The following is a 119,860-nucleotide window of genomic DNA, read 5'->3' on the forward strand; positions in this document are numbered from 1 at the left end:
GTAAGAAAGCCAGGAGGGCTGAATACAAATAGGAAAAAATCTGAAGTAATGCTATATAAACATGATGGAAGCACCCCCTTCAGCCTAGGTAACAATATGCCACAGAACAAGTGTACGAATAAAACTACCTTGGACAGGTTGTCAGTGCCGATCTAAACCACGGGAAAGAAATCCGGCGCAGGATAGGTATGGGCTGGGGTACAACACTCGACAAGACTTCCAAATATTAAAAGTATATAAGCTACCGCTATCACTAAAAATAAATTCTTACTGCCGATAATGACATGTGGGGCGGAACTTGTCGCCTTACTAAACAACTGAAAAGCAAACTCAGGTCGGCTCAACGACCCGGACCATGGAAAGAAGGCTGATAGGAGCAATGCATAGGGACAGGAAGCGAGAGTCCTGGATCAGGGAACAGACTAGAGTGGAAAGCATCATAGTCCAAAAAGAATTGTGCTTGGGCTGGCCTTGCAGTAAGACGAAAGTACAACCGGTGGACCGCCAGGGTAACAGAGTGGATGCCGAGAGACAGGACTAGAAGTTGGGGGAGGACGTTAGCTTGTGGGCAAAGAATGGACTCGCGCAACGCAGGCCAGGAGAGGTTGGAGGTAAATGGAGGCCTCCGTTCTGCAGTGGACTTAAATAGCATGATTATGATGCGGATGATGATGATGATGATGATACTTTCATGCTGACTGTGCGTGCTTACGGTAAGCCTCGGAGCACATAACCTGACTGATGTGGCCAGTGGTTTTGGATCAAGCTGTGGCCGTTGAACGGGTGCTTAGGCGTCTTCAGTAGCACTGAACAAGATAAGTGTTATTTTAAATACTGCCGGTTTCACACGAGGGTGCTGACGGCCACGGACTGTTACGTCTACGGGCGTTTATGCGCCATCCGTGTGCACCTCTTGAGGCATATCACTCCAGCGGGTAGCGTGAGAACCTGTCTTGCAGTGCCCATCAACGTGTCATCCGCGACATCATCACAGGACCTATACGCGCCTCCATCATGGTCTCCCTATCGCCGTAGCTGCTTCAATCGGTGCCGCTCTGCAAACATGTGAGCCATTACTCTCAATCGCGTGGCGAGTAGAATGTTTCTTTTGGTTAATACAGGCAATTGCAAGGCTAACGAAACAAATCGAAACAAACGAAACAAAGACGTTGTGTTTGACATGTCGCCCGCCAAATATAAATAAATACATAGTGCGCGCAGACACAACTTTTTGCGGCAATATACAACACAAACGCTTGTTGTTTCAGCCTAATAAAAGCGCTCGAGAACATTGAAAGCAAGAGGGGAGGTGGGGCAGATGAGGCACACAAATTCTAAACAACAAAGAAAGCGAGCAGAAGAACGTGCATTCATTACCCATGCTGACGACTATATAGTCTAACTGCGCGATACGACTTTCACTATGCGGGCGTGTATCTATTTAACATCATACCCAAAGCAGGAAGGGGGTGGGGGGCTTCGTGGTTTCACGCAACGGGCTCAGACGCTGTCTCCATTGTGCGTAGCGAGTGACGCTCTTTCCATCGAGAATGACGTCATATCCTGCAGTCGGCGCAAGGGTAACACTTAAGGCGTCGTAAAGGCGGGGCTGGCAGGGTTCGCACTGACCGTTCTCAATAACATGTATTTATTTACTAAAGTTCTTTTTCGGCAAGTGTCAGGCTTGTATCGCTCGGCAACTTAATTGCTTCAATTGGAAGACATGCGCTCTTTGCGTGTGCGAACGTTTTGCAATGCTTTTTTTTTTCTGGAGACCAGGCCGCCAGCACAATGACGTTCATTGAGTTGAATTTACTCGAAACAAAGAGGGAAACATTGAGTGGTGCGTAGTACAAAAAAATCACAAAGGAGAATAAGGAGGTTTGCAATCCTATAGGTGTGGGGAACGGACGTATGCCACAAGGCTCGAAAGTGACTTTCGAGACTTGAGCGTTCGTTTGTCCGCCCCGAGCTTCCGGAACCTTAAACCTTATGGGAGGGTGCGATTCTTTAGCATGAGTTAACGTAAATCGCGTTATCAATGCATTGGTTGTTATTTTGACAAATTACTTCTGTGTAAGCACTGATGTCCGGTTCTGCACAAATGAACTGGGGCAAAATGCACTGCTAAACGCTCGCCTGCGCGCTATAGTTATTATTGAATGCTGGGTTAAGTACCTATGAAAAAGCACGTACACTTTTTGCCTGCAGAAAAAAAAACAAATTTCTAACACAAAAAATGTACCTTATGCGCTGAAGACCTATACACATCTTCACCGTGACAGGTACGGCTGTACAGAGCGCGTTTTTCAACGCGCGTACTCAGTGCCGATAGCACTGGAGCATCGTCCATTCATTCGACGTCGCTTACTTACCCCTACGCAATCACGTGGAAGCGGTGTTTGACAGTAGCATCACTCCCATTCGATGTTGGCCTACAAGGACGGACACCGAAAGCTCGCAGCAGTATCCGCCCAGACGCCGCGGCGAACAAAGAACCCGCGAAGTGGCCTGCTCTCGGGCCCGGGGTTGTGCGGTAGGCAGCGTGTGGCAGCGTCCCGCCGCCCGCGCCTCTTATAGTCTCATTACCCAATTGAGCTCTACGAGGGCCGATTCAATCAGGGCGCCCATTGGTCGGGCGGCGCTCAATTGAGGCGGCACGTCATGGCCCCCGATGGGCGCTTCCCCGTCAACGGCGAGGGGGTAATGAGGATATCTGAGCGTCCAGGACTCCTTCTTTCTCACCAGCCTGCAGCAGGTCATCCCCGCGTGGCATGTCGTCTGCAGACAACTCTTGTTGCCTGCCGCCGTCGAACAGTGCCTCCTGCTTTTTTTTTTTCTTTTGCACCCGCGCTCATCAATGTCCGACCGCCTGGCCTCCATCATCGGCTTTTAGGATTAATGGCGCGTCGTGCTCTTACGAGACATTTCTTGTTTGTCTTTAAATGGCTGTACATCTCAACAGGTGTACGGACACGGGGTCATTCCAAACTGTTGCCGAATATGCGTACACCTTTCTACGAATGGAGGCGCCCGGTGCGGTATCACCAGCCCGCAGAGTGTCGCATAGTTTCGCGCTTTCTTTACCGTGCTTCATTGCTGCCATGATAGCTACTATCGGCAGGAAACGTCCGCTATGGTCAATGTATGCACATGACAGGATGGCCAGCTGCTGAGCGTGCCTTGTAGTGGAAAGCCACCAGCTGCTGTGGAACAACGAAGATCCCGTGGAGCGCATGCACGCTCTCCGGACATTGCGTTGTTTAAGCTCTCCGTTGTGCTAAAATTGCTGCAGTGAGTGCCCGTTAGATCCTTGTCCACCAGAACAAGATGCGGTGATTCCCCCACCCCCCTTCCTTAAAAAAAAAAACGAATAGCGTCTGCGCCCGAATGTGCTGGATGCCTGTAGGCTTTGCAACTTTCCAGCAAGCATAATGAAACTTGGCGACCAAGTTATGCCATTAGCCCATAGCGGACAAACGCGATGGGATTAGTCCCTTTTCTGGATTCGTGTGGCCGCGGAAGAGACAGCATTGTACCGTTGGGTTGAATTATTGATAGAGAGTAATGGACTCTGCAACACTTCCGATAAACGATTTCGCCCTTTCCTTCGCGTCTGGGGGCACTGCGAAAGCTGCAGTTATCGCCAGAGAGAAAAAAAATGCTCTCTCTCTCTCTCTCTCTCTCTCTCTCTCTCTCTCTCTCTCTCTCTCTCTCTCTCTCTCTCTCTCTCTCTCTCTCTCTCTCTCTGTCTCTCTCTCTCTCTCTTTCTCTCTCTCTTTCTCTCTCTCTCTCTTGAGCAAGGTTCTAAGGTATATCTGATGGGCATAGAGCAGTAATTTCTAGCTGAGGTATATTGCGACCCCCTAATCTAAGTTCTGGGTGTGTTGGTTGACTATACGTTCTGCAAGCATTTAAATTTCTAAAAAGGTCGAAAAAAGTGTTTTAGGGTCCCTTTAAATTATGTGCCTCATAACACAAGTTATACCTGTAGAAGACCATGTAAACCCAAACGTGCGGAACGCACCATGGAATTCCAAGAAGTTTTTACGACTACGTTGCACTGTAAAAAAAATTTGGTCAAAATGACGGAAAAGTTCTGGCAGCTCTATTTCCAAGCGGTTGGCTGTCAAATTGACGGGTGGTCGTCAATACCAAATGATGGCGTTTTTAGTCATTTTGACGTCTTACTTGTCATCCTGAAATACAAATTTGTCGTCAAAATGACGGGCTGACGTTTTTTCATTATGTCATTTTGACGTGTCCTTGTCAATATGAAATACTAATGGCCCGTCAATATGACGGCCTGAGTGTTTCACAGCAAACCGTCATTTAGACGTCAAATGTAAGTAAAATGTAGTCTTCGGCTGAACTGCCCAATTTTCACATTCTGTGGGCAGTAACTGATAAAAGATGCTACGACGATTAGCTTCAGTGCTCACGTATTTATTGCTGCAGAATGGTACATAGCAGAATGGACGCAGGAATGCACAGCAGACTTGTGGCTTTCCTGTTGATTTTCTGAAAAGCCATGGACCACAGCACCTGAAAAATAGAACAGTTGGTATTGTAATTAGGTGGAACATGATATTAATGGTATTTGGACAAAATTGCATATAATAGACAACAAAAAGGGATCAACCTACACAAAAGCAGGGGGTGGACAATGCAAACAAATATGACAATATGTTAATCCAATCGAAACAGCATCTTTTCCGTTAGCTTTAGGAAGACAGCAACTTTTCAAGAATACTAGCTGTGCAAAAGTTAAATGGAAAAAGTTTGGTATACGTAGTATGTGCATAAAACTGGCGTAAAAAGATAAAAAATAAAAACCACATTTCAATAAGCCACGTCGCGCTGTGTAACCACAGAACAAAGGAAGCTGCCAGAAAGTCACAGTAGCTTTCTTTAGTACATGGCCGCAGCGATGAGAAAGTTAATAAAACTTTAACCGTTATCGAGATGAAGTTGTTCCACACTCATTTACCTTTGCAAACTCAATCGTCAGAGTGAGGGTGGCCGTGTCGGTAACAAACGTTGAACATGAAGAATCCACGATGACGGGTGACACTTCCTGCTTCACAGTATTGTTGTGGTGATGCTGTCGTGTCCGTCGACTGCTATGAAGACCCGCTGGAGTCTACCCATCTTCGAGCCTGCATGGCAAAAAAATTACTGCACTTACGTACCGTCGCAGTTGAAGGAGCGATGCAACGATCGCGAGTAACAGTTATACGTACTTTGCACAAGAAGGCGACGCACGAGAAAAAAAGACGCGCAGAGTTTACATGTGTCCAGAAGCTCTTGGCCCGTCAAGTTTAAGCAGTCGTTAGTCTGCTCGCTTTCTGCCCTTTGCACGACTCGATGAAAGAGTCGACAGCCCCCTACCCTTCCCCACCCCAACTTTCGGAAACAGTGCTGCGGCGTGAACAAGCGACAAGTCATTGCTTATTACCGAGTTTCGGCGGGTGCGCGGGCACGATCAGAAGCGTTGTTTCGCGCAAAATTATATTACAACAATACATACTCGTCGTGCACTTAACGAAACGCCCGCCTACTGCGGTGCCGAAATCAGCCGCTGTCTATTCCCGCCCATTTCTTCCCATGTCGACATTTCGAAACTGTGTCAGTTGGAGACAAAACTCATCAAAACGCAAACGCGTTTCCTGCTTGGGGGCAATAAAAAGTGCTAGAAAAAGTAAAATGTCCAGGCCGTGCAGCGGCCGGCGCGATAGTGGTCATCGCTCTCACGACGCAGTTATCCCTCGCCGACCACTCGCACCGACCAGCGTGCTGCCCTGTTCAAGATGCATAAACACGGTTCCAGTTTCTGGCACGACGGTCCTCATAGTATTCGAGCCAATATACTCTGCACACTTGAACTTGCTTCACAATTATTGCGTTCGCAGATTTTATTTATTTTTTTTTTTGCGAGAAAAATCTCTTGATGCGGTAAATCGTTCATTTACCGCTATCAGAAATTGCTCTGTCGCTGCAGCTCCGTGCGCATGGCTGCTTGCTGAAGGAGACGAGAAAAGAGACGTTTGCTCCGTCGCAGTTTCAAAGAAGTATGTGTGAGCCCCCGACATGGGAAAGGAGGGCAACCCAGACGTTTTCCGAAAACAGAAGAAAATGTCCCTTCCTTCCTCCTCCCCCGATCGCGCGGACGGCGGCAGCCGCCGCGACGGGAGACAAAGGAAGCGTCCCTGGAAAGACCCCCACCACGGCCGCTGGATGAGAGGCGCACTGACGTGCGCTCTCATCCAGCGGCCGTGCCCCCACTCCCCCCAGCAACAGGCAGCGGTGCCTCTCGGAAGGGTCCCCTACAAAGGAAGCATTCTTCGACAATCCGGCGTGGAACAAGAGAAAAAGGAAAAGGCCCCACCGGCGACTGCGAGAGCCGCATGGGGCGGCCAATCAGAGTGCTGTATTACCGAAATCAGTTTGTTTGTTTCCTTTCGCTCCTCGTTCTATCCCCTCTCACATCGAGTTGACGGCGAAACAACAGTCTTCACCATTTACGTCGACTCCCTGTCAAAAATCACGGTCACTTGGCCGTAAAAGTGACGGCCAGTTTTTACAGTGTGTGAGTTGCCGCTAAACATAGATGTGTAAAACTCGACACGGTTAAAAGCTACCTTAACGGTCAAATATGCACAATATATGTTACGGTATGCCTATCCACCCAAGTTATAATCCTGTCTTTTAGAACCATTCACCTCCCATAGAATTAAATGAACTGAAAAGGAGCGAACGGTCTTCGATTCCCAGGTGGTTTTAGAACTTCACTGCGAAGTAACTATTACTAGAGAGGTGTGATCTCGTCAGCTTCATCAAGATATGTGTTACGCGAGTTCAAAGCGCTTCCCCAAATCGGCTTTGGTCGGTGTCACGAAGCACGCTTCAAGAAAACATGCATGAGGTTCCCAAAACTGCTCCATAGATAGAAATTTTTTGGGACTAAATGTTGCATTTCGGCTTCTCGATGCTCTCTATAGATCGGCGGGGACGAACAAGTAGTCCGAATTTGCGCACACGGTAAGCACTCTGCAACAGTTACTTCATTTGAAGACGAACGGTTGCCCGCGAATACTAACGGCTGTATTTGGTCGCAACTTACTCTCTTGTTGCTCCTTTTCGCCTAAGAGAGTAGGTGCGCCATCTAATTGGAGTTTTTGCTGCTCCTCTGTAACGAATAAAAGTATACCAAATCGATTTTGAAAGCCTAATTTGAGACAGAGTTCAATGCTGGATGACGTGGCAGGGTGCAGCTTCCTTAATGTCTATCGTCATCGCGTGCTGACTGCGTGGGTCATCGTCAGCTTTAACGAAATGTCGGCGCAAGTATACGTATCTCATAGGCATGGCGCCAAGTACAACCCCGAGCTCGTCAGCTTGCCAGTTTTGAGTGCTGGCTATTCGATGGCCTCCTTAGAACTGGTTGTGAACTAGGGGCGATCAAGCCTCACAAAAGAAAAGTCAGCAAAGCACGGAATGGACCGCCCGAAAGTCGCTCCGAAATGTTGCCCACGCACATTTTTTGAGTGGCATTTGTGTAAAATTATCGCAATCATTGTGTCATCAGCTAGGCTGCTGACTACAGGAAGCTTTCCCCTGGTGGCTTATTTCCTGAAGCGTAATGCCTGAACTCTTGATTTGCCCCCGGACTTTCTCATCTTCCCAACCAGACCGGCGATCGATGTGTAATTCCATCTCACTTGTCGCGCCAAGCTACAATTATTTTCCTTTATTTCGGCTAGAATATGCCAGCTAGCGGAGTTCGCTTTCTCCAAGTGCGACTGGTAAAATGTTTCTTCCCATGTCTTTTCTCCAGACGAGCTTTCCTTCAGGGAGTTTTGCGGGGGCCGATACAAGACCCGCGTATACGCGGGTCTTGTATCGGCCCAACAAACTTTTCCTTATGTGCAATGGCGGTTGCGAGAACTATTTTTTTCCCACCGAGGAGCAACTTCGTGGTGAAAAGCTTTACATCTTTGCAAAAAGGAGCAACTTCGTGCCGCGGCAGCCTGGGGGCCTTAACCCAGGGCCTGGGTGTGCAGTCCGCCCACTGCCGCTTGTCCCCAATTGATCCGAGCTGAGCGTTCCTTCCGAGCGGCAGGAGAAGCTGTCTTTCGGTGCCTGGCCGGGATAAAGGGGAACTGACACAAATGAGGTGCACCGAAAAGCAGAAAGCGTGACAACGTGCCAGAGGATGCAAACTTTTGAGAAAAAATGCTTTTCCCGACTTTCTTCAGTTTCTGAACACAGAACTCTGGCATTGCCCGTTGCTTAAAACGACAGTGGCTGCGGCTTAGCTCAGCTAAACTTGGATATGCAAAGCAAAGCGTGGCCCAGTCTGGTTGAGTCTTGGTTTCGCTTCGTTAACTTTTCATGTAGCAGTATCGCCGACCACGGCTCAAAGCTGTTCGGTCCACTGCAACGCCCACACGAAGGGGACCGGCCTTGCTTTCATTCACGGCGAACGCGGCGTTCCTCTTTCACAGCGAACGCGGCGCAAGAGGAATCACGTAGCCCGAGACGACCCAGCGGCGCATGCGGGGGACGCTGCGGGGATGGTCGGCTGCCCGGATCAGCTGATCGGCCGCAACCGCCGCGGCCGCAACCGCTCGTGGTTGAGCAGAACGACTGAAAACGGGGCCTTGTGCGTAGCGCTGAAAGCGGGCCCGGCGAATCACGCGATGCGCTTCGAGGTTTGTGTCGCAGGGGGTGTGTCTCCGGTCAAAAGGTGAACTTTCGCATACGCGGCGAACCCGCTGGACGAAAGTAGTGAAGCTTTGCTTTAAAAAGGAAACGCACAACGATGCGACGTGCTCGTTGTAAAAGACGGCCGGCGCTCGCAAGAGCACCGAGTGCGTGAACTGAATCATGTGGCCGACGCTAACCACGTGACTGAGAATGACCAATGAATGCCGCCGCCAGGCGTGGATGCAGACTAACGGATGACGGTACCCTCCACGCTCTATAGTGAAAAATGAGTCTCGGCTACGGCGGCAGCGTCAACGGGTTGTCAACTTTTATAAATAGGAATTTTAAATAAACAGAGGTATGAACGCTAACGTTTTCTTTGTGAGAAAAATGATATTCAGCTGACTGCGTTTTTATTGGTAGATTTGTTTTTACGCTTGTTTAATCAGTGAGTAGAGTGTGTGTCTCTTGAAACACAAGATAGGCACGCACCCTTTTACTCATAGCACTATTTCTTATCCAAGGCTCCCTTTAACTTTGTCCGGGCGGCCCACGCCGTAACGACGTGGGGCCCTCAGTGAGCGGCTCCTTGGTTTCGCCGTGACTGCACCGGGCCGGCCTTAAAGGGCCCCTGAGATGGGGGTTTTTGGGGGGTCGATGGTATCGGAGCGCAACGGCTATTTCTTGAACTAATCGTGACGTGTTTGTGCGCTCTTGATTTATTCAATTTTTTACGAGCGTAAAAACATCAGAAAGCTACAAAAAACATATTTTGTGTGTGGGTGCTTTTACACAGTCACACATATTTGTTTTATAGCGGAGTGTAAAGCACTTAAGCCCCAACCACATGGAGCGATTTTGCGAGCGACTTGGGGCGCGACGCGACTAGCGACGAACTACTTTTCGCCGCGCACCAAGTCGCTCATCGAATCGCTCGGTTCTGGGTCGCCAGAAACAGTCGCTCGCCTCCCGGAAGTGGCCTCAGCGACTAGCCAATAGGAGAGCCCCTACGTAAGCACGCAACCTCCGGTTTTGAAAGAGAACGGGGGGAAGATTTTGCAAATCCACGCAGACGACGTTTGCGGTGCAGCGGCAAAGAAAGCTTTGCGTGGCAAAGCTTGTGTACACGCTGAAGCAGAAGCAAGAAGGCTCCCACTCACACTGGGTGAGACCCGTGTGGAAAAAACGACGTCAAGAAAGCGAATTCTTCACGGCGTTCATGTTGGAGCCGAGAAACGAGGCGCAGAAGGAAAAGCGTGCGCTATCGCTAACCCATGGCAAACCAGTTTTAGAGATGCAATGAAGTGCAAAAAGCAAGGTAGAAAGGCGTAATACTTTTTAGTCATGCTTTTTATGACAAATGAACAAAAAAACACAAGTTTGGTTCATTCGAAAGATTGCCTCGTTAGAACCATAAAGACACCACTTATAACGCTAACTTCGCTCAAATAAGCTACATAATTAGGAAAAAAGAGCTCAAGTAAAAGTGCATATAGTTGCTTCAGTTGGATCTGTAAATATTTTGCAAACATGTGAAAATATTTTGTAAACCTCACTATCTGCAAATAATATGGTTACCACGAACTTGTTTTACTTTCTTATTGATGGTTGCAGCGCATGTTGCTTGTAAAATACACGGATCGATACGTAGAATTCACATAATTCGCCCGTACGCTAAACCGAGGATTACACAAGTTCACATCTCGAAGCCTCCCTACCAAGACCGGAACCCACCACTTTCTCCAACGGGACCCTGCAATACTGCGTGGAATAGCAGTGCACCTTAGTAAACCTCCAACTTTTTTTGTTTATTGCGAAGGCTTCAACCGCTCAGGAGCGTTATACTCCGCTTGGTTCACTAAGATTGATGCAAAAATACGCAGTTCCTCTTGGTGGACTGCTGAGAAGGAAACTCAGTACAATGTCCGCTGACCAGAAGTATGAAATATCAGATAGGTTACACATTAAGCGGCCTCAAGTGCTTTGAAAAAAGACATCCCCCTCGCGAGGGGCACGATCAAATGCACAGCATTTCCGAGGGGGTGCGCCGGCAAGTCGTATCTCTTGATCGCGGGACCCGTGTCGCCATCTTTTGGAAGCGCGGGACAACTTGTGGCGCTTTCGAAACAAACGAGAAATGAGTGAAGGATATAAGGCGCGTTCGGTGCATCGAAATCTGTGTCGGTTTCGTGGCTCGGTCGGTTGTGCGCCGGGCACCTTGCGTTCCGCCCGCGGCGTCATGGGTTCGAAACCGGGCGCCGGAAACTGTTATTTCTTCCTGGCTACGGACTACGACAGGGCGCGCATGCGGACTACGACAAGGCGCGCATGCGGACTACGACAGCGCACGCCAACGCCGCGTGACATTGTGAGTTACTAAAATGCTATGCATTTAAAAATGTTTGCAAACATCCAGCGTACCAAGCGCGTTACTATGCGCAGTGCGGAAACATTGAAATCGCCATCCTCAGTCGCATGCTCAGTCGCTCGAGCCGTCGCTGTCATGTGGCTGCCTCGGCGAGCGACTTCGGTTCGGCGACTGCGGATCCTAGTCGCGTCGCTGGAAAAATCGCTCCATGTGGTTAGCGCTTTACACACCGGGCCAAACCGGGCTTGACGCTCCTCCGTTCTCGGCGGAAGGATACAGTGAGCGCAGGAGCAACGACGCTTGCAGCCAGCGTGATCGCTCAGCGCTCCGTGTATCAGTTTTCTTTGCATTTGCTTTCTTGGACGCTGTACCCGAAAGGATTCTTTGCACCATCTGTGTTTCGAGCGTAGCCTCGACGTTGTTTCAGAGGTGGTAACGAACGGCGCGCCAAGGGAGCGCCGCGCCGACGACGAAGGAGCAGCTCCGCACGCAGCGCTTGGACGACGCCGGGCACTGCTCGTGATCACGAGGCGCACGCTCAAGTGCGCTCACGCGGGCTGAATAAATCAGTTCAAGCCCAAACGCTGTCGCAGCTGATTCTCTGCGGCGGTCGCGACAAGTGCAAGAGCATGCTCATCCCGTAACGACAACTGCCAAAGAGTTTCATTTCATTGCTTCCCATCAAGTCATGATCGCAGAAAGTGTGGTTTGCTGCACCGGCCTTCTGAATGAACCTGTTGCCTAGTGTCCTTAGCGCGCTTTACCATTTACCGTGTTAAATGAAGCAAGAGTAGCCGTTTGCCGCTGAAAACGAAAGGATTGCACTCTGCGGTTTCTGCATTCCGGCTTACCGGCTCTGCCGAGTAGCGACATCTGGCGAATTTGTCGCAAAGCAAATGACACAAACGTTTGTTGCCCAGAACTGTTCGCTTACGCTTGAAATGGCTTGAATCTTAGACGTCTTAGATTGAACTCTCACAATACAATAATTTTTTTTTAAAAGAGCCGTATACTTCTACTGTAGAGCTTAAAAAATCGAAAACATGACGTTGACGCCGCCATCTAGTGGGAATAATTAGGACCAAGTATTGCATTAACCAGAATTCACGCCACCGCTAAATATTTCGATATAAAATGAGTAAGATATATTGTAATGATTCCGCAGTTACCTATATTACCTTGCCCAAGACGATTTCGAAAGCATAAAAGAGCTATGCTAGTTCATAAAGGCATCTGAACCATTGGAAGCGTGGGAAGCTGGAGTAGGGACGGAAATTTTGCTCGCTCATTCTAAAAAAATTGTCATTTATCGTGCTCCTGATCATCATTTAGCAAGAATGTAGTAAACAACATCAACTAAGATTGCTTGCATGAAGCGCGGAGCACAGCGCATTTGCTGTGCCGTAAAGTTCCGGAAGAACGCCCACCCAAATTTAAGTACAGTGATATCAAGTGAAAAATACGAGATGGGCGAAATTTCGGGTCAAGCGCGGAAAGGACAAATAAGTGACCGCATCTACACATGAAGAGATGATTCGGGTTTGTTTTGTTCACTCATCGGCGCTAAAGCCATGGATTTTACGGGGTGGGCGCGCGTCTTTCAGTAAATTGAATATTTCACCCGTAAAAGGGGGTGGGCGATGTTTCGGGGGAGGGCGTTCACTCGGAACTTTCCGGTAATCTAATCAAAACGCGAGCGTACATTTCGCCGGCGCAGGGGGCTCGCTACTACAGTCGGTAGAAATTTCTAGCCTCTGTATCGCTATGTAGCGACGGTAAAAATAAGTTACCGTTAACGGAAACTTTCGCGCATGCAAGGTCGACTTCCGCAATCACCAGTATCTCCTGCTCAAAGTCCGTAAAGACTCGAAAACGTAGCTTAAAAAAAAAAAAAAAGGACGTCGTCGTCTCATGTGCGACCCACTCGCTGAAGTAACCATGGTAACGACGACGCTCTAAACCAAACCGCCGCCGTCAAAAATCGCGGACATTCCGGCGGCTAACCATGAACTGAGTGCTTCGCCTCGGACGAGGTCGGACTATGTCGTCATCGCAAGCCGCCGAGCCAACAAATAGTTCTGTCTCGTCGGGGTAATAACTTTTGTTAGCGTGAGCGAATATGCTTACTATTTTTGGACTTGTTTCTACAAGAACTATAGAGTAGATTTCTGACACAAACAAAAACACTTTGAAATCCATCTCAGGCCCCCTTTAAGTTTCACGTCGGGGTAGCCCCTTCCTCCTGGACGCCGTATACCTACTGACCACTGGACCGGCACCTTGGACCCGAAGACGCGTCATCATGGCATTTTGGGAGGTTGTTCAGCCACCGCCCAAGGCTCATGTCTTGTACTTCGCGGCCCCGAAGGACGTCACCGTGGATGACCTGGTGAATGCCCTTGAAGGAATCGTAGGCCGTTATGGCCTGGACCCTCTGATGCACCAGGGTGGTTTCAAGTTCTGCGCGGTGGCGGCTACGGCTGCTGCTGCTCGCAAGATCGCAGAGAAAGGAGCCGTCGTCGTGAATAGCGTTTTGTGTCCTGCATGTGGCCTGTATGGGGCCGCAGGTCGTCTACGTGACGGTGTACCACCCAGGGGTTTATGCAGAATTTAGATTTGGGGGGGGGGGGGGGTGTCGGTGGGATATTTGGGGGGGGGGGGGGGGGGGTGTTGTGTAAATCCCTAGGCAGGGTGCTTGTGGTTGTGGAATCTTTTTGGGGGGGTGTCGAAGTCCTTCTGGGGGGGTGTTGGGGGGTGTTAGGTTGGTGTGTATAAATCCCTGGTACCGCCTGAACCCCGTAGTGAGTAACGCGGAGATCGCGGCACCACTGAGACCGTATGGAAAGTGTGGAAAGGTCCTCAACGTCAGCCAGCCGGCGTTGAGTAGCTTTCAGCGAATCAAGACCGGCATGCAACTTGAGAAGATGGAGGCGGCCAAGGCCGTGCCTAACTTCATGAAGATCCGAGGGCTCAAGGCCCAGTTCGAGTACGAAGGTGTGCAACGGGTATGCGCCCGCTGCGGTCAGAGTGGCCACCAGGTTAGTGACTGCAAGACCCCCTGGTGCGACCGCTCCTCGGAGTACGGCCACGAAGAAGCCAACTGTAATGCCAAGTTTCGTCGCTGCAAGGGCAACCATGCCACCGCCCGGTCTTATGCGGACGCTGCGAACAATTTCTCCGAGACGCCTTGTGCGCACCCCAGTCAACAGGCTCTCGATAGCGCAAGCGAATTTCCCGCACTACCCCGTGTCTCCTAGCTTCCAACTGCCGGAAGTGGCGTCAAACGGGAGTATTGAAGCCCTCGAGTGCGCAAGCGAATTTCAGAACTACCCCGGGCCTCCTCGAGTGTCGACAGAGGCGTCAAGCGAGAGCACGGGTCTGGGCGTCCACACGACTATGGAGGAATCTCCGAGCGACAGCCAAGACGTAGATCTTTAGGACTACACGACGCCTTCGGAGGAGGTGATTGCACCTACTGGGGAGGCCACGTCATCGTCTTCGACTGACACCTCCCTCTTCACGAGTCTCAGCTCTACCGAGTGCAGTGACACTGCGGAGCAGCCTCAGCGCGAGCAAGGGCGTGCAGTGGAAAAAACGCCGCTCTCCCTGGTTCCTCGAGCAGCTCGCGCAGCCGCCAAAAGGAGCAAAGCAAGCCCGGCACGAGCGCCAAGACAGCGGCGAGTAGTTCTAGTCTCATGCCCAAGCCGCTTACCACGGGCTTTCGCACACCCAGCACCAGTGTTCAGCTTCCTTCCAAGATCAAGGACCCCCGTCTGGTCAATCCTACCAGCCAGCTCGCCGACCTATTGCGCTCCCCATCCCCCCTGGACTGGTCCGACGCATCCAAGCGAAGTCTGCCTTCTTCCGCGGACTCAGGTGACCCGGATGACACTAAGAAATTATATGTTGAGGTGTCCTCTGAGGACAGCGAAATGTAGGTAGGAGCGTCAAAATTAACTAGCGCATTTACCATCATCATATTGGTGCATTTTCTTTCCCTGAATGCCCAAGGTTTTCGCAGCTTTGACAAACAGCGTGATATTATGCATTATGCATGTGCTAAAACGTTGACGTTCTCTTCTTGCAGGAATGTAATTTCCGCTCGCCGCGCGAGGGAGAGAGAGAGCAAAACTTTTATTGAGCAGTTATATGCGTGGGGATGGCTTCTTAGTCCAGAACTTCCAAGCGCCGTCTTCGCACGTTCCGCCCTCTCCGTCAGCATGACCATGGTCGGCGAGGTGTGCGCTGGACAGCGCTGTCTCCCACTGCTCGAGGTTGGGGCTAGGGAAAGGGGGTGGCAAGTCCGGGTTTTGGCTACATTCCCAGACTACGTGAAATAGGGAGCCTGAATTTCCACAGAACTTGCATTGAGGTGGATGCTGATTGGGGTATTGCATATGGAGCCGGACTGGGTGAGGGTACGTGTTTGTTTGAAGTATAAGCGAAGTGTCGAGCCTTGTTTTTTACTTAATTGTGGGTAAGGTGGTGGATAGACTCTACGTTCTAGCCGGTAATGCTGGGTAATGTTACGGTAAGTCACAACAGCTGTTGTGACTTACCGTAACATTACCCAGAATTAACGGCTAGGGTGGGGTCAGGTTCTCCTTCCAGGGCCTGGTGTGCGAGTGCGCAGGCCGTCGCGTGGGCGAATTCGTTGCCCGCGAGGGAGGAGTGTGCCGGCGCCCAGACTATCGTGACGTGCCGTTTCGGGGGGTTTGTGCTCAGGATGCGGTATGCTGCGGTAGTCACCTATCCCAAAGTAAATCTTCTGCAGGCCTGCTGCGAGTCAGAAATTATCGTCGTTGCCTTGGTCTGGGTTATGTGTGTTGGCTTTTCGCGAGCGTTTTTAAGTAGAGGCGTTTTTCGCATTGACTGATCAGGCAGCATCGGATGTAGGAGTTGTTTTCTTGCGCGAGAGCCTACGCCGCAAGGCTCACTGCACGTTAGGCTTTGACGGGCGCGTGCTTGCAATAGATTTTCTTCTCTTTGATCGTCTTGTGCGAGCTGCGGTTGTTTATGCACCGGCGCTACACTCCGATTCATCAGCGTTTTTCACATCTCTAGATACTTTCATATTGGAGCCCTAACTCACCTTTTTAGTGGGGGACTTTACCTGTGTTCTCGATCCCCAGCGAGATGTGTGTGGTCCTGGATGCAGGGTAAACCCGCGCGCGGGCACTAAAGGATCTCGTAAGCCAGTTCCAACTCCGCGACGCGTGGGTGTAGCTGCATGGTGAAAGGTTTGCCGCCACGTGGGAGAGGGGACGGTCGGGCAGCCGGTTGGATAAGTTTTACTTCCCGACGGAGCTCAGCACTATCTTGAGCGCTGTGATGTCCTCTCTTTTCCTGCGGGCACTCCGCGTATCTCTGATCACAAGCCAGTCTTAGCGACTCTAAACCTCGGCGACTGTATGCCACATCACCAGATGTGGCGAATGTACGAGAGTTTGCTGACAGATGAGCTCAGTATGGCCGCGTTAAGGGATGCGCTGCGCCCACCGCATCGCGACTTGACAAACCGATTACCGTGGGATAAAGTCCTGCTGGCGCGACGTGTTAGTTGGGGAGGGGGAGAGCGCGTAAAGGCCGCATCACGGCCGCGCTCAACGATACCAACGATACACTGTGGAGGCTTCGGATCGTCAAAAGTGGTGGCGCTTTAACCGCCACCATGCGTGACTACGTCAATGTATTAAGGGCGCGATATGAACACCTGTTACGGCAGTCCTCTCGCGCTGCTAATTGTGCCCAGGTTTTAGGCCGGCCGGTGTCAGACCCATCTGTGTTACGGTACGTCAAAGCAGGCTCGCTTAACGGACCAGAATTGGCGCAAGTGCTAGAGGTTGCTGGACGGCTAAAAAAGCGCTAATAGCGACGACACTTGTGATGTGTTCACGGCACATTTTTCTCGCCTCCTCACCTCAGGGAATACATTGTGGAATGATTTCTTTGAGGAACGCCTAGGCACTTTTCGTGGGACGCTGCCCCAGGTACCAAATGACATGGCGAGCAGGCTACGTGCGCCGGTTTCGACAGAGGAGCTGTATGAGTGCGTCAGACGGCTAAACGGCGCAACAGCGCCGGGCCCTGACGGCATCCCTGCAAGGTTTTACAAGACCTTTTTTTCCGTTGCTGGGGGCGCGCTTCTCGCCATGGTGAACGGCTTTCTTCTCCATGGGGAGCGGCCGGAATCCTTTCGAGAGGGTCGCGTCGTCCTGATAGTGAAGCCGGGAGGGAGCCCTTCGAACCCAGGTGCGTACAGGCCAATCACGCTTCTCAACACTGATTGTAAGATTGTCGCGTCCATTCTAGCCCACCGAATGAGCCACGTACTCCCGCACATCCCAAGCAGCGCGCAAACGTGCAGCGTGCCGGGCCGGTCACCTTTTTCATCCGTAGCCCTTACCCGCTACCTATTTGACTTCGCGTCGAGAGCCGGCATTTCCGGTTGCTTCATATCGGTCAATCAGGCGAAAGCTTCCGATAGAGTGAATCACCTAAACAAGCTCGGTAACTTAGGGTATACGGTTTCCCGTCAGAGTATATATCTTGCCTTCGGCTAGCTTATACTCGAACGTGACCGCCCGGCTGCTTGTTAATGGCCGCCTCAGTGAGCGCTTCACAGTTTCGCGCGGGATCAGGTAGGGTTGCCCCTGGTCCCCCTCTTTCTTTGCCCTATGCCTGGACCACCTTCTGCGTCGCGTGGCTGCGTGTCCTTCCATCCGCGGCTTCCCGCTGCCCGGTCAAGGCCAGATCAAAGTCTCTGCATATGCGGACGATGTGTCCCTTTTTCTCCGGGATGAGGACAGCTGCCGAGCGTTTATACGCTTTTTGTGGAGTATGGTGAGCTGTCTGGATCCCGACTGAACAAGGGCAAAAGCAGAGCGCGACGATTTGGATCGCTTGCCAGTGACCTTGCTGGAGAGGTAGAGTGGGTGAGGAAAGTCCGGGAGCTAGGCGTAGTATTCCATGCCTCTGGAGAAGTTGCCCGTGAGACGTGGAAGGGTCTGTTAGACACGGCTGGCAAACGCATATGAATAGCGCCAACTTTCAGGCTGTCTCTCTCTGAGAGGGGTTACATCATCAAGTCTTTTGTGCGTGCTTATGCACGCTTATGTGTTATTACAAGAATTTTCTAACCCCACCTGTATCGGCCTCACCGGCCAACAGTATGAGTAAATAAATAAAAAAAAGTCGTGCGTTTCAGCGGCGCTCTTTTACGTGGCGAGGCTCGGCCACCTCGTGACATAACCCGCCGGCTGGCTACAAAATTCGGGTCCTTTTTCTGGGCCGGCAATACGGAATCAATTGCGCGCGCTCTGCTTCGTCTGCCCTGCAGCATGGGCGGGTTTAGCTTGCCATGCCTGAACACGATGTCAAGTGTCCTAGCGTTACGCAGTGTGTGGGAACTAGTAGATGATGATGAGTACCCGGGGCAGGCTCTGCTTCGCTACTTCTTGGGTACTCCTCGCTTATTATTTTATGATGAGCCCATTATCGGACCTACAGCGGTGCAGCCGCCGGCTTTCTATAGGTACGTTGCTAAAACACTTGGAAGATTTCAGTCGGGCAACCAAGATTTGGATATTAGAGCGTTATCTGCAACCGAGATATGCATGCGAGAAATTGACTATTGGGCAGTTGGATGACCGGCAAACAGAGAAGTCTCGCGGGGCCCGCTGACAACTATTAACTCGATCCAGCCCTGGGACTTTTAAATGCTCGTTGTCCCTGGGACTTTTTAAATCGAAATTTTTCGATCTACGAGCCGTACGTGTCCTCCCAAAAATAATGCTGGCAACCACGCGGCAACATACTTTTGTCTGTATGCGATATGAAAAGCGGTACTTAAAAACTTGTTCACAGCTAAACAAGTGTGAATTGCAGGCTTCTGTATTACTTTATGTGTTTTTTTAATCACTAGAAGCAGCCAGCTGTATGTATTGATGGTCTAGTTGACACATTCTGATGATGATTATGATGATGCTGATGATCAATGGCCTCCCCTTTGAATCGGGGTGATGGCTTGCGAGATCTGTAGGTAGCTAAATTTAATTTAGCTAACCTACAATTCTTATTTCTCTTTAATTCTGTCCTGCGGCTATCTCGGGCTGTGATGACCCTTTATCGACTTCTTTCCTGCGTTGTTTCCACCAGTACTCCCATCGCTGTCTGGTAATATTCACTGCTGATCCGTTAATGCTGCGATCAACTGCGAAACCCAGTGCCTCAGGAAGTAGGACTTTTCCTCAAATTCTAGAATCTTTTGGCATTCAATTACTACATGGTGGATTGTTTCTTTGTCTCTGCCACATCCCACACATGTCTCATTTTGGGTCGACTATTTGCTTATGTATGTTCTAATTCTTAAGCAGCCAGCCTTAGCCTCAAAGAGCAACGCACTGCCTTTATTGTTATTTGATGTAAATACTACATACCGACATGTGCAACTTGCCGTAGTGTGATCACTTGCTGACTCATGGTTTTGTGACCTTTTTTTTTTACTGTTCCGTTCCTGCGCGGCCTTGTTCGTTGTAGTTTCCGCACGTATGGTTAGTCGCTATGTCAATTCCTTAGACAAGTTGTTTTTTTAAAGCTTACTTGAGTACACTTCCCCTGTTGGCATCCTTTATAAAATGTGGAACATTAAATTATTGTGTTAACCAGCCCCTGTACTTGTTTCTCTTCTTTAGTATCCTTTATGAATATGTGGAATCTCAAAAATCACGCTTACATTATGAGTTACTCAACCCTTGTTCTTGTTCTTGTTACGACTTTTTGCTTTTAGATGCAGAGCATCTGATTCACTCGCCTTGTCCCTCCGGCGTCGTCGTCGTTGTCGTCGGCGTTGTCCACCCCTCCCCCATTCTCCTCGCCGCGCCAGCTGCGCTCTCCGCTCTCCGCCGCTCACCCCCTCTCCTCTCCGATAGCGAACACTCTCTCGCGAGGGGCATTGGATTGGATTGGATTGGATTGGCTTGGCTTGGCTTGGATTGGATTTGGATTGGATTGGATTGGATTAAAGTGGATTGTGTTGGATTGTGTTGCGTCATAGCCGCGGCACGTTGCGTCATAGCCGCGGCAGACGCGCTGGGGCCGACGCATGTGCAGTACTCTCTCTTCCACGGTTTCCTCTCCTTCGGGCGCGCTGCGCATATAACCGGTGTGCCGTTCTTAGGCGAAGCAACATCCACGCTTGGCTCAAACACCTAGAGTCCACGCCGCTTTACAAGTACCCCAACGTCGTCATCGACTGGGACCGGCTTACGCAGTCCCCTCAACGTTATGCGCGCTATAAAACGCGGTCCCTTCGCCGCTCCGCCTATGCGTCGCATCTACACAGGGGTTCCCGCGAGGGGAGGTGGGAGTTTTTTTTATTACTGTTATGTTACCTACCGAACTAATACTCTTGTAATTATATGCATATACTCCTGTATGCCCACCTGCCTTGGTCTAAAAGGAGACTGGCAGTATTTCAAATAAATAAATAAATAAATAAATAAATAAATAAATAAATAAATAAATAAATAAATAAATAAATAAATAAATAAATAAAATAAAAGTTATCTTTCCTGATATCTTGTTTGCCAGCTTTACAGGTTCCCATTGATCCCTTCTTTTCTTTCCTGTCCGCCCACATAAGCGTCTCCGCTTCCTTCACTTTCCTTTTAACTGCATCCGATTGGTTGGTCGCCACGGTCATGTATACTATTTAGTCGCCAGCTTTCGCGTCCTCTTCCGCCATTGGGTGTCCACGCTTTTAAGATACAGGTACTTGTGCACTCTGGCTTCCCACTTCTTTTCATCTAAAAGTCTAAGCCTATCCTCAAACCGTATTTTACTTTGCGCTTCCCTGGCTTCAAATGACGCCCAGCCCACATCTCCGTGTACAACCGTATTCGTATACTGCGAGGTCCCAGTGCTGATCTGCCGACTGCCTTTTGGTTAACCTGCAATCCCGACAGGATATCTGACTTTCAGCATAATACGGCCTTAGAGAACGTGAGCGTCGGCACCATTACCCCTTACCAAATACCTCACAATACCTCGTACTTATTAAATCCCCAAAGTGCTCGATGTTTCATTATTGCTGCGTTTCTTCTCCATTTCAGTTTGAGGTGTTCTTCATAGGCATTCAGGTAGCATTTTCCGCCGTTCAGCCAGATCCCCAAGTATTTATACTGATTCAATAATGGTCTGATTTCCTGTTGAGTCCTTACTGGCGCTGTATCAGCTTCCTCGTTAAACACCATGACCCCGATCTCTGTGGGTTAAAATTTAGGCCGAGGTACGTTCCTCACTCCAAATGTCGGCTAGTTTCTCTAGGTCTTCCGCATCTACCGTTTCTCCACCAACTCTCCACCAACTTCGGTACGACGAGTCAAAGCCTAATCTACTCTCCTCCAATCGGCTTTCCTTTCCTCTAATGTAAAACGATGGGTTTGCCCCCCTCCCCTGGTTTTAAGCTCCCATAGTTCCACCCCCCCCCCTTTCCTGCTCTTGCACACCTGTTTACCTTCCCCCTTCTGCTCTAAATTCTAATTCGGTATATTACTCTTCCTACGTCCCTACTTCCTCTGATGATGATGATGGCGGTGTTCTTGCGGTTAAACCCTTTACAGCGGGCGGGTGAGAGATCTCTACCCTAACTATATAAAAAAAGAAAAACTACGACGCACTCAATGTACAGAGCTCAGGACGCGTGAAGGCCCAGTGGCAGAAGAACCGAAGCCCATCGTCCCAGTCCTACGCCACACCACGACCAAGGGTCACCCTCTTCCATTTTTCAAGACGGCACTTTGTCCGCGCCACAGCGCGCATGTCCACTGAGCCGTCCTCCTCGAACCCGAGAGCAACATGCAGAGGAGTGTTGCGCTCACTCCCCACGCTCTTGCCGTCCGGTCCAAGCCGATCACTCTGGAGGACCACATGTTCCACCGCTTCCTTCTCTTGCGCACACGCGCTACTCAGCACATTCTCCACCGAGTGGTCCAGCCTCTTTTGCCGCACCAGTGTGCGGATTACCCCCGCCCGAGCCTCAAAAAGGAGCACGCTGCCAAGGCTGTTGTCATACAGGTGGACCGGGCTGATCGCGTGTTTGTGGGCTCTATACAGGGCCAGAGAAAATTATTCGGGGCACCCACGGCGCCACTCCTCCTCTCCTGCCTCACAAACCTCGTGTCACACTTCTCGCGTCCACATGGTTGCCGAGTTCGCCTCCACGGGCTTTCGCGAGAGGCCATACGTTTGATCCAGCCTGTACATTCGACGCGCCCACCTGGTGCGCAGGCACGTCGCCGCCAGGTACTCGAAGACACGGCGCGCCCAGCGTTCACGATTCATAAACAGCAGGCGGTCCTTGCTGGAGGCTTCCCTCCGTTTCGAACGAGGGCCACCCAAAATCGCCCTGCACAGCCTCGTTGGCTACAGTGCCATGGTATCCGACTGCCGTGCGACCCACCGCACGCTGCCGTCGCTCGAGTCTCTGATGATGATGGCGATGATGATGATGATGATTGTGACCAGGAACCCATTGTATCGGGTGGGCACCGATCCTTCCAAGCCGGGTGAAAAAATTTACAAAATACATATAAAAAAGGAGAAATGCGGCTGAATGCCTAAAAAAAAAGCATGTTGTTGGGCTAGTTGGTTGATATTCATTCTTAAAACTGCGCATTCGGACGGAACAAGGAAAAGAAGACACAGGATGGGCGCGTTCCTGGCTACTTCCGGCAATTTTCCAGCGACTTTTTGTTCTGAGGATCTGGCAACCCTGCCTCCGATCTCACAAAGACCATTTGTCGCAGACTGCGGGACGCACGCAATATAGTTGTTCGGGTAGACTGGTTACTGGCACACGCAGGCGAGATGGGCAAGGAGACTGCTTACGCGCTCGAGCGAGCCCGTTGAACTACGCTCCAACCCTATATCCGTCCCATTCGCACGATACGACCCCGACCCCACAGAAGCCAAGGCTACAGCCAGGCACGCGGCGTCCAAGAAGTCGCTGCGGAAATTGGTTCCACTAGACCCCGCTCCCCTGCCCGTTGGACTGCCCCGTGGCACATAAGTGCTCCTGCACAAGGCACGGGCTGGTACCGCGCTCACCGATGATGTGCTGGCCAACGGCGTGCCTATGTGCCAAAGCGCCACCAGCATGCCGTCCAGGATCAGCAACCTGTGGCCGCTTTTACCTGAACCTCCTGCTCCATAGGAGCCACGCCCAGTGTACATCACATGTTGTGGGAGTTTTTCGGCCTCCAAACGCTTAGCTTAAATGTCTCTCGCCGGAAGTCCAGCGGCTTGAGGACGGGACAACGCCGCTGCAAGCCGCCATTACACGGCAGACACTGCTTTCTCTGAGGGAGTTCGCACGCCCCTAAGGCGTCGACCACCGAATGTAACCTATAAACGTTTACCCCTCATCCCCCCCCCCCCCCTTCCTTTAATCCCCAAGCCGACCGACGTTTCCCAGTAAAGTTGTTGTGTTATGTTACTTTTTCTATTTCTGCCTTGGAGAGGACTGTGTGAAGGGTTGCGTACGTTTTCCGGGAGATGGAAAACGCTTACACGAGTCGGACTGTGTCCTGCTCCTTCATGCCGCGCTGTCGGTTGGAGATTCTGCGAATCATGTGCGCTACTTGTTCTGCTGAGTGCCTAGGTGGTTCACAGGATGCTTTTCTTGGCCCCCGCTTGGATTATCAGCTAAAAAAACGACCAGCGAAGCTTGGCGCAGCTTTTAAGCAGTGTTCGAAACAAAACACGTCAGTGTGAAATTTGCGATTGAGCGAACTCCTTAGCCAATTAGCTGTATGAAATTTGTAAGGACTCGAGCTGTATTCTAGCGGACAAACATGGTTTTCCTCCCGCGTCGTGGGCATCTTACTGCCCGTGTAACACACCAACCCGAACAGTTGGACCACGGAGGACAGAAGACAGGTCGCACTGGTCCGTGAGACGTCTACGTTTAAATCTCCCACCAGCACAACTGCCATGTAATCGGTGACGGCTTGAAGCCTAGCTGCGCGTGCACGCTACCCCCTTCTTCATTCACCCCCCTCTCCAATGCACGCATAATCCGGCTACCGGTGATGTGCGCATGCTTAGACGCGAAAGTCACGAAAATGTCGCTCCGAAAGTCCTTGAAGCTGAACAAGAATTATTGGCTCAAGTCGGCGTTCCAAGCGGGCAAGTTGCTATTCATCCGGGAGGTATTCACCGCTACTCAACGAGGTGGAACTTGAGGTGGAAACGGCTGTGGCTGCACGTCCTGCGGCAGCGGATTTCCGTTGTTCTCTCTCTCTCATTCGCGCTTCTGTGCGCTCCGACGTTCTTTCAATTCGCGCTCTTGTCCCTTCGAGCGAACGACACGCGTATGATAGCTAGCTAAAAGTGCAACTGCTGACATCGGTGGTAGCGCCTTTATCACTCTTATCAGCCGACTCCTCAGCTCGGGAAAAAGGCATCGGAGGCGGTCAGGAATATAACAATTGCGAGAAAGGCGTCACCTGTGGTGAGGAGGGGACAAACGGTAACGACTAAAGCGTCTTTACCGGAATGAGAACCGTGTACTTTAGACATAAACAGCTTCGCTTTAAAATACCTTCCCACCGCAACGCATATTCATATTGTCTCGGTGGCAGCTTCTGTGGCAGTAAAGTACAAAAACAATTTTTTGTACCTCTGAATATTCGCATTTCTATAAAACCCCAAATTAACTTCCTTCAATATTTCTTCATCCATAAATAAAATCCGTTCATTTAAACAAATTAAATGTTACCTTCGTCGCTTCTACAAGGCGCCGTATAAGGAGGGTGGGCCACTTGAGTTTCCCCTTTCGCTAAGATAACTATAGAGTGCAAGAATAATTAGTACAATTTCGGATGCACTTATTCGATTATAGAATGAAAAAAAAAAACATGCAGATTTCGTGTTGATTAAAAATGTTTGAATCTTGTATATCTGCTCCTGTGTGCCCTTCAGCAAAGATGCGATGAACGGGCACGGCCCGTGCGGCCCGCCGGGTTCTCCATGGACGAGAGGAATCCCGGCGGACGGGACAACTGCCCCGATGGACGGGACTAGTGTCACGGGACCTTGCGGCTTTCCGGGGGGGCGAGTAGTCGGGGGCGCCTGCGCGTGTATCCGGCGGCGCAATCTTGGCTCGGCACAGCAGCGGCGCTCGTTGTCGCCAATCAAGACCTGAATGCCTCTTTATTGGAAGCGACAAGCGCCCATTTCCACCGACCGTGCGCGCCACGCGTGTTGCAGCCGATGAAAGCATCTGCAAGTTCGCCCTGTTATTTTTTTTTCACACACTCACCGACGCTGAAGCTTTTTTTTTTAATTGAAGAGTTAGCTTTAGCAAGAAAAAAACAACAACAACGAAATGCGCGAAAGTCGTATCTTCACCGATTAACCACATCTGCTACGAAATCGACTTTAAACCGCCGCCCAACGTGCGCATTTTGACAGATTCATTCGCAGCAATCCGAGAACTACGAAAACCCCTTTCACTCAACCCACTTGTTAACTCCATATTACTACTTAAGGAACTACTGAAGAGCCACAAAGTGAACATCCGAATAGACTGGACACCGGGTCATGAAGCGGTCAGCCCAGGAAACCAGGCCGCTCACGCAGCGGCGCAGGAGAGTCTTAACGTTACCCCTCTGCTGGTTTATACCTCGATCGGCTACTTCACCTGCCCTACTCATCCAGCGACTCAAGAAGTGCAAGAAATGTCGGTACGAACGTTACACCATCTGGTTATCTTGCTAACATGCCCTCATTAACTAGAGCCGAAGAAGTATTCATCAACAAGCTTTGCGCCAATGTAGCTTACACTCCACATATCATTCAGAAGTGGACAAAGGGCTCCACAACACCCTCACCCCCACTTTGTCCCTACTGTAACACGAACACCAAAGCAGACCTTCACCACTTAGTATGTGTATGCCCATTCTTCGATGCACATCGTTCAGACAGCATTCGACACATTGATCTAAACACCATACACCAAGAAGCACATGCGGCATTAGATAAGTCTTTATTACACGAAATAGGCAAATTTGCAACCAAAAGTGGTCTGTCGCGAGTATAGTGTGACGAAGGACGACCCCGGCGAAGCCTCCGAACAGTCAGTGAATAGAAGAAAAAGTGCCTGGAACTGAAGCAACGCGTGTAATCCCCTCCTTCATATCCCATTTTCCCCACCAAGTGGCTTTAGCCCTCCCTTTCCCAAATATAAGCTTTACTTAACCGATGGCATACGCGAGTGAAACGAATTCTTCTGGTGATCGAATCAAACGCACAGCTTGGGTTAAAACGCATTGTTTTAGAAAATGACTTGGACGTACCTCTGTCCTTCTCATTTTCCCAATTTCAGTGACAATGCAGCACCCTATTTATAACGAAGTTATTTTTGTACAACTGGGCCTTATGAATTTGCGTCGTAACAGTCAAATCTATTTGTTGACGCAATGATAGGTCCGCACGACTGTGCGGACCTGCTAATTACGGCCCATCAACGTGCGCGTATTTAGCGACGACTTGATTGAGTTTTGGGCAACAAACGTGCGGTTCCTGTACTACCTTTTAAGTGCTTCTGTCATTAAATCAGTTTTATTTTCACTAACTGGCCTCCCAAGTAGTTAAACACGACGGCTACGCTTAACAGTACTTAATAAGTTTATTGGAGCGAACTTGTACTATGCAGTGAGGGCATTCCCCTCTTTCCCAACAAGACAGCCGGGCGCGCTTGGCTCCGGAAGCAACAAGCGGACACTCCGTGCACTTTTAGTTCAGGATAAGCAGGTGTGAATCATAAACACATCCTGCTTCGCAGCAGTGTATTTTGAATAGATTTTTACGCGGCTCACGTCCTCACGTGTTTGTTAGAATTAGGGACGTGCTTTCCGAATATTCATGTGTGAGCACGATATCGACATTACCATAATCACTGTGGGCACCAAGGAGAACGCTTCTAAATCCCACATGGCAACCATGCGCCCATCGCCATTGTCATCGGTATATCATCATCGTGTGTTCTCTCCTCGGGAGAGAGTACGGTGGAAAGCACGTGATGACAATTATATGCAGTTCTGCAGTGTCAACGTCATTTAGTCAAGACAGACAGACAGACAGAAAATTATGTGGCCACCACAGCCGGGACATTAGGCCGGCGACGTCTTCGCAGCCGTCCGTCCGGCAGCAGGACCCCTTTTGGGCAGAGGTCCGGTGCCGTCGGCTAAGCGGGCTAAGCCGTCGGCTGAGCCGTGCCGTCGGCTAAGCGGGTCTTCGCGGACTTGGGGGTTTGGGTCACGCAGGACGGCCTCCCAGCGCTCCTCGCTGGTGATGGTAAGGAAAATGGAGTGGGATCGGTGCCTGGATAGTGGGATGCTATCACCGGCCCATATGATGTGGGATAGCGATTACATGATGGCAGGGGTGGGGAAGGAGCGGCTCTGGTCCTCTGGAGCTGGCGATAGATGACCGCCAAGGATAGGGATAGACATGGGTGAGGAGGAGGAAAAATGGCAGGCTCCAAACGGTAATGGGCGAGGATTATCTCGGTGTCTAGGAGTCCGAGGCCAGGCACTTTTTTGTATATAGATCAGGAAAAGTGATTAACATTACAAGTTTAAAAAATATCAATGCCCGCCGGGTGGGATCCGAACCCACGACCTCCAGAATACTGGTCTGGTGCGCTAACCACTACGCTACCGGCGGGGCTGTTTCCCCACCACTTTCTCGGGTATTTATGTTAAGGTATTTTTGTTTCCTGCACTGGAGGGTGGTAGCCAGCGCCACTCGGACTACTCGGGGTGAAGGGGACCTTCTTTTTAACCCCCGGTTCGTGACTAGTGTCTACGACATGTCGAGAGTGGTCGACCAGCGTTGATCCCTCTTAAGCTACCTTTGGCACCAAGACTGCCAGAACAGAGGCCCTCGCTAAGCATGTAGCGTGGGTTCGGATCCCACCCGGCGGGCATTTTTTCACCACTTTCTTTCTGACTCAAAAAATTCTTCATCTGTTTCTATGACCCACCACAACCTCCCCTTCGCTTTCCGAGGTTTTCTTGACTGCCAACCATTATTTTCCGTCTTATTTCACTGAGCCCATCATTTACAGAGGGAGTGATATTTACAGAGGGAGTGATAGAGCGTGTCCGGCGCGTCACACAAGGGACAGGTAGGAGAGGAAAAGAGGGGAGGGTGCGTATGACGGTGCGGCGGACGGCGCTCTGTCAAGCTGCATGGTTGCAGCTTTTTTTCCGTCCGCTTTTTTTCACCTCTGTAGTGACATTGGTGGAAAATAAACCTCATTGTATTGTATTGTATTATATTGTATTGTATTGTATTGTATTGTATTGTATTGTATTGTATTGTATTGTATTGTATTGTATTGTATTGTATTGTATTGTATTGTATTGTATTGTATTATATTGTACTATGTACTAGTATGCGTTTGAAGAAGCCGCCAGATGTGGGCAGCCTCGGCTTTGAGAGGGGGGTGGCGAAGGGGAAGTTGTTTGATAAAGAGGGGGTAATGTTGGGTGATGTGAGAAGTACCGCATGGGAAATCTCGGAGAACCTTATCTCGGTAAGTTTATACCCTGGGGACATCTTTAAGAAGTTTATTTTGCCGAGGACATAATTAATATACAGAAGGAGGTCCCAGGCTCGAGGGGGAGCTCCTTGGTGGTGGGCATTACCACCTATGCCGGTGTGGGCCACAGCAGCATTACGGGTGCGGAAGGGGGATTTGGAAGGGCAAGTTATTGATTTGATTGATTGTGAGCTTTAACCCGCCGACGTTACACAGGCGATGAGGCGCACCGTAGTGGTGGGTTCCGAATTAATTTTGACCACCTGCAGGGGATCTTTAACGTGCGCCGAAATCTCTAACACACGGGCGTTTTCGCTTTTCGCCTAGGAGTGCAAGTGAGGAAATGATGCCCTTTATGTAATTTCGGACGGCATGTTGCCAATTTAATGATATAACGTCAGGGGTGGGTGTTTGGGTAAGAGCAAGGGCAATTGCCACCTTTTCCGCGCTGACTAAAGTCGAGGTGAGTACGGTGGCTGGGCTTGCGGGTCTGTGCTTGATGCCCTGTGGCCGCAATAGCAAAGGCGGACTTGCTCAGATACTCAGCCGTGCTGGGAAGGGCGTAGCGTTTGTGATGATCCCGGGCACAGGCTTAAAACGGGCTTTACGGCACGGGCTTAAAGAAGGTGTCGTAAGAAAGAGAATAGAGAAACACAAGGGTAAAGTGTGCCAAATGTAAAGGAGATGGGAGGTGCTTCACGAGCACCTCGTTCTTTCTTACCCTTTAGCCGCACGTCACTGGTGCCTTGCGGGAAAGCCCGTCGCTGTTAGCGGACGATGCCGGTATGCATGCTTGCGGCGGTCGATCTCAGTTGCTCAGAAAAGCGCTATACATCCGGTGCCTAATTAATTTAAAGTGGTTGTAACGAGTTAATTTTTCACGTATTTTTGGTTGGGACTTAGTCGCTCTTACCAATGGATAATTTCATGTTTCCGAGTTCATTGAAACAACTGTCCCTTGGCGTTTTCGAACTACGAAATACTTCGAAATAATCGAAGTTTATAATTGTGGTATTCGATTCAAAGCCGATTTGAATAACGCATTGTTCGCATTGATATTGGAAAGTTTTGCATATTCGCACACCCTGGTCCTTAGATATTAATTTGCTATTTTTAAGGGGACGCACCTGTTGGATGTATTCTCCCCAGGCACGAAGGGAACGTCTGTCATACGATCCTGCCTATCAAATCTGTTAATGTAGGTATTGCTGGAGTATACCTGGCGTCGGCTCTGCAAAAGTTGTGCACACATATGTAGTACATCAGGTCTTTACAAATCGGTCGTAATGGCGGTGTCTGAAGCTTTATTTCGAAAACTGGAGGGCAGCGCCAAGAGGAAAGAAGCGGACGTGGTAGCAGACTCCAAAAAATTGGCGCAGCTTGCATTAGTGGTACAAGGCTGGAGAAACAGCAGAGCTTGAGGTCGACCTAGCTTCTCCCCACACTGGCATGCAGCGGATCCCAGGAGGGAGGGAGTAGCCGGACCCCAGCAGTGCAAAGCCGTTTTGGACGGCACTGTAAAGCAAAGGCCATTAATTATGAACACTGTTTTATTCAGTAGGAATCATCGTTATCCCTTTCGTCGTTGTCTTCCGACGGCTCAGCCGCCTAGGGCAAATCCTCTTATAGCGCGTCCTCGCCTCAGTAGACCTCCACTTCTTCGTCAGCTGGTCCGGTACGTGGCCGTCTCAACGTGTGGGTTGTGAATGGATCGCTTGACAGATTCGTCGTCATCGCCTCCGGCGCGGCGGACCCGTGGCGCACCGGTCGCTCGCTACTCGACGACGACGAAGAAGGCGGGAGCTCCTCATATGGCGTATACATAAGCCCAAGCGCAAGCCTGGACGACGCCGGTCTGTCGCCGCGAGGCACGCGCTCACGTGCGCTTGATTTTTTTTTTTTGCTAAAGCCACTGCGCGAAGGTGGTGTCCGGCGCCTCGCGCCGGAAACGCTGGGCGGTCGCCGCGAGGCACGAGCTCACGCGCGCTCGGCTTTTTTTATCTACACCAGAGAGAGAGAGAGAAAGCTCTTTATTAGAGGAGAAAGCCGAGAGTTTTGCCGGAATCGTACCACCGACATGCTACTCGGCGGGGGAATGGGTAGGGGAGGGTAGAAAAGGCCCTACCACCAGATTAAAAAAAAATCCGCGTATTGATGGAATTGCAGAATGGGGCTGGGGTGCGGCCTGACACAGGTGACCATTGCCGGTAACGCACTCCCTCACCAGAGCAGGATTGGCCACCCTGGTGTAGGAACAGCCACAACCTCCCATGAATACGCCAATTAACCCACGGTCCCTAGTCTCCAGTGGCTGCGAAGCAACTGACCACGGCGGCGGTCAGACCTGTGATGCAGCAGAGGGTGCTAAGAATCCCTGGATCCAGACAGGCCGCCATTGGAATCTGAACCTGGCAACGTTTAACACGAGAAGCTTATCTAGTGAAGCGAGTCTAGAGGTGTTGTCCGAGGAATTAAAGGGCATTAAATGGGATGTCATAGGGCTTAGTGAGGTCAGGAGGACAGGTGAAGCCCTTACGGTGCTGAAAAATGGACACGTCCTATGTTACCGTGGTCTAGTGGACAGAAGAGAACTGGGGGTGGGATTTCTAGTCAATAAAAGCATAGCTGGCAACTGGCAACATAGAAGAATACTACAGCATTAACGAAAGCGCAGCGCGTCTTGTAATTAGGCTCAAAGAGGTACAAGATCAAGGTGGTACAGGGCTATGCGCCCACATCCAGCCACGAAGACCAGGTAGTGGAACGCTTCAATGAAGATGTGGAATCGGCATTGGCAAAAGTAAAAGCACAGTATACTGTAGTTATGGGGGACTTCAAAGCTAAAGTAGGCAAGAATCAAGCTGGAGACAAGGCAGTGGGGAACTATGGTCTGGGCTGTAGAAATAGCAGGGGGGGACCTATTAGTTGAGTTTGCAGAACAGAATAACCTACGCATAATGAATACCTTCTTCTGTAAACGGGAGAGCCGGAAGTGGACGTGGAGGAGCCCGAATGGGGACCATAAAAATGAAATAGACTTCATATTATGCGATAACCCTGGCGTCGTGAAGGATGTGGTGTTAGAACTGTGCGCAGACCTTCCGTCCAGTCGTGGAGAGAGAGAACAGAGGGGCGACAGAACGGCCGGGCTCAGAAAAGGAAAAGCCATTAAGAGGCGCCTCTGGCCGTAACGGGACACCACGACTGGAGGGAGTGGGCCGCTCGCGGAATTAGGGGAAGCGGGGGAGCGGCTTGGCTTGGTGACCGCGAAAGCGGGAGAAAGCAAGGAGAACGACTCGGAGGGGCCCACGGACGAGCATCGCTCCCGCGACTGCTCGAATTGGCTCCAACGAGAAGTGCGAATAAACAGTTTAACGAACGAAATATCGAAGTGCTTCTTCTGGATTAATTCAAAAACCTGCAACGACAGGAGAAGTAATCTTACACAACATGTGGAAGTGCTCGGAAGGGTAAGGTGTAGTGACCACCATATGGTAAGATCTCGAATTAGGCTAGATTTGAGGAGGGACCGCAACAAGCTAGTACGAAAGAAGCCGACTAATGAGCTCACAGTAAGACGTAAAGTAGAAGAATTCACAATCGCGCTGCAGAACCGATATTCAGCTCTTACCGAGGAATAGAGCTTACGCCACAGGAAGCCAGCGACAACCTTACACTCATTATCACGGAGTGTGCAGTAGAAGTCGGGGGCACTTTGGCTAGACAGGATACTGGTCAACTTTCCCAGGAGACGAAAGATCTAATTAGGAAACGGCAAACCATGACAATATCCACCCCAGCTGACAGAATAGAACTAGCGGAGCTTTTGAAGTTAATCAATAAGCGTAAGACAGCTGACATACGGAAGTATAATATGGAGAGGATAGAATACGCTGTAAAGAACGGAGGTAGCCTTAAAGCAGTGAAGAGGCGTCTTGGCGTGTGGAAAAATCAGATGTATGCACTTAAAGACAAGCAAGGCAATGTCATACAAATAGGGATAAAATATTCACAGTAGCCGAGGAGTTCTATAGGGATCTGTACAGTAGCCGGGACATCCAGGATTAGACATCCCACCAGTAACGATCTCGAAGAAGTAAGGAAGGCTTTGAAAGAAATGAAAGGTGGCTAAGCACCTGGTGAGGATCAGATAACAGCAGACCTCTTGAAGGATGGCGGAGAAATTGTACTTGAAAAACTGGCAAACCTGTATACGCAATGCTTAATGACCGCAAGTGTACCGGAATCTTGGAAGAACGCGGACATCATCCTAATGCATAAGAAAGGTGACAAAAGGACTTGAAAAATTACAGGCCGATCAGCTTACTGTCAGTCGTCTACAAGGTACTTACCAAGGTAATCGCTAACAGAATTTCTGCAACCTTAGATTTCAGTCAACCTAAAGAGCAAGCAGGGTTACGTAAAGGCTATTCTACAATGGACCATATTCACACGATCAATCAGGTGATATAGAAGTGCGCAGAGTATACTGAACCCCTATATATAGCCTTCATAGATTATGAGAAAGCATTTGACTCGGTCGAAACCCTAGCAGTCATTCAGGCATTACGGAACCAGGGGGTAGATGAGCATTATGTAAGAATACTAGAGGATATCTACATTGGGTCTACAGCTACCATCATCCTCCATAGGGAGAGCAGTAAAATACCTATAAGGAAGGGCGTCAGACAAGGAGACACAATCTCTCCAATGTTATTCACAGCATGTTTACACGAAGTATTCAGAACGTTAGATTGGGAACAGGTGGGAGTAAGGGTTAATAGTGAGAATACCTCAGTAACCTCAGATTTGCTGACGACGTTGCCTTGCTAAGTAACTCGGGGGACGAATTGCAAAGCATGCTTTTCGGACTGGACGAACAGAGTAGAACCGTGGGCCTGAAAATTAATATGCAGAAAACCAAAGTAATGATCAATAACCTCGGAACAGCACAGCAGTTTGGGATAGGGGGCGAGGTAGTGGAAGTGGTAAGCGAATATATCTACTTAGGCCAAGTTGTGACCCCGGATCCCAACCATGAGGCAGAGATAATTGGAAGGATAAGAATGGGGTGGAGTGCATACGGCAGCCATTCTCAGATAATTAATGGCAGCCTACCATAGTCCCTGAAGAAGAAAGTGTATGACACCTGCATCTTACCGGTACTCACCTACGGGGCAGAAACTTGGAGGCCCACTAAGAAGGTTCAACTTAAATTGAGAACGACTTAGTGGGCAATGGAGCGGAAAATGATAGGTGTAACCTTAAGGGACAAGAAGAGAGCGGAGTGGGTCAGGGAACAAACGCGTGTTAAGGACATATTAGTAGAAATTAAAAAGAAGAAATGGTCGTGGGCAGGGCATGTAATGCGAAGGCAAGATAACCGTTAGTCATTAAGGGTAACAGAGTGGATCCCTAGAGAAGGCAAGCGTTGCCGGGGGCGGCAGAAAGTTAGATGGGCAGATGAGATCACGAAGTTCGCGAGGATACATTGGTCACAGTTGGCACAGGATCGGGTAAGTGGAGAATAATGGGAGAGGCCTTTGCCCTGCAGTGGGCGTAGATAGGCTGATGATGATGATGATGATGATGATGATGATGATGATGAAACATGTTTACCTCCGCTGTTAAAAAGATGCGCCCAGGCACTCCGTACATATGGTTAACCAGCGAATCTGTAACGTGCGGCTCCGCCCGCACCCCCGCTGCCGCTGCCGGCCACGGTCGCTTAACCTGTGTCTCACGCAGTTGCTCGCTGCGCGCGTGCTGTGGTGCGAAAGACATGTTTTCACTCCCTCCAATTCGCCGTTCCCCCTTACCAGTGTCAATAGATGCGAGAGTGTATAGCTACGGCACCTGTAAACCCAGCCGATCTCTCACCCTTTACTTCTGACTCCTCTCCAACCTGGTGTGTTCGCGCATGCCATGGGGTTGCGCCGCAGAAGTTTGTTGCGTACATGGGACCACCGGATGTTTCTTTCGCCTAGCCATATAAGCTTCGCTTTAAAACCCTGAAGTTGTACCGCACGTTTCTTATAGCCCTAAAAGTTGCCGAATCGGCATAGCGTTCCGCTTGTTTTAATAGCAGAGCTGTTTAAGCCTGAGCCTGGTCCGTTGGTGTTAGCAAAAAATAATAAAAAAAATAATTAAAAAAAATAATAAAAAAAAGTCGTATATATGGCGATCTGGCCAAGGTATGATGTGAGAAATTAAGAGAAAGCTGATGGTGCGCATCCGTCCTTCCACTGCAGAAAATGCCCAAGTGAGCTGATATTTTGCGAAGCCACAATTCTAAATAGAAACAGGAACCAAACAGTACGGAAAACTTTGAAAGGCATATCATGTATGGTTCCACACATTCGTTTAACTTTTCTGCGCTTCCTGTGGCCATTCGCTTATGGAATAGCCTTCCTGACAGCATTGCTGCTGAAAATAATCAGGAAAAATTTCTTCATCTTCTACAGGAGCACTTGCAGAGCAGCAGATATAATTAGGCATCATCTTGTTTCCTTCACTGGGCAAGGTGTTTGAAGTGCTGCGGTTTTTCTCCTTGCCTTCAGCCTTTTTTTGTACGTGTCGTGTGCACGCTATCTGTCGCAAATATGTTAATTCTTTTTTCGCATTTTCTGTCGACAAATGTTATTGCGAGATATGTACCTTTCATTTGATGAGGTTTGTGTTCTCTGAACATTGTAGCACTTTTTGCGTTATTTCCCTGCAATGTAATAATCCGTTTTTCTTCTCTTGTTTTTCTCTGATTTTGCCATGTGTGTACTGAAGTTTTTAGATCTTTACAAACTTTTCTGCCGAGTGTTGGCTGCTTGCACCTTCTGCAATTTTCATGTAACCCCCCTTACTCAATGCCCCCGGGCTTGTAAGATATTTTAAATAAATAAAAAATATATAAAAAATGAATTGTGTCAACGTAATTATCTCCATTTACAAGTGCGAGAGAGAGAGAGAGAATAAACATTTAATAGAGCAAATGGTGGTGGTTGAGCCGTCACTCGGTGGGGTGGGTTCGCCTCAGTCCAGGTACTCTTGGGCCTTGGCTGCAGCCCTGACACGGGTGACCAGAAAGATCTGGTCAGCGTGACGGGAGCTGGTCAGCAGGCCCTCCCACTGCTCTGGGGAAGGTCTAGAATTCGGGGTAAGCGATGGGCTGTTTTGACAGGCCCACACCATGTATTAAGAGAGGGGCAGAATTGACAGCTGAGTGTGTATTGGGTAGGGGAGATATTGTGGAGGATAGTTGCGTTGTAATACGTGTTTGTTTGTAATCGACGCCAGATGACTGCTTCCTTCTTGGTTAGTTGAGGGTGAGGTTGAGGCAAAAAAGAAATTGCCATAGCCATCGCCGCTACAAGTGCGAGATAGGTTTTTTTATGTAGCACGTTCGCAGACTGATAAGTGGTTTTGTCTAGATGTGGGCATGGCTCGTTTGTAAATCACTGAGATGCATGTCATCGCCACCTAATGCGAAAATTCCTCGGGCACTAAAGTCTGCTTATGTGCTTTGCAGGCGAAAGTCTAGCGATTATCACACTTGTTTACTGCCACATCCTGTTTTTCTTCGTCTTCAGTGGCGCGAATTACTCCTACGGGCATACCGGTGTCCCTTCACGTGCTCTACTCACGTGCCGTCACGTTCACCCGCCATGCACCAGTCGAATTATTGCTCCCCACGGTGCCGACTTGGCGCAACGGTAACGTACTGGGATCCTGATCTGGAGATCTGTGCTGAAATCCCACACGAACCCAAATGTGTTTTGAACGCACTAGCGTTATTAGGCTCATTTTTTTTCCGAGCTTCGTGACCGCTGCGCCGCCTGCCGCCGCTTCTCCGCGGCGTTTACGGGATTTGCGCTGCCCGGCGGATAGGAGCTCATGCAGTGTTTTGGTTCTCTTTTGCTCTTTTTCGCATTTCCGCGCCCGATAAAACTTGTTATGGTGACGTCTATAAGTAAAGAGTACGTTTAAGTCACGAAGAAGCAGCTGCGTCTTCGTGCGTCTTCACTCACCCAGAATCATCGGCATGGAGCGGTAGGGCCGTTACCACAATCGCCAAAATACAGAAAATCTTTCACGAATCGGACCACGTTGTATACTGCCTAACAAGGGAATAGCAGGAATGAGAGACGAAACGATAAGATGCATGCACGCAGTGATTATGAGCAGGATATCGTACAGCCTGCTGCACCACTAACTTGGCCACACCGAAGAAAATCAAATTAACAGCATCACCAGGACAGCATATAAGAGAGCCCTCAACATCCCAATTTTCACGGTCACCGAAAATGTCCTGAAATCTGGTCTTTATAACACCTTCGAAGAAATCAGGGACGTCGACACTTTCCTAACGCAAAGGAAGCGGCTGGAAAAAAGGATTCGGGACCGGCCATCGTATGCAAGATAGATACGTACCCTCCGTAAAAGAAACAACTAGAAGCTACAATTGACATGTCAGCGATACAGTGACTGCCCATAAAAACTCCTCCCTACCTAAATCACTGGATCTATTCAAAATACACAGCGACAGACAACAAGCCAGGATAAAATTCCTTTGGGGAACATACCAAAACCATGAAAACACAGTATGCACTGTCACCGGGATGTATACGAAAGTACCAGGTATTACATCGGCGAAGGCGTCACCGTGCCGAGCTCCGTAGTCTCCGTCATGTAGTGGTAGCGTGGTGAACCAGCGGCGATCAGGAGAACTGCCTTGATGTTGACGAGAGAGCCGAGGGCAAACTTAACTGCTTTACTACATGGCGAGAGTAACCATACAAGAGCAGCTGCGGGCTTACATCACGTCTCGGGCAGAGTGACTCGCCCTTACGTAGGCCCGAAGCGATCTCTCACGAGGCGCTGAAAAAGCGGAATTTATACACCGAAGGGTCAATGGTTCCGCCGCCTTCCAGCGCTTTGCGCACGTCTCGAACAAAGTACAAACACACACAGTGGCGTAACTAAGGGGGGGGGGGGGGGGGCAAGGGGGTACAAGTGCCCCGGGCGCCACTTGAGAGGGGGCACCGAGCCGAGTCCTCTCAACATGTGCCCGAGTGAAAAAAGCAACCGTGGGTTACCGTATGTCACCGAAGCGGGGTGTCACTGCCGCGAAAGTCCCTGTTGAGAGCGCCAGAATGGGCTTGTTCGCACGACCTTGCTGCAAAAGAAAAGGGCTAATGAAGACAAGGACGACTAGTGGGCGTCAAACATGGGGCGCAATGCCAAAGGACACACACGGGGCGCTAGCGCCCCGCGCACCTCCCGGCATAGGGCCCCGTATATGTCCCCTTCTGTCCGTCCTTGTCTCCCTCAGCACTATTCGTTTGCTGCAATGTGGCAGTTCAAGTAATTTCTTTTCTTACTACTTTCCTTGTCACGAAGCGGCGCCACCTATGTGCGAGTACTTAGGTACGGAGTCCAGGCGGCAACCCCAGATGATAGCCAGTGTGTGTGCGTGCTGCATGTATGCATGTGATTCTGTTTTCGTTTGAATTCCAGAAGCGGGCGGTGGGGTGCGTTGCTCTCTTAAAATTGGCACCCTTACAATTAGATTAATCCTTTCCAGGTATTCTTACAAGGCGAGGTGAACCACGTGCAGTAGATTTTAGAGATTCTCTTTTACATTCACTCCAAGGCATTATAGTCGTGTTCGATCAAAAACTATACCCGCCGCGAATGCTCAGTGGAAAGCGTTGCGCTCCTCAGCTTACGCGGTTGCGTTCTATTTCCTGCCGCAGCCCCGAGCTAGCACATCAGGATGGCTAGGTTCCGATGCCTCACCCTTTGAAAGACGCTCTTCGCCATTTTTCCGCCGACTCACGGCCGGGCTACAGCGGCGGCGTCCGCCGCTCTAGCCCGGCCGTGGCCGACGCTGCTGCGTTCGTGACGGCGCCCCCGCGAATTTTATGTAACGGCTGGCAGAATCTCTTGTTTCACTGTTTGTGGAGCCACGTATGTCAATCCAAGTGACGTAGAATGGGCAATTGTTGTGGGTGTCGTTTAAAGCTTTGCTTTCCAACCACCTTCACACAGCGTGGATTGGAGCCATTTTTTTTTCTTGGCAACTTGCTGACGATGAGCATCAGCACTGGCGTCACAAACGGCAGTGATATGTGACGAGGAGACCACAGGGATTACCGGAACGAGTATTTTAACCCATCATTAGCATTAATTAAAAAACGTGGGCATAGTATGCAGATATGAAGTTTGCAATAAATCATTTGAGCAATACATTTCATGGGTCTATTTTATGTAAAGTGAAACCAAAACCGGTGACCGACAAGGTCCATTTATTCTTTCTCTTTTCTTTCGAATTTTGTGGACTTCTGGCGTATGGTACGATGAATACATAATCTAAGACGGCTATCGTCCACTGTAGCGAACAATCAATGAAAAAATCACTCATTTTCCCAAAACAGCCAGATGGCCTTTTCAACATATGGACGACGATAATAATAATAGTAATAATAAATATAATAATAACGATAATAATAATCACTATCATTGTTATCATGAGGGGCGCAAAAATATACTTGCCATGGGCGCCATCCTATGTAGTTACGCCACTGAACACACAAGAACACCGTTTCCTGGTCTCGTGATATCCGGCGCACGTTGAGTCTGAAAGAGGGGGGAAAGGAGATTTCGGGAGTGGTGTTTGTTTGTATAGTCAAGTCCCAACACGATCCCACTGCAACCAGTTTGTTCAGGATTTGGACATGCCGTGGGCGTGAATCATCGCCAACAAGCGTCCGCGCGACCGACACGCTCCGGCTTGCTGTAACTTGTCTGAGGAGGGCGGGCTTTACTGCAACACAGGAAAACTTCACCGCACTACACCAACTTGTAGCACGCGCGCACAGGGTAGCGGAACGCTGAATCGTAACACAATGCAACAATTGTCGCAGTGGACAACCGTGGCAATTTTTGTGACTACATGACCCTGCCACACACAGGAACAGAAGAAGCGGAAATCAGGGCCATTTTCTTGGCAATCCAACTAGCGAAACCATCAAATAAAAGCACATCATTATAAGCTCCCATTAGAGCATTACAAATATCATTTCAGACAGAATACGTAAACGCTTGGGAAAGATTCTGCCATTCACAATGAAGTTCAAATGACATGAACACCCGGATGCGAGGGTCTGGAAGGGAAGAAAACAATCGACTGATGCGAGGGTCTGGAAGGGAAGAAAACAATCGACTAAGAAGCACGCGAATTCACATTTTGTGCTCGCTCTTTGCGACCACGACTGCCACATTCCCCCTCCCCCCCCTCCTCCTACCCGAAATATATGGAGAACCTCTCCTCTTATGCCTGGGAACACAATCCTTTGCGTGCACAAAAACGCCTCAACGCCGAAGAATCGCGAACTCTGCGCAGGATACAAACAAATACGTATATTCACAAATAGAGATGACCGAAGATGTTTGGTATGAGAGAGAGAGAATAAACTTTAATTAATCCAGAAAATGCTTGAGAGAGGCGTCCTCATTCCAGGATGCCTTGAGCTCGGGCCGCGTCGACAGCCCTTTCGATCAGGCGCAGCTGATCTTCGAGGCCGGAGCTGGCCAAGGCTCTCTCCCAAAGCTCTGTGGAAAGGTGGATGTTAGGGGGGTCTAGAGTGGACTTGTCGCAGCCGCCCACTATGTGTCTGAGAGTCCCAGGCTCTCCACAGAAGCGGCAAAGGGGAGAAACGTGTGTCCGGTCAAAGAGGTGTAGTCTGGTGGGATGCTGGAAGGTGTTGACCTGCAGGGTACGCAGTAACCTTTCCTGATCTCTCGGTAGCGATTTGTGTGGTGAAGAGTAGGTTTTACGGGACAGCCTATAGTGTTGCGTGATTTCCTGGTAGGTGACAAGAGGTTGCATGCGCTCGGGCTCGGCTTCGGCTTCACCAGCGCTGGCTGAAACACCCGACGTTAAGGGGCTCTGGACAGTTTACCGAAAGCAGTTTTCTCGAACGCCGTTTTATCGACGGACGTTTTATCACAAGTGTTTTTACCAGCCTTTTCGTGTAACAAAATGTGCAGTACGTTTTGTAGTTTCCTCCGTGCTATGTAATTAGCAAAGCTTTTTCCCGCAGCAAGCCTATTTAACAAAATTTGTAGTCTTCGTATGAGTTGTCTTTTATTTCGTGCGAACTTAGACTGAGCTGACCAGCCCGGACCCGGCCCGCCAGAGGGCCTTGGTTTCTCGGGCCATTGAGTCGGCGTAGTCAAGAGGCATCCTGGACTAGGGACGCTTCACCACCACCCTTTTCCCTTTCCCTTTTGTTCCAATAAACGTTTATTACTACTACAACTTCTTGTTTTTGTGATGCGCGAAATTTGTCTTCACAATGCTGTTGTTCTGTTAATTGCGAAGGTGGAACTGCCATAACGAATCTCCTTCTCGCTCTAGTCCTCCCTCTGATCCGGAGCATATCACGACCTTGTGGCGTACATAATGCCGCGATTTGCTTTGTACTTTTTTGTACACTCCGCTTTTGTGTCGGCACACAATCTACTGTAAGACACTTCTTGCGCTTCTGGGTTCAATGTCAAAAACATAACTCGAAAGCTATAAAAAGTCTCTCCCGATTTCTCCATTGCTAATTTTTAATGGGCACTGAATTCAGTTGCGAAGAGTTTGCCAAGCCCTACTATTCTCAACGCCTAACGAGAAAACTGTGCTTTCCTCGTTAGGGTCGTGCTTTCTGATTGTAGTTCCTCAAACATTGTTTGCGGGTGTTCGGCAGTCTCATTCAGTAATACTATGTCGTCCGCAAATCTCAAATGGCTAAAATATTCTACGTTTATCCTTAATCCTATGTTTTCCCAGTCAAGCTTTCTAAATACCCCCTCCAGACAAATGAGTAGTTCTGGAGAGATGGCATCTTCCTGTCTCACTCCCTTTCGGATCGGGGATTTATCGCTTTGCTTGCGGAGGGTTATCCTGCCCGAGAATTCCATGTATATGACTTCTAGAAGTCTTATGTAGGTTTCCTCTATTCCATGGTCTTTTAGGGCTTCTAAAACGGCTGCGGTGAGTACGAAATCAAACGCTTTCTCATGATCTATAAATGCCATGTAAAGGGGTCTAGTGTACTCTGCGGATTTTTCTATCACTTGGTTGACGACGTGGATGTGGTGCATGGTTGGGTACCCTTTTCTAAACCCAACCCGCTGTCTTGGTTGTTGGTAATCCGGCATGTATACTTATGCGTCTAGCTATAACTTTGATAAACAGCTTGTAAACAACGCAGACTAGGCTGGTTGGTCTGTAGTTCTTGAGATCCTTGAGATCTCCCTTCTTATCAATCAGAATAACGTTGGCGTTTTTCCACGCTATGGGCACTTTTCGAGTCTTCAACCATTCCGAAAATAGTACAGCAAGCCCCTCCAGTGCAATTTCTCCTCCCTCCTTCAACAGATCTTCAATTATGCTGTCGTTACCTGCAGATTTTCCGTTTTTCATGACTTTGAGAGCATTTTTAACTTCCTCGTTAGTTACTAGTGGGTCATCGCAGGTTGATCTTGTGCTCTTATTAGTTTCCCCTGGTATAACGTCGCTGATATACAGTCTTGTGTAGAATCGTTCTGCTGCCTTAATTATCTCGTCCAAGTTGTACGTAATGATTTCTGCTCATCTCTGAGTGCGTACATTGTCTTTGCCGATTGCTAGCTTTCTCTTAGTTGCTTTCAAGCTTCCCCCTATTTTCAGCGTTTCCTCGATCACTGCCATTTTATCTTTAACGTGCGCTGAAATCTGGTACACACGGGCGTTTTTGCTTTTCGCCTCCATCAGAAAAGACTGTTGCGATTGCCTATTCCGAAGTTTCCCAGTGACCTTTCTCAAGTTTGCTTCTAACCGACCTTTGCGTTAGTCTCCCATCACAATTGTGAACTGCGTCGTTGCCTTCTTCATCTCTGATTCGTCATCCTCGTAGAAGCTATCTACGGCTTCATCATAATAGCTGCAGGTTGTTGGCGCATAGGTCTGTACTATCTTTAAACTGTATCGCTTGTTAAGCTTGATCACAACAGCCGCGACTACTCGCTAATGCTGAAAAACTCTTCCACGTTTACTGCTATTTCTCTGCGCATTAAAAATCCCACCCCGTGTTCTTTCTTCTCTTGGGGTCCACTGTAGCATAGAATATGCCCGCTAGTGAGCTCCATGAAGCCTTCTCCTGTCCTTCTAACTTCGCTTAACCCTATAATATTCCACTTAATGACCGAGAGCTCCTCTAGTAGTACAGCTTCCCTTATAGACGAGGTGCGTGCGTTGAACGTTGCCGGGGACAGTTCCAATGGCGGCCTGTCCGGACCCAGAGATTCTTAGCACCCTCGGGTGTATCGCTGTTCTGACCGCCGCCGTGGTCAGGCGCTCTACAGCTGCTGGGGACTGAGGGCCGAGGGTTGAGTTGGTCAGTCATGGGAGGTGGCGGCCATCTACTACACCAGGGTGGACAGATCCTTCTTTGGTGAGGGAGTGCTGTTTAGGTTCCGAAGAGCCTTCCTAGCATGGTTCAACCTTTCTGGTGTAGCCCTTTAGGTATCCGGGATTATGGTTATTTCCAGAACAGGCAGCACTCCATACCTGCATCAGAATATAATCGATATTCTGAAAATAATAGAAAATATAATCGAAAATAATATAATCGAGAATTGAAATAATTTTGGCCTGTGCGCCTGGTTTGTGGCTTTTCCTGAATAGCCGCAAAACAGTATGCATGATATCCAAATAACCATTTTTAGAAGCTATTCCCGAACGCAGCCTACACACCCGAAATATTTCTCAGATTTTTCGACCAAAAGCGAAAGCACCCGTGTGTCGAGATTTTGCCGCGCGTTAGAGACCCGGTAAAAATTAATCCGGAATCCTCCACTACGGCGCCTCATAGCCCAGGTGATTTTTTCATTCTCGCCGTACCTCCCTCCACGTTGCCTCTATTGTCATTCCTGTGTACCTGCCAGTCTTCTTTCTCTCTTGGACTTGTTTTACTTATGTTTAAAGTTCACGCCGCCCTCAAACAATCATGGAGATAGTTCGCGCACCGACCGCCATAAACTGGACACAGACACACTGCATCGAATAGCCACTTATTCGCTTGAACGCGGTCCGGCACTAGCGCTGTAAATGCAGGGTATACGCTTATTATCGGGATGTACCACTTCCGACAGCGAAAAAAGAACACTGACTTGCCTTCCCAGTTGACGAAAAAGTACCTCAGTAGCCCATACTTTTAATCCGATAGTAATTAGGCACATGCGCCTTCGAATTTTCTTATTTGCTCCCTCCATTGAGTTATTGGCCTTCCCCATCGTGTATCCCCGTCTCTCAGTATCCACTCTGTTACTTGTTGTCATTCCGCGTAACTACATGGCCAGCCCAAGTCAATTTCTATGCTTTTTTATTTTAACCGCGATATCCTCTACTCGAGTTTGTTCTCTGACCTAGGAAGCTCGTTCCCTCTCCCTTAACATAACTCCTATCAGTCTTCTTTCCATGGCCCACTCAGCCGACCTAAGTTCGCTTTCCAGTTGTTTAGTAAGGCGTCACGTTTCCGCTCCGTATGTCGTCACCGGCAGTATGCACCGGTTGTAGATTTTTCTTTTCAGTGATAGGGGTAGCGTACGCGAAATCTTCTCTTGGAGCTGCCAAGGAATGAATAGAAGCCCGAGACAAAACTTCTGTCGAAAAAAAAAAAGTGTGTGGGGGGGGGGGGGGGGGGGGGCATAATTTGACTGCACTCGCGCCTTTCAGGTCAATATTGCGACCTGATTTAAGTCAGTTCCGTAAAGCAGTCCAACAATCAACGCGAAACCAAACTCAGACTTTCAGGTTTTATCCATTTGGTGAAACCGGTATCACGCACAGTGTTGCGAAGGATCGAATGGTGGCACAGTGGAATGGGACTGCTTGTGATATTTATAAACAGTGATGCTCCCACGTAAGAAGTGTGAAATAATCTGAATGGGGTAACGGCTACTAGTGCGCTCCCATAAATCCCCCAAAATTGTAAGTGAAAATGGCAAGGTGCATAAATGAGCAAGCAAATGTTCCCAGTATTCAGTTACGCTTGTTTTAGTGCTGCACATGTGCATGCCATGGGAAGAAATTTGAGTTCGTTTTTAGGAGCATATTCTTTTTAGATAGGCGGTTGGGGTCTTCTTCGTGAGTGCAAAACAATATCTCGGACGCACACACAGGCATACTCAGCGCATCCGCAACGAAAGATTCTGTTAGAAAATAGCGTTCCTACCACGTGGAACTTTTTTGACAAAAATCATATTTCATTTTAAATTAGCATTTAACTAAGCGAAGTTTAAATTCACATGTGAAAATTCAGACGTTCTCGTTACTATACTTTGCAGAATTAGGCATTTAAGGGGATTATAAGAGAGCTTCGAACGTTCATATAATACAAAGAGCCGAAAATTTCAACGAGATGAAAGATCCACCGAGACGGAATATAGATCCAATCAAGCCTTAATATACAACAACACGAAAGATCCACCAAAACAGAAGATCCAATCGAGCCTGAATATCCAACGAGATGAAAGGTCCATCGAGACGGAAGATCCAACAGTGGATCTTCCGTCTCGTTGTATTTTTAGGCACTGAATCGATTGATTGATTGTGGGGTTTAACGCGCCGACGCAACGCAGGCGATGAGGCGCGCCGTAGTGGAGGGCTCCGGATTAATTTTGACCACCTGGGGATCTTTATCGTGCGCCGAAATCTCGTACACACGGGCGTTTTTGCTTTTCGCCTCCATCAGAAAAGCGGCCGCCGCGGCCGGGAATCGAACCCGCGACCTTGTGCTCAGGCACTGAATCGGGTTCGGGGTATTCAAACTGGTATTCTATGTAATGGCGACGTCTGGCGCCATCCGTGACCCTAATTCCAGTGCTCCCGTGGCGAGGGAGGAAGTTGTGACGCGAGCGCTAGGGAAGCGCAGGAAGATAGTCGTCGAGTCAGTAGTAGTCCTCCTAGCGAAGGGCTTCGGTTGCAAGCGAATTGCAAGTTTGCAAGCGAATTTTAAAACTTGCAGGTGCCGAGTCACTATTTCGCACGTCGCGAACGAAATTTCTCTGGGATGTGCTCGATTTTGTTTATTTTTATATGCGCCTATTGTTGATTAAATCTCTTTTCATCGACAGCAGTTCATTACGCGTAAAGGCACAAATTGTTCGGGCAAAATAATCATGGCCCCACCACATAGGCTTGCTTTGTTACTTCACACCTGCCCCCTAACTAATGTAAAAGAAAAAGCCTAACCCTAACTAATGTAAAAGAAAAAAGCCTAAGCAGTACCCTTATCGGCTTCAGCCAATCCAGAATCATGCCTGCTTTCGAGATACCGCTGGCGCAAATCGTGTTCAGTTTTAGCTTACGAAAACTTTCGGCAAACTTTGGCGGCGCTTACGAGTAACCGAAACTTGGTTGCTCATCGCGCCTGCACCAAACATGCCCCTGCAGAAATTGCGAAGTTTAAAATCAGCGAAACTGCACGAGCGGTAGGGGAACTGCTCACAAGAGAAAAGTAGAGAGCTTCGCTCAACCTTCACCCGTCATTTGACCGCTTGCTCTCCTGTAGTCGTGTAGTTTAGGTTTTCCGGGAACGTTGCACTAAATCAAACAGACGCCGTTCTACCCCGCAGCAATACGCTTTTTTTAGTAGCAACTAGTATTACTCGCTGCTCAGAAAAAGGCTCCCCAACAAATCCTGTCCATCAGCACTTGTTAGCGCAAATTAATTACTCGAGTCATATTAAAAAGTTGCCTGTCCGAAAATGGACCTCCCGAGTCAAGCGCTGCTTCTCAGAAGCTGGACCAGGTCGCTTTCTCACAAGTATGGCAAATAACGAAATTTCAAGAAATGTTTTTTTTTTTGCCGCAATTTTAAAACATACGTTATCATGTTGAACAGCTAAAAGCTTAAAATGTGTCATAATGAGCTTCCTGCTGTGGTCTATATCACCCTCCAATAACTGCCAAAACGTTTGCACTTTTTGCATCCCCCTCTCACCTACACAATCTATAGCTTTGAATCTTCGCGTCACATATAAATCAGTGCATGCATTTCCTAACAGAGGAAATAAATAGCAATTAGAGAGGTTGATCTTTATATTTAAACAGTGCAATAAGGTTATAAATGAATGCTTTGCGATGCGAAGTGAAAATTAGCGTCTTGTCTAAAAAACGGTATTTGATTTCCAGAAATAAATAAATAAATAAATAAATAAATAAATAAATATATATATATATATATATATATATATATATATATATATATATATATATATATATATATATATATATATATATATATATATATATATATATAATATAAACACTATTTCAATAGTCTTACAACGTTTGGTCAGTTTGGTGGCACTTAAACTCAGATTGCAGTTATACAAGCGGAGAAGCAAGTGACCGTGACAATGACTTCACCTGATGTCCCCAAAACAATAAATGAATTCCTAGGACGCAACCATTACTGGTTCCGGACTGATCTTTCCTGGGCGCGGGTGGAGGGGGGAGTAGAATATTTGAATGCTTATACTTATCTGTGCGTGTTATAGGGACCCTCCCCGCCCCCTCCTTCTCATCCCTGAACCCCCCGTGAACGATACGCACATAAGTGAAAGTCTCGCTTTTTAATAAACCGATGGCCCAATGCAGGATGAAACTTTTATGTTTTGCGTATTACAGACGTCGTATTTTCCATCAGTGACCCGACAAACCACGTTTCGCGCCAACCCTCTTCACTGACAACTTTCATCGACAGGGCATGCTGCTCCATCAGATCAGTGACATGAAGAAATAAAACTTGTTTCCCATTCCACACAACACGCAGTGCAGCTATGTCATTGAACAGCTAGTCTTGGACACTTCTGTGCACAATTTAATTTGCGGCAACACACATAGCGTCGGCCGAAGCACCGCTTTGCGCTTTCGACGTACCCGCGGCAGCCTCGGCTTAGCGCCGCGCTTGTATTTGATAGTATACTAGCTAGGAGTATTAGGGCCTGTTACAGTATACAACTAGAGATCACGCATGCATTTACACTCGTCTTGAGCGCTCAAACGAACGAAGGTTATTATTCAAGTTGATGCTGCATCTAGTTTCGCAATCTGAACGTCGGCACCAAGTTCTTACTGCTGTTTCGTGTCATCTATCGTTTGTAACAGCGCTATTTTTTTCTGTACACTTGATCCCCCACAACGCGCACCGTTACGTGCGTGCTGCGGCAACTTAGTTTTCGGTCTCGAGTTGACCCGCCTTGTATCTAAAAGCGTTGACCGTTATAAACTCTCATTCCCCTCACACCAAAGGTGCCACCTAGTACGGAACACTAGGCGGCATTGGCCAGGCTTAAGTTTTCTCGTGTTCTGACCTTCAGCCAACACCACGAAGTCTCCGGCTCTGCGAGCTCCAAAAAAGAGGTATGTTCTGGGCGTAACATTTTTCGACACTCTCAAAGATCCCTAACTTTGCGATGTCGGCCCTGCTGGTAAATTCCCGACCTTATTTTGTCCCATTCGGCTTTAGATTGAAACGGGAGTGCTGAAGCCTAGCGAGCCCTGACCTCCCTCTGTGGTACCTAGATTCCCCGCGCACAATATCTCGAAACGTGCCCGAACAAGTGCATATATTAAGATATGTCATTTCAATCTTAAGTCGTCTCGCGTGCCTCTATGAAGGCAGCACCACAGCGAAATAGTCAACGATGTCTTTGACCAGCAGCGACGAGGCTATCCCAAGTAACGCGCACAAGGGCGTTCCGCAACCATTTTGATCATTAGAGTTTTAACTTCTGTTGACGTGCATGAGGGTGCCTTATAAACGTTATAATGGGACCTCACGTTGAGGCCTGCACCATTTAACGTATGTATACGTATCTATGCATATTTACTGTGCGCTCGAGATACTACACTACGTTGCCACGTACACGCATACTTGTCTCGTGCACAACGTGGTGTCTTTTACAAATTGTACAACCCAGGTACGTAACTTTGCGCGTACCGACTCCTGAATAGACATCTGGCGTTGATTTCATGTACATGTGCATTAGCCTCTTTACATTCAGATCTACAATACAGGTGGTAGGAAATTAACGTAACAACCGGAAGGGCTCTTGCCCGCAACTGGGAGCATTTTAACTTCACCTCGACTGTTTCCTGACTTTTACGGCATTTAATCAGTTATGTATTTCCCTATATCGGAGGCCCTGTCCATCTTATGCTATTCTTAGCATTTCTCGGATCTGCAAGCACTGGCAAGTCTCCTAACGTGTAACCGCTAAAACACTTACCCTGAAGTATTTCTCGTTGTATTCTCTCATAGGACTTTCCATGTTTAAAACGGAACGTTCTGAACCCGGTGTAGTTCTTGGTTTAGATTTCATTGAAGAGACAACTCAAACGCTTACGCTCAGTTTGCACCACACAACCAGCCCGTCGCTAACGAAACGAGAGGAAATAATTATTTATAAAAAGAAAAAAAAAAGCTCTACAACGCAGGTTTTGTTAGCGATAATATTTAACGTACATTGATGTGACGTGAATAACGAGTATTATCACAGTTCATAAGAAGAAGAAGGTGAACAACCCTTACCTTTATCCAAGCTGATGAAAGAACACAATAACGCTACAACACTTTATAAAGTCTAATTGAACAAGTAGAGCTAACGCTGCTCGGGAAGCACGGAGGCGAAGTTTTTGCGATGCGACAGCTACGCAATTTATTAGCAAACACGAAGCTGTTAAGCCAACACCTCAATCTCCCGCAATTTAAGTTTTACGTTGGAGTGTGAAATGCTAAAACAATTGCTCATATACATCGGTATAACACGCTTCGTGATCGTGAGCCTAAGGCAGGATAAATTAGTATTCAGTTAACAAAGGAAAAAAAATATAACTTTTAATAAGCAATAAGAGAACTAGAAATGCAAGATAAAAAGGGGCACAGATGTATAGTAACAGCTAGGATGAGCCGCAGGTTCATAAATGTAGTTTGCAGGGACAGAATAAGTCATAATTCAAACGGAACTGTTGCACTAGGTCGCACTCAAACCACTGCAAAGTCCCAGCGATTGGCAGTGACTTTGAGCAGCAGCATCAAATGCGGCCTAGTATGCAGAAATTAGTGGAAGTAACATCTCCTTAGCAAGGCAGGCGCAGGCGCCGCAGCCCACGCCGTCCCCGAACCAGACCGACACAGAAATGGCGGTTTGCCTCGTCGCCACGGCACAGAATGGCCACGGTGCCTCCAGCGGGTCTGAAAACTCTTGCGGTCGGAGATTTATCACACACACAAAAAAACAATAGTCTGAAAAAACTGCGACTGCCCAAATCGCTGCACACAGTCACCCCTCGTCGAATGATAAAGGCAGATTCGTGCCAAACTAGAATTTCCCTAAACCAACTTGCTTAGAAGGCGCGGCAGCGGCTCGAATGTACCGATCAGGGACAGGGATTTTTATGGAAGGTTTTCTCTGGCGAGAACCGCGTATTGAGAGCCGCGAACCACGTATTAAAGCATATTGAGAGCTTTACATGATAAATTTGCAATAATTAAGTCCCCTGTAATGTTTTTGTCACAGTTTTAGTCATTTTTTGAACGCAACGGAATAATTTGCTGTACTGCGCAACGTCCCCTAAGCCGCCATGTTGGCCGGCTGTCTGGGGAACTGCCGTTTCCCTAACCGTCTTCATTCGTCGCTTTGTTCGCGGCGTAGAGCTAGCCCTGAGCGAAAAAAGGCGCTATCATTCGCCATAAGACCCCAAAAAACGTTTATTTTGCACAACGCGGTACGTTTAAACCTTTATAGGTATTAATTCAGCACTGACGACCAGTTAATTCGTCAGATGTAAGCGTGATCGGGTGGTGTTCAGGCCGAACCCGAGTTATTTTTTCGTTTGGATTTTCGGGCATCCACGACAACGTGGTCAGTGCGAAGCGGTTATCGTATGATCAGTTCGGTATGGTTAGCTGTGTTTTGTTGCTTGTATTTGCAGCGTTCTTACCACGTCGCGAAGGTGTTACAAGTTAAACGTGCACTCTGAACGAAATAACGCTCAGAGTGAACGTTTCTGCTTGAAAGCATGGTGACCGCTGTGTTCACTGACATTGACTTGCCATCGCTGTGTCGCAAATTTAAGTGATTTAACGCTGTACATCACCTCAAGACAGTGTTATTGTTTTTGTTGTTATTGATTTTATTTTCTAGTGAAGGGTTCACTTGGTTGGTTTGGGCGGACGGATTTTCACCGCACCTGTCCGCGCAAAGCAGCTGAGGTGGGTAATAACGTATCGCGTGCGTCTTTTTTGGTTGAAGTATTATTTATTTCACACCCATAATCACAAAGCAGGCAATCAAAGAAACTGACTGCATCCTGTGTGCTGTTATCTAACACGGTTATAACCGCGAACTTTAGAAGTAGTTATAGGGGAAAAATGTAATTATGCTGGTCCGCCACCGAATCAGGTCGCGAGTGGCAATGTGGCCGACACGTGAACATTCTTGACAGCTGTGCTCTGTCGCACTATCTCTAGCACTGTTCGCACGGCGCTCTTTCAATCAGACAACGGAAGGCGCCGTGCCAAGTGCATGCTGTGCGGTCAAATTAGCTTGCTCATATTGATACCAACACTTTCGCAGCCGTTGATATTCTCCTCGGTCAAACAGCGGAGTACCAGAAGCTTCTCTCAGCAACCTTTGGGGCGCGCGTGTAGAAAATGTAAATTGACAGTTCACTCAACTGACAACACGTTCGAAGACCTTCGAAACGCCCGTTGATAAGCGTCATTTTGTTAGTGCCAAGCCTGTCGAGGGATGGATGTCCGGAGGTCCATTAGGGGGGCGGGGTTGGGGGCTCCAATCTGGTTGCAGTGGCAGAGGGCAAGGTTATGTTTAAGATTAAAACTTTTTTTTTTGTGAGGAGAGGCACTGAGAACAAAGCACAATTATTATTCATAATTGAAAGATACACAATAGGTTTCCTACCTCATTCTAGCTGCCCAAACCTAACTACGTTTTGATTTTAACTCCGCCGTCTATCATGTGGTGGCAGAGTCATAGAAATAAAAAAGTTGGCTACGAGTTCTCGCCGGCACATCGTGGGCTTGACTGACAAACTTACTTGCAGGAAATTAAAAAAAAATGAAAAAAAATGTGTGTTTTTAGCAGATGTGTGTGATATATTGCGCACATTTTGTTGTGCGCATCGCCATCCTTTGTGGGCCGTCGTGTTCAGAGTTATTAAAGATTAATACGGTGATATTATCCAACCTTGCCGTAGCTAGCTTAAAGAATGAGTGGAAACTCGTGAACATCCAAGAAAATACTTAAAAGCTGCATTAATATAATTTAGTTGCTATTGTATTGGCGTTCGCGAAAAACCAAGCTCGGGAACAAACCGTTAAATAGATGAGGGGTAGATAAGGGAGCAAACCGTTGAATACTTACGAGTGACTTGATTGAGTGCATAAGCTTGATTAAGCGCATTAGATATGCTAGTTATAACCGTGTGCGATGAATGTTGTGCTATCTTCACACTGCAATACTGACGTTTGCTTGCTCCCTCTTGATTTTCCCACGTTTATCAAGTAAATTAAGCGTAAAATTGCCAACTATAAGCGCGTTGCTTGTTATTTAGCAGGTTGTCAAAGCAAGTTTTTGTACCTTGTACTGTTGGTGTGTGAATATGCACTTAAGAATTTTGTCATTTGAGCAAAGTGCTTCGAACAGAGTTCGGAAATTCCTAACCTGTGAACTAGCTTGGATTCCTATTTATTAGTAGGCGCATTCGCAGTACTAATATCTAGCCGTCAGTGAGCTTTTATTTTGTTTTCACTTTGTTTTCACGACGACTCCTCTTATGTAGCTTTCGTACTTCACCCGCTGGCGGCGCTGGGGAATTTTGGTGTCAACCTGTCAACTGACCGAGCTCACCTTCTAGTCTAGCCACTATGGGCACACAACTTTCTCTTTCTCTTTTTTTTCCCTCCCTCTTTAATTTCTTTTTTTTTTATTGGTGGCCGCCATGCTTTGTGTACGGGTATGTGTGTTGTGCCCTAGGGAGTTATGGATTTCGTAGAGTATTATTTACATTTGTTATAATATTTATTTACACGAATGAGGCAGAAATGCGTCGTCATGACTCGAGAAGCCGCAAAAACCAACCCTAACCATGTAAGTCAAGTTTGATTGAAGTTTTTCTGTGCCCCGTGTCGCGGCGGAATAGGCGGTCCCAGCTACGGGGAGCTAGGGAAAAAGTCGCTTTACTAGCACTTCGTAGGGAATTGCTGGCGAATTAGGTTGAACGCATGTCATGTGTGGTCGCGAAACGTGCTCGGTACACGTGGTTTTATTTACCGTGTTCCACAGCGCGATTTGTTTCATAGTGTGAAATCTCGATCAGCTGCTGGCGAAGTGTTAGTGGCGTTGCACTAAATATGGCGTCTTTGGGGTGGGAGGCCCGTGTTAAGACCGTTCCACCTATGCCGTCAGTGATCGACATCGGTCTCGGTGCCGAGCACTTGGAGCATGACGGCGAGACTAAACGCATGTTCACCGTGCGCCTTCGAAGAACTGGATCGTGATTTGGCCCGATTTTGTTCTTTCCGGCAGCGCTAATGGGTGTCGGGCGCCTTTTTTTGCAGAGCCCATGGAGGAGCAAGTGACCGCACTCGTGCCACTGCACAGCAACCAAGTTGCTGAGGGCACGGCCGAGGCGAGGGCCGCCAAGCGCAAAGCGGCTGGAGGCGAGAGCTCGAACGCTGCCTCGGTCAAGTGGTACAAGCAAAAGTTTCGCGATTCGTGGCTTCAGGACGATCGTTTCAAGAGTTGGCTGGTTGCCGTGCCGGACGACCCTTACCGCGCGAAGTGCAAGTTGTGCAACGCCGACCTGCGAGCGGGCAAGAGCGAGCTGGAGAAGCACGCGCGCACCAAGCACCACCGGGACACCGTCAAGGCGGTCGAGGACGTCAAGGCCCTGCTGGGATTCGCCAACCAGGCCGAAGCCCAGTCGCTGCCAGAAATGGTGACGGACGTGCCATCGGCTGATCAGGTGGGTCTGCGGCGCATGGCCGTGCCGGTGCGACTACAGGTAGCGCGTCTTCAACGCAGACTAACATGCTAGTTCAGTCTGACAATTCCTTCCAGGTACAGGACGATGAGCTGTCGCGCCCTGCCACTATGTCAGCTGCCGTGACCCAGAGGAGGCCGTCCCCCGTGCCTGGTGAGTCCTCCCCCACACCTGTTTTTATTTTCTCTGTTATGAATCCCTTCAATCTTCACTAGTTTGGGCTTAACTTGGAATTTTAATGATAGCTCCATCCACATCTGTTTACGTTACGCCATTGTTTCGGGCACAGCATAAAAATTTAATTGTGAAATGTGAATAGTCTGCCTCAGCTGACCTGCTTATATTGTATGCACATAGGTAGTGTAGGAGTTAAGACACTGCACCACTATACACAAGTTTTCAGGGTCAATCTCAGGTTGTGTGTTGTATGGGCAGTGGTGCAACACGAAGGTGCCTGTGTATATGATGTTTCACGGTTGAGGGACCTAGGCAGTCTTGGAGGGTATGGAGCTTGCTACTGTTACACGCTCTTGAAGCCACTACTTTCCTTTGGCGACTTTCACTCTGGATTTGATTTTGTGTGGGTGTGCGGTAGTGTCAGTACCGAGAGTCATGCAGTGGTTTTGCAGTCACGAAACTGGTTGAAGTTTTAGGCAGGAATACAAGATTCGGCGCACAGGGGAGGAGGTGTCACTAAACTCTGGTACTACCCAAGTTAAGAATGGTAATGGCTCATGTTGTGTATCACTCTGCCGAAGCAATCGACCTGGATTTACATATTTACACATGTAAATGTTTTGAAAGGAGATTGCATTTAATGTGTGACATTGGCTGTTTTTTCTCACATTTTGTCATCACTGCGGTAGTTTATAAGCAGACTAAGTCTGGAAAATCACAGATACGACTCATGTCACGTTCAAAATACTCGCAGTAATGCACTCTGCACTGCATGGAGAGAGAGAGGTAGAATAAACTTTATTTGAGCACTAGTTGGACTAACGACGAGTGGTGACCAGCGCTTGAAGGGTGCCAGTGGCCTGAGCTGCTCGTTCAGCAAGTCCTCACTGGACTTGAGGGTCCGAGCTGCCTAACGCCGCCTCCCAGTGCTCCTCCGAAGAGATGAGAGGGACTGAGTTGTGCGGGCATTGCCATATGATATGAGAGACTGTTTCGGAGAAACAGCCGGTTGCGGTGATGAAGCGCAGTGGCAACTTTTGCTGTCTTTCTTAAGTTCTGCCCAAGTATAGTGGACTGTGAGCCTAGGCAAGCTTTGCCTGTGCTAATCTTCACTGCACCTATTAGTGCCACTTTAACTCTTTGTAACGCTTATAGAGCAGGGTTTATGAAATGCGGCATTTAACTTACTCGGAAATGCAGTATACGCACGATCGCATTAACGAGCACCAGCTATGCTACTAGATAGACACATAATGGCAGCTGATGCAGTCACCTGCCAGCTGAGGCGTATTGGTACTCTACTTTTGCTTTTTTTGGCAGTGCTACACGTTAGTGTGGCATCTCTGCATCAGGGTCAGTTTCATGGCCAGTAGAAAGTGTCAAAGAACTGTAATAGGGGTCAGCTACTTGCATCACAGCAGTTTTGCACCAATATGGAATGCAGATAAGCTGCAACAAGAATGTTTGCATCCCATGTGACTGTTAAAAGTGGCTGCCACGTTTTGCTGCAGCTGTTCCAGCGGCCACTTCCCGGCGTCCAGGGCCAGTGCACAGCTTCCTGCCCCAGGTGCAGTGCTACGCACCTGATTTCAAAGGCATAGCTGTGGTGGACAGCCAATTACGGGAGATCCAGCTCAGCGACTATGAAGGGAAGTTCCTGCTGCTGTTCTTCTACCCGCAGGACTTGTGAGTACAGCACATTCTTCTCTGCTACGGTGCCTTACCTACTTGACACAATGATCGACACTCAAATGACATGCTCACATGGTAGTAGGTCTGTCGCGACTACAACGCCTTTGGTAAGGGGAAAAGAACTGTATTTACTTCACATAACAAGCAGAACACATCCCATCACCGCCATCGTTCCTCATCGTCCTCTTCTACCCACATGTGCGCTCACCTCTTTCTCGTCTAGGGAGTAAAGTTCCAGCAACCTCCCCCCGCGGCGAAAAAAAGACGATGGACGCGTAGGGAATTGCCATTGCACCTGTGTTTGCGCTTATACTTCCAGCAGCGGCGAGGTTTCCTCTATGGTCCTGTCCCTGTCATTCCGTGAAGGCGGTAGGCTCGTTGACTGTTCTTGCGCCGGAACTTCCAAAAATGACGAAGTGTAGGGAAACCATTGCTCGTATGATTGTCGTTTGTATGATCTTTTATCTAAGACTTGATTTTGTCATGGTCGCGCCGATGACGCCGTTGTCCGCCAGGAATGGCTTGTGCGACGAAGAGGTCTTGTTCGCGTTGGTCTTCCAGGTTTGATCGAAATTGAATCCACCGCCTTTGCTTCATGTGAATCCCATTCTGATGCCTTGCCTTCTTTGCTTCTGTCAGTGTAGTCAGCGTCATCGTAGTTAAGTCCTCCTTTAATGAGCCAACCTTCTTGTCAGATCGATACAACATTCTTGGGGACATGTCGTTAGAAGCGATATCTCCAGTTCTGGCTCTGTTGCTGCTCATTGACAAAATCAGTACACCGTAGGGCTTTCCAGCGAGGTCAAGCAAATTGTCAATATATGCACCCTTTTCCGCTGGCATACCTTGAGGTTTAGGTTCAAGTTGAATGGAAGATTTCTGTGCCGTTTCATGTATCTCGGTGTCGTTGCCAGAGTTCTCGATATGGGTGGAGGCAGTCAGAGCGCTGCTTGAATCTTCAAGAGGTATGTTGGCCCGTGATGTGCTACCGTGGCAATCTGCCTCTTTCACAACCCCGCTGCGCATGCGCAATCCCCTAGTGGCCAAGTCCCTAAGCAGTCCGGCAGGGGCAACAGACGACACTCCCCACAGCTCCCGCACAAGCGGGAAGGGGTCGTGGTTGTATTTACATCGTTTGATTATTTGTGTGTGCTCGTTGTGCGCGGAACAATGCCGACAAATTGTGCTGCGTTCCGCTGTAACTCGGAGTGCCGAAAAGGAAACGGTGTCGGCTTCTATCGCTTCCCGTTGGCCGCACGCGATCGGCTACGGCGGCTTGCGTTGCTCGGGATGGCTTGGGTGATAAGAACTTTAGGCTTAGTATCCTGGCGAATATTTGATCGCCGCTGTCTGTGCAACTGCGAATGACAATCCATAACACAACTTTTCACCACACTATCATCCCCTTTCTCGCATGTGGAACTTTATTTAAGCTATAACTGCCGTTTGAGCGATCGGTGACCAAGACATCTCATCTGCGTAGCCTGATTCGATGCTTCTGCGCAGGTATCGCCATCTCTCGGCTGCTTGGCGCTCCGCGCGCCGCGGCGACCAGTCAGCGTAGGTTTGCATCGCGGCAGATATCTGATCGCCACTTTTAAAATAAGCCCTGACAACAATCCCTAGCACAATTTTTCACCACATAAACACCTACTTTCTCGCATGTGGAACTTCTTTTTAGCGATCAGATTGATTCAGAATGATTCAGAAGAGCAGCGACAAGCGCGGTTGCTACCGTGGTCTGCGCTGGTTCGAGCCGCTGAGTGTTCCGAGCTGGCAGGCGCGGCCGGCGTGTGCGCGGACTGTTTTCGAAGGCAGAAAACGCATCACGATTGCTTGCTTTATCCATTTCTTGCGAACAAACGTGCAAAATCTACAAATTCAGCTCGGCGATCGTTGTAGTTGACCATGGAGCAAAACCAGTGGGTGGAGCGAAGCCGACGACGCATCTCATGCGCGCATTGGGCCATGTGTCTCAAATTCACGTGTACGACTAGTCGTGGCGACAGTCGTAACGATCAGTCGCATGTGAATCGCGTGTACCAATCGTACATGTGTCCAGCGCTTAAAGGCCGTGTGCGAACTACCGGCCTTTGTCGAGCTGGCGATCGCAGTTCATGCCAGACGACTCCAAGTATTGCTCGCTCTGCTGCTCAGACGGCACACGGATCTGTCCGAGATTTCTCTGCCAGCCCTCATTCAGTGATAAGAAGCCGCCTGGTATTATGTGATTACCAGGGGCTGTCATCTTTTAAGGCGTTATAACACCAACACAGAAGAAAAACTTCGGCTGCTCCTCGCCGTAATGTGGGATTGCCGTGCATACAACGAGAACGCAGCTGGAGGAAACGCCGGTGAACCCTGCCGCTTCAACTTCCGCTAGGCACGCTAGGTGGCAGCACACCGCAATGAAAGAGGCGGATTGAAGTTGCGTGAGGGGGTCCAGGCGAGAAGCTGCGACGCGACATCGAAATTCATTTGACGGGACAAGATATGGAGCAAGAATATCTTCGCACCGCAGAGTACGACAAAGCCATCACGTGTTTGTCTAAGCTAAGCCAATGCATCAACGAGTTGAGAACTGCAGCCGCTGTGTCTTCGGCCGCTTCGACAGAATCAGTTCCGCCGCGCTGGGCCAGCCACGGTATCAAGTGCCCACGCTGAGCAACCCCATGTCGCGACTACAACACCTTCGGTAAAGGGGAAAGAACTATAATTCTATCACATCACAAGCAGAACACGTCCGGTCGCCCCCATCGTTCGTCATCGTCCTCTTCTACTCACAACTGCGATCACTTCTTTGTCTTCGGGGAAAAAAGTTCCAACAAGGTCCACACGAGCTTGCTGCTGTGTGCACAGTAAGGTACATTCACTCAAAAATGAAATGCAACCATCTAAGCATGTGGCTCTCCATGACCTGACGTAGCCCATTGGAAACTTCGAGCACACGCAGCGCTTTGCCGTTGTGCTCAAGGAGGGCCGCTCATCACGTTGCCTCTTCTGGCCCAACATGGAGGACAAGGACTATGACACCCGATTGTTGCTACGGCATGAGCTGCTGTCAAAAGAACAGAGCTATATGCTTAGGTTCAGAAGACTAGCCCTTTCAATGCTTTAGTTGCTAAACATTAGTCAGAATAGAGTAACTGTACACTTCAAGCTTCTCACCTTTATTAGACCGTTGCAGTTGGAGCAGGCCCAAGGTGTATACGCCTCGAGCTTCGCGATCGCTGCGCCGCCTGCCGCCGCTTCTCCGCGGCGTAGACGGGATTTGCGCTGCGTGGCTGATAGGGGCTCGTGCAGTGTTTTGGTTCTGTTTCGCTTCTTTTCGCCTTTCTGCGCCCTAAAAAAAACTTGTTATGGTGACATCTATAGGCAAAGAGTACGTTTAGGTCACTTCAAAAGCAGCTGCGTCTTCGTAGAGTACGCGATAGCCTGCAAGAGCTACCCGCGGACGCGGTTCTGTGCGCTTCGTTGCCGCTCTTTCGGGCGTCGGCGACGGTGGCAACATATCACCCCTGTCACCTCCAAAACATCAGGCACAAATGAATTTTACTGTTGCCTCGTTTGGACCTGATACTGGCACAATGAGAGGTTGGCTTCATTTTGCAGCGTGGACAACGAATGCGGCTTCGTTTCGAATATATACATCGCAGAAAAATATGTTTCGGGGATGTGATTACCCAATCCCGGACAATAACTTATGCCTTTTATAAGAATATAAACCATGCGAAAATGTTAAGCATATTGTGCGCCGTTAAATGTGCCCACACAGCCTTATAGCAAGAACCAAGTGAAGTTAATAAAACCACGGGAAAAAATGCTGTGCAAGTGCGGAATTAAGAAACATAATAGCTCTAACGGAAATAAAAAAAAAAAACGGGACAGCTTCTCACATGCTAAAGACGTTCGTAGAAACTTAAGCCAGGTAAAGTTCACTAGACCAACTATACGCGAAATGCACTGCTATTTTGCGAGACATCGGTGGGGGGGGAGGGGAGGGGGACGCTGTGTACAAATGCGGAGCGGAATCAAGCAACTATGTTTTAGTAAACACACACAGAAACCTCGAATTCACTTTCCTTTTGTTTTTATACTGCAACGAACAGCTCATCGTACGGCGGACGCATTTATGGAAGTATACAGGGTAGGCTGTTTCAACAAGCGATGAAAGGTGTCGTTGGAAGAGTGTGGTATGTAATAAGGCCCTCTGATTTCAGTTTCTGCTTTATTCTGCAGGCTCCCTGTGCCATATGACGATATTTCGAAGAAGCATTTAGTTGTGGATGCGGATTATATTCTAAGCCCGTCTCCGCGCTGCCAGCAGAGGATATATGTAGCAGATGAATGTTTGCAGGCGCTCGCCTCACGACAAGACGACTCTGTCGTGTGCTGATCCCTTAGTATAATTATGCATTGTACATCGTACTTTTGTTGAATATTCCCGAAATTAACACAGACTGGCTTGTAAATGGTGGTGATCAATATCTGAGGTATAATATTGGCAAACGTAACTGGCATGCTGTCAGGTATGAGTGCTCCGCTGATTATGTAAGTGCACAAAACTGATTTAAATCGTAGTGTATAGCTGTAGAATGAACATCTGAGGAACCGGTGGTTACGGAGAAACTGCTAGTAAATTCAGGGCAGTGTAACTATAATCAGGTCATGCACACGCCGGTTTCGCGACGCTGGCCTGTGACACACACCTGGCGCTTATACAGACCGAATATACCACGCTAAGATCGCGTCAGAAACATTTACACACTCGTAAACACACCCCATTTGCGAACAGAGTGACTGCTTCACATAAACATGGATTTCAAACGCCCGCAAACGGTAAATCTCAGTCAAGAACGTGTCGCAAAAGCAGCGGCGGCACTGGGGAGCGGGACGCGGACTCCCGCGGCTGCTTTCGAAACGGGCCGCTAGGGGGATTTCAGTGGGGCCCTGACAGGCCGCGCTCGAGGCATATAGGGTGTGTGCACTAGTCACTTGACTGCGCGGCGACGTCGGCTCCATTTGTATGGTTGGACACGCGCAGATAGTGGCGCGCATAATGCCTTTCTCTTCATGCTAGCTTGGCGTCATCCCTATGGGCTGATTTCTTTATTTCTTGCGTTGCTTCTAAGGACTGCTGCTGGAGTTTTGAAAATTTCACCACCCATGCCTGCAACGATATTTTATGGGGTGGTGGCATGTGAGATGAGGCGCTGGTGTTACTGCGCCACCCAGGCCTGCTGCACGCTTCTTGTGGAGTGTGAGAAACAGTGAGGTGTTTTGGTGACAGTGTTCTGATGCATTGAACGCGTGGCCGTCCTCAACCTGAGCTCCCAGTGAAGCTGAGCGATGATGCAAAGGGTCAGGGAGGAAATGATCACGAGATATGTACGTGTGTCATGAGAAGCTGACAATTTTCTTGAAGGAAAGGGGCTGCCATAAACTCGACCAGTTAGTCAAAACTGCTGAAAACAACTTCGAGGCCCAAGGATTGACAAACCTAGGGAAACGCTGAGAGGATTTCTCCTCTCAGTGTTTCCCTAGGTTTGTCAATCCTTGGGCCGATGTAGGAAGTAGGAAGTTGTAGGAAGCATGAACAATGCAGTAGTTCAGCAGTCCAACGCGAAAACTGCTGGCTACTCCTTACGACAAGGCATTTGCAAACCCACAATTCATGCAAAAAAAAAAAAAAGAAAACACTGCCAAAACGAGCATTCTTGCCAACACCATACCGCAGAGCATGTTTCGCGTCTGGAAGTGCGCTGACTGTGCCGATAGCGCCGCCGTACAGTCGAGGAGCCAGTGCATGCACACTATTCATCACAACAGTGGGGAGCCACGATTGTAATACTTTGGTTCCAGAAGGTTCCTTTTCAGCTTCAAAAGAAGATCCTGCTTTCTTGTAAATCTTGTAAATAAGCTAGTTTAATTTGAATCCACTTTTTGTCAACCAGAATATGCTCATCTGCGTTTTCACTGCTATATGTTTGTGTGTTTTGCGGTATATATGGGTAGGGCTGCACACATATTTGCGTGTTTGGTTCCCAGCTATGAAGACTGTATTTCTGATGCGAAGGAAATATGAAAACGAGATTTCTGCCCATGCTTAACTTCCGTAGTGTAAACTAACTGTGGCGTGCCCTTGACTGTGGCGTGCCTCATCGCCTGTTTGTTGCTTGGGTTTTGAGTTGAAGTGAATAAGCACCGCATATCTCTAAAGGTTCTTTCTGCAGCTCATGTGTAATACAGTGAAAGCTCGTTAGTATGAACTGCAAGGGGACGCCACCTCAGTTTGAATTAATGAAAGTTCGAACTAACGAAAGTAAAGTACAAAAGCGGTACAATGCAATTGTGGAGCACAAGAGCATGTCGGCATCTAAAAAAAAAACAGCGATTCGAGCCCGCCTTTTATCCTGGAAGGCGAAAGCCAGCATTTCTTGCCTTAACGAGCGAATGTAACGGAAAACCTCCTGTTCGCATTCCATCCGGTCATTAGAGAGTTTTACCAAAGCGGCTAGCATGTGCTACGGTACCGGCGATGGCTATCGTCGGGACCCGACTGTGCATGCGCGCGCGGGAATGGTGAGGCGGGCCACCTCTCATGGGAGCGAATGCGCACGTGCCGCGCTGGGTCCCGGTGCTCACCGCCGGTGGCGTACACTAGCCACTATGCTGGAACGAGTCTCTATAACTTCTGAGCAATGGCCGCACTGGTGCCTCCTTGGCCACCTCCTTGTGGTCACTGGCAGTGACAGGTTCTACACTTCTGACCTCAGAAGTGATGCCATCCGTCAGCATGCCCCACACCCTGAACCCGTGTCCACATCGACGTAGTCTCTAAAGAAACTCGTTCCAAACCTCCACCATGAGGGTTTCAGATTGTTTTTACCCGATTCCCTTGTATCTCCGTTGTTCTCCCCTTTCCAGAGGCGACGCACCCTTGTGCTTAGACAGTGGGGGACCATTTGTCAGGCCGTGGGCCAGGCCCCAAGCTGCCGGTGCGGTCGCACAGTTTGATTTATCCCTGGTGGAGGCCCCTCGAAGTTCGAATTAACAGGCTTTCCAATACATGGGCATCTATGGAGACTTGGCCAGACCAAATTGTACAGTTCGAATTATCCATAAATTCGACTTATTTGAAGCTCGAAATAGCAAGTTTTCACTGTATTTAAAATGCTGCAATAGTGCTCCACGTGTTCAAAAAGTAGGCTCTTGTTTCTCATGCTCCTGATAACAGCTGAACTCCAGAGAGTGTCTTCGTGAACATGCTTCTTGTGTAGTGGTGGTGTCGGCACAACTTTGTAATGTGAATTCTTTGAGGCGTAATCGAGGGCACTCGAGTAGGGCAGACAACCTCGCCCTAATAGTGCACGCCCCAAGCTTATGGTGGTGGCGTCATGCTGCACAGCCTGTGGCAATAGCTGTGCACTGCATGATCGCTTTTCACTTTGGCTGTCTGTACACTGTGTGCTGGAACTTTCCACCAATGCGAACCACACGCGGAAGAAGATTTTGGCGTTATGTGGGGCGTTTTAAAACTGAACTTGTGTGGCTGATTCCAAGAAGAATGTGGTTCACACCTCACACGTCCATATGCCAGGAAAATGAGGAGCGAAGAGCACGAGGACGCGGGTTCCATTCCCGGCTTCCTTTTGTTTACTTTGTTTACGTTCCCTGATTACTTTTGTCTTCCTCGTTCTTTTTTTTTTTTTTTTTTTTAACTTCCGGTTGACCATATTCACCACCCTCGACCACCTAATCTGGTGCTGCTCCGCGTTTTCTCAATACCGCCCTATCTGCACTGACACTAATGCCTCCCGATACCTCTCAAGATGACGCTGCATTTGAAGACCGTAATTTTTTCACAGCCCTTGCGCTGTTTGGCATAGAGTGGTCTCTCAAGGTTAGTGTAGGTGGGGTCTACCTTTATCGTGAAATTTTTAAAAATGAAATTGATCTTCGCCTTAGCCTGGCCTGTGCTGTCTGAAGGGAACTCCTGTATGGCCTCCATTTTCTGGCCGCATGGCCTTCTTTTGATTGATAAAGGACTTCAACAACAACAATTTTCTGCTTGTGTAGCAGGCATGTGGAATTTGAGGGGGTAATGGCGTGAGGTGTTTATTATTGAGTATTGTGCCACCTCGAATTTGATTTGTCTGATTGTCCAATACTAGAATGAAATGTTCAACATTTAGAACATTCACTTGAAGTGGGTGCATGTTGCCATGAACCTGCAGTTTCTTATCTTGTGCAGCAGCTGCTGTCTCAGGGAGTCGTGGGAGGTATTACAGGGATAGCAGTGTTCCCGACGCTTTGCAGTATCTGCTATGATAGTACCACAGCCACATGTACTGGGAGAGCTTGGTGATTTGTTCCAAGGCCAATTGCACTGAAAATTTCGACCTCTTGAAAACCACATTTCTGTATAGCCTGCCTTTTTATTTAAAGACTGCAAGATACAAAATATGACAACTGAAATACACGCGTGCGGGGTGCAAACGGCTAGCGAAAGTCGCCGATTTTGACACTGAAATTGAGAAGAGCGTGGCCATTACGACCAGGCTGAAGTGATATTGCAGCCGGCGAGTGAACGGCTTTCCTAGAAGAAGTGCACCCAGCCCAGCTGAGCGGGTACTCCAGGCTGGCCAGTGGATCAAGCAACCGGCTAGCTGGAATGTCACTTCTGCTTCATGGCTGTTCACACGATTTAGTGGCAGGTGCGGCGTTGTCTGTGACGGAGGTATTTTAAACATTTTTAACGGTTTAACAAGGCATATCACAGAGCTACCAGTCATATCCCATTTGGTTTTGTGGTACGTACTATATGTTAAGAATGAATTTGGCGAGGTGAATTTTAGTGCAGTTGGCTTTTAAAAGGTCCTGCCACTGCACAATGGCATCGGGGCTCCCCTCGGTCGTAGTCTCGCAGATTTCAACACGCCCTTGTGGCATAAGAGAGGTGGCGGGGCAGCGGCGCTTGTACCTCTGCAGGACCACACTCATGGTTGGTGTTAAAGTGTATAGTTCCGGACACCATGTGTTCGCTATTTGAAGAGGCCTTGTATGGCAACTACGTCACTTGTTGAATAAATGAACTTTTCAGCTTGTGTAGTGAACTTTGCTTTATGCTAGAGGTCATGAGGTTTGTTGCTCTTTACAAAGAGATGCGATGCCAATTGGTTGTGACTACTAAGGGCTTCCCAAGGTTGTGGGTTCGATTCCCGGCCGCGGCGGCCGCTTTTCTGATGGAGGCGAAAAGCAAAAACGCCCGTGTGTACGAGATTTCGGCGCACGTTAAAGATCCCCAGGTGGTCAAAATTAATCCAGAGCCCTCCACTACGGCGCGCCTCATCGCCTGCGTTGCGTCGGCGCGTTAAACTCTACAATCAATCAATTACTAAGGGTTTCCAAGCTAGTTTGGCACATCTCATGCCATTAGGATGGGTACCTTTAGTTTTTGTGTGTGCATTGTTTCAAAATACTGAAGACTAGCTGGAACCAAAAGCTTTCTGAAATTGCTGCATTTGGCTTCTTCTGCCCTGTTTTTCTGGGGCTGTGCCTGCTTCCATTTAATTTTGCCATCTTCAGCATCTATAAAATTGCTCAATGTGAGTGTTTTTAAGTACTTGTTTTAAGAAATGCAGAAAGCCTGATAGTATTATTCAACTGTTTTAGATTTGTGTCTTCTGTTTGGCAGACTACTAAAGGAGCTACCTTTGATGATTTTCCAGCACTCTTGCGTGCCCCAGTGAGCTTGTGGAATACAGTGAGCGGTCTGCGGAGTTCCGCAGCATAAACACGGAGATCGTTGCAGTGTCCACAGACTCTTATTTCACTCATCTTGCCTGGACGAACACCCCGAGAAAGGTATTTCCTGGACCTTGATTCTTGCATTTGTAAAAATGCTCTTGAATCATATCATGGAAAGCACAAGTTATTTTATTTAGTTATTTATTATAGGAACCTTCAAAGCATAGCAGAAAGGAGTGGTAGAATACAAGACAGTGTGCTGTTTTAGTCAATGGTAAAGAAGTGCATATGTACGTGTCACATGACTATTAATGAGGGTGATGTTTTGGGCACATTGGTAATCTATAATTGAGTATGATTGTGCAGTAAGAAACGCAAATGTGATAGATACCAAGATATACAGCGCAAAATTCCAACCAAATTTATTGTGCCACTGTGAGAAATTATATGCTGAAACAGCATTGACTGCGCATGTGTGTGCATAAAAAAAAAAAAGATACAGAAGATGCCGCCACCAAGGTGCTGGTGAGAGCCAGCAAGGGGGGGCTAACTCACTTATCACCCAGTCTCGGTGTCGCCTTGGCCGCTGTGATTTTGTGAATAAGCTGCATCCTGGCATGGGATGCAGTCATGCATTGATTAAAAATAGGCATATCTGACTGTCACCATGAGGTCATTGCGGCAGTGCATGGTTTGCCCTGTAGCAGGAGCCTGTGCAGGATACGATTCGAACACTCAACAAACTTGTTCGGGTACCACTTAATACGCTTCCCGAGCATCTTGGGAGTATGAAAAACCAGTCTCACATTTGCCTTCTGTGCCATCTTTTTCAGTTTATGGGGTAGTGTAGGTGAAGTTCCCCACAGGCCCAGAGGGCAAATGTAGAAGTGGTTTTCTCTGTCTAAAAACCATTGATCTGGACCAGCATGGTGCGGTTCTAATTGGCAATCCTAGAAAAACTGAAATGTTATGAGTCACTAATGGAGCATTTTGGAGACTATTGGCTGTGGCAGGGTGTAATGCATTGTGGTGCACACTGGGAACGAGTTTAATTCTCAGCTGTGGAGGTGAAATGTGAAAAGGCTGATGTGTAAAAGCTTTTCGTGTTCATTGAAGACCCTCGGTGATCTGAGGTAATTTGGTGTTCACAATTGTGTAATGCCAAATAGAAACTTTGGCGCAAATTATTTCACTACCTTGGGAAACCCACCGCTTTTCAGTGATGCAATAAAACATTTTTTTTTTTTGCTGAAATACTGGTTGGGTACATAATTGCAGTGGTTAAAAATGTAGATCATTGAATGCGCTTTCCTACGGTATCAGTGTCTAAAACAAAAAAAAAATTGTCCATCTCAAAAAGGTGATGGGAAAAGAAATTTAGAATATACGTTTTATCAGCAAACATATTGTGAACACTTCCCAGGAAAAAAAAAAAATGTGAGCACTCTGGTGCCTGTGCCATTTAGTGAAGCAGCTTCTTGATTTCAAGCGTCATGTTTTTGAATGGTTCTGAAAAAATCTGTCATGTCTCCTGCTACTGTCGCAAAAGATCATTCCCTTGTGACGTAAAAACCTTTTCAATAATCCACTTTGCATTTTCTATCAGCATCTGCGAACCCTCCCGAATTGCCCCAGACATTAGTCGATGTTTCACATTCCTTGCATCATCATGGCACGGCCAAAGACCAGAAAAAGTATTTGCAAGTCATACCGTCTAGAGTTGCCGTGTTTTGTGCCTCCAGAAAAAGTGACCTGCTTGGATTTTCGAGGTTTTAGGCATGTGACATTGGTGTGTCCCATGGCAGTAGGGGCAACATCAAATGCCACATTGCCCTGGAAAAACATGAGCACTATGTCCATGTTGAGGAATATACCGCATATCAATGTGTCGTTAAAGGGAATTCAGCATAGTGGAGAAAGCAAGTTTTGGTCGTCAGTGACAACACGGCACTGGAAAATAATATGCCTTTGGTGAAAGGTCACCAATCTGGACAGTGCTTCTAACAAACCGGCTTCAGAGACTTCTTGTTGCTAGCAAAGTACACTGCGACGAAGGCGGGGAAAAAGTGAAGTGTAAGGACATTCAGTCTCCCCTCCCTTGCTCGTGGAAATATCTCCAGGTTAATGGCTGTGCCAAGCTGACCAGTGGTTGCTTGCTTGCTTGTGCTTTGTTGTGAGAACATCGGTCCACAAAAGTGGAGGTTGAGTTACTCATGTAAAACAAACTCCAATTGTGAACACTGGCACGGTGGGTGGATTGGTGTGATGGGCAGATGTTGCGGTGTTTTTTATTCTCGCAAAGTTCTTTATTTAGTGTTAAAATTGCTACTGGGTGTTTGCAGGTGTGGCAGTAGACTTGAATGCATCTGCTTTTAGATGGACTGTGCGATTTCCTCATTTACAGAAGGAAGAAAAATAACCCCCACGAGGAAAAAAAAATATGACTTCAGATCCTGGGAAATGTTTGATCCTTGTGGGGGAAATGCGGAATTGTGGGTCATGGGCCAAGTTCACTTCAGTCTGCCTATGCCTGACTCTTGCTAAGGTGGGGCAATGATTGCGGGCGACTCCTTGCTGTGGAACTTGGTGATGTATTGTTGAGAAAAACTGTTTGGCACTTTTCAGCTGGGAGGTCTTGGGAAGATCAATATACCCCTGCTGTCAGATTTCACCAAGAAGATCTCGAAGGACTACAATGTCCTGATTGAAGAAATTGGCATCCCACTGAGGTATGTCCTTGCATGTGCAGGCCTGGTCTTTTCATTTAGCCGTGCACATGTTTGTAAATGCCCGATGACCACCTTTTGTGTCATGAGCAGCTGTGACCAAACTTGCTCTGGCAGGTGCCCTTGCACGCCTTTGGCACTTTAGGATGGGGGATGTTTCCTGGCTTTGTTGTCTTAATTCCAACTTTGTTGGTGGCTGAACCTCGTTTACTTGGCAGAGGACTGTTTTGAGGCACTGTCTAAGGTTCGGTTTTTTTCGCTGCTATTCAGGGTTCAACATTTCCATCTTGCAGTGTGCTTTTTCTTGCAAAGTGCAATGCTTATGTCACAACCAAGGAGCAAAGGCGGAACACTAGTGACGACGTCGCCCACTTTTACCCTTGTCGGCGTTGCGCTGTAACTCTGTCGTTCTATCTCGTATGTGTTTTGCGACTTCACTTTGCTTAACCCTTTGTCTTCATGTTTTTCTATGTGTTTCCTGTTTGCAGGGCATCTTTTATTATTGACCCCAAGGGCATGGTTCGGCAGGTCACAGTCAATGACGTGAACATACACAGATCAGTGGACGAGACGTTGCGGTTATTGAAAGAGCTGCAGTATGTCGAAAAGCATGGTGCAGGTTAGAAGATTTTCCTTTTGAGCTCATGGGTGTGAGGTGGAGGGCGTGCCTTCCCTGTGTTGGAGCTTTTCAGCAGCTGCCCGCGCGGGTGGTGCTTGGCACGGCCGTACGAACAGGCGGCCACCCGTTGATCGGTGGCTGCTGCTCGGAGGCCGTGTGCGGCGCACTGTGTGGGCTCGAAGCTGCGAAAAATTCCTCCGCTGGGGAGCAGTGCTTGGTGGCATCCAGATCTCAAGGCCTAAAGCATGCCTCTGTCGCTTTTTCCTTCGCGCTAACCAAACTAAACTGATCTGTGCTCACCACTACAAGTGCATGTCACTGGAGTTGAGAGGCTGCTTGTCCTAACAGTGAGGAAGGAGGAGGCTGTTTTTTTTTTGTTCTTCTACACTACTGTCTCATTGCCTCATATTATGTCTGTGCATTTAAGGAACAAGATTTATTTACAACCTTCAGAGGATTGTGCAGTGCAGCAGCTTTTCTTCGGCTAGCAGTATCACCCTAGCGTTGCCTATTGCTCATGTAACCCTGAGTTAAATTTGGCTTCGCCGCATTATGCAGTAGCACTGGCGTGCCCTTTGTGGGAAGGTAAGAAAAATTGGGCGGCTGTGGAAACAGGTGAATGAAACATGTTGCCTGTAGAGCTGCCCTGTGTGCAGATCCTTGGAGTCCTCTTGCGCTTCAATGGGCCATAGCTGCATGTCCATTTTGTCAGAACTCGCTGAAGCAAAGAACCTGAGGCACGCCATTCAACAAAGGGAATAGTAAACTGCCCCTTCCCCACCTTGCTTCTCATGATAACTAAATGGGTCACATGTGCTTTTAGTGGACTTGTTTACTGTTGGCATGGATGTTCAGATGTCAAAACATGTGCCGAGGTTGGCACCAAATAAGCAACACAAATGCTCCTCAACCACTGGTAGGTGTGAGGTAACAGCAGTTTTTGTGAAGGTCATAACGGAGGTGTCTAAAGATGTGGGCCCCTGTCTTCCCATGTAATAATCTGTCCTTACCACACTCACAAGTTCACATGTGGGACTGTAGTGGTTGTGGGGATTTGGTAGCTGTTTGTCGCACAGTTGAACCTGAAGGAACGCCTAGACAACTGTGTGCAACTCACATTTACATTTTTGTTTCTGTCTTTATCACACCTATTCTGTGTTTGAGTAGTTTATTATCTCTGAGCATTTTTTATGGGTTGCAATGGTGTCTAGTCTGACAGTACATCTATTTTATATCTTATACAGAGATCCCTGATAGCAGTACAGCCTAATGGTATATTGCGAGTTATTCCCTTTTTGAAGCTATTGCAAAAAATCAATCCCTTTCTATTTCTGAATAACCATAAAAAAGTACTGCCTGTGTCCTCCTTCAGCACATTTCTTGGGTGAGTAATGGGGAAAAAGAAGACTGGAAACCCAGCTTAGTATTTCGAACAAGCACTTGGTACATACATTCACAGGACATACTTGGGAGCCACCTAGAGCTATCCAATTTCACTGCACTGGGCATCCTGGCCTGGTGCATTAGTCGTGGCCAAGACTGCCTTTGCTGACCAGTGTTGTATTGAATTGTACAGTTTTACAAGGATTTCCCCTCAAGTTTGTCTATTCGTTGCAACTTACGTGCAAGTGCTGGGCTTGCCCCGACGCACCTTTGAGTGCACGCGCATGTGTGCAGCCCCTCTGGGTGTGCATGTGTAAATGTGTCTGGGGCCGTGGTTTGCTAACACTCTGGGGCGCTGGTGATCCCTCTGGAATTGGCACGCAGCAAATGCGATCCCTGACAGCACAGCCATCTCTCTCTCTCTCTCTCCCTGCACAGTGGCCGCATCGTGGGAGCCGGAGCCCGGTGCATCGCGTGGGAGTGAGCGTGCCAGTGTGCGCGGCAGGGTGGACAAGTGACCACAAGCGGCTGACCTCCTCTGCTCTGTTTGGGGGGTCATCATCGTCACTCGCCGTGTGCAAATGTATTTTCTTTTATTCACGTGACAAGCCGTTTTCGGTTGTTTTTCTCATCTGTACAGTACTTCACCCTCACTTGTAAATACCTTCGGGACACCTGTCATCTCGAGCTGTTGTCAACGTCCTTGTTTTTACACTGTTGCCGGGTTAAGTTTTTATTAGCACTTGGCAGGGGAGGTCTGACCTCTCCTGAGTTTTCGATTTCCTTTTTTCTGGAGATTTGTCTTTTCTATTGCTGGTAGGCAGAAGGGTGTGCAAAAATAAGTGGATTGTGCTGGCCCCGATTTTTGTCATGGTCTTTGTTTGGCGTGGTCCAGATTTCTGTGTTGCGACTGTTTTGTAATTTATTTTTAGGAACAACCATTTCAGACTGCAAGAAACATGCAAGACTGTTAAACTGTCTGCATCTTCGGAAGCTCGCCATGTTGTTAATGACAGATTTGTTGGTGCTCTTATTTACACCTAATTGAGCCAAGAAAAATTTTGCAGCTATTTTTGTTGCTAAAATTAGTTTTTTTTATGGAAGGGGAAGGAAATAATTTCACCTGGGTGGTTAATCATACCTTTGTTTATGACATAATTATGCTCAATTGTGCCCAGAAAAAAATTCTAGAGCTATGTCTATTACTTAAAACAACATTTTCATTGCATGTCCACAATGCTGTCAGGGCTTACTCAATTGTGTGCTGTGTCAGCGAAATAAATGCAGTTGTTCTTGAAACTCAACACCCTTTGTCGTCATTATAAGCTGACGGCAAGTATTAATGGGCACAGAAAAGGACACGGCCATCTAAACGCACTACACAGTTGATGTATGCCAAGCGACTTTTTTTTTTTTTTCGTAATAGAGATAGCACATATCTGAATAATCACGCACCAAGAAAAATCAATTTGATTTTTCAATCAATTGATTTCAAAATCAATTTGATTTTGAAAAATAACTACACAATAGATGCCTATGCATTGGGAAAGAAGGAAAACATCTACATATTCAAACCTTGATCATATGGTCCTGGTTTATTCTGGCCATCACAATGGCACTGTTCAGTGAATCTGTTATTTGTTGGGCCATCTGCAAGTAGCCCTTTTAAAGGTACCTCCCACATGTAATAGTCCAGTGGCTTTAAGGGGGAAGTTGAGGTGCTACATTTTAGGTGTGTCATGGTAATAGAAAATTTCAGCTAGCCGCTGCTGTGCAGACCTGAATGCAGTCCACTGCAAGTACAAGATTCACTTAAAATTTGTTGCATTCCTGTATGTCTAGCGCAGAATTGTTATTTTGCAAAGTAATTGTAAAGCACTTTTGTTACTTCTTTACGTAACAGATTCACTAATTTGTTACAATTTTGCATGCACAGGGAATACAAAAAGAGAGTGCTTAGTTTGGGGGGAGGGGGACAATTTGTAGCATTGTTTGTGGATTGTTGGTTGTGCTTACGCATTGTTGCATAATTTCCTACTGTGCAGTATATGCAGTCAAACGTTGTTTAAGGCCTGGGAAGAAAGTTTGAGGGAGGCAAAGTTTTTAGATGAGTTAAATACTAAGCACAAGTAAATAAAGCGTCCACACAGCACAGATCTCAAAAGAGGCGTTGCGTCCTGAGACACAGTAAATTGCTTGGCACTAAGTATGTTGTAATGGCGAGATTCATTAGTGTTCGTCTAAATTTAGCCAAGAATATTGCAGCCGATTAATGCATCTAACAACCGAGTGGTTCCGAGAAATGGTGAGCAGGTTCTATTGGTGAAGCAGGACAATGGCAGCAGAAAGGGGAAGCTACTGTGGTGAGCAAAAGAGCAAAGCAGCAATGGAGACGCCCATGGTCTGAAATATAAACAGTGCAATGTGGTACAAAAACTGCCCTTGAAACTGGGAACAAGTTCTTGTTCTCTTGCACTTGTGGCTCTGACTGCAGAACAGCTTCTTCCCAATGAAACCTGAAATGAAAATTTGCTATTCAAAGGTCACAGCTTCATAGTAAGCTTAATTAAATATAACCCAAAAAAGTGAAGGTATTTTTCTGAAATTTCAAACTTTTTTTATTCTAATATCCTGTTAAAGCCTGTTGATATCAGTGGGTAAAAATACATGGAGCACTAAAGAATCAGTTAGGGATAATAAAATTGGACCAAAGGCGCAAGTTAGTGTAGGTCCTACTGCATATAGGGCTGCTGCGGACTAAGCATAGTTTCAAATAAGTCTACTTTACTAAAACCGTCTATCATCATTTAGCTTGCAATTGATATTTCATTGCTGCCAAGAACATTCACATTTTGAAGTCATTGCTCAGAGCACCCAGCAGTTGAGATGAAAGATAATCAAGAGAAAAGAAATGTGTCCAGGTGACCTGTGTGTCAGTGATTCGAGTTCGCTGTGGCGAGTAGTTTGTGCAAGCCTTGTAATCGCAGTGGTTTTGACTATGGGGCAATAAGATCTGTCTTCTGCATATTCCTGTACATTTTAGGCTACTTTCCATGTGCGCCTAACTGAGTTGAGGTCCATGTTGTGTGCCTTTCTCTTATCCTTATTGCTCCCCACTGCATGATTTTAAGCAAGCTAACTGAAATTTCCCTCTTGGACACAAAGCTTAAAAAGAGCTGCTTGTATATGATCTGCTTATTTAGTGTGCAGTATACATATCCTTCGTTGCATTGTGGCACGTATGAAACATGTTCACTTCTTTTTTTTTTACCTGCAATGTGTGGCAACAGGCATTGCATATACATATTGTCCTTTGTGTTGCTTTCTGTAAATTTTTAAAAAGTTTGATGCAACTGCCTTGTCCACATACATTTAATTTCATCTTGTGTCCTGTCCTCGTTCCCCATGTCTTGGAACCAGGTGTCTTCTCTGACCAACTAATAAAAACAGATATGAATAAATAAATTAACTTTTCCTAAACAACTTGTTTCTTGGGACATTTGTGTGTGTGTGGGGGGGGTTACATTATTTTTAGTGCAGTGGCCTATTATGTTTACAGACACGTAACTTCAGGCATACTTAATTACATTTCACTCTGCAGTAATTGTTAATGCAATTTCTTACTTTTTTCACAACAAAATGCTGCTCCTGTGTCACATAAGTTATGCTTGCAGGAGGAACAAAATCTTGTTCTGAATTTCTGTGATGAACCACACTGTCTGATGTTGTGCTTATTGACCTTGACTTGCAGCAGAGCTGATTGACTCGCTGGGGTTATGATACAGTGACAGCCTTCTGAACTTGAATCGCCAAAGTCAGTCATTGCAATGGCGTCGAGCTGTCGATTTACGTTCTTTTCTTTTGCCCCTGAGGGCATTGTGGAGTTGAGCAATTTTCCCTTAACACCGAATGTAACCTAAGTTGCACCTTCCATTGTGAATTGCCAGTATGACATGGACAAGTGTAATTAATAGGTTGGTGTTGCAGTACCACGAGAACTTGGGTCTGGGCTCTGTTGTATTGGCTGTGTTCTTTATGTACTGGTGCTGCTTATTATCCTACAAACATATGCAGTTCAAATGATTGCAATATGGAGTTCAATGTGTGGGGCTTCATCCTGTCTGCTCTGAACACTAGTCCCAATTCTTACAAAATGAAACGCAGAAAAATTAGTGGTATTGAAGAGAAACCTACTGTTTTGTAAGCATGGAAAATGGGTCTGCATTACAAAAAGGGCTCGTTAGAATATGGTAAATGTAGTGAACTAGATTGTTGCGATATATTGGGGGAGGGGAGGGAGAAAAAGGTGCGGTGCAGTGATGTCCCTGCACTTGTTCGTTTTTAAAAAACCTTTGTCTCTATGAAGACCGAGCTACACTAGGTAACCTGTGTGTATTTTGTAAAAAAATTTGCAAATATCCTTCTGTTCTTGGATCACTGCCTGGAAAAAAAAGGGGGTTATTAAATAAGACTGCAGTTAATGTGGGAAATCAAATAAAGAAATTAACAAATTAGTTACTTTTGCAATAAGTAAAAAAAATCTCCAAGTAGTCCATGAGGAACAGAAAAGTTAAAAAATTCTGCTGCAGCAAGATAAGGCTAAGATAAGATAGGCTAAAGCAGCTATAGTTCCCAAGCTCAACAAAAGTAAATGTTATGAGAAAAAAAGATTGATTAGTTTTGTTGCAGCAAGATAAACTAATAAGGCATGCATTGGTTAGAGCAGCTGTCTTTCGCCCTTCTGCAACAATAAATGCTAGCTACATTCAATCAGAGAAGGGAACGGATACTGTCGTACCATGGTATATTAGATCTTGTAACAATTGCTCATCTGAAAACTTAAGTGGGGGTGTGTAAACCTGTGCCACTTTCAGGGGTATGCACAGCTTTGGATTGCAGCAAGCCCCATCTGGGCAGGGTAGGGGTCAGTGTGAAGATGTTTGTGACATTGGTGCTGCAGTTGGCACACTGTTTATGGTAGTGTAGAGCTAATAGGTATAGCAGTTAGGGAGAGAGGAAGGGAGAGCATGAAATTAAGTGGAACGCAGTGAACTTTTTCAAAAAACTGCCTCTGATGGAATCCACTTCCTTATCTTCAAATCCGCCTATTTCCTAATTAAGAGAAAATCTCAGGCTGGTGTCCAAGTGCTGATGTAATGGGGCTTGCTTGCATCACATGTGTGCATAGGGGCCATAATGTACCTGTGCATTCCTCAAGGCCCATGAGTTTTTGTTCATGACCCAACACTGCATTCAAAAAATTTTGGGCAGTTACGATTGCTGGGCTGCATCATCTCTGTGAAGCCCCTGTGCTAGCTTATGGAGCTAGCTATGGAGCTGTGCTAGCTTATGAACAAATGCATGTGCCACCAACAGCTGCGCTTGGAGTGGACTTGGATTCGCAGCTCTTCTCCACTGTTCAGGTGCCCTGCACTGTCACCAGGCCTCACTGAACACTTGGATTTGTTATGCACAGCACCATTCGCATGCCGCTTTCCGGCGGCTATCCACTCACCTGCCTGTCAAAATATTGCTTCGCCATTTGGCTCCCCCAATCTGTGACTCTAGCCTTGCCATCGTGCTGCGTACAGTTGTAGCGTGCTGGAAAGCCAGTGCCCGTCTTGCACACGGTCCGACATCCTGTTCCAGTGCACATTCTGGCAGCCCCTTACGTCCGAGCTTATCGGCGTCCTGTGCGGACTCCTTGCTTCTGGCTGTCTGACACGAGTGGGTGTGCTGAACCGCCAACCCAATTGCATCTGGCCCCTCTTTGCTCAAATGGAGAGATTCGATTCCTTGTGGCTAAGACTGCCCCCAGAAAATTCCCTCCTGAAATGCAAGATACGGGGCCTGTATTGAACGCTGTGCAGCGTCTGCAGTATTCACCAGTAATCAAGTCTAGTTGTCACCCCATCTCTTTCTCTTCTGCCCCCACCATTCCCCCCTTATTCGTTTCTCTTATCATCCTTCGCCTTTGCATTTTTTAGTGCAGAAATGACACTACAGGCCACCCCAATATGGGCAGTGGTATGCCTGGCCACATGTCTTCCTGAATGTGAGTGCAAGTATTATTATAAATACCATTATTATTTCTTAGCTGTTGTCTGGAAATCTACATTGTCTGGACACCGAGACATCAATATCTGGTGGGGAGTGGGGTAGTGGAGGCCACGCCTCGAGATCACATTCTTTGGACGTCCCCGCCAGGCAACCGTGCCCTGATCGGCCTCCCCAAGTGACGCAAGGACATCTGGAAGCATTATCAACTGTGCAGGTGGAAGCACCCACCACCACCACAGCCCAAACTCGGCTGAAAAGGAGTAGTCCTGTCATGGTGACTATGAACAAACGTGTCCCTGCATGGCGCCCTAACTACGTCCTGCAAGTACTGCGCAGTTCAGAACACCCTGTATGACATGGTATGGGATTGTGTGGGCACAAATGTAATACTCGTTATCCAACCAAGGAGCGGAGGGAGGCCCAGCTGACCACCCCCAACCCTTAGGACGAACTGTGGCTTGTGGACGTCGCGAGGCGGCCTGCCAGGGCCCACGACTGCAAAAAATAATTGGGTTTGGTGGAGGGCTAATCAAGGAAAGGGCAGCCACCGCTCTACTACCCTCTTCTGCCACTTTCCTCTTTGGGTGGCAAACTGGAGTGCACTGGAGGGTTGGGCGGTGCTCTGCTGGGTTATTTATTTTATTTACAGATACTGCAGGTCAAGAATTTGACCCAAGCAGGAGGGGCTTATACAAAACATAGGTACGAATCAAGTACGAAAGGGAACACAGGCAAAAAATATATCAGAAACAATTCATGGTACCCTGCATCTTATACACATGAACAACAAAAGCAACCGATACAACACTTAATTTGAAAAAAAAGATGACGCTGTAACACTTCTACAAAATCTTTTGCTTTTACAACATCAAGAGGTAAAGACTTCCACTCTTCAACGGTCCTGGGGAAAAAACTGTTTTTGAACGCAACCGTTCGAGCGAAAATAGGTGTTAATACGAATTCATGAGTGCGTCTCGTAGCCCTAGTTACACGTGGTTTAACGCTGCTAGGAAGAGGTATTTTTATTTTGCCTGACAAGCAATCAAGCAATCATGGTTCTTCTGCTGTGATGCTTCAACTCCCAACGGGGTTACCGCGAGGGTGAGACCCATGGCATGGTCCAGGTCTACAAGGGCCTGCCGCACCGTCAATTATAAACTGTTCGTGCCATCTGGTGGGAAAGAGGTATAGAAGGTGGGGATTACAAAGAACAGGCACGTGCGTTCTTTTTAAGCTGGTCATGTTTTCATTGCTTTCTAGCAGCAGCCCCACATACAATCCTCGTCCTCGTCACCTGCCCTTCTGTAGTCCTATAGTTTCCATCCTTGTTGCCTCGCACTTTTGCCCCACCCCCAACTTGCCAACAGTGAAACAGAACCACCATGGAGATCAAAACCTGTTTTTTGAACTTCTTCCCTGTGACCCTCTCATTCAGAAAGTCAACTTGTGCCATGAGGCAGCCTTTCGTATGAGTCAGAAAAAGAGAAGCATACCACCATGCCACGCGCTCGCTCCCGTGGTGTACACGGCCACCGCCGCTTCATCCTTTTCAGCTTTATCCCGGCTAAGCTATCGTGTTCTACGATGTTTTTTTTAAGAGCGTTTATTTTGCCACAAGGGAATAGATAAGGGAGAATGATTTGATGATGACGAAAGGTTGATCGAAGGAAAAGGGCAGCCGAACAGGTGATAAAAAAAAAAAAAAAAAACTTCCATCCTATCGCCCCCCACCCCCGCCTCCTATCTCGACTTATCAGCGAGTTTCGTTTGCCACTGCAATGCGCAAAATTCTGTAATGTTAAAAAATGATTTTTTTTTGTGTTTGTGTGCGCTTTGTCCGCATGAGAATCAAAATTATGACTCATAGGCTATTGTGGGCAGGGTTAATTGTGGGTGAGGTGTCGTCTTCTTTAGCGGGAAAGTTATTGTGGTCTTGTGGTGGCGCACCGGGCTGGTGGCCATGTGACCATAACAATGGCGAAGGAACTGTCAGGTTCGATTTGTGCTGGTTTCTAAATATTGGTAACATGTGTGTTTGTAGGTTTCGTAGAAGGTAGAGCAAATAGATAAAGTTCTGGCCACAGTTCCGATACGTCTGTTAACTTTTTGTTGTTCGTAATTTTGTTGTGGCATGAAGGGAGTTGTCGAAAGCCTGAGTGAATGGCAGTTTCGCTTGACTCGTTGAAGAGGCGTTCAGTACGTTATGCACAGTTAATTTTTCTGACAGCAATTTGTGACAGTATTCGTCGCGGCAGTATTTGGGACAGTATTTGTGGCAGCAATGTGTGCGTGCTTACCGTTTCAGGGACAGAAAAGGAAATGTTGAGAAAAAAGAATCAACGAAAAATGCTGAAGCAGTTTTACCAGGGCTCCTCGGAAGGAGCTGATGCTGGATTTGATCCGTACGACATCAATGGGTCAGATTTCAACCCTGACCTGTACCTAAACAAGGTGCTTGTCCGTTGATTGATCTATTCGTTTGTCTTGAGCTAACCGCAAAAGTGTATATATGGAATGATCGACGTGAAGTGACCATGATCGTTTGCTTTTTTCCGACAGCTGCTCAAGGAGTGTACGCTGACAGATTTGATGGACAAAGAGCAGGAAATATACAAGCAGATTCAGGCACTAGATGGCGAAATGCAGACGCTTGTGTACGAGAACTACAACAAATTTATAAGTGCTACAGACACAATTCGCAAGGTAAGAGCTTCGATGGCTAGCACCTGAAGCTTTGATAGCGTGCTCTCTGAACTGACCCGCAGTTCTCTCAAATTAGATGAAAAATGACTTTAAGAGGATGGAAGAAGAAATGGATCACCTGTCGTCAAACATGGCAGCGATCACAAAGTTCAGCAGCAACATCTCTGGAACGTTGCAAGGGAGGCGGGAGCAGATGGTTAAGCTCTCGAGCACCCATTCTCTTCTAAAAAAGGTAGTTTTACGATATTTCATTGTCACTGCATCATGATGAAATCTGTTGCACCCTGTTTTTCAGCTTCAACTCTTGTTCGAACTGCCGCCACGACTGAAAGCCTGCATAGAAAGCGAATCCTATGAAGAGGCAGTCACGTATGTCAAAAGCTTGCATGTGCCTGTGCACTATGCCTTAATGCACATGTGTCTCTTGCAGGTACTACACGAAAGCCCAGAAGGTTCTCAAGCAGTACAAGCACATGCCATCCTTTTCCGGAATACATGATGATTGTGCTGCCATCGTAGAAGTGCTCAGGGAACGCCTCCGAAATAAGTTCCACCTACCAGAGGTGCTTTCTACGTGTGCTCAAGCATGTAATGTCAATAAGCTCTTCTCTTGCAGGTCACCAGCAGGGAATTGGGCCGCGTTGTGGAGCTTTTATTTCAACTACGGGAGCCTACAAATGCCTTGTGCATTGACTACCTCTCAAAGTATGCCTGTGCATTTCATGCATTGCAGATGAGTTAGGTTTCACACTAACTACAAAATGTTTGCAGTGCGCGGCGTCCCCTAGACCGGGATATCAAGGAACTACATCGGCAGGTACAAATGCTGAAGGACCCTGCTGCTGCCCAAGGCACAGGAGAGAAAGATGGGAAGGAAGCAGTGGCACTTGACCTCCCCATGGTGTGTATACAGAGAAAGCTGGCATTTCAGTGTTTAGTGCAATGCGGGGTGAGAGGTCTAAGAAAGATTACCGTGATTAGCCAGCCAAAAGGAGGAACTTCTTGAAAGAGTGTGTGGGAATTGTTTAATTTGCTCACAAAAGAGCATTTAATAACATGACAAAAAAAGGGCATAATGGGTGCAGTGTGCTAGAGCTTGCTTTGAATGTCTTTGTCCACTACACTTGCAGTTGTCCCCTGCAATGCTGGGGTCTTAAACTACCCCCTGTGGGGTTTGGGAAAAATCTTCAGTTCACCTGGCTCTGCTTATGGTTTAGAAGGAAAAACATGTACACTTATTAGCTAAATGTAACAAAAAGAGTTAAATGCATTCTCTCAAATCATTTAATATCTATCGGACCTGCTGAGTCATTAAAAGTTGGTTTCTGGGCCTTGAGATATTTTGTACAAGTATCCAAAAATCCAATTCAGGATTCTGGCCTAATCAGTCCCTAAGGTGGCAGGAGTGGTGAAGCTCAGCTTCTCATGTGGCCTGCCCCTGAGGTGAGTTTGCTTGGCAGTCTGGGGGTCCTTACACTAGAGAGTAGAACCATGAATAAGAGCTCCTTTTAACCTTGGTTAAAAGGAGCTCTTAAACATGCAGGCTTCAATTGATTGTGCCAATGTCCTAGGTGTTTTTGTAGTCTTGCTTCACGTTCATATTCAATTTACAGCATTGAGCTAATCAGTGTGCACGTATTTTTTAAAATGTGCTTATTTTTAATACAGGCAAAGCAGTCATGGGCTTGTTGCCAGTTAAAAGTAGCAGTGTAACAGTTAAGGTACGTCCTTACGGCAGTAAGTGCACACTGCTGTGCGCTCCAAAACGCCCGTTCGCGGCAACATTCCTATGCCGCGCAAGGATGGGTCTCGGACCCATTTTTCGCGGCTGGTCGCTTTGCACCAAACTCAACGAGCCAATCAGAGTGCCCGGGTATTGTGAGCTATGAATTCAGTACGAGGCAGTTGTGGTGACAGCAGACAGGCAGGAAAAGTGGCTGAAACACGTGGGAGTGCTCGCGTGCTCCCCAGTTATCTCGGGAGAGGGCGACAACCGGTTTTTTCCTCTACCGCCGCTGCTGCTTTTGTGAGCGCGAACGCCTGGTAGTGTGGCTTTCAAAAAGTGGCAGCGTGTTTGAGCGCACGCAAATGCGCCCGCTTATTTCCACAAGTGAGGATGCACCTTTATAGTTATCGAAGCCAAAAAAGTAACTCGGTTACAGTTACAGAGTTTCCAAAAGTAACGGTTTTACTTTTCTTTTACTGTATAAAACTAAGCAGTAGATCACAAACGAAACAATAAAGTTTATTTGTTGAAATGTACGAAGGTGTATGCGGGTAGTCAAAGTGGTGAGACCTTACATGGAGGGAACCTATAGGGAGCGTGCAACAGAACGTTGGCGCTGCCCTCGTGGGCACTTCCCGCACTACGTGGTAGGCAGCTGAGCAGGCAGCCCTGAGCTTGTTACGGAGAGATGGTGACTTCGTGGTGTCGCATACGAACGGTTAGGTCGTGAACACATCCTTACGCTTATTGCGCGCCGGGAACAGAGCTCTTTCTGTTTTAAACATGGCCATGCCTTCAGGACGAGCGAACGCAGTGGATACGCTGTGTGTGCCGCATGGTTGTTGACATTTCCGTCCGACAATGTCCGCGTGTGGGAGACGATTGTAAATTTTTTTACATAGTGCCGATGGAACTGAATGGCAGCCGCCAATGTCAGGAAGAATATCAGTGCCCACTTCGTTGAAGGTAAACCGTCGATGGATCCAAGATCGCTGTCATATGCGTCTACGATTTTTCACCGGCCTACTGCAGGAGGCCTACGATCGCTGGAGACAGAGACTCCCATTATGAAAGTTCAGTCTGTTTCCTCTATTACTTTTTATCAGCTTATAATTTTCGTGTCTGGGAATCTCATAAGCCATCCTCAGCTGATACAATCAGCGTGCATTTGGTTGGCGACTGCGAGCCTTAATGTTCCCCCCTTTTGTGTCTCTACTGAGGGGACTTTTTTTTTTTCATGTCGTCGCGGTCCTTTGTCACTCCCTGCAAGCCACTGTATTTACTGATTAGCTGTACGGACTGTTATTTACTAGCGACAACAACAGCGCACACTTGCTGTCGCTAGTAGTCACCCTCGCCAATGATTTTAGCAAAATAAAAATGAGCATCCGAATAGAGTACTCGTCAGCTGTTTCGTGTTTGGTGACCGCGATGTATTTCATTCTTGTGCAGTGCCAACACTTTTTATTTTTGTTTTTATATTTTTAATATATTGATGCAGCGTGTAAATATCGTGGAAGGATGAAAGGAGGGTAGACACAGCTCTCATAATATTTCGCAAGGTGTTCTGACTCCGAAACACCACCCCTGGCTATGCTCCGCGTTAGAATACACTTGTTGCATGCAATGCTCACACGTGTTAGGCGTTTTTGCAGAGTTTCAGCATGGTGCAACAAAGCCAAACCCAAAAGGGCATGCCATGCAGTGAAGCTTCAGTTGGAATGTACGTGCTCCAGAGCTATTTTATTCCGCAAACTTCAAATATTTCGAATGGTAAATATGCACTGCGAATATAATAGAAAACACTCTTAGTGAATTATTCGAAGTTTCGAATCTTTGCACACTTCTACTTTTTTCTCCTCTGGGTGGTTGGCTGACAGGCGCTTTGTGTAGGTTTATACCTACTGTCTATCCTAACGTGGAAGATGGAGCAAGTTGGTGAAGCATGACAGAAAGATAAGCAGCGCAAAAGGTATGGGTGAGAGTTGTTAAAATGGGCTGTTTCAGCATTTAAGTATTGACAGCAAAAGTTCAACGCTTACACCTGTTAGCAGAAACGAGAAACCTAAACCCGGCGGTGTACAGTAAAATGGAATGCCCGAAAACACGGCAGTGGGGCTATTCAAGGTGACGTCCGTGCAATGTAAACATCGTTACCGTTGAGCATACCGTTCACCTTAATGCTCAATTCGTTAATCTGGCATAAAAAGAACAAAAGTGCACTCTTTCTTTATGATGAAAATGCGCTGTGGTTCTACGTACAAAGACACAGGTAGGAACCGTTTGTATTTGCTAGACGAAGATGGATGGGCTACTTGCATCGATTGGTTGCATTAACCTTTGCTAATTTACAAGGAGACAGCGTTAAAGTGAAATAACATTGGTTACGCACAAGAATTGTGATGGCGCCTCCTTGTTTATGCTTGCTTGGCGTATGCAGCAACCCTTGACAACGGTGCACTGTGTGCCGCCGCGTTCCCCCAACATGTCGAAAATGTGCTGGCGCCCTTTTCTTCATTGGAGCCTATAAAAAATCCCGCCGGTTGGGTTACACTGTTTACCATGCCGAACTCCGGTCTAGCAGATTGCTGTTGCGGAGCCCTCCCACCATGGGACACCGGTGCGGCTGATGGTGGCGCTGCCAGGGCACGCTCCCTATAGGGGGGCACACTCAAGCCCAACACCGTTCTCAGTGGGCCCCTGTGCGATGGGCTTTCTTTACAAGGGTAGGCCAGGTTCCTACTCGAGGACGATCTAATTGCCTGTTTTTCTTGTTGCTTCCGCACGACTCAAGTTGAAGGAAAAGTTTTAAGTAATCATCTTAAAGACTGACCTGCAGGGAAGGTAGTCTTCTTAGCGACCTCATCTCCTAACTGCAAGGGAAGTCGTGTTGTGGAAAGGCAAATGGTGGAGAGGATATGGGAAAGAAGGAAGTCCGAAAAAATGGAAAATGCAGACTGTACATCGGCCTTTAACGAGTGTTGCTGTTGGGTAGGTACATTTTATACAAAAGGAAGTAACTGTAGCGGTATTTCCTGTTACAGTTACCGTGTAAAAAAGTGACTGTGTTACAGTTGCAAGTTCCTCTAATTTTAAAAGTAAGTAGTTACTGCCCAAGACTGAGGCAGGGCCAGCAGGTACAGTGCTAATCAACCCGCCGCAGTGGCTCAGTGGCTAAGGTGTTGTGCTGCTGAGCCCAAGAATGTGGGTTCGACTCCCGGCCGCCGCGGCAGCTTTTTTGATGAGGTGAAAAGCGGAAATGCCTGTGTGTTTGAGATTTCGATGCACGTTAAAGATCCCGAGGTGGTAAAAATTAATCGCAAGCTCTCCACCACTGCGTGCCTGTGTAGTGTTGGCGCGTTAAACCTCATAACCAGAGTGCTAGCAAAAGTAAAATCAGGATTTTTCCTTGACAACCCCTGTGGACTTTAGCAGCGCACTTATTCAAGCCCGGTGATTGTGCACTGAATTCCTCAGTGCTGATGTTCTTAGGCTAGCCCTGTTTTTAGCTTGCTTCTGCCAGGCATGTGTAGAATGGATGTCATACTCATTTCTACTTTATGAAAATTCTCACTGTTCACAATGCCTCTGGCACCTGTGTGCCTTTGCTATGAGGTTACTTCACTGTTATCAAACAGCACTTGTGCTAAATGTGCCTGTCATTTCAGAATTCAGTGTAATTAAGTGAAGAAAAGCCACTTTAGTATTTCTTGCAGCGATACTTTTGCATTGGGAGTTAATGCGTTTGCTGCTAATTGAAGGCCTCTTTCTATCTCTGAAATCAGAAGCTTGATGGTTGTCACATCTTAAATGGTAAGGTTGGTTGTAATTATTTTCTCCTTTTCAGCACATATTGGAATTCACCAACATGGCGTGCAATTGCGTCATCACTGGATTGTGCAGTATTATTGAGTCTTATACCGATTTGTTCATCAACCGTTTGCCCATGGAGTACTATGAAAAGTAAGCTAAGTGTTTAGTACAGCATTCTAGATATTGCTGAAGATGTGGAGGGTATTTCATGTAGGCTTTTTAGTTAGTTGTACTACAATCTCCTAGCGAGCTGCTGAACTTTTGTATTTGGTGAGGCTACAAAGCACTGTCAGCATGGCCTAAACAGTTAGTCCATTCATTTTATGTAGACACTTTGAGCCTGCATGCACTGGGAATGTGATGCTCTGAGCTTGAGCTCTGGGAATGGTGTCGGTGATCAACCTGGCATGGGGGTTCATTGGCTAAGGCGTTGGGCTGCTGAGCCCAAGGACGCAGGCTCGATCCCGGCCACAGTGGCTGCTTTTCCGGTGGAGGGGAAAAGCAAAAACGCCTGTGTATCGAAATTTAAGATCCCCAGGTGGTCAAAATTAATCTGGAGCCCTCAGCTACGGCGCACCTCAGCCCTGGTGTAGCTTCAGCACGTTAAACCCCACAATCAATAATTAGTGTGGCCGATTGATTGAAAGGCTGTATTGAGCCATGGTTTGAGTTCAGCTTCGAACTTGCAGATATGGTTCATTAGCAGTATTTGCTCTTTGTTCAAAAATTGTTTGTTTCACTACACCGAGACTCAGCTCTTTTGCGTGAATGGTGGCTAACGGGCACCTATAATCAAACCCTATTTTTTTTAAAAATCTGCTTGGCCAACTTTGTATTAATTCAACACCAAGGTATAAGGACAATAAAGAATTTGCTTGAAGATGCAGTTGTTAACTAAGCATGAGGACCTGCTATTCCAGCCTGCAAAGCAGTGTGACAGGGTGCCCATTTATTACAAGAACTAATAGGGCTACTGTCGCGTCTCCTGCGTTGTCGATGGCTCAATGGCGAAATGAAGTGACTCCACAATTTTCGTTCTACGTTGTTGTGGCGTGCAGTTAAGTAATACTATTGTAATTTGTTCTTGCTTTCAACGTTTTCTTCCAATCATGGCTTTTGTGAGGATCGGCGAGCAATTTGAAAGAAACAAGATTAAAGCCATTGTGCAGTATGTGGGAAACAATTTATATATCAATGACTAGGAAGGCCTGTAATTCAGATGAATCTGATAGTATTAGAAAGTGCTTTTCAAAATGTTGGGGATATGCATTGTGACTGGGCCTCAATCACTATGCACATCTTCAATAGAAGTTTGTCTTCACGCCAGCTTAAAGGGACACCTAAAGCGTAAAATCGTGCACCCTTCCGTCTAACGACAACGATGGTTGAATGCGAAGCTTTCTCGCGATGGATTCTTTGGTTGGCCAATCTCACACTGCGAGTATGTGCTACTCTGGAGGTATGCACCACTTCTCTAGAATACCCAGAGCAACTCTCGGGCGTGCACTCCGTCGGCCTAACATTTGGGTTTGGGGTGTACGGCGCGAATCGGTACCAGCTGCTTGGCGTTCAGTGAGCAATTTTCTGAGAAGATGCCTGTTTAAGGTCTTAAAACCCAAGATGTGACGTTAAGGCCTAACGTCCTAAACCTCAAACAGGGAAGTTGGGCCTAACGTCTTGTGGCTAACAGCCTTACGGCACACAGAGCAACGCCATTCTTCTCGTGACGGGTTGTTTGGTTGTCATCTGAGTTTTTCAAACCTCTTCGACCATGTCGAACTGGAGCACTTGGGTAGACGCCGGCTTCATCACGCAAGGGACCCAGATTCGAATCCGGCCTCGGGAAGCATCTTTTTCTCTCACTTCACTCACGATCATTTACCATCATCGTCAGGGAAAGTTGGCTTTCCTGCAGGGCGTATTGGCAAACGACAGCATCAGGGAAGACACTAAAGCTTCGCTTTAAAAACAAGGTCACCTAAATTGGTAGGTTACAGTGCCCTGAATAGTTTACTTGTGCAGGAAATGCTAAAACTGGGAAAATAGGTATTTTCACATCATACGCTTTTCCACTCCACAATTTGCACCTTCTGAAACTGTGCATGGGCAAGTTACGTTGATTGAGCGAGTCTAAGCATTTTTCTGGAAAAAACGGAGTACGGTAGCGACGTTTAAACGGGAAATAAATGTATCTTTCATCTTTGCTGGGTGCATGTCTTTTAAAAAAAACATCAGATACTAATCACTGTGAACCGGGATTTGTCGTTACCAGCGGCAGTAGACTTGGTTTCAGTTTTTGCTTCATTCAACTGTTCTCTCTTTGCATACAAGTGCAGGGAAAAGTTCCATGTGGGGGAAACGTGTTATTCCTACTTGCTGCCTGCATGTACATATATGACCGCCAGTGCGATAGGTCGGAGGTCCTTAGCACAATTGGCTACACTACTTGGCTGTTTATCGACGTCACTGATCAGTACTCTGGCCCACTGCATGAGTGTGTCCTAAGCCTTTTCGGAAGTGGCAGCGCTGGCCGGCAGCTTTTTACTAAATTACTAACCTACCTTCAATCGCTTTTTCTGCTTTTGTAACAAGCAGTGGTTTAGAGGCTTTGTGCAATGCAAAGTTTGTTGCAATCGCTTTTTCTGCTTTTGTAACAAGCAGTGGTATAGAGGCTTTGTGCAATGCAAAGTTTGTTGCAATCGCTTTTTCTGCTTTTGTAACAAGCAGTGGTATAGAGGCTTTGTGCAATGCAAAGTTTGTTGCTTGCTGTGTATTGTTCGCCTGCTTATTGTAGGAAAAGGAATACCTGGCCACAGTGATTAAAGGGGCCCTAAATAGGCTTCCGAATGTCGCCATTTCAATCGCACAATCGCTAGAGCACCCCTTCACGACAACGTGTACCAAATATTACACCTCTGCGTAAAGCAGGGGCCGCACAAACACGAAAAAAAGATTTCACTTCCTCCCCTGGCTCACCAACCATACCTTGCCGCCACACTTGCGCGCTCTGACGCAGTTCTTTGCGGCTCTGACGCGCCTCTATGACGCACGCGACACTGCCCGGTGCGGCGCCGCGAACGCGAACCACAGCGACAGCGCTCACCGTGCAACCGGAATCTGGTGGGCGGAGCATGCGCGTCGAGTGCTAAAAAAAAAAAAAGCGCGCGCAGGGCTTGGCGCAGCCAATGACTGCACGTACATCAAGGAGGGTGATGGATTGCCCTGTTTCTCTCGGTGGTCTTGCGCCGGGTCGATGACGTCGCGGCTTCCACAGTGCTTCGGAGGAGCTACTAGAGGAGGAGAGCCCCAGGCCTTATGGGTGGCCCCTTTTAATGAGCGATAACTCGGCTAATACTTAACGCATTTAAACAATTTTTGCGGGATGACGTTCCTTGGATAGCACTCCAGTGACTGCGCACGCAAAATCGTAACATTTGGCAGCCTATTTAGGGCCCCTTTAAAAGGGCCGTGTCTCTAGCTTTCTAACCAATATTTTTCCGTAACTTGTGTGTTGTTCTCTCATATCTCTCTAAATTTGAATTAAAAAAAATAGGCTGTGAGTCGGCACTTGTGCACACCCAGATATTTTCTAATTTTCTTTTAGAATTGAGAAAACAAGAATAGAACCAAAAAATAAATTTGCATAGGTAAGAGAGCTGCAAAGGATTTTTTTTTTTGCTTACATAATATTCTTTTGTCTAAATCTTTTGGGTTCATGTCTTTTTTTTTTTTTAAAGAAAAGTGGTTCATAGTTGGGTATTTTTTCAGTTGTATCTGTGAGAGGGTACAGTGGTCTTTTGTGGTGAAATAAGAAAAAATGGCATGAAAATTATTGGCAGATTGTCTCATGTCTTAAACGGTACTACATGGCCGAAAAAACGCCAATCTAATTCTAATTCACAAGGAGGGAAATGTAGAGGAACTTAAGAATTACAGACCCACCAGCATACCCTCAGTTGTACACAAGATGTTTATAAAGGTAATAGTTGACTGCATAAGCAACAGCCTCGATTTCCAACAACTGAGAGTACAAGCTAGTAGGTGCTTAGCACTTGATAGTAGGTCTGGCCTAAAGTTTCTCTATATAGCTCCCGCAGGGAGCTAGTAGTTGCGCGTCTGTTCACCATCTTGTAATCCGAAGTGCTGCAGGAAAGCCGCTTGTCGCGCGTGTAGGAGCAGCGCCACCATGCTTTTACGGTGGCCGAAGCGCGGTGGGGGCGCTTCGGTCGGCGGCGGCTATGCTGGATTCTTACAATGCCACTCATGCTGCTGCTGCTGCTGGGCGGGGCGCAGTATCGCCCGGTTGGCAGTTGCGGCGCGGCATCGAATAACTGGAGCGACGTCATCAAGGCGGCGCGAGAAAAAGGGTCACGCAACTCTTAGCCCCTGCGAGATCTGTAAAGAGGAACTCTAGTCTGGCCATGCAAGAAGAGCCATCTGTGACGCCAGTTCTGTTTGTCCTGTGCAGTGGGGAGACTGACGCTGTCGTGGTGCAAAAATTGAAGGCATTCCTGGATGAGATCATGCTGCAGCTTCTTGACGTGATGGAGCAAAGGGTAGCCATAGAGGTAAACTGTTTTGGGTAACTGTGTTCGAGATTCTCTTTTTTGGATACTTTGGCATTACCTTGAGTTGGATTGTCTTCATTGTTGAATATCACCTCCTCTCTTTTAGTTGAAAGTGAAGGTAGGTATCTGAACAGTAGTTCATATTTTTTCATTGTCTACTGTGTAGTACCTTCATTTACTCCATAACATACACTTCTTCATGTCCTCCATATGAACATTTGTCAACTGGCCTGTCTAATCTCTTTTGTTAATTGCTCGCTGATTAGTTAATTTTAACATACGTAGATATTTTGAGTCCTTTATGTTAACTGCCTTATTGTATAAGGCAATGCTCACACAGGAAATTCTGTAAAGTAACTTTTGCCAGGATTTAGAGCTTGGTATTTAAGGACTTCGGAAGTTTGCCCAGAAAATTATTTTTCTGGACACGAAATTGCATTCTTAGGGAACTACTGTTTTTGCAGCATTCCAGGTGTTTTGGGGGTCGTCAGTGAATACTGTAGAAGCGTGATATTCACTGTTGTTGTGTGCCTGTCACTTCCGTTGCTTGAGTAAAGCTTTAAGGACTGTAGCCGGTAGCCCAAAGTACTAAAAGGGGCTGCACAGGTATTGTTCTGTTGATGACTGGAATAATTTTGTCACCATTTTCTGAAAATACGAGTCTCCTCTGCCAAAACCGTAAAGTGAAATGATATAAAATGAAATCTTGGAGCGCATTTTGTAAGAATTTCATGTGGCAGAGAGTAAGATAAGCGAACTTGTATTACAGAAACAGCATGAATATATTCGAGTATAACACCTAGGTTATGCCACATGCTGCCTTCTTGGCCTAATAACAATACCACAAAACATGAGAAGCAATGCTAACAAGAAAAAAAAACCGCTAAGACTCGTGATTTCTTCAAGGTTAAACAGTGGTAAACGCGAGACAAAATGAATATGAATAAGCAAACATGCAGTGTGTGTGTGTGTGTGTGTGTGTGTGTGTGTGTGTGTGTGTGTGCGTGTGTGTGTGTGTGCGTATGTGTGCGCTCCCTCGTCTTCATGAACCATCACTGAGCTCAGGGACACGGGTTTGATTCCCGGCTGCTGTGGCCGCTCATTCTGATGAAGGCGAAAAGGGAAAATGCCCGTACGATCGGGATTTCGGCGCACGTTAAAGATCCCAGGTGGTCAAAAGTAATCCGGAACCCTTCACCACGGCGTGCCTCATCGCCTGCTAAGTGTCGGTGCCTTAAACCTCATAATCATCATCATCTTCACCAACCAGCCTTCAGATCTAAGACTCAAAACATTGACCAGAGATTAGATTAGTGTATCATTGTAAAATGTTTTGATTGGCTTTTTTCAGCACTTTCATTTAAGTTCAGGTTCTTGTGGGCCTTATAGTTTCAGTTCCTAACAAAAGTTCGGGCACAGGTTTAGGCTCAATTTAGATTGAATTCCTTGGCTGCAAGAGGCCCTCATTGCTAGCACAAGACCTACACTTGCTTTCAGGCACCTTTTGTGCATTGGCCAGAACTGGGGATAGGCCCACGCCTGCTTTTAGCCGGCACCTTGGCCGCAGGCATTTTACGAAAATTCGGGTCCAGACTTCCCTTTAGCCCTTGGCTTTATAGTTCTTCAAATTTAATACGTATGGGCGGTGTGAGGGCTAAATCAAGGAGCACCCTGCCCAGCCAGTTGGAGGGGCGGTGCACCGCCTGATGCTGTTCCGTTTGGTGTTGCAGAGCCGCCGGGTGGACAACAGTGTGCTGGTGAAAGCTCTGGACCGGTTTTGCCAGAAGCTGCAGGCAGTGACCAAGATGATGCCCGCTGCCGACTACAGCCAGCAGGCGTCCCGCATCGTCGAGCAGGCCGCACGAGACCAGTGTGCCTTTGCACTGCAGGCACTGGGGCAGTTCTTTGCGGAGCGGCTGACCGATGTGCGGCACAACTTGGCCCTGCCGCGTGCCGTGGGCCAGGACAGTCTCAGCCTGGCCGACCTGCACACGGGCCTGCACAATCTGATCCTCGACCATGTGAGGTCGCTGCTCAGGGGCCTGCGGGTGAGTCACTTGGCCACTCCTGGCATTGTGGGCAAATAGTTTTGGCAGTGTAAAGGTCTCTTCAATTTGGCCTGCACTTTCTGAACCAGTTCACGATGAGTTCAGAGCAGGTGCCACCAGGACAGAACCGGTCCTGCACTTTTTTCTTCTGCTTCTGCACCTCCCTTCTTGGAAGTGCGCCGTAAACTCATTCTGCGCTCTCTGCACTGTCGGCAAATCAAAGAGAAAAGTGCAGATGCTATGCACTGCACTCAAAAATCGAAGAGGCAAGTGCTGCACTGTCTAAATAAGGTCAGTGAGTGCAGCCAAATTGCAGCCACTTTAAATGTGTAGCCACTGAGCTACCAGGGGACAGCAAGTGGTCTTACGGAGGTCAAGGAAGAGTTTGTTGGTCATGCAAACTTTGCTTGTAACTTTTCGCATTCGGGGCCATGCGTGCACGTTGACGAGAATGCTATCCACACGGCTGCTGCGTATATTTACAATTGTAGTAGTGTGTGTAAAAAAATTTCCCTATGCACAGGGCTCCTTGAGCAATCTTGGTGATGGTCAGTGATGACACCCCGAGCTCCCATACCTGAGTTGTAATCAACTGTGACGATGGGTTTTAAGTTGAAGGGCAGAGACCACGAACTGGGGCTCTTGGCACCTTAGTCAATGGTTGTCTGATGGGGGCTATTTGTCTAGCACCTTTATACTCAATCGGCCGTTCAAAACACCCAGTTTGTTTTCACGTCTCAAAGTTTTTCCTTAGTTTTCCACCGAAAAATGGTCAGCCTTATAAATAGGGCCGCATTAAAGCATTTGCAATCACGAAACCTGCCGCTCTACTGGTGTGAAACATTTGACAACCAGTCGGTATTCCCCATCACCAAGTGCTTGCAAAAACTTTTTTGAGGTCAGCAAAAAAGCTAGAGTGACAATTCTTGCTAAAACAGAGCAAGCAGGCAGGGTTGGCAGCGCATCTCGGAGCGGGCATTGTAACGACCCCACTTCGTTAACTCCAAATATTTAGCCGACAACATGAGCATCTCGACCTGCACTGCAGGCAAAAGAGCGGTGCGGCACTATTGACTGTGGACAAAAGGCGCCACCTTGAGTCATCACCCGCTAAAAAGATTCAGTAGCCCAAGGACGCGGGTTCGATCCTGTCCATGGTGGCTGCTTTTCAGATGAAGGCGAAAAGGGAAAATGCCCATGTTAAAGATCCCTGCAGATGGTAAAAATTACCCTCCGCTGTGGCGTGCCACATAGCCCAGGTGTAGCTTTGGGGCCCATCAAAAAATGTATGCAGAATCCTTTATAGAACTAATCAAGTATGCTCGGTCTCCAAAACACGCATCTTAAGTTGAAATGAACCAACTTTCTCAATCAGTACTCTATATTTATTACGGACAGCGATTGGCGGTGCTAATTCTTCCAGCAGTGTAGCATTAGTAATATGAAAGTTTGTTCCATGCCAGAACACATTTGAAAAGCACTTCTCATCTCACAGCACCACTCTTCTCACTACACAAGCACATTTATACAGAATAAAAGGTCTGCCAAGCAGAAGAGCGTACATTACAGCGTGAAGTCAAATGACCCTTTCCTCCAGGAGCTTTTGGTTGCCCGAGGCACTTGTAAGGCATCAGCACGAGGGGCAAACTAAATTCATAAAAATTGATTCAGCACATTTTTGCAGGCACCTGCAGTACTCCCCTTTTTTTTGTTCAACGAAATACGGTGCACGTGCTGGATGCTTTCAGTAAGACATCAAAACAGGCCATTGTGGAGCCAGTACTAAAGCAGAGAGAAGATCCCTGTTGTCCAACAAGCTATCAGCCAATTGCCCTGCTGACCAGCTGCTCAAGCAAAGTGAAAAAATGATAATAGAGGACTCATGTACTTGCTATATTTGAATGGCATCCTGAAAGCCAAGCAGGCTTTTGGTCAGGCAGTTCAACAACTGACCAATTATGTAGACCTAGAACCTTATTTGAAAAATGCCTTTGTTCTCAAGCTATACTGTACGTCAACGTTCTAACATTCTTTGACATAGAAAAGGGGACTAACAAAACTTTTCAATATGGCATACTGTGGGACCACAAATTTTTCTGTATTTGTGGCAATACTGTGGAACATTGTTTATACGACTTTTTCGAGACTGCAAGAATGTATAATTGAAGTGGGATATGATTGTGGTGTGGGTAATACTGCCTTGATTTGTGGTCCTGCATGACAGTCGGGCTAGGAATTTTTTTAAACAACACTACTCCCGAGGGAAAATGTGAATCCCTTAGTCCTAGTCATATAAAAGAAAAAAAAAATAAAATAAAATAAACATTTTATGTATTTTGTGCATCCCCACCCGGTTCTATGCTAGCCCGCCAGCTGTGTGCCTTGTGAGTGTGTGAACAGCATTAAAAAGGCCCATGCAGAGCTCAGCAAGGTGGGTGGGAGACTGCCAAGGCTGCAAGTAAATCATATGGGAGAAAGGAAGCAACATCTGTTACTGTCAAAAAGAAGAGGCCGTTTTATGTATTCTTTTTGCACCTATTCTATTATTTTCATCTTCTCTCCAAGGATCAGTGGCTTTCCTTTTCGTGACACCAGGCTCGGCATGGAAAAATAAAAATGCTGTGCTCCCTGATTGCAAACTAACAAAGAAATAAGTGCTGGCAATGTGCTGTCTGGTTGTTGAAAAGCTCTAATTTACACCGCACATAAAGCAACCTTGAATTACAGATATTAGGACAGTGAGCTTCTCCTCTCCTGCCATTATTATGGCGGGGATAAGATGTACCCGCTGCATCCTTTTAACATTTTAATGAGGCTGCTGATAAGACTATGGGTGTGTTGGATATGGCTCAGCCTCAAAAATGTCTTTGGAAATGTTAGACCCAGTGTTACGCATAGGTAGGTACAGTGTACTAGAAGGTAAGGTGTGTCGTGCGGAGGAAAAACCAGTGTAAAAAAAAACCCTTTTGCGATGAAAAAAATTGCATGGAGTGCAGGCATTCCCCAGAGAACTCCTGTTGCAGCCAGCGCCACATATGTGTTATTAATTCAAACTGAACAGTTATTTGATGGGTTTTGTAAAGCTTTATATCATAAAATAAAGAAATAAGACTATTTAGGGCAATAAATAATGATTAATTTAACAAACAAAACTTGTGAAGCCAACTGGTAAGCAGCGACCGCCAGGGGCGCTGCTTACAACAGGAGTTCCTCAGCAGAAATTTCCATCGCAAAAGGGACCCCCCCTAATCGGCCCCGAACGACACACCTCTCTCTTCTAGTACACTGTAGCAGAGGGTTTCGTCTGCGTCTGGAGCTTTCAGGGCAAGCCGCGTTCAAATCCTGCATGTCGAATGCAATCGTGGGGCCATGAGTCCCAGTGCACATGTACAGACCTTATGTGGGCTGTGATGATACATCTGTAGCAAATCATCCATGTCCCTTTATCGTTGAAGACACATCAATGTGTCCCTTTATGATCAAGACACATTTTTAAATTGTCCATCAATGTCTATGCGTTTCTTTCGGCAAATGAAACAGCACGCCGAGAAATTCAAGGTCTCATCTTATACCTGCTGAATTGCTATCACTAACCCCGAATCTCTGGAATGTGTCTTTAGTTGTTTGTGATCTATCTTTTAGAGTAGTTTACTAAAGTTAGGGCCAAGATAATTGATTTTACAGCACTTTCTACACGTGGAGCACGAGTATCCATACACTGCTTTTTACACTGATTATACGGGGAAGTCTGCTTCCAGTGTCTGCACTTAGCTCGAGCTTTACCAATGCAAAGACAACGAACAAAAATACCAGTGTTTTGCCGCAGAGACAAGAATTGCACAAACAAGAATACAGAGTGCCATTATTTTTAGACTGTTTAAGTGTAATATTGTGGAATCAGTCATAAAAAATTTGCACCTTCCAACCTTCATTGGTGAAACTCCTGAATGCCAGGTGGCCTGTACCTTGCATGCAAAACAACCGTGTTATGGGGAGCTGTTCTGAGGGATTTACTCGCCACATTTGCTCTGTGGCACTACTGTGTGTGTTGCAGGTCCCATTCCTGTTGTTTTGAAAAAAAAAAATGGCTGTGTGTCCACTTTAAGGTCCCACATTGTCTAAATTAATCTTGTCCACTAATTGCGTGCTTCGAGGGGTTTAATATGTGTAATCTATAGCTAATGCACTTGATAAAGGGATGTAGCACCCCAATTCACGTCCATTTAGTTGTGACTGTTTGCTGTACAAAATACTTCAAAACACCCGGGCCTGATATAATTGGGCTCAGTTGTGCTGCCCGCCATTATGGATTGTATGCAACCCCTTTGTTAGGGCTGCTTTGGAAGTGACATTTATTGAAAGGTTGGTCATTTTCGCTGAACGATCTGAAAGAGTATGTTGATGATACTGAATGAAGGCATCAAAACAGCCCTTTGTCATGAAAAAAAGGGCTTGGTCTTCACTTTTCAATTGCTAGTAGTGGGTAGAAGCTGGTGATCTACCCCACCCTCACCCTTTTCTCTCTGATCACAGTCACGAGAATGGATTTAACCAGCTGTACAACGCACTTTGAAGGGGTTAAGGTTCCTCTCGAAGTCCTGTAATGAAACAGGAAACTACTGGTGCAGCTTTACATTTCCTCAAGTTCAATTTCTTTCGTCACATATTTGTGTTTGTTCTGTGCATTTTTCTGTACTTTTCCCAACTGCTGAGAAATTGTTGATATAGAAACTTACTTGAATTTGCAGCCCTGCTTGAAAGTACAAATCCGTCTCGGTATTCTACACTGGTGACTCGAAAGGAAGAACAGATGTGCTTTTGTTGGTAATCAGTATGAAGCATCACTTCGGCTTTGGAGCACTGCTAGAATGTACAAGACAAAACTCTGTGCTATACTTTTATTCCCCAAAAATGTTGTCGGAGAAGATATAGAAAATTCTTATTTTTATTGACTCACTGAGGTCTCTTAATAAATGCCTCGAATTCTATTGCCGATAAAAATAGTACTGCACGTCAAATGTTGGAATGGTACACAGAAGCGCAAAGGCAAGAATTATAACCAGAGTTGAACGTGCTGTGGTGGCTAAGGTTTTGTGCTGTTGAAGCCAAGGGTGCGGGTTCGGGTTGTCTAAATTAATACGTAGCTCTCCACTACAACGCTGCTCGTAGCCCATGTGTGCTTTCAGGGCATAAAAACCCTAAACTTCTTTTTTGAACAACCAATGTTATACGGGATATTAAGCCATTCCTTGTACAATGCAATCAGAGGTTAGTGTTCGGAATGAGGGGATCGCTCCTGGCCTTCCTTTCTGTATTATGGGCACCAAGTTTAGAAAATGGGAACTCTAATGCTGTATTGGGCTTCTGTTTCTAGGCTTTTGCCCAGCCAGAGGTGGAGTTTGCGAAGCGGGCCAACTTCCAGGACATGTTTTGCCTAGAAGTGCACGAGGGCATTGTGGTGGCTTTTATACGCACTATCAACAAAATGGCCCTGGTGAGTAGCGACGCTTTCACACACACTAGTCCTATTATTAGTACCCGCTCTGTGCATTATCACCTGACCTCTTATCCACAGAATGACTCGTTTAGCCTCTTTAGATCAGTATTGGTTTTGACAGGCTGACCAGATTCAGTGGGCAGGCGTTTGTTGAAGTCTCATTGTTTATGCGCCACTCGGCCTGCTTTCTTGGCTGGCACGAGGTGGTAAAAAGCGGTCGTGCACGTTGTTTTTGAATGCCCCAAGCCATCCTGCATTGTGTGTGTGATTCTCAGACTAGTGCCAATGGGGCTTTCCTTCACATTATCAGGAATTTTGTTTTGTATTTTTCGTAGAAAATAAGGATGTTGGTGCTGGGAATGGAACTTAACATGTTGTTGGATTGCTGATAGGTGGCACTTGCAGGGCCCGGTGAAAGCTGTCCTTGGTAGAGCAGTTACTGGGTTACCAGCACAGCACGGAATGTAAATGTTTGCTTATGTAATGCAGTTTGGGATACGGATGCCTCTCCACCGCAGTGGTGGCAACAGCTTATGAAATCATTTTTTTTTTACGTCCAGTCTCCCTAAAGGTTTTTGTCACATGCAGCACATCCGGCATATGCATACTGACTAACCGTTGACCCACATCGCAGTGAACGTGTTAACTGGCGCTAAATGTGAATGAGGCTTAATTTACTGTTAATTTAAGGAGCACAAATTGTTTTTTTGTTTTGTTTTCAATCATGCTGCAGATTGAGACATTCATTGCGGTGAAAAGGGTTCTTGCTATGCCACAATGACAGGGAAAAATGTTAGTTATTACATCTTTTTTGTAGTTAGGAGGAGCTTCACTGGTCACTTTACGATGAAAAAAAAGGTGTTCTTACCTTAAAGCAGCACCTTGATAGCTAAGACTGCGCAGGTTGTATTAAGCAACCCATTGAAAGAAACTTTTGACCTGCTGTGCTGCTAATGCACCTAATGCCATTACTGAAACTCAGAATTTCAGGAATAAAAAACTTCAAAATGAGCGAGCACTTAGACTAAAAAAACTTTAAAATAGCCCCCCCCCCCCCCCCTCACACACACACACACACACACGCACGCACACACGACACCACACCACACCACACTAAAAAAAACAGTCATTTTTCAGAAACAAATTTATACTGCTTTTAACATTAACCCATTGTCAACACTGATAAGAGTTAATGTTAAGTGCACCATGTTTGGTAACAAATAAAAATCACACAATCTACTGTGCAAACATAAAAATCACACTTAAAAAAAATCTACTGTGCAAAATCTACATTAAAATCATACTTACATTAAAATCTAATTACATTAAAAAATCTACATTAAAATCATACTTAAGAAAATCTACTGCGCAAATGGTGGTCTATTTTCGGCGACTATACTGTGTATAGTTCATGTCTTGTTTGTCAAGTGGTGAAGGAGTGAAATGAGTTTGCATTCAATGCGACAATGCACGACCGCAGGGAGAGCAGATAGTTGGTCCGGCACTAAGAGGAACATATAAATGAGCGGAGAGCTTGTATTGAGTCCTGCTGCAGGAATGCATTCGTTACGACCTGTCACACATTATTAGTTGGTAGTAAATTCTCCTCGATGACATCTGCTTTTCATACTTCATGCTTCAATCCTTTGAGAGTACAGAAGCGATACTATTAAACTCCCCCATATATTACCTATGCCCTCATACACTCATTGTTTTAAAAAGTTTAAGGGTAAAAGTTTTGTTATAATCTTGCCACATCTATACCTTCCATGGTGAAAAAAAAAAGTATGGGGCATAGGTTGTGATTTTATAGTTGTTCCTATATTTTGTTAGGGGTGGCATTGCCCATTTTTCAGTTCTTAAAGTAGTGCTAGTCAGCCATTCATTTATTGCACAAAATTTGCTTTAACTTCGTTATGCTTGTGAGAAACGTACAAATGTCAAATATTTTTTGTGTGGAATGGAATTAATTTTATTAGATGAGAGGCACATGCAGCTGTAAAAGGAAATCAGAGCTGGAGGCATACAAGTAAAAAAGATGTTGCAAAATTCCCGGAAAAAAAAAAAGAAAATTATATGCATATATATTGAAAAGCCCAGAGAAGCAGTCTGCAGTGAGAATAAGGGAAAAAAGAGCAGACAAGACGTGAAAAGCTGCATTGCGGCTACAGCTAGGATTTGTATGTAAACGTCTTGTAATGTAATGACCTGCATGTAGGTTTGTATTTGAGGCCCTTGTCCCTTCTGGTGCCTTATGTAAGGCTCTCAAGTCTTCAGCAACACAATATTGCTGTAAAGAAAGCCTCGCAAGACTTCAGTGGCTGTTCAGAATTCTTTTTTCTGAAAACTGTTTTGACAGTAGCGTGTGAACCGCAAACTGTTGCGTGCCAATTACGCTTGCAGGAGTTCTGTGAAACTGCCGGAGAGAAGAGTGGCGGGGCGCCTCCAAGTCTTCTGCTGCTTTTGTCTCGGTTTAGTGTTGAGATGAAGAACACCCTTGTAGGCCAGCTGGTAAGCGTTGCCGTGTGCTGCACCCTCTCTGTGCATTGTGATTCACCGTGAACCATTGCCTGCAGCTGGCGATGGCGGATGAGCTGTTTGGGGCTCCAGAAGCCCAAAGTCTGACACCAGCATCCCAGCTGGTACAGGAAACCAGCGAAGTTGCCCAGGTGCAGTTCTTCTTCCTCCTCTAGTGTCTTTACATGTTATTCAACTACCTGTCCTTTTTAGGAAGTAGAAATACGAATTTTATTGGGGCTTCGAAAGACAGACTTGCAAGAGGTAGAAAGATGTGTACATATACTATGAATAAAAAGTAAATGGAGAGTGCGTAGACAAGTTCACTGCAGACAAGTTCACTGCAAAAAGAGGTGCCAGGCTCAATAACAGAATGAGTGCACCAGTATGCAGAATGTGCGGCCATTAAAGGGGCCATGAAGACAAAATACGTTTGTTTTATTCAAAAGATTTCGTGTTCTGTAGTGCCCCCAGCGCTTTTCCGGAAGCAAACGATGCTTTATTCACTGCAAAATTAATCAATTTAAGCTAAAATTTTGATTCTTGCGCCAAAAAGTGTTTGAACGACGTTTGCAGTGACATCATAAGAACAGGTCTTTCCGCTAAACTTGGTGTGGAGCGGCACGGCCTCCGCGATCGGCTGCCGTCGCCGCGCCGTTGCTCCGGCCGTCCCATTCGGCGCGTCCCCCAGCAAAAAAAATGTAATGTGGCTCACTCCGCAACGTGCCGCGAGGTGGCGGTCTTAGCCGATGGTTCGGCCGCTCGCACCGGCTCCTCTGAATGGCTTGGCGGAGATTGTGTGGCTGGGTGTCTTCGCTGTCGTAATTCCTCTTGCCTCCCCGGCGGGCATTTTGTTTTGATGAAATAAGAGACTTGACAATGATTTTATGAAGTCGGCTTGTCTCAGCAGCTTAGAGAAACTTATTTAACTGAAGCAAAGGTGTGCCAGCGATCAACGAAAGGTTAACCTTGTTTCAAGCGTGGAGCGAGCATACGGAGTGGTACGCAGTACTTTTTTTTTTATGAACGTTTATTTTGCCACAGGGCATATATATGGGATTATGAGGTGATGGTGATTAGATGAAAATGAAAATGTTCGCTTCGCAGATGAAGTCAAGGAGTGAACGATAATGGGTACGCAGTACTTTCTCGGAGGTTATTTATAGAGTTATTATAAATAGTTATTTGGGGTGATGAGAACAAGTTTGCAGTTGGCGTGCCATGCTGTTGCAACGGTCACCTACCAGGCCTCATCGCGCAAGGAACTAACATCCAGGGCACTGCAACGTGATTTGAAATTATAAGCATATATATGACATTTTTTACCGCACTGAAATATTTTCTGCTTGTGTCAGGCACACGCCTTGAGATCCTACATTTGTGAATAAAACTACTGCGTACATTAAAAAAAGAAACAGTCTACTGCTGTTCTTCTGTGTGAAAGCTGACCAGCGGCCGGACCATCAGGGTGCAATCGAAGAAGTGCATGAAAAAAGCATTGTTTGTAATTTCTGATTGAACGTATACGGTATACTCCTTAGTTAATTTGTTTAATTAAACTAGACAACCACATGAAGCTGTTTGTTTCCCTCACGTAAATGTATTGACAGTAGACGGGAGTTCCAACTTCAGCTGCGAACTACTTAATGGTGAAAAGCAGATAAAACCTGGCGTAATGTTCGAGTCGTTTCCGCTAATAATTGTCATATTTGTTTCGCGATAGTTTTGATAAAACAAAAGTTACAGCCGTTTTTTGTATCCATACACTCTCCCCAGGGCCATGTAGAGCAGACAGGACTTTTGTAACATTTATAACGTCCCTGTAAACTAATTATGACAATTAAATGAAGCACAGCGTAATGATGCAACCGCCCTGGTGACCAATTCCTTTATGATTTTTTTAGGACCAAGATGAGATCGACATATACAGAGCAAACGCCAGAAAGTTGGCTTCGCCGCAAGATACACGCTGTCAACGCGACTTTTTCTACGCACCCTGTCGACATTCACAGCTACTGATCGAAACCTAGCCTGTAACACTTCCCCTTAAAAACGTTCACAGAGACACTTTGCTTACTTGCAGGAATGCGAATGCATTTTATTTTAAGCTGGGCGATCCTCAATGTAGGTCCGTCGCGGTTGTGTCACCTCCTATTTCGACAATGTCTTAGTCATCAGAGGGATACGTCTGGCGTATAATCTACATGTCGTAATGGTTGAGGAGGCGTCGATTAGGAATCGTTCTAACGGCAGCGAGAACTTGTGTCTTTGTAGGCCTTGCGTCATTTTTTGTTCGTTTGCATCTTCTTGCCGTTCTTCTTCTTCTATGGCATCTTCTTCTATGGCCGTTTATTTTTGCCATACGGAGCGCAAAAGCTGTCAAAAGCCATTTCACGAACCGGGGCAGCACGGACGGCTGTTGCTTTCAACCATCGGCTCCGCGCGCCGCGGTGCGGCGAAAAACGCGGCCACGCCCCCTTTTCAATTTACGCTCTCTCCGGGCGATTGGGACGGCCGGAGCAACGACGTGCCGCCGGCAGCCGATCCCGGAGGCCGTGGGAGCGGAGACTTGTTTTCTGCTGGTCAACCTAGATGGCGCCACCGCACCGCGACAATTTCTGCCTTTGGTTTGTTTGTTCATGGAGAAAATATTCGTTTCGTGAAGCATGGTGCTCGCTGGACAAATATTGTCACGTAAGACACCGTCGCTTGCGTCGAATCGGCCAGTGTCGTCTGAGACAACCCCAAAGCTCTGCAGTGCTGTGCATCTAAACCAAGCATAATGCGCGCAGTACGAACAGCAGTATGCATCAGTACTTCTATGTTTACGTGTGCTTTCGTAACTTCCACTGTTTGTCCCATCATTCTTACTGATATAAAAAGAATGTGCCCTAAATTTAAGCGCAAATAGCTCGTTCGGCAAGCATTTGCTTTTGCTGGTCTCCGCCAATCGCAGAGCTGGCTGGTATGACATCATAGGTTCTGTTGCGGGAAATGAGCTAATGGGTCGCATGGCCATTCCCTTTTTTCCTAATTATATAGCTTACTTGAGCAAAGTTTACGTTAAAAGTGGTGTCAGCATGATTCTAACGAGGCAATCTTTTGAATGAACCAAACTTGCATTTTGTCTTCATGGCCCCTTTAAAGTGGGCAGTCCGTGATGTCTTTAGCCGTTTGCTCAGATCATTAGAAGCACTGCCTTGACTATGTCCTTGGGATGACTCTGAGCACTGAAGTGGAAAAATGAATGCAGTATGGCCCAAGCATTTCTGTTCACCTAGTGGGCTAATTAAAAAGCAGCCCAAGCTGAACTTGCGCCTGATTCTTCATGTTTCAGAAATGATGTTCATAACTGTTTCTATGAAGGCCCAAAATGTGTTGCCCAAGTTGGAAACTATGGAAGCATTTTGGTCCAAAAAAAAATTGAATTCCTCACCCTTTGAGGAATTTCACACTTTCTCCTTTGGGATTCACTTGACGTAATAATGAACAATTGAAAATATGGAATGTATGTGTAGTGGCAAGTGCTATTTTTCCTAAGTGGTGACCAACGTAGTGTGTTGCACTTTCATTATGCTTTGATCGTTTACTTCTTACACTGGTCATGTTCCTTCAAAGTTTCAAAGTTTATTTCAAAAATACAATAATGTACGATTACACAATGTATGTATACAAGAGGAGGTCCCAAGGTAAGAAACCGCGGGCGGGACCTCCTATGCTTCTACACCACAAATAGCGAGCATGTAAAAAGACATAGAAGTTAGCAATCCATTAGCACGTAACGGTAACAAACAATTTAGTGGCGAATCAGAAACACCTCGGAAGCAAAGCAAAGTATACATACAATATGGCTCAAATCTATATACTGCACAGACCAAATGAAAACAAACCATTCAAGAAAAAGGAAAAAAATTGAGAAAAAAAATTAAGTACAATACATTATCATTAGAAATAATTCATACATGTGCACACGCAAACAAACAAACAAACAAAAAAGAGGCCAGAAGTGTTCTTGACAACCAAAACCAGTAATAGTGGCATAGTCTAGTTATTTTTATTCCAATAAATGCATGCGTAAATATTTTTTAAAGAAGAAAAGGAATTTAGAGTTTTTGAGGTTAATGCTTAAAGTGTTCCAAAAGCTTATTGCGGAAAATGCGATAGTTTGTTTCCCATAATTTGTTCGTACTTTGGGCAATAACGGGTTATTTTGAGATGCAAAACGTGTATAATGACACTAAATGAGAAGGGAACATGTCGAGTACAAGGTCATTATTTGCAACGTGGTGGCAAAGCTATATGCATATAATTTAGAAAGGGGAAGAATATTCAATTAAGAAAATAGAGGTGACGACGGTGATAGGCGGGGCGAAAAAGTAGTGATATTTTTAATCTTTTCTGATGGGCTAATATGAACATCGTAGGCGCTTCCCCACGATGAAATGCAATAGTTTAAGTGACTGTGGATGAGCGCAAAATACAGACAAGTGGCATGTGGAATTTTAAATGTGGTGTTTCAAATAGCTCTCCCGTCTGTGGCGATTCCCATGTAAATTGTGGCGTAATTTGCATTATATTGGACAATATTTTGGCAACACTCCTGGTTGTGATGGCAAAAAGAACACATGCCTTTGAACAAGATTGCAAGATTGCCTGCTAACTGTTCTGTCACATTAAAAAAGTGGCATTTATTTTTCCAGAAAACATACCAGTGCAGTATTAAATATTATTGGCGGTAAAGAATTAATTCTGCAGGATGCCATTCTTTTGTACTGTCTTACTGAGGGTGCTATGAAACGCACGTTTTCTGCATGACCAATGCCCAGAAGCTCAGCAGTTTATCATTCCCCCATCCTTTGAAGAGAAATGGTGCCTAAGATTGCTAGAGGTTCATTGCAGTTCCCAAAGCCTGTGCTGACTGGTGAAGCTACTGGCTGGTCTTGAGGAAAGGGCTGAAGCATTCGCTAGACCTTGAGGGCCTGGGGTCCTGGTTTGGTATTTGGGTCCTGAGTAATGCCAGCCTGCGTTGTACCAAGGTGGCTGTTTACCAAGCAGGTGGGGGAGTGGTTTTGGTGCAGCTGGGTGGGGTTGCTTGATGACAGCTTCTGCTGGATCAAGGAGGCTTCAATTTGGCCAAAATGGCGGTGGGGTAACTCCGTAGAAGGAAAGGAGGAACATGCATCCATCCACAGTGCCGTGCCTGCAGGGCAGTGGGCTTCTTCTGTGCTAGGTGTGCAGTGGTGGGCGAGTAGCCAGCGAAGGGCCAAGAATTATGGCGCGCTCAAAGTTTGTTCGTACATCCGCACAGTAACCCTTGGGTTAGAACATCAGGCTTGCATTGCTTTTGGGTTATGGGATTGGCATGTGGTTTGAGCTAGTGGATGAGACAGTGAAAAGACATGCATTATGACACAGTTAGTCGGCAGCCGCATTCTTGGTGGCTGTGCTCTGGGCAGCATTGCAGCAGTAATACAGCATTTAATGCCCTATCGAGCAAAAAACCCAGCGTTGGCATCAGTGTCGCAAGTAGAGAAGTGGCTGACAAGTGACTGCGAAGCTCGCCATGGCACGAGCTTTGTTCACATGAATAAAAACACGTAAATTCAGGACTGTGCTGCGAGGCAATGTCACGGCCATGCATAGAGCCACTTTGAAAGCCAAGAGTTGCAGCTGTGGCCATGAGTTTGGTGTTCGGTGGACACTCACTTGCCAGGCACAACTGCAATTACTCACAGCGTGAAACTGGAAGGGGCACTCAGCAGTGTTCAATGGGACATCACTGCTTTCTTAATCAGAACTCATAAGAAGTGCCTAGGTGTCCTCGCAGTTATTTTAAAGGGGCCGGGAATACAAAAAGCAAGTTTGGTTCATTACAAAGCTCCTTTGTCCCACTAGCAGTGATGCCACTTTTATCGCAAATTTCAAATAGGTAAATATTAGGGAAAACCGATGAAGCCGTGGCCACTCAACACCCATTTTTTCACCGGGACCAGATCACGTCATGGGACATTGTTTTGGCCATTGGCAGCCGCCAACCAAAGACGCCGCCGAGAAACATGACTGCGATTGTAGAGGGGTCGTTAGTTCCATTTTATTATGCCGCTTCGAGGCTAACATGCACTTAAATTAACAATTGATGGCTAGTATGTTTGTAGTGTTGCCTCTTTTGCGTCGGGGCTGGCGTCATGTGGGGTGAGATTTAATTTATTTTTTCTTAAGCTTTTTCACTTTAAAAAATGTCTTTCAGGAATAGAATGGAGCCTAATGGGTCACCAAAGCCTAGTTCTTTCAAAAGTTGTGTTTTGTTTGTATTCATGACCCCATAGAATCAAACACTTTTCATTGTAAAACTTCGCCACTTTGTTGCTGCTATGTGTTGTGCTTGTATTGTTTGTTGGGGGAGAGGGAGTTGGGGTGAGATCACTGTGTTTTTCTTTTTATTCTTTTTGTAATGTATCATTTTTGTCTCTCTTGTAGACTCTCATCGACCAGTTCGTTCGAGTTCAGGGGCTTCTTATTTCTCAGGTGAGGTCATCATCAATGCATGAACTTTTGTTGTCTCTGTTTAGTGAGACGCAGTGTGCAGGTGGTGTGCTACTGTAGTACTGTAGGAGCTCCATCCACGAGTGCAAGTTTTATGTGATGGCCTGGGAAGGATAAAAAAATGAAAAATAGGACAGCATACGTCATTTAGTCATGGTGGTGCCCAAGCATACCAAACGAATTTTATCTTGGGTAACAGTTATATTTGTTGCACCAATTCTTGCTGATTCTGCAAAACCTTCATATGCTCTACCATGTGATGTACTAAGCATAATTTTAAGTATCTAACAAATGAAATTTGAACTGCCTAAACTGAAAAGTTCTTCATATGCTCTACCATGTGATGTACTAAGCATAATTTTAAATATCTAACAAATGAAATTTAAACTGCCTAAACTGAAAAGTTCCTGAACTTAGCTCACAAGTTGTTTGAGCCTTAAATTTTGGACACAAAATGAAATTGAGGATTGAGGACCTATCTTTAATTTATGATGTATCACTAATGAAATGAAACCTCCTTTCTCCCTGAAAATTTATATTGAGAAAAATGTTGATGGCTGAAACGAGGCTGCATTTCAGCCATCAACAAAACCTTTCTCATGAGAAGCAGCTTTTTAGTGCCTATAAAGGAAGAATACATTGCAGCAGCATGAGAGGAGAGAAAAAAACCCCTCCTTGGTAACATTGAAGTAGCTTGAGTGAAATTGGTTATGATTAGTTAGTAGCCTGTCAAAATTTTGGGGATGCATCTTCATAATTGCTGTGCTTCATAATTGCACAGCTTGCATCATAGTGTTGCATACATTTGCCAGGCTTCTGTTTCACCCGTTATTCCACATAATTTTCCAGTTATTCCACATGTGGAGTCATTGCTGGGCTTGTGCAGGTATTACAAGTATAACCCGCCGCGGTGGCTCAGTGGCTAAGGCGTTGCGCTGCTGAGCACGAGGGCGCGGGTTCGATTCCCGGCCGCGGCGGCCGCTTTTCTGATGGAGGCGAAAAGCAAAAACGCCCGTGTGTACGAGATTTCGGCGCACGATAAGGATCCCCAGGTGGTCACAATTAATCCGGAGCCCTCCACTACGGCGCGCCTCATCACCTGCGTTGCGTCGGCGCGTTAAACCCCACAATCAATCAATCAGTTATTACAAGTATAGTGAAACAGAGTAATACAAGGTGCATATTTAATCCCCTTTCAAGCACTCCAATATGTAAACCTCGAATTGCTATTGATAGCTGTTGCTCTTCCAGAGACACAGCTGTGGAAGTTCTAAAAAATGAGAGGGGTCTGAAAAATACTGGTGTGTATTTCCTTGAGGGAATGTGGTGCACAAACATGTCAGAGAGTAAGGAGGTTTTGTTTACAACGAATGAGCTGGTAGAAGCAGACCAGACCCGATTTTGGCAGGCACTTCTGTGGTGCAGCATCATCGGGGGTATCGCTCATCCTGTGCAGTTTCTGAAAGGACTTGGTGTTGTTTGTATGTTATAGTATGTTGATATGTTAATGGCATGTAGATGTTCCTCCCGTTGTCTGTTTGTGATGCATTTTTGATGCGTGGTAAACTCTTAGGGATCGTGGTAAACTCTTCGCAATTCATTGATCTAGTTTGATTGATGATTGATTGTGGTGTTTAACGCGCCGACGCAACGCAGGCGATAAGGCGCGCCGTAGTGGAGGGCTCCGGATTAATTTTGACCACCTGGGGATCTTTAATGTGCGCCGAAATCTCGTACACACGGGCGTTTTTGCCTTTCGCCTCCATCAGAAAAGCGGCCGCCGCGGCCAGGAATCGAACCCGCGACCTCGTGCTCAGCAGCGCATTGCCTTAGCCACTGAGCCACCGCGGCGGGTATTGATCACATTTGGACATTGTACCCATTGTGTTGGCTGCTGCATCCCTTGCCCTCTGGGGTTGCTTGTTGGTTCACCCCAGGTTTAATTGGTGTGCAGAGGGAGTGCAAAAATGCAATGGTGCATCCGTGACCATTGGGGCCGTTCCTGCCAAGCTATGCTTGCCTGTTACCACTGCCTCCCATGCTCGCTGGGTGTGTGCTCTTGGTGCAGTGTGTGCCTCCATTATAGTTCCTAGTTTGGCTGTCTGTCATGGCATTTAGGGCATTTTAGTTTTCATTTTTTTTACACATACTGAAAAATATATGTGACCCAAGTACAAATCCTGCTTTGAAAATTTTTCAACATTTCTTATCTTTTTTTGGTTAAAAAAATGTCTTTCAGGGCTAGAAAAAAGTTAAGTGAGCTACCAAAGACTAGGTCTTTGAGGTCAAGGAAGATAGTAATTTATCTTCATGGTTTCTTTAGGCATTGCTGTTTTTGTCAAATGAATTTAGTGGGTTGTTGTCAACTTCCTATGTACCGGGTGCTGTGGTATGATATCACCAACTCTCCCAACTGCTGGTTACTTGCCACATATTTATGGTTATCTAAGTTGTCAATCTTTTACCTTTTAATTGCGTTTAATAGTTGAGTGGTGATGAGTAGCATCGATCTGCCGTGTTTTTAACAGAGGGCAATGCTATGGAGCCATCGTTGGAGGGTATAAACTTGCCAGCGGTGCGTGCCTTGTTAATACGAAGTGTGCTCTTCCTCCTCACAGATGCTGCGCAAGAGTGTGGAAGCAAGGGATTGGATGAATGCTCTCGAGCCTCGTAATGTGCGGGCAGTGATGAAGCGTGTGGTGGAAGATGTGACAGCCGTGGACGTGCGTGTGGGCCAGCTCTACGAGGAAGGCACCCGCAATGAGCGGAGCAGTGACTCGAGCCGCCGCACCTACCCATACAGTGCCTCGGGTCGAGCCCACTGGAGTGCACGGTGGCCCTCAAGTGTCGATCACAGTCTGCTGAGCAACATCCAGAAGCTGTTCTCTGAAAAAATTGACATCTTCACCACGGTGGAGTTTTCTCGAGTGTCTGTCATGACCGGCATCATCAAGATTGGCCTCAAGGTATACAGTTGCTGCTTTCCTCATTGTTTGACGGGCTCGGTTGTTGCATGCCTCAGCTGTGCTTCGCAGAATGGGGCCATGGGGAATATTTTGATGCCTGTAAAGTAGTGTTCGTCATATGTACTTTCCTCTCCTGAAGTCCCTCACTGAGGGAATAATTGTTTCGGCCTGAGTAGCAGTTATTCCAATTGGGAAAGCTGGCTAAAGCAGATTTCGAGCTCGATTCAGTTGCAGAGATTTTCCTGTGAAGTATACCGGTATTAGGCACGAGGACAATGCAAAATGGGACACGAAATGCGCTGATTGTGCGATTGGCGATAGCCGAACTGACCCATCGTTAAGACACATGACTGGTTGATTTTAGTGGGACCTCTAGTTCCGTGATCGCATCATTTGAATGCTGATGGGCTGTTAACACCGAAAATTATGTTTTTAGTGCTGGCCCATATGACATCACGGCTGCCCATACCACGCCACTGTGATGTGAAATTTGAAAGTTTTTCAATTTATCTTGCATTTTTGCAGTTAAAAAGCCTCTTTCATCTCTGGAATGGAGCGGAGTGAGGTTCTGAAGCCTAGTTATTTCAAATTAAACAAACTTGTATTTTGTCTGCATTTTGTAAAACCTTTGTAAAACTCGTTATCATGATAATAATGCAAAGCAAATGTTGTTTTATTTTGAGGTAACTTTTGGTTGCTGTTGAATGCAAATTCTAGAATTTCCTCCATCATCAAGCCCGTTTCAGATACAATGTTCACACAGAGACACTGAGTCCAGATGGCCAAGGAGATTGATTATTTTTTGTTAAACAGTAATTGCACTTCACCATATTAGAATCTAGGCTTTCTGGTTATAAGGGATCAGTAAACGATCTGTATGGTTTTGCCGTCAGTGTAGAACTTCTAGAATTGTTTGCTTAGACCTAAACCAGTGCATCACCTGCATTGGCCACATTGGTCTTTGCTTTCATAGCCTCCAGATGCTTGCTTTGAAAGTGAGGGGCTTCATTGTTCTTAAAGAGCTTTCACAGCTTAGTGTTCACAAAGCCAAAATTGAGTGGAGTGTTAGTGTGACACACTGCTAGTCTGGCCACCACATTTGCCATGAGAATGCCTGAATAATCAACGTGAAAGACAACCCTTTGAGCAGGCTTTGTGTGCGCACTGCATCAATAAAACAACTCCAGGCCATGTGGCTGACTGAGATGCTGCACTGTTTTCATGTGGCTGGTTATGACAGTAGGAACATTTCGTATGATTTGTTTACTGTTTTAGATCGTCTATTTAGAAGCAGCTTAAAGGAGCCATGAAGACAAAACACAAGTTTGGTTCATTCGAAAGGTTGCCTCATTAGAATCATACTGACACCATTTTTAACATATTTCACTCAAATAAGCTATATAATTAGGAAAAAAAGGGAATGACCACGCGACCCACTAGCTCATTTCCTGCAACAGAACCTATGATGTCATACCAGCCAGCTCTGCGATTGGCGGAGGCCGGTGAAAAGCAAACGCAAATTCGGCAGAGCTTATAAGCTTGCCAAACGAGCTATTTGTGCTTAAATTTAGGGCACATTCTTTTTATATCAGTAAGAATGGGGGGATAAACAGTGGAAAGCACATGTAAACGTAGAAGTACCGATGCGTACTGTTGTTGGTACTGCGCGCACTATGCTTGTTTTAGCTGCACAGGTGTCCGCCGCTTTTGAGTTGCCTTACACGCACTGGCCGATTGGCATAAGCGACGTTGTCTTACGTGACACTGCTTGTCGAGGATATCCCATGTTTCACGAAATGATTACTTTCTACAGTAACAAAAACAAGCCAGGTGCAAATATGGTCAAAAAACAAAGCAACGGCAGACAACAGTCCGTGCATGAGTGTGGTACCGCCATCTGGCAAGACTGACGGCAAGCAGCGCTGCAGCCGAATCGCGCAGTGCAAGTTCGTTTGTATACGCGTGCTTATGACTTCATTGTTGACGTCCCGAAAACGCACGATTTGGTGGGAGGATCAAAATTTTAACCTAAATTGATTAATTTTTCAGTGAATATGGCATCATTTGCTGCCGGACAAGCGCTGGGAGCACTATAAAACACGAAATCTTTGGAACAAAACAAACTTGTATTTTGTCCTCATGGCCCCTTCAAAGAAATAAAGCTCTTGACCTGAGCTGAATTTTTTTATCATTGAATTTTACTAATTGTTTGCGTGTCCTTAAAGTTGCAAAAGATTAAGACCTGGACTATTAGGGTGTTATACTATTATACACATCCTTTTTTTTTTTGTGGCTGCCAATAGTGAAATAAATTCGGAGGCACTCATGCGGGCGGATGCGTAATTGACGTCTTAAAAATAAAGGTGTCAAGGTGACATTTCATTTGACAGTGTTGACCAATATATGTAGGGAAGGAGATCGCACTAGTAGTAGAAGTGCTTAAAATAAAAGTGAGGACTAGGGATAATGTGCATGCACAATCCATCCATCTTCCTTATGCAGGAAGCATTGAAGCACGATGCCTTGATTATTGTTCGCACCTTCGTCCTTCCCTCCTTTTCTAGATCTGCTTGCATGACAAGTAGAGCAGTTTGCAGTCATTAATTCTAATTCCCTTTGTGCAGACATTTCTGGAATGTGTACGCTTGAAGACTTTCAGTCGATATGGGTTGCAGCAAGTTCAAGTAGACACCCACTACCTCCAGCTGTACCTTTGGCGGTTCGTCAGTGATGAGAAGTAAGCATCGCAGTGGCTCGCTCTGCATGCCGTGTTGTAAGCGTAAAAATCGAAAAAAGCCCCGAATGCTTGGCTGGCAACTAAGACAAAGATACTGTTAACTGCGGTTAACTAACTGTTTGTAGCTGTGAAGTATGCAAGTGCCTTGGTTGATTCCCACCTTTGTTTTGCCATTCCAGCCTTGTGCACGTATTGCTGGATGAGCTAATGGGCAGTGCTATCCACCGCTGCTATGAGCCCATGCTGATGGAACCCAGTGTAAGTGCAACCCTGCCAGCTACTGCACTTTTTCATTTTACTGAGAACTCCATTCTTAACTGTTTTTTATTTGTTTCTCTGCAGGTTGTGGAAGTGATTTGCGAACGTGGGTAAATGAGCGCCTTATTTTATCATTGTTGGACTGGGTCTGCACTAGAGTAACAAATTAAAAAATTTTCCTGCTTTGTCTTTTGTCAATTTGTAGTTTTCAAACTCACTACTGCGCTTTAAAATGCCGAGAATTTTGAAAATGCCACCAACACTTCCATGCCAATGCTGTCTGGTGTTGTGCCTGCCTTATTTGTGTATTTTAGCCATTTTGGCCACTTTTGTTGTGCCTTTTAGCATTTTCTATACAGTCAAACCCAGGCATATCAAATTCCAGGAGAAGTAGATAATAGTTCAGTTTAGCGCAGCAATAGGACTCGACCCCAGTATCCACCGCTCAACCCATCGCATGCACCGCAGGAGGCGAAAAAGCCCACGTCCTGCTGTGGACGGGCCTGCTCAAAAATAGCATGCGATATGGTTGCGAGAGATTGGCCACACCTGCTGGCAGCAAAATCCAAGAAAGTAGTAGTTTGCACCATGTTGTGGGACGTTGTTCGCTCTGTCAATGCCAGCAAACACGTAACCAAACCTGGCCAAGTTGCCATTCTTCGTCCAATAAATTTTATTCATTCTTTCACTTATTCATTCACCCATAATTCGACATTCAAAATACACAAATACCGGCTCAAACGGAAACACCAATGTGAGCCAAGCTAATTTTTCACTATTTTGTGGGAATTCAAAGAGCAGCAAACTCGGAACATGGCCAGAAAAAAAGCAAGTGCTAGCTCAAACCATCTGGAGCAAAGGTAGTGAAACAGAAAAGCTTCTAGCACCCTAGTGGACAGTTCTAGGATCCGGAAAGTAATCTTCAAAGTGCTGTAAAACATATTGGCAGCACAAAACAAACAAGATGAACACCAGAAAAGCAGTATCTGTGCTTTGTCTATTTTCTTGCCTGTTTCTGAAGATTAGTCTTTGAGAAGTAGCCTGCTATAAAACAGCTCCAGTTGCAGCAATTGCTGGAAGTCACGTTGCCAATTTCGATCATTGACCAAGCTTTGCTGGCCTAAATATGTCTGCAAAATATCCACACTTATGTTCGAGAAAAGTGCTGTTCAACGGTTATGCCTCATTGTATGATACATCAATTTCACGGAGACTGGAGTTCGATATACTAGATGCACAGTGCTTCTGTAGTTTCACATAAGAATTTCAAGAATAATTTTTGGGTTGTGTGATGTGAGGAATAAGCAGAATTTTGATATACTGATTGGCTTCGACAGTAACAGGAAAATTAGGCTGGGCATTTAGTCCTGTAATCCAGTTTAACAATGTATGGGTATGGGCTAGTTGGTACTCCATTTAGAACACCAGTAAGTGCAGCAAAGACGACGAAGGACGTAGAAGACAAGGACCGGCGCTACAATATGATGCAACCTTCTTTATGGGTGTACGTACTTTCGGAATCCCACACTACAAAGGTACATCAACACCTTCTGACACACCTATCCTTTTCGTTGCCTGGAGCCAGGCTTGATACCCGTCGTACAAACAGAAGTTTTGGAGCAAGAGCCTTTGGCTGCACGGCACACTTCGGTCTGAAGCTGAGCGTGTGTCGCACGTAATCCGGAAGGGTGATGTTGCCACCGGTGAAGATAGTTCAGAGCAGGAGGTGCTTTGTGATGACTCATCCGAAGGCCAACTGCCACATGCTCTCTGCTGCAGAGTCAATCTGCTTTTATTCGCACCATCTTCTTTTCTTGGTGAAAGAAGAAACTGCGACACGAGCAGCGCGTATTTTACCTTTCGTGATCTGAAGATATGAAGTCTGTATTTCAGGAACTGCACACAGCAGTTGCGATTTGTTCTCCCTGATCCGAGCAGGCGAACGAAGAGTCGGACCTAACGTGCAATTCTTGTCAAACTGCTCGAAGGCATTCCCAACTTCAGTGGCAACCAGTGAACAAAACAAAGGGACATGGTCAGCGAGTCATAATGACGTACTATGCCAGGTCTTTGTGAAGGCAAGTTGCTTCGTTCGTTGCACGCGGCAAAAGGTACGCACATTCATATACAGGAATCAATTCAACAATTCATGGAACTTCGATGCATTTTTCAATGAAAACCAGCGTGACAGTTTTCTGGTGTCAAACGGGTGGCAGCAAATAACATGCATCAAGGCAAGCACCGCAACTGCTGTAAAACGAAGTGTGATGCCAGATCTGCGTGACAGCAAGTATAAAGATTCAGATTATAAGGTTTATCCCGCCGAAGCTACACCTGAGCTATGAGGAGCACCGTAGTGAAGGGCTCCAGATTGATGTTGACTACCTGGAGATCTTTAACGTGTGCTGAAATCTTGACATACAGGCGTTTTCGCTTTTCGCCTCCATGTGAAAAGCAGTCACCGCAGCCTGGATCGAACCTGCGCCCCTAGCGTCAGCAGCACAGCGCCTTAGCCACTGAGCCACAGTGGCGTGTAATTGTAAAAAGAGCGCTGCCATAACGAGAGATGGGAATAGTGATACATTTAGGACGCCAAGGCCTCGAAAACCGGCTACTTTTTACACTACATGCCATCCGCCCAAATGAATTTATACGCGAATACGTGAAAACCTGCGGTGCCTTTTTCAGCGAGTATGGGCACTCACAATTTACGGTTTAAAACAGCCAATATGTTGATAGCCGCAGCAAGCAAGCTAGTGGTGTACACCAGGAACTATGACACCATACCGCACTGCTTCTCGACCCTTCCATCATGGAGCACATCTGCTTTATTGTGACTACGAAACAACTTTCGGCGCGAGTGTGCGCGGCAGTCCCTTCCATCCAAATGGCATTCCTAAATCAACACGCCACCAGAGAGTTAATTCCTTGGTGCCCCACAGCAGCTAGGAGTGCAGTTACAACACATTACCCAAGTTAAATGCGACTGCGCAGTTAACAATTGGCTGTGGGTACGAGTGTATAGTGCAAGTGACGTAAACACCAATGAGCGAGCGGCTCCTGCGGCGAAAAGCCAACAGCGAGTAAAAGCGCAAGGGTGGCACTCACCGCGGTGAGCCCCGCACATCGCATGAGTGCACTCGGCATTCACGAGTGCTGAGCCGCCCTCACCACTCCGCACAGGCCCAGGTTCAGGCTGATCAGCACAGGTCGACCTTGTCATAGTGGTCTTTCTCAAAGAGACGCGTGCATTGCCCACTCGCCGCACCAGATTAAAATTAAATATGTGTGGCAAGAAGATGTCAGCAACCAACAGCCGACCTTGGTCGACTGGAATGACGCTGGTCCAAGCCGCAGTCCCTACTGTCCAATCCCGCTCTGTCCAGCCGCCCACTCCTGAAGCCTCGGTGCCGAGCCGTGGAGCATAGCTCGGTGCATGGAGTGTGCCCAGCTACTCAGTCACGTGGTTGGTTGCCTTTGGTGCTTCCTGAAGATCGGTCAGTCCCCTGCGTAGGTGTGCACCACCACCCGAGGATATCCACCAATCACCATGCTAGCCACGGCTATCCACCGCAATACAGTAATGCTTTGAGCGTCAAAACGAGTCTGTATTGCACCTGTGGGCGTCTGATGGCTGGGTGTTCACGTATGTTTTTGCGCTGATTTGTGTTTTGCTCTAGGTTCTTAAAGGAGCCATGAAGAGAAAATGCAAGTTGGTTTTATTCGAAAGATTTCGTGTTTTATAGTGCCCCCAGCGCTTGTCCGGATACAAACGATGCTTTATTCACTGAGAAATTAAACAATTTAAGTTAAAATTTTGATTTTCCCGCTAAATCGTTTGTCTTCGGGGTCTGCAATGACATCACAGGAACCGACCGCTCTGCAGCCTAGAGTACCTTCATTCACGCATCCGCCGTACAGGGTAGAGACACGTATACGCTGGCGCCGCCATTTTGGGTTGCTCGCTCGCCGCCGAAGCAAGCCATTGTGTCAAAAAAGCACTAAAATTATCGCCGCAACGCGGTTTACTGAAGAAGTTTGAATCATATTGTCTGTTTCGCGTTGCTAGGTCTCGTGGGAAACGAAAAGAATAACGCGTTGAGCCCGTTGGCCCAATTGCGGCGGCACGGGACCGTGGTTCAAAGGTTGTCTCCACCCTGTACAGCGGTGTTGGGTTGTTCCATCGTTTCTTTACGTTACCCGAACCTAGATGGCGCCACCATACCGTGGCAAGCGTTTGGTTTGTTTTTGCCCGCATTTAAACTTGGCTTGTTTTTGTTCTGGGAGAAAATATTCGTTCCCTGAAACAGTGCTCGCTCGACAAATGGGGTCACGTAAGACACCGTTGCTTGCGTCAATCGGCCAGTGTCGTCTGAGACAACCCCAAGCCCCGTAGTGCTGTGCAGCTAAACAAAGCATGCTGTGCGCAGTACGAACAGCAGAACACATCAGTACTTCTATGTTTACATGTGCTTTCGTAACTTCCACTGTTTGTCCCATCATTCTTATTGCTTTGTAAAGAATGTGCCCTAAATTTAAGCGCAAATCACTCGTTCGTCTAGTTTGTAAGCTCTACCTAATTTGCGTCTGCTTCTGCCAGCCTCCGCCAATCGCAGAGCTTAGCTCATGTGACATCATAGGTTCTGTTGCGGGAAATGAGCTGGTGGGTCGCATGACCATTCCCGTTTTTCCTAATTATGTAGCTTATTTGAGCGAAGTTTACGTTAAAAGTGGTGTCAGTATGATTCTAACGAGACAATCTTTTGAATGAACCAAACTTGTGTTTTCTCTTCATGGCTCCTTTAAGGTAATTTTTTTTATTGGCACATAAGAAGAAGTACTTTATTTCAGTTTTACATAACGGCCAAACTGCGGAACTGCATTCCTCATGGGGCTAAGCAGGAGTCTGGGTAAGAAAATCGCTCAGAACCATATCACTAGAATCCTGAAGACATGCCAAAAAAGAGAGATAGAAGGACGTCAAAGAAAGTAGACCAAAATTATTGAACCGAAGCACAAAAGAGACCGTAAGCAGACACTCCAAATTAAAGCATCAGCATAAACGCCTTCATGCGCATCAAGACGAGGAAAGAGCAGATGGAAGGGCCGTCAGAGTAAGAATGGGGGTCCTCCTCACCTCCCTAGGTATGGGTACGACTTCCCTGCGAGAACATTTTGTGCACACGTACATGCAGGACCAACCTTGCCTCCTCATTCAATGCCCTGTGCAAAATGCTGCCAAGACGCCCCCCCTTCCCCCCTCCCCCCCTCGCTGCTGGTCAGACTCATTTTTACAGCGAAGCTGTCTATGGCTGGGATCCAGCAGACCGCCTCCGACTGCAGGGCGATGTAGACAAAAATACCACGCGAGTGTAGTGTCACATTGAGGCACCCACTCTAATCCCTGGAATCGTAAAACCGCGCGCCACACCGTCAGCGTAAGGAAAAAATAAAAAATAATTAATTAAAAGCGCGTCAATCCACCCTGTGGAGGTGGCTGGAAAGCGATGTGAACGTCACCCACAACGAGTACCCACACGTGGCTCTACAAAGAAGGAAACCAGAGACAAGTGAAATGCACTTAACCACACTATCACTTCATAGATATTCTTTGCTAAGGTTAAATAAATCCATGATTCATGACCGGTGGTTGGTTGAGTTGCATTGGTGGAGCACATGAATGGAAACTCCTTTTTATAAAATTAAAGGAAGCTCAAACCTGGTGTTAGACGATCTCACTTTTCCTCCGCCTCTGCCACCGCCGATGGAGGCGACGAGATAGGCTGCAGAGAAGGAGGAGAAGTGCGATGGCATGCGTTGATGTGAGCTTCCTTTAATTTTTTTTTTTATAACTCCTAGTGCATGCGCAAGGCGCGCACACAGCCGCTACACGTGTCGTGGGCGGAGCGTACAGCGGCGCGAGAGGTCGCGTGACGCTATCACGTGGCATTCAGCGAGAACGCAGGGGGTAAACCTGATATGTTCTCAGTGAGTGCGCCGTCTGTCTCCGTTAGACAACGGGGTCTTTCTCCGTTTCGCTATTCGTTCCAGGCTCGATTCCTGGCGGTGCCAGTAACTTCTTTTTGTTCACGGGAGTTTTCTGTTGACACCAACGGTCGCGACAGAACCCTTGGGGGGGGGGGGGGGGGGGTAGAGGTAAAAACCTTCGCTTTAAAATGCCCTAGGGCCTTCATATTTTGATATAGCATGGCTTATATTGCCCCTGAAGAAATGTCTTCTTAGCAATAAATTTGTGCTTAGAGGTGGAAGCGACTTTTAATGTAAGCCTTTAATTGTAAGCTGGCTTTTCCACATTGTGCGTTGTGCTGTGAAGCACGCCCGTCTATGGAGGGAGTATGATATAGAAAACGGCTATAACTCTCATTGAGACTATACCAAAATCAAACACATGACAATTAGTCGCTAAGACGGCTCTACCATCACGCGATATTTCATATACGTTTCAAAACTACATAGTTCACATTGAAGTTCTAAATATGGTGGAATTCGTCTGCTGTCAACACATGGGCTTCTACGGGAGGGAAAAGAGACCGCCCATGTTTGTCCGCTGGGATAAATGCTTAGTTTGTCAGAGTTTCACTCATGTAATTAACCAAGAAGTATGCCCCATAGCAACCTGCGAACAAAAGTGTATTGTTTTGTGCACTCATTGGGCTGCACCCCGATAAAAGCATATTGCTGCTCACGTTGAGGCTTGACTGTAGCTTCGCTGGTCATCCTTCTTCACAGAGCGGAAGGACCCTGGATTTCTGTTGAAGCGAAAACTTTCTCAGTGGGACCGACTACGTCCTGTCAAAAATCTAATTCATTTCCCCGCAGACTGGTTGGTCGACCAAAAAGCTCCGATAAAAAGAAATAAAAAGAGGTCTTAGGGCCTTCGTATATTGATATAAGACATCTTAAATTGCTCCTGCAAAATGACTTCCCAACAATGGATGCGTGGTTAGAAGTGAAGCTGACTTTCAGGATCCTGGTCTTTGTAAGCTGGCTTCCCTACACTGCCTGTTCTGCAGAGAAGCATCGCCATCTACGGAACGAGTATGATTACGGGAAACGGCACGAACTCTACTGTTAAAAAAAGTATACCGAAACAAAGTACATGAAAATGAACCGCTACGACGACTCTACAAACGCGAAACCTAGTGTTAAAGCGGCCAGTTGAAAATCGTGAAAAAGGAACGGTTCTGGATAAGAGAATACATGCATCGGTCATGAAGCAGGAGTACAATAGTATATATCTAATAAATCGCGTATTGGTATGCATTTAGATTGTTCGTAAATGCGTTTTTAGGGCGCAGATAATCGTTGCTATCTCACTCCTCTCAACTTTCGTTAGGAAGGAATAGTACATTTCTTTATTATTATCTTTTTGCGATTGATTTCTTTTTTTTTTTGTGTACTATGTCTAATCGTAAAACGAAATTGTGTTTGACAGTTCATTCACGTGAGCTGTGTATTTCAGTGGCTGAAGCCTGCAATGGGGACCAATGCGCCAGCCAGAATGAGGTTCTCCTGCATGGCGCAGCCTAACGTCTGATCAGGTCACAGACCATAGAGTTAGTCACAGACCATGTACATTTCACGCACATAAGGCTGCGTCAAATGCACAAACCAAAAGAGGCTTGCCAGTAAAAAAAAAAAAGGTTAGTTTTTTTTTTTAACCCAAAATGCCAGGCAACTGCATATTCATCAGGAAGCTAGCGGGCACTAGTGAAGCCAGAATATTTTCGGATTGACTGTGCGATTTTGTCTCTGATTTTAAACCTTCTGTTGACTGGCTGGTTCTGTTGACCAGCAACCCACCAGTGTTAGAGGCATGAATACGGCGGGCACGAATACAACGGGCATCAAAGCGAAACAAGTAGGGCTATAGCTACTCTCACATAGCAGGAGCAGGAATAAGAACTGTGTACTAAAAGAACCAGTAAAGCGTCCGTTTTTTTTTTGTTTTTTTTTTTGTAGAATACGCCCGAAAATTGCGTATTTTGCTATAGTTACACGCACGCGCGCCTTTTTATTGCTTAAGTGTACTGCGCAGAAGAATAATTGATTGATTGTATACGGTGTAACGAGCCGACGCAACGCAGGCGACGAGGCGGGCCGTAGTGGAGGGCTCCGGATTAATTTTGACCACCTGGGGATCTTTAACGTGCGCCGAAATTTCGTACACACGGGCGTTTTTGCTTTTCGCCTCCATCAGCTTTTCGCCGCCGCGGCCGGGAATCGAACCCGCGTTTTCGTGCTCAGCAGCACAACGCCTTAGCCA

General features: G+C 46.9%; 2 protein-coding genes and 1 non-coding gene across 12 annotated transcripts; 2 read left to right on the top strand and 1 right to left on the bottom strand.

Annotated features, from left to right (window-relative positions):
- Positions 1–27,735: 27,735 nt before the first annotated feature.
- On the bottom strand, positions 27,736–27,808 carry Trnat-agu (transfer RNA threonine (anticodon AGU)). The gene has a single exon. It is a non-coding gene; the product is annotated as a tRNA-Thr (tRNA).
- Positions 27,809–47,916: 20,108 nt separating this feature from the next.
- Positions 47,917–71,441, top strand: LOC144156106 (uncharacterized). Of its 9 annotated transcripts, none has more exons than XM_077687925.1 (9): positions 48,411–48,704; positions 50,931–50,998; positions 53,366–53,772; positions 53,850–53,943; positions 55,479–55,653; positions 65,391–65,526; positions 68,035–68,138; positions 68,624–68,754; positions 70,576–71,441. In XM_077687925.1, the coding sequence occupies exons 3-9, from the start codon at positions 53,371–53,373 to the stop codon at positions 70,653–70,655; spliced, it is 1,122 nt and encodes a 373-aa protein (XP_077544051.1). In that variant the 5' UTR covers positions 48,411–48,704; positions 50,931–50,998; positions 53,366–53,370; the 3' UTR covers positions 70,656–71,441. The 9 variants fall into 9 exon arrangements, with proteins under 9 accessions (XP_077544050.1, XP_077544051.1, XP_077544047.1 ...); XM_077687920.1 differs by lacking the exon at positions 48,411–48,704 and adding an exon at positions 50,386–50,511; XM_077687923.1 differs by lacking the exon at positions 48,411–48,704 and adding an exon at positions 50,563–50,682.
- A 6,617-nt stretch (positions 71,442–78,058) lies between these two features.
- Vps51 (vacuolar protein sorting 51) lies at positions 78,059–111,762 on the top strand. Of its 2 annotated transcripts, none has more exons than XM_077687917.1 (19): positions 78,059–78,190; positions 78,503–78,648; positions 78,757–78,900; positions 78,977–79,132; positions 79,196–79,269; positions 79,331–79,463; positions 79,517–79,605; positions 79,672–79,801; positions 84,474–84,589; positions 88,908–89,007; positions 90,738–91,055; positions 96,430–96,549; positions 98,956–99,063; positions 99,129–99,221; positions 105,547–105,594; positions 108,231–108,578; positions 111,203–111,315; positions 111,495–111,573; positions 111,658–111,762. In XM_077687917.1, the coding sequence occupies exons 1-19, from the start codon at positions 78,172–78,174 to the stop codon at positions 111,685–111,687; spliced, it is 2,364 nt and encodes a 787-aa protein (XP_077544043.1). In that variant the 5' UTR covers positions 78,059–78,171; the 3' UTR covers positions 111,688–111,762. The 2 variants fall into 2 exon arrangements, with proteins under 2 accessions (XP_077544043.1, XP_077544044.1); XM_077687918.1 differs by lacking the exon at positions 78,059–78,190 and adding an exon at positions 78,199–78,393.
- The last annotated feature ends 8,098 nt before the right edge of the window (positions 111,763–119,860 follow it).

Source organism: Haemaphysalis longicornis, unplaced genomic scaffold (genome assembly GCF_048455015.1).
Source record: "Haemaphysalis longicornis isolate Haplotype H1 unplaced genomic scaffold, Haemaphysalis longicornis Haplotype H1 scaffold_1, whole genome shotgun sequence".
In the NCBI taxonomy this organism is placed as follows: domain Eukaryota; kingdom Metazoa; phylum Arthropoda; class Arachnida; order Ixodida; family Ixodidae; genus Haemaphysalis; species Haemaphysalis longicornis.

Bases quoted from the DNA above. Each gene is read 5' to 3' on its own strand.
- Vps51 (XM_077687917.1), top strand. The intron at 79,133-79,195 runs GTAGTTTTACGA...CCTGTTTTTCAG, and splicing joins CCCATTCTCTTCTAAAAAAG to CTTCAACTCTTGTTCGAACT. The intron at 89,008-90,737 runs GTAAACTGTTTT...TTGGTGTTGCAG, and splicing joins AGCAAAGGGTAGCCATAGAG to AGCCGCCGGGTGGACAACAG.
- LOC144156106 (XM_077687924.1), top strand. From the start codon at position 53,371: ATGGAGGAGCAAGTGACCGCACTCGTGCCACTGCACAGCAACCAAGTT. The intron at 53,773-53,849 runs GTGGGTCTGCGG...ATGCTAGTTCAG, and splicing joins ACGTGCCATCGGCTGATCAG to TCTGACAATTCCTTCCAGGT. The intron at 65,527-68,034 runs GTATTTCCTGGA...GGCACTTTTCAG, and splicing joins GGACGAACACCCCGAGAAAG to CTGGGAGGTCTTGGGAAGAT.